The 137,443-nt window shown below is 33.0% G+C and overlaps 4 protein-coding genes and 3 pseudogenes across 6 annotated transcripts; 5 read left to right on the top strand and 2 right to left on the bottom strand.

Annotated features, from left to right (window-relative positions):
- The first annotated feature begins 4,648 nt into the window (after positions 1–4,648).
- On the top strand, positions 4,649–6,192 carry LOC148604774 (uncharacterized). The gene is made up of 3 exons (XM_088550243.1): positions 4,649–4,942; positions 5,665–5,875; positions 6,053–6,192. Exons 1-3 carry the CDS (start codon positions 4,742–4,744, stop codon positions 6,190–6,192), a joined length of 552 nt encoding a protein of 183 aa, XP_088406369.1. The 5' UTR covers positions 4,649–4,741.
- A 27,021-nt stretch (positions 6,193–33,213) lies between these two features.
- On the top strand, positions 33,214–39,515 carry LOC148604773 (uncharacterized; annotated as a pseudogene).
- Positions 39,516–41,905: 2,390 nt separating this feature from the next.
- LOC148604770 (collectin-12-like) lies at positions 41,906–83,149 on the top strand. The gene is made up of 6 exons (XM_088550791.1): positions 41,906–42,061; positions 62,557–62,758; positions 63,515–63,588; positions 66,887–66,968; positions 78,870–79,079; positions 83,074–83,149. Exons 2-6 carry the CDS (start codon positions 62,560–62,562, stop codon positions 83,079–83,081), a joined length of 573 nt encoding a protein of 190 aa, XP_088406917.1. The 5' UTR covers positions 41,906–42,061; positions 62,557–62,559; the 3' UTR covers positions 83,082–83,149.
- LOC148604772 (uncharacterized) lies at positions 46,381–47,803 on the top strand (annotated as a pseudogene).
- Positions 47,523–49,677, bottom strand: LOC148604771 (uncharacterized; annotated as a pseudogene).
- A 15,706-nt stretch (positions 83,150–98,855) lies between the features above and the next one.
- LOC148604769 (perlucin-like protein) lies at positions 98,856–102,987 on the top strand. Of its 2 annotated transcripts, none has more exons than XM_088550789.1 (6): positions 98,856–98,989; positions 100,312–100,513; positions 101,315–101,388; positions 101,799–101,880; positions 102,497–102,706; positions 102,897–102,987. In XM_088550789.1, exons 2-6 carry the CDS (start codon positions 100,315–100,317, stop codon positions 102,902–102,904), a joined length of 573 nt encoding a protein of 190 aa, XP_088406915.1. In that variant the 5' UTR covers positions 98,856–98,989; positions 100,312–100,314; the 3' UTR covers positions 102,905–102,987. The 2 variants fall into 2 exon arrangements, with proteins under 2 accessions (XP_088406915.1, XP_088406916.1); XM_088550790.1 differs by lacking the exon at positions 98,856–98,989 and adding an exon at positions 98,994–99,012.
- A 16,141-nt stretch (positions 102,988–119,128) lies between these two features.
- Positions 119,129–128,710, bottom strand: LOC148604768 (podocan-like). Of its 2 annotated transcripts, none has more exons than XM_088549757.1 (2): positions 128,401–128,710; positions 119,129–121,010 (listed from the first exon to the last, which is right to left on the bottom strand). In XM_088549757.1, exon 2 carries the CDS (start codon positions 120,975–120,977, stop codon positions 119,367–119,369), a length of 1,611 nt encoding a protein of 536 aa, XP_088405883.1. In that variant the 5' UTR covers positions 120,978–121,010; positions 128,401–128,710; the 3' UTR covers positions 119,129–119,366. The 2 variants fall into 2 exon arrangements, with proteins under 2 accessions (XP_088405883.1, XP_088405884.1); XM_088549758.1 differs by lacking the exon at positions 128,401–128,710 and adding an exon at positions 122,307–122,770.
- Positions 128,711–137,443: the final 8,733 nt, after the last annotated feature.

Below are 137,443 nucleotides of genomic sequence, written 5' to 3'. Positions count from 1 at the left end.
AATAATTTAATGACTAAAATTTTACCTGCTTACCTGTAACACATCAATAGAGGTAGCGATATCAAATATTTCACGCACACAAAAAAAAAACAAAAACAAAAACAAAAAACAAAACAAAATGAACAAAAAAAAAAAAAACAACAAAAAAACAACATGAAAACAATATGTACATGTAAGTTATTGAATATATCTCAAATTGCCTGAAATTAAGACAGCACTTTCACATATTGTTTTAAATTCTTTTGTCAGCTGTATACCTTCTCTAAATTACTCTTACACAGATTGTTCCACTTGCATTTTGCTTGCTATCGACCAAATCTGGTGATTGCTATCCCAAATTATTCACACACCTAAACCAGTACTGCCAACGGTTTGATCTTATACACTGAAATTTCAAACCATTCATCTTGATTTTGGGGAAAGGATGCACAAATGTCATCTACTCGTGTGGTTTCCATCTTAACCAACTTGGTGGCGTAAGATTTAGAATCTTTAAGTTATTCAAGGAATATAAGCGTTACGATGTTGAGATCAGCAAATGACTGATACATTTCTTTGGTTTAACTTGAACCTGGAGATGTCAGTGAGAGGTTTTTTTTTCAGAGGAACTTGTCCCAGACATGCCAAGTAACCGTGCGGTTGAGCAGTTTTCACATTACGTCTTGACAAAATACTCTGACAATTCTGCTGCTTCCGCAGTCAATATGGACTGAAATTCCTTCAACTGTTCGCCGAACAAAGAACCCGAGACCTTTCATACTCATAACAGAAAGTTATTTTACAATTCACAAGTTTACCTTATTTTGGCACAAATGAATTCTTATTCATCTACGAAACTTTAAAAATAAACGAGCACTAAAGGATTACTGACGCAAATGAGTTGTGGGACAAAAAAGTCCCTTTTGACACTCTCGTGTATTTTGTTAAATATTTTAAATTACTTATTTTTGCTTCAAATCACGGCAAAAATGTCATTTTAATATGTCTTGTTCTACCAAGTCCAGGGAAACTTATATGTAATAACATTTAAAGAGTGCAGAATTACATGACAGTTACGTTACAGCCTTGCAACTAATTATGGCTAAGTGTATCTGTTTTGTTTTTGTTTTTTTTTGTCTCCGTATTTTTTTTTTTTTTTTTTGCCCTAGCGGTACTTCTATCGCATTACTATTTCTAATGCTTTTTTACATTACTCTTCTATCAAACTATCTAAAATTGAACTTGTCTTGATGAGCTGGTGACAGATTATAGCACATGTGCCAGATTACAAAACGATAAAGAAATAGCGATTATTTTCGTTAAAAATTAATAATTATTATTTGTGACTACAAAATCCTGAAAAAAGTCAATTTTTAGGTTTTCAAAATTTTACAATGAAACTGTGTAGTTTCTTTGAGATGCCACCAAATATATTTATTTTTTCAACAATGATCATAAGGCGCATAAAGCATTATCCAAGATGCATAATAAAGTAAAACAAATTTAAGTTTTTGGCGGTATTGGTCACGATTATAATAAATTTTATACAAACATATAATACAAAACAATACTTGAAATTGAAAAGATGCAAGAACTGTTCAATGTAAATTTAAAGAATTATTTGTTTATTAAACCGGAAGTTGGGAAATCCTGGTATACAGAGATTCCCCGTATCACTGTCAGTTGATGTTGAAGAGGTGTAATCTGTATTCTTGTTGATACGGATAAATTGTCAAATAGATCACTGAAAATTTAACCGGAAGTGTCAGAATGAAATGTTGGACCCTGGTGTACAGAGGTCCAGTTATGCTGTTTCAATGAAATTATGTCACTGTGCGAAGTACGCCAATGACTGGGGGTCAGGAGTTCCCAAATTCATGTAACCACCAGACAAACCGCCACCAAGTGCGGTCCGGGCGTCTGAAACCAATACCGCTATGTTAATATTTGAAATTCACATTTAATTGGGTTCAACTATATACAACAAACTATCAAATTTTATTTCATGTACAAACATCTTTTCATGTGCATATGTAGGTAATTGTGAGTGACGAGCCAACCTAGGGTGTAGCGATTCTCATCTCTTTCACGTGGGAGAAATATAAATGAATGATTTATTCTAGTATGGGGGAATATTTAAATGCCAAATAAGGAGAATCCTGGAATACAGAAATTCTAAAATTCAGCTCACGCATGGGAGGAAATAGATAAATATAAATAACTGTAATATGTATGGGAGAACATAGATAACTATAAATAACTGTAATATATAGAGGGGAGAAAAAAGATAAATATAATAACCTTAAACAAGCGTTCTAAAAAAACTGCTTGCTTTTTTTCTACAAGTTCAAGAGTAGTTAAATCATATTATTTTATATTCTACGCGTTTCTATTTACTGGGTAGGTTGGGGGAATGTTTGGGATTGCATACAAAGTAACCACAGCTCTGAATCGACCGCTTCCCAAGAACTAGTATGGTCTTGGCCCTTCTTTAACCTTTATTGTTGGTCATGTGATATCCAACCCTTTCCCGGACAGCGTTTTGCCCCAAGCCTAACCGTGTTCAGATATTTAAAAACTCCTGAAATCTAGTTTTGTGAACTGAACAATATATGCTTAAATACACAATAAATGTATCAGTCCTCTATGGCAAGCCAAAGTGGACAAAAATCAATATTTTGTAATATTAGAAAATGAATTTTTAATATTACAAAATCATTGTTTTAATATCTGAAAAGATTTTTTAGTATTATAAATTCAATTCGTAATATTAAAAATTCATTTTCTAATATTATTAGAAAATGCTCTTTTTTGTCCACTTTGGCTTGCCATAGTCCTCATTTCAATGTTTGTTATTTGCTTTGTTTTTATTGATGGCTCGAGAATCCTCTGGCCCTGGTTGAAACTTATGTTCTGTTTCTGGCAATCATTTGTAAAATCATTGATCAATATCGACAAATCTACCTATTCTCCTTTAACTATCTTTTCTTTTAATGGTTGTGAAATATTTAATGCTATTTCATCAATGGCACTTTTTGTCATATTCGGTGTGTTGAAATGGTTTTGTGTGACCATATTCATTTGTACTGGCAATGCAATTGAATTTGTGGTTGTATTTAGTCCTGTGTGTAATTGGTATTGCAAGAGACGATAGCATTACCTTCGTAATCTGACGATGGATTTCCCGATGGACCCACATGCGCTTGAGGACAATTTGTGGTTTCTCGGTATTTTTCCTCGAAACCCGCGTGTTCCCTCATATTTGGCCATTATACGCATGTCTGACCTGTTTTTAGCTTGTTTTACCATCTTTGACATTTTTCCTCTATCTCTAATATAAATAAGGCAGCTAACTAATCCGCAATTGTGCTGGTATGCGAATTACACACACTTCACTCGCCTTTTCTTTCGTGCGGTTTTCGCTGTCAACCGCGTCCTGTGTCGTGTTTCCGCTGGCACTAATCGTCTCCCAGAATATTAATTAAACGATCCATTACCTTTACAGTTTCAAAATATTCCTTAATGGCAGTAAAATCGCTTTCATTCTAACACAATCTGTTTTGAATTTACGATCGCGGAATTTCACCAAAAGCCGGTAACTCTATTTGATGGAGAACTTCCGAATGACACTGAAACAAGGAAAAAAACCGATAAAACCAGACGTAGTTAATGTAAACATATTAGAGAAATGGACGAAGATCAAGAACATGCTTTCCGTTGTATTGTTTCTGGCCATAACTTGCTCTTAACCGGCCAAGCAGGGACAGGAAAGTCATATGTTATAAAATCTGCAGTTAGACAGTTGTGTGAAACGGGAAATAACGTAGCCCTTACTTGTTCAACGGGTTTAACGACAACTGTTTATGAAAACGTGGGGGCATGCACCTTACACAAATGGTCTGGTATTCCAGATGGCCAATATGCAAACAATGAAATACTCCACCTTATTCAATCTGATGAAAGATATGAAAAAGTGAAAGAAAACATTTTAAAATGCAACTATCTGTTTATTGATGAAATTTCTATGATCAGCACCAAAACAGTAGGACAAGCTGAATTTATTTGCAATGGTCTGAGGGACAGAAATATTTTTTTCGGCGGCTTAACAGTTATCCTTAGGGAGATTTTTTTCATTACCACCGGTCGAAAACAAATTATATGGAGACTTCTACCATCATTGATTTTTGTTGCCATGGTTTAAAGAAGCATTTCAACATCATGTCAATCTAAATATTATCCACCAACAAGGTGAACCGCTTCTTGTGACAGCTGTAAACGAACTTTAAAGGGGGAAACCATCTGATAATATAATTGCTTCTATAAAGTCTTTGAGTAGGCCCCTCCGTGAAGATATTTTACAGAACACAATTTATTTGCGAGAAATGCGGATGTTAATTTGTTTAACTGCGACTAAATACAAAATATTCCTTCACATTTGTATGTTTTACAGTCCGAAGATGAGGGCTCCCCTGATTACTTAAAAAACATTAGCTCCAAAGTATTTAGGCGTGAAGGTTGGGGCACCAGTCATGCTATTAATGAATTTAAATGAAAAACTTGTAAATGGTCGAATTGTATAGGTTGATCCGACCAGTCAGTCTATCTACGTTGAATCTGATATTGACAACAAAAAGTGACAGTCAATGTGAAAAAAAAACAATTGTTCACCAAATTTGACCCTGTAGGCAAAATTATTTTGGCAAAAAGACGTTAGTACCCATTAAAATTAGCCTATGCTGTAACTATTCATAAAGCGCAAGGAATGACTCTAGATTCTGTTGCAATTGACTGTAGTTATGCTAGCACGCCTGGACACATAGGAGTCGCTGTCGGTCGGTTGAGAACAATTGATGGCTTGATGGTGAAAACCTTTAGACCGTCATTAGTGAGATCCCATCCAGAAGCAGTATATAAATTGTATCAGCAAAGTTCAGTAGGTGAATCAAACCTAACTACTCTTGTTGTAAGACCCCAACAGAAAATATTGATGAAAATAATAATTCGAACAGTTCAAGTGCTCCAAAAGATTTCACATGACTTGTGTAGATTCGGATGAATCAACTCTAAACTACTTTGAGGAAAAGATAACGCCGTCAGAATTTTCGGATATTGAAGAAGTTTTTGAAATCATTGATGAAATGGAAATGCCTGAAAACATTTCACTCCTTTTCAGAAACATTATTACTGAATTTAGTGACACACCTTTGCAGGATATACCTACCAAATGCAATAAAAAACACTTAGATTACTTGTTCATTTCATAAAGTAACAGCAATTGGCACAAACGGTTTTCCTAAAGATAAAACACAATTTTCAACCAAAGATTTTAATAAATTTTATGCTGATCTGAATAATTACTTTCAATCATCAGAATTTCGAACAGGGACTGAAGTCATTTGCAGAAAGTACAAAACTGTTGACCCTGAAGATGCTTTTCAAGTTCTTGTTACCCTAGCATTCAATATTGAAAAAGATGTGCTCAAATAGTTTAACAGTAGATCCAAAAAATAGACTGACCATATTTTAGGCAAGATTTCTTTGGATAAAAATTTAAACGCCTCAGCTTGGGGGAAAATCAGATAAATTGGAGAATATGTTGTGGCAAAACTTAAATATCGGAATTCCAAAATTTTGAGGAGCAACCTGTTTCCGCCTGGAAAAAGCAATGTTGTAAAAATATTAAAGAGTAAGGGTGAAATGTTTAATGAAATGTGTAGTACATATTCAGGTATTATTTTGAACACATCAGATCTTGAAAGTTTGGATGAAACAAAGAGGAAACAAAACCAAAATGAAAGTCTATGCAACATCACAGATAACTCTTTCAATTATTTCAATAAATTGGAAGAAAATTGTAGGAAATTACTGACATATGAAACATTCGATGACCAAAGAGGTGGAATGTACAACTATGTTCTAAACATATTACTTAATGACCAAAACATTGTCAACAAATTATGAATGTCATAGCAATATTTTTCTATGAAGCACATGGAATGGGTGATAGGTGTGAAGATGATGTCACATTTTGTAACTGTGATGCTTTGTGTTTTATTTAAACAAATATTTGAAGGGATGATATCACTCTTCTTAAAGGTGTCAGTATGTCAATTTAGGAGAGATTTTTTGTCAGCGCTATCAGTCGAAAAAAGTAAAGCTTTAAGGAAGAAGGTCATGGACAATCATAAATCAAAAATAAAATCTTGGATATGAATTTCATGGAACAAGATACTAAGGAAAATAAGCAAGGGATTCATCTTAGACTGAAAAGTGAACTAGTTCAGAACAGTATGGTATTAGAGAAATTTATTAAGGCTGATCTCATCATTCTCTCCAATGCATACTCTGTACCAATGAAGAAAAATAAGACAGAGTAAAATCATTGAAAAATTAAAAGAAAAAGTATTAGCTTGTGATGCAGTTCCACAACCAGAACATTTGAATGGTATTACATTAAATGTAAAAAATGAAACAGTTATGCTTGATAACCAGCAAGACCTTTCTGATGAAGAGTTAATGCAAGAGACAGATAAAATATTAGCTTTGATGAATTCTCAATTTGAACATCCTACTCCTGGCACCATTGATACTTAGGTAGAACTTGATCCGCAACCTGGTACTTCTGGCATTCAATTACAGCATGTTCCTCAATCCAGTACTTCTAATACAGAATTAAATTATGATGAACAATGTGATAATGAAAGTTTAATTTCAGGGTCTGCTGTCGAATCAAACACAGTTTATAGTATAAAATGTAATGTTGTTCAAGAGAATGTAGAACTAAATGTAGATGATCCATGTGCCTCAAAAAAAGTTTACAAGAAAACAAGTGGTAAAGGAAAAGGTAAATCAAAAGGCCTGGGCAGACGGAAGGGCAAAGGAAAAGGTAAAAAAGTTTCTGAAACTGAAAGTGAAGATTTATATGGAATTTGTGACAAGCCATATAAGGAGGAAGAAGATTGGATATTTTGTGACAATTGTAATGGTTGGTACCACAGAGGTTGTATTGGTTTAGAGGATGAGGCTGTATGGACAAAATATTCACCTGAAGCTATAGAGTATGCTTGTCCAATGTGCGAATAATTTATTAATGCATCAGTAACGTCTGAACTATGAATTTAAAACAAATACAGTTAGATTTAGATGAATCAAATTGATGTTTTTAAAAATGTAAATATTACCTGTTAAACTGGAATTTGCTGAATGGCTCTGTTCCTGGTGTAGCACCTCCGACATTGGACTTTCTGGAAATTGATCCCTGACCAAGATGACAGCATTCATTGTACTGCAATAATTCAGGTAATTTGGGTTAGAATTGTTACCATTATACATCCCTCTTTGTTGGCAAAAGCTATTTTCTATTACATCAGAGTTTATACGATTTGGAATAATTGAAGATGAATTAAGTTTCATTTTGTCCTTATACATGTCATCAAATCCAATAAGTAACGAACAAATATCAGATCGAGTTTGGTGTGACATTAGATTACATTCTCTTTATCATTGATTTCTGAGTTTGACTGATAACTCCCAGTCCCTGAACCACTGTGACACTTTTCGGTTCTGTTCTAGTCTAATATATCTAATGTCATGTATTGGACGGTGATCTCTAAAATTTGCTGAAACACTGGTTTGGTCCAGCGGTTCGATAGATGATGTCAGTTCCACCTTTTTATCACCCAAACTCTGAATAGCACTTCATTAAGTGTAGCATTTCTGCATTTAATACATCTTCGGCTAAGGCATTTCTCCTTTTTGATTCACTGCTTAAATGGAAATGTTCATGTGAGAGTTTCTAGTGCACAGGAAACGGATTGTTTGATATATCCCATAAATATGCATTTCTGAACAATAATGAAATGTCAATTTCATAGAAGATGTCTTTTGTATGTACTTTGTTTGCCACTCTTAGAAAAGAAATATTGTTGCAAATTTTCTTCATAATGTGAGAATAATCCATTATTACATAGAGATATTGTGATGAGAGGGAAAATATGGTCTTAACTTTCATAATTTTGACTGTAGTTGATTTGAAATCCCCAAGTAACATTTTTCCTAGATCACGATTAATTTGTGCGCCATCCAAACTGGTATATCTTATTCTAAAACCAAATGTAATGAGAAGATTAACAATTTTCCAGAATAACAAATTTAGTTCCGCTGCTGATGCTGTTGTTGTCAGAAAATGAAACAGGGGAAACCTAAAGCCAGTAAATCCCAAGAAGATAAATTGTGAGACGTGTTGCAAATTTAACCTCTTTTTTCCCACTGTGGATGCTGTTCATTAATATAGATTCATCTAGAACCTCTGTAAATCCAACTAAATATTTTTTGCCATTTTTACTGTAAAATTGTAAGTCACTTTGGATAGACATTTCATCTAAAATAAGACCCCTTTCACATCCGTCTTCTGATAACTTTCGATGTAATCCTTCATTTTTCATCCAATGAACAAGCTCCTTATTAAGACCAGCTGTCTGTTGAAATTTGTTTTTATAGATTTGAGGCAATTTGTTTTAGGGTAATACAACAAATCCACTATTTCTTAAATCAGTGTAACATTTTGGGCTTCTACACCACAATGTGAAACATAATCTGATCACATTAAGATTCCATCGCCTACCATTTGGATGTGCTGATATTGCCTGTTTCTGAGAAACTAAAAACTAAAGTATTTTGGTGGACAATCCTTTGCTACTTCATTAATGATGAAGTCAATATCATGACTGTCCGATTCATTCAATTCTATTGTGTCATTCTGACTGACGTTTGGAACGGGCAATTCTGGCTTTAGACTCTCTGAATTCAGTTTTTCTGTTAATTTAAACTTTTTAGGATTTTTTTACTAGAATAACCATGATCATCGTGGTTAATCTTTCCATTTGTTTTTGTAGTCTGATTTTTATCATATCATTTATAATCAACAAAAAATCATAACACGTCCGTTTAAATATAAATTAAATATTCTTGAAATCAACTAATGACAATAATTGCTAAGGACTTTTACTGCACCATATGTTCTGTTTCGCATTTGTGAGTGAGCTGTTTCTATTATTGTTTTCTCAGAAAATTATCGCTGCACTGAACTAACCGAATATCAGTCGTCATAGTTTACTTAGAATACTATGAAGTATAACTCATACAATACATCAGAATAATACCGTTTGTTTCAATTACGAGAAAATCTTCTGAAATATGTAAACGATCATAAATTATACTTGTCCTTTTTCATGACCCTGACAGTTCAACTGTTAATTATGAATTTGTGGGCATTTATAACTTGCATTATGTACATAAGGAAATATGAATATTGCCAAATATTACAAAAACAATCTTGTTTAATTAACAAAAAAAAAAAAAAAAAAAAAAAAAACGGAAAAACAAATACGGATAAAACTTTATAGAAGTATATTTCCAATTGAATAAGATATTCTAGTACACATAGAATAGTATGCACGTTGTCAAAAATATGATAACAAAGTCCTTTTTTTCTTTTTAAACCCCCTTCAAACTTGTTAGGCGTACGCATCTTCCAAATTTACGCTTTTGTAGGCCTTATGATAAGGATGATTTCATCAATTTAAAAAAAATATAATTAATCTATTAGATCTGCTTAAACTCCAAAACTCACTTTTTCAGGTTTTTTTTCATTAAATAGTAATAATTTATATCAGGATTCCTCAGATAACTACAACCCAACACAGACTTTTGTAGTGTTATCATTTGAATAATTGAAAGGTTCTTTAATGTAAGTTTCTTGCATGGCTATGACAGTCTATTCCAGGCATGCTAATGACAATCGATATTCATTACATCATATTTTCGTATGTATTGTATACTAATGTATAGTATTAATGTGTATCAAAAAAGAAGAAAAAATATAAATTACTGAAAAAAAATATCGACCTACCTTCTTCGCATGACATTTGTCAGTGTCTATGTCTATGGAATATTAGTGAAAGAGTAAATAAGGGAAACAAGATGCGAGCGGAAATCTACAGATTTTGTTATACCTCAGTATATTTTTCTTTACAACATTTATGTGTATAGTTTAACAATGCTGATGATTTTTACGCCAAAGGACTATTGACCGGTTAATAGTTTCAAGACTAGTTGCCCTCCCTGAAACTATTTGACCACAAGCAAAATTATTGTTCCCGGATTTTGCGTTGCTGTAACTGGATTGGCTAGGTTTAAACACTTTATTCAGAATCCTCGGCACTCATTGCTATTCAATGTCAAGTCCAGAAATTTCAAATTTATACTAAGGTACAGCGAAATAGTTGCCCCTATATAATCCAGGCGCAAAAAAATGCGGCGGGGTTAAATTTCTTTTATATGATCACAAACCTCTCCCCTTTCAAAATCTGGCCACTGTGGGAAAATATTACACAATTAAACGCACCAAAAAATCAATTCAAAATGGTCTGAGTCCCTTGATTATACGTTACACAAATGAACAAACTAGCAGCTCACCGATATACAAGCTGCAGACCAGATAAACCTACGAAAAGTGATGCACTCATCGTATGTAATATCAATCAAAATTCTTCCGAAGCGGGGTTGAGAACCAATGTACATCATAAGTCATACAATAAGGTTACTACCCGTGGTATGCCAAAAAACTGCTTTTAAAAAAGTGTCTTCGTTTCTATGTAAAAACTCTATAAGCAAGTTAATGCTAATATCAAAAAGTGCTATCTTTAACTATTTGACAACAATATAACTATTATTCTTTCAAATAAGCCTATTAAACTGTTTTGTCAACTTATTGGGTGAGTATGCAGCTTTCCGTACTTTGTGGAGAATAATGTTTTTTTCCTCGGTTACAACTATTACCCTATTTTCGCCTTCGGGAAAATAAACTAATCATTCCCCTCATACTCAGTCAATAATTATAAACTATTCCATGGAATAACACAAGACTTGAAAAACAGACACATCCAACAAGATCATAAAAGAATCAAAGTAACACTCACAAAGAAAAAAAGTGAAGAAGCAATCCCGAGTCCACTTCAGCCTGGGTGCATGGACCAGATGCACCGCAATCCCTAGTCCACTTCAGCCTGGACCAGATGCACCGCAATCCCTAGTCCACTTCAGCCTGGACCAGATGCACCGCAATCCCTAGTCCACTTCAGCCTGGACCAGATGCACCGCAATCCTTAGTCCACTTCAGCCTGGACCAGATGCACCGCAATCCCTAGTCCACTTCAGCCTGGGTGCATGGACCAGACACACCGGTAATGTAAGCGTCTGTGCTGTTTTAGAAACACATCCGGAGTAGACGAGAGGGGAAAGGGAAACAATGACACGGCGCAAAAAAAAGTATATTCTCATCGTGCAGATAGACACACCATAACGATCCACGAGTTCATAATGACGACCATAAAACTTCAGTACTGACGGCTTTACTTTAATAGCAATATAACCATGTTCCAAAATCCTAACTGTAGGAAGTCTAGCACGATACAAAAATTCTGCGTAGTTACATGTGTACTGCAAGATCTGGCCTAACGTATGAGCTGTTATATGAAAAAAAATATACGCAGTCTTTTTGTATATTTCGGTCTTGAGTTTTCCTTTCCCATTGATCTCTAAGTGTATAGGTCAAGATATAAGGCCGACTTCAAAGTGTCTGTAGTGATCTTTATCTCAGGTAACGACGATGCATAATGTTTTGAAGTCGGTATTTCAACTTGTTATGGGGAATAGTATTATGAAGGGTTGAAAAGTCATAGGTCTTTGTTCTATAGTTTTCTGATAATATTCTAGCATTGAAGTTTTCCTGAAGACCTTTCGAATTTTTAAGGATCCACATTGAATTGAAACCACTACGGGAGTAAAAGTGTCGTGGTAAGACTGAAGACCTTCTTTGACATCTGTGAGTACGGAATTTATAGTCTCAGAAGAGACTTGGTAGTTTTTGAACATTCAGCTGTTAAGCGTTGTTTGTATTGGTTTTTATGGAGTTTAGAAATTCAGTACATGGATGTTGGTCAGGATCAACGTCTTTACTTGAGAGACCAAAAGCATATTACGGAATTATGGTTTAAAAATGCATGTCAAGAAGCGTAATGACAAGATTTTCGACAGCTAACCGAATTACGTATACAACCATAAACCTGGAATCCAGGTCCATGGTACAACTTGGAAGAAATTTCTATTTATAATGTTATCAAATGAAAGTTGACAACAACTTCAGAATGTATAAGTAAAAGTATTGTGGTGCTCTTGGTGTACAAAGTCTTCTTCCGCTTAACTAATTCTCCTATTCAGACAACCCTTAGATATTCCTCTATATTGATATATGTATCATAGCACTGGACACAATTCTGAGTCTGGCTTAAAATTAATATTAATGAAAATTGTTAGAAATAATAGTAAAATCCTTTTTTACTATTTTTATTAAAATGAGTAGCTTAGCATTAAGAAAAAAATATCTGTGATTATTTCTTGTGAAGAATGGCCTTAACTTTATATTGTAGAATCGAACTCTTCGTCAAAACTATAAGTTGTATAAAAAGTAGTCAGTGACTCCTCGCACACTGAGCACTGTTTTTTTGCTTGTTTTGTTTTTTTTAAATTTTCAACTCAACTCTAAAACTAAAATCATTATTACTATTAAGTTTAATCAGATAAAAATAAGTCAACAATAAGATTTATATTTAACAATGAACTCTGATAGCAAAAACAACTAACTGAAGCCTTTTTTTTTTGGCGGCGAATTCTATATTTGAAATATTACTAAAGTTAAAACTTTACATTTTCCTATTTAAAAATAAGCTTCAGTAATTTAACCCAATATGAGACCAGCGCAGAGTCTGACGGAAAATTATAATATGAAAATACGATAATATTTTTACCATCAATAATGTCTATTTTAAATTAAATTATATGTTGTGACAGGAATCAAAGGAAGTTATAGCGGTAAAATCAAATGAATGTAATCCAGATTCAAAGACCAGACATGGAAAACAGACATACACAACAAAGAACATAAAGTAACTGAAATCATACATACAAAGTAACAAAAGCGAATGAGCAACTGAGACTTCACTAAAAACTGGGAGCATGGACCAGGTGCACCGGTAGGGTTAGCGTCCTCTGCTTTTCTAGAAACACCCCTGATTTGTTCATAAAAAGTCAAGTCCGGGGTAGACAAACGAGGAAAGGAAAACTATAACCCGTTGAATAAATAAATTTTCATGGTGCAGATGGACGCACCATAACGATCCACGAGTTCATGATGACAACCATAAAACTTCTGTAGTGATGACTTCAATCTTGTAGCAACATAACGCTGTTCCAGAAGCCTATTTGTTAGAGTTCTAGCGCGATACAAAAAGTCTGCGTAGTTTCGGCAAGCTCTGGCATAACGAATGAGTTGTGATATGAACATTCCATACGCAGGTGCTGAAGGGATGTTGCCACAGATGAAAGGTTCATCCAAGGTCAAGGTCAAGAACGCACAGATAATCAAATATACATAAAAATTGTCAATGTTTTCATTATTTAAATGAATGATGAACGAGAACTTTTTGAAACGCTGGTATACAATGCATACTTCTCAATATATATCTTCTTTTCACGAAAAGTAAGGTTTTAGTGGAACATTCTTTTACATAATTTTTGATGTTTCCCCTCACAAAACATAATGTAGGAATTTCATGATCGATACAAATGATTGATAAATCTGATGATGCAGATAATCTTTTATTTTTCTTCTGGTTTAATACGTTAATCCTTTTATTCGATTCTCTACAAAGAGACATCAAATAAACTTCCTAAACATATAGTTAAATACAAACATTAATGGAACGTACATGAAGTCATTAAATTCCATAATATTTCTCTTAAGTGAAGCAACATCGTAGTTTGAATTCTTGACAATAAATAAATAATAAATATCTCAAATCCAGAAAATTACTTTTGTTTATATATAAGTAAAAAGCTTACCGACATTTATCTCTCATAAACTAAATCATGCAAATCCTAAAATGGTGAACGTTGTTGTAAAGATGTCCATGCATCAATAAGATACAAATAGACGTAACGTCATAAACAGGAAAATCAAAGACGTCAAACGAAAAAGAAAAAGAATGGCGGCGTTATTAGCTATTTTTGTAATGAATTAAACGACGTTTAAAGTGCATTGTCTATTGGTATTGATGAATATGGTCAGTTGTCAACAATGTTATAGTTGAAAACACATTATTTGACTTTGTCAATAAATGTAAAAAAATGTGTATTTAAAAAAAAAATGGTATAAACACATGGGTTATGTAAATGTATATTCCTCCGTAAAACAAATTTGTAAACTTCATCCTTATCATCGTATTGAAGTCCTTCCAGTGTTGAATTCATTACTTCGAACAAAATATATGTTTCTTTCGTATGTGTATTTTTTGAAAATTCCTGAAATTACGACAAAATGAATGTGCATGAAAAGTCGCAAATTCATTCATTTTTGAGAAGTACAAAATTACATTACGCAGTATATAAAATATGATAACTTTCAAGATCGTTTTAGTTTATAATTTATTGGAATAATGACAAAACTATATATGTGATATTCTTTTATGTGTATATGAGCGTTCTAAATCTTGACCTGGGAAGAACCTTAAAAATGCCTGTTATTTAATCATTTTTGGTCTTAAACATTGTGACTAAAATCTAAGCTTCTTATATATTTTTAAAGTACCATTTTTTATAATAAATATTGTTTTATCATCGTTTTAAAGTAAACCAAATTGATTTGCATCGGGTCCATTTTTTTTTATGTTTATACACATTCGACATCTGTATTCACATCAAGTGCACTTATGATATTAATATCATAGTAAGGAGCCTTTTCGAAATCAAAATACGGAAATATATTAGGGACATCCAAACTTTATTTTTCAAAGTCAAAATTCCGACCTTTAAAATCTCTATGTTTAAGTTTAAACTTAAAACATTGTCTTTTAACTCAAAATTTCGACTTTCAACTCACAATTTCGACCATGAACTTGAACTTTCGACTTTTGAAATATTAAAATGTCGACATCTAACTAGAGAATTCGACTTTCGGAATCTTGAAAATACGACATATTCAGACTTGAAATAATGTCATCGTTAATATCGAAATTTTTAAATTTTCGAAATTTTGACTTTAAAAAGTTTTAAAGTCAAAATTTTAAGTTTTCAAAAAGTTGTAATTTCGTCATTTATAATCTCAAAATCCATTTGCTAAATTCTCCATTCAAATATAGTCCTTCCAGCCGAATCAAAACGGGAGGTTAAGACAATGTAGATAACGAATTTCTCCATCTTAGAGTAAAATATATATAATGCTTTAGAGTCTATATTTCAACTAAGCATGGGGAATATTATTATAATTTTTTTTTAAATGAGAGGTCTTGATACTATTATATTCCGATAAGAATCTACTTTTAAGAGTTCTATAATATAGTTCGCGAATTGATTAGGCTTCACATACAATACATACATCGATTTAACTGTTTTGGAAATCTGCGAACAAGACAGGCATTAGACGAAAGAATAACAATAAGAAGAAACAGAGTAAAAACAATATGTTCCCCACTTCGTTGGAGGAACATGATAAATAAATATGACATCATGGAGCACCACTTTGGTAGATAATAAAGTATACCAACATCTACTGAAGCACACCTATAATAACTAGTACAACACCCTTGATCAATACTATTTTGACCCTGACGCTCCACCTGCTTCAGGTCTCCAAATTGCCTTATACAATACAAAACAAACGTGACTTGTCTACAAAGTGGGACTCTATCCTTAAAAAAGTTATAAAAAATGTACCAATCAATGTTCACTGGAGCACCAGGGGTGGATCTAGACACGTTAAAAATGAGGGATGCCAGCCGGGATTCTTCAGAATAGTGGGGTGCTAGGACATTATTTGCTTTTTTTGTTGTAGTCAATTTTGCATATAAAAATGAAAAACTGTCCAATAAAGTGGCGGGGGGGGGGCTGCCAACACCCCTGCATCCCTCTTGATCCACCAATGAACACCACCTATTTAAGTACAACATTTTTGATAAATACTTTTATAACCCTGTCGCTCCACTTGCTCAAGGGCTGAAAAAAAAAATGAATTTGATAAGAGACCTTTTGAGACGCTCTTCCTCATACCATTGATTCAAGAGTCTGTTATGCAGATATTTATGACTTTCAAGGAAATCAGAGTAATTAGTACTTGCTCTAGCGTAGCGAATCAATAGTGAAATATAAACACCATATCCGGGAGATGAAGGTATATTGCTGCGCAGATAAAGAAATTTTATGATATCAAAATTAAAGTAGTCTCTTTCATCATAAATCTAAGTGTTGAGATGACGACTTTTGTCAAATTCGGGATGTAGGTCAACAAAAGATGTAGTCCCCTTTATCTCGAGTTCTGGGGGATATATTGACGGTAACCATTTACCAATAGAAGGGTTGTTAGAGTACTTCAATATAACTGTATATAATGTTAAAGGATTTAGTATCTTTTATATTTTTATCATTTAGGAGATTCTGAAGAAATCCAATCCCGTATGAATATAAAAACAAATCGACTAGGAGAGGGGCACAGTTAGTGCTCACTGGGATGCCAATTCGTTGAAAAAAAGTTCCTCCTAATGTGACAAATATGTATCCAATGAGAAAATTAGTCATATCGTAAACCTGCTTTTCCGTGTAACATACTTTGCATTCTGCGATGTTTTAGAAAAAAAATGTGGATTTGTAATCAAGAACAATTTAATTTTTCGAAACAGTAAAAGATTTACGAATGTGTCCTTTCAAACGGGAATTCAATTTATCATGTGGTAACGTAGAGTAAAGAGTTGTGAAGTCAAAAGTTTGGAGAGAACTAATTTCAGAAAAGCTTCAGGATTTTAGCTTTTGAAATGATAGAGTAAAATATATGAACAAGATAAGCAATAAATCAGAAGGTATCAATAATTGACCGTCATCTTAAATTCATGCATCACTGAACATAGCTTTAACCTCTTCGGACAGTGAATAAAGTTCTTCTTATTCTGGTTTAATCGTATTCTGGTATAGTTATCGTCAGCAACATTAAGAATTCGAAAGTTTTAATCCAATGTATGGAGCATTGTTCATGGTATTTACAACCTTTAACAGGAAGTTCACGGAGAGATTCGTTGTATCCGATGTCTAAAATGTGACGTAAAAGTCCTTAAATGAATGGAGAATTGTGGCAAGAACAGTCAGATGGTTCATGTCTGAAGTCCTCCATCTTTAGGTTCTGCAATTTTTTTTGTAGTTGACAGTTTTAGATGCAATTGATGAAGTATAGAAATATGAAATAATAGGTATGGATTTGTCTTTGAAATTCGACGGAAATTTATCTCTGAAAATTATTAGCATCTTTACCTTTGCTGACATTTTTTTTCCGTCCTCGTGACCTCTATCGCCAACTGGCTTAAAGAGTTTGTTATGACCAACATCAAGAATAATGGCTACTAGACTGTAATGATGGTGACATTTGCTCTGAGGCTGGAGTGTCGATACTTGATTTGTAAAGATAGTGTTGTAAAGAAAACTGAAGACTTACATTTTAAGATGCGAATTAAACTATAAAAATCGATTGCCCTTGATACCTATATGATTAGATTATATTTTATCAAATTAAATTGAAATATTATGAAACAATGTAAGCAGCCCTTTTTTCTGTGTCGTCAAATTATTAGTTTCCAACCCTCTTCGAAGTAGTAGCCTAGTATACAAGTACAAACTATGTTTAATTCTCTACCTATTGTTACATGGAACACGAACAACAAATATTATTTTCACAATTTTGTAAAATGTAAATCGACTGGAAAAGTCCCGCGGAGGGAACGACCATAAATTTGCTTCGCCAATTTGACAGTTCTAACATCGTTGGAATATTTTCAGACCCTTCTATGTTTACAATATCTTCCTTGTTTCAATTAGATCCACTAGAGCAGTGTAGCGAATAGAGTCGTCACATTCTGAGACGTTTGTATAATATTGATTTATTTTGGCATGCATCATTAATTTGATCCTCTATCCTACATAACAAGGCCTACATGAGCTGTCCAGTACTACCATACATCGTGTAATAATTTACAACCCTAGATTTATTCTACGAAGAGGAATAACCCGGCCAGCGAAAGCTATATTTTTATAAAGCCTAGCTGGCCGAGTGGTCTAGGGCGCTGGACTTTGTGCAGAAGGTATTGCCATAGATGTCACAGCGGTACGGGTTTGAGTCCTGCGGAGGGAAAGACCAAACATTTGCTTCGCTAATTTGACAGTTCTATCAACGTTGGAAATTTTTCAGACCCTTCTATGCTTACTTTGTCTTCCCTGTATCAATTTAATCCGATGAAGCAGTGTAGTGAATAGAAACGTCACATTCTGAATCTATATATATATATTGATGTAAATGAAACAAAAACTCTCCAGGGTTCAGCAAGCAAGTGAACTATGCAGTACCGACGGTATTTTCTTTTTTCTTGCTGAAAGGATATTAATGTTCAAATGTTGGCGGTCGGGATGATTTTGACACAAAACTGGCATATTTATAATTAGAAGAGGTGAGTTGTGTCATGTTTTAATAAACACACAACACGTGCAGAGTAATTGACACTCCAGGGCATTGCCAGTTAAATACGCACATATAATGTTTCACGTTGATTTGGTTGAACTATAGGTGGGGCGGAGTCACAATTTAATATTTAAGTATCTCTAACCTCAAGGATGGGGAAAAGGTGGGTGTCAATGTGATAGGCATAAGCCGCTGTTCTGCCTACTGTCCGCGATTTAGATAAAGAAAAGCAATTCATATTTGATTAATATATTTTAAGCTTAATATGTTTGTGCTGCTCAAATAAATCACTAGTTTTGGGAACATTATTTTATCATACTACTTGTTTTCAGTACATGTTTTAATTACCTTTTTCGTTGTTTATTTTTAATTGATTGTAACAGAAAAAAGTGTTTATGGAAACAAAGATTTGAACTATATACCTGCATTTCTCATTAAACCAAAAACAAACTCAAATCAGTTTCTCATTGAATTAGAATTGAAGTATACTGTAATATATACATGTTTATCACATTTTCCTTTTTTCAGATGGACTGAACTGATCTAATAGTTGGACACCTTAACTACGTTATCGAAAACAATGTTTTAACATTAAAATAAAAAAAACATTTACTGGCACATCATCTGTTTAAGAACTCAAACATGCTCATGTTTGTCTTGTTAATATGTATATAGTTAATATGTATATTTAAAAGCCCCGACTTTTAAATAAATAAATTATATTTTTAATTTACTATATAAATCTGTGTTTTTAAGTATGAGAACAACTTCAAAGATCGAGTTGATTACCATGTAATATGTGGGTTACCTGTGGCAAATTTGTGTAATATGTCTGAATAAACACATACCCATATGTATGTTTTAATACTTTTTTGCAAGAACATAAAAGTGTAACAGAGTGATCAGTGGTAACAGAGAAATTTCAAAGGGACAATATCTGATGACCAGAAAAACAGATTGAATACGTCGACCCAATAATGTATAGAACTGTCAAAAATATTATTCATTCCAGCTGCAGTGCCGTCTGTATGTACATTGATATTTGTCCATTTGAAATGAATTTACCATATGTTTATATACATTGTAGATTGAATGTAGAAGACAAAATGTTCTTAATTTTATGTCACTGCTACATATTCTCGTTGTAAAATGATGAATATATATTCTTTGACATTAGTTTCTCCAACTGTCTATCCGTTTGCTATATATTTATGCTACTCTGATTTCACCGACTATATCCCGAATTTCTCACTTTTGAAAGACGTCTAAATGTTCACACACACCAAGCTTAAGATGAACAATTCGGAAATACTACAATTTTTTGCAATAACATTTCAGTATTTCACAAAATATATTACCGATATAAACACTATAACTAATTTTTCCATTAGTCAACAATCACTCCTGCTTTATGATGATGGTCGAAACTCTGCCAATGCAGAATATGCCGTAGATATACATTATTGCACTGAACTTAGAGCAGACATAACTTCATTGAATTCTATATATGACAGTAAAGTATCATACTGCCCACACATATCTCAGTTTTTTTTATCACATGTTACTGTCAAAGGGTATTAACCCCTTGGTATATGCATAATTTAGTTGATTAGGAAACATTGGATGTATATTTTGAGTCAACTTTTTTCGATACAGAAAAAATCAAAAATCCCCGTTCATTTAAAAATAATTACCAAAGACATAACATTAAACAGTTTACAAATATTTTGGTGTTGACAAAACAACTTCCCCTTTTAACCCACTCTCAAAAAGGGACAATTGCTGAAAAGAGTAATGAAGAATCAAAAGTAAAGAAAACAAACGATCTTCCTACGTTTCATGCGTGACATGCGTCGACATATGCTACTACAAAATCATTAACTTAATATCGAATCCTGCCAATGAATGTATTTAACACAAACGTTTTCCTAAACTGTTTCGAACGAAAAGCCGAATTTATTTCTCTGTAAGTATGTTTGTATATATACGTTTTTTCAAAAGAGCCCAATGGGTGTTTGCCTTCAATTTACTTGTACGAGCAAACACATGTTGTATCAACCGATAATTTGTTATTTTCAAAATTCAAAATTCTTGTCATGACATGACCTTTTATAACCGATTGAACAATTAATATCAATTACTTCGATATATTAATGTTTCAAATTGATCAACCACTTTCGTTATGGTATATGGAAAAAATCAGAAAGTGAGATGGAGTTTTACTAGATCCGATTTTCAACGTTGCTAAATAATTTTTTCTGTTCTTCCTAAAATTATTTAATTTTATTTCAATAGCAAAATTGAATTTTAATATTTTTAGAAATATGGGCAGGTTTTTGTTTCGTTAGTCTAATTTACGATAAACAATAAATGTAAAATATTATATAAATATCAAGGGAGAACATATGAAAGTAAAGACTCAGATTAATCAGATACTGTATTTTTGCTAAGACAATTTCAAAATCAGGATTTTTTTCACTTCAGTTTCTAGGCACTATGATATACAAATTTTTCAATAATCGGTGACCAAAATAATGTTTCTTCTCTGAAACCGATGTGGCTATGAATTTAGAACATGTCTATGCATGTCTATATAAGATAAAATTAGGCCAGCAAATATCTGGTAAGGAATGAAAAATAAAAAATAAAAATCCTCTCGACCACCCCATATTTTTGGTGAGGGTTCGGTGAAATTTAATTGTCCTAAACAAGACATGGCTTGGTCTGTAACCAGGAATTGATGAGGAGCTGCTTCTTTTTTTCTAAACCATACAGAGCACGAGAAAGTCTGGGACTCGTGTATGCCGAGATTAGCTTCCTCTGCGATAGCACGAGAACGTTTGAGACTCATGAACGCCGGAAAGTTTCCCCTGCGATAGCACGAGAAAGAAAGTATTGGATTTGTGCAGGGAAGCAGCCCACGTCACAATTAATAATACATGGCCAATCTAGAGTCTATAGCTCTTTATCACCCCAAAACATATCAATTGGGCAATAAGCAATATACGAATAAACTCACGATTGTATATTATATCTGATTAAAATTCTTGCACACTTATACAGAAAATAAGGGGTAACAGGAAACAACCTCGGAGTATTTCTTGTATGTTCATTGAAGGTAGGTGAGAGTGTTGAATTGTGGATGACTTGACGTTTGGTGTTTTTGTAGAGTCATTGGATAATCTTTACAAATTGACGGGGATTCAACAGTGTCTTAAAACCTTCCAAAGTGCATTTCTATCAACTATTCTAAGGCCTTCTTGAAGTCCACGAAGTTTATGTAGAAGGCTGGTTGCCATTCTATTTACTCCCCGATGATGACCAGTAATGTGGCAATTTGGTCAACACACGATCGACCACATCGGAAACTGGAAAGTAGCTGAATTCCTCTCTAGTTGTTTGGCAGTTGCTCAGGTTGCCCTTTTTTGGAATCATAATGATGTAGCTTAAACTACACTCTTCAGGGATTTCGACTGTTTCCCAGATGTTTTCATCACTTTAAACGATATATTTGACTACAACGATGACGAACCACATTGTACCATATCAAAATGTGGTAATAAAAATTGCAAAACATGCAACATTCCTATAACCGACTCTTACTTCTCCAGTTCCCTTACAAACAAAACCTTCCATACAAGAAGTCACGATGACTTAAGTTGCCAATCAACAAACTTAATAAATGGATTAAAATGCAACTTATGTGGTTTTGTATATGTCGGAGAAACGCAAGAACGATTAAACAAAAGAATGTGCGGTCATCGTTCGGGAATTAACGCCACCAAATTCCCGACCGTTTATCAACACTTTAATTAACAAGATCATTCAATCCTCTCTATGAAAGTTCGTATTTTAGAAAAAAATTACCCTCTACGAACAGTCCCGTTCTAAGTAAAAACTATCGTAGGGAAAGAGAGGAGTACTGGATACGCAGACTTGGTACTGCAATACCTTTTGGATGCAATGACAACATCAAAAGTATAGGAAACCTTTCACGCCAATATAACAATAGCATAAATTTGAAAGAGTAATCAAGGGAACCAAGGTTATAGCGGTAATCAACAGAATACAATCCAGAGACGAAAACGTTACCAACAAAATTCCATATTTCAAAGACAAATCCATACCAATTTTTTTCATATTCCTATACTTCACCCATTGCATCTCAAATTTTCAATGATAAAAGGCTATTGCAGAACCTCGAGATTGAGGACTTCAAGGCGAAACTACCAGACTGTTCTTGCAAAAACTCTCCATTCAAATATTGTTCGTCTGGTCAAGTCGTTACGGGAGATTTAACCATCATCGAAAACAAATCTCTGCGTAAATCCTTTATAAAGGTCCGAAGTACCGTGAACCAAGCTCCATAAATTGGAATTATAACTATGAAGTTCTTATGGATGCCGTCGAGGACTATGCAAGAAAATGGATAAAACGAGAACAAGAAGACATTGATTCTCTGTCAGAGTGGTTACAGGCCGTGAGGTCTTTAATTTTGAAGTTTAGGTCAATGAGTGCGAAGGCTACATTGGTTTTCAAAGACCCCGACGTAGCAAAAACATTGTCTACTATGCATGACAAATATGTGTCGTACCAGCAGACAAAGCCCAAAACAACATTGTTTTTGTCTACAAAACGTTTTACATCCAATGTTTATTATCAGAGGTAGACGTAGAAAATAATAGCAGTGATAAGACCTATACTGTCACCACACTCTCCAAAGAAGAGATTATGGAAAACCATAAATCTGTGCTATCCTCTTTTAGTCTCTCTACCAAGGACGATAATTGTGGTCTACCGTCTATGTACTGGAATCCTTTACTCCACAAGAATACATACAAACAACGTTTCATAGCAGGATCTTCAAAATGTACCACCAAACCTCTGTCAAAACTTTTATATTCTATACTTACAACTGTCAAAGAGGGTCCAAATATACAGAGGAAGATGTTTACAAAAAGCTGGAATTTGTAATCGACAACATATTTGTCCAGTGTGGTGGACGTGTTTTTCAACAAACGGTCGGCATTCCAATGGGAACAAATTGTGTTCCTTTACTTGCTGACCTATTTCTTCACTCTTATGAGGCCGACTTTAGAGCTGATCTGATTCGAAAGAAAGAATATCGTTTGGCTAGATCCTTTAATCTCAGTTTCCGCTATATAGATGATGCATTATCTAAACAATCTTAATTTCGGGGATTTTATACATCACATTTTACCCACAGAACTTGAGATAAAGGATACTACAGACACTGTGAAATCGGCCTCATATCTTGACCTACACTTAGAAATGAATGGTAAAGGAAAAATTAACCAAACTTTACGACAAGCGTGATGACTTTTCATTCAAAATTGTCAACTTTCCTTTCATCTGTGGCAACATCCCTTCAGCACCTGCATATGAAGTGTTCATATCACAACTCATACATTATGCCAGAGCTTGCCGAAACTACGCATACATAGAACTCTAACAAATAGGCTTCTGGAACAGGGATATGTTGCAACAAGATTGTTATCACTACAGAAGTTTTATGGTTGTCATCATGAACTCGTGGATCGTTATGTTGTATCCATCTGCACCATGAAAACTGTTTCATTCAACGGGTCATAATTTTCCTTTCCTCGTTTGTCTACCCTGGATTTGACTTTTTATGAACAACTCGGCGGGTGTTTCTAGAAAAGCAGAGGACGCTTACCCTACTGGTGCACCTGGTCCATGCTCCCAGTTTTTAGTGGAGTCCGAGTTGCTCATTTGCTTTTGTTACATTTTATGTATGATTTTAGTTACTTTATGTTCTTTGTTGTGTATGTCTGTTTTCCATGTCTGGTCTTTGTACCTGGATTACATTCCTTTGATTACTGCTATAACCTTGGTTCCCTTGATTACTCTTTCAAACAGGTCATGCAATGTGATGTAGGACCCCGTGCAAGTCTAAGTGTCTACAGAATAGGTGAAATATTGCTGCTCGTGCGTTAAACCCAACAATCAATCAATCAGTCATTCGAGATGTTGTAGTTTTTGTTCAGGGTTGATCTTCAAGACCTCAGGTGGAAATTTGGTTCGGTCTTTGGGCTTTTCCAGTCCTTATTCGTAAGGCTTTTATGATTTCATCCTTCGAGATTGGGCTAGTATCAACATCAAGGTTTTCTTCAGGACGTAGATCAGGAGCATCTGATATATCTTCTCCATTTAAAAGTGGTCGATCTAGGTTTGTTATCGAATTGCCATCTTTGTCTTTCACTGGTTTGGATGTGTTGGTCTTTCTATCTGTCAGTTTGCATGTGATGTTGTACTCAGTTTTGTGTCATTTCTGCCCATTGCTTTCTTTGCTTTTGCATCGAGCTCGTTGATGTAGGTTCTTTTATCCTGTCTGTTCTTTACTTATTCCTTAATGCTTATATGTTCGCTCGTCAACCATTTTTCAGCAATCTTGTCTTGACTTAGTCTTCTTTGCATGTGGTGTTATATGTGGTTATTACTCTTTCCAATTGTGTGCGATTCTTCCTTATGTTATACTTTTGCCTTCTAATCTGATCTTGTCTGGTTGTCATGGCTATCTTGATCTTTAGCCACCAAAAGTTGATGATCGGATTCTATATCAGCACCTCGATAAGCTCTAGCGGCTGTCATGTTCTTTCTTTATCTCCTGGCGACTGTAATGTGTTCATCTGGTTTCTAGTTTTCATCGCTGGAGAAACCTGGGTTGTTTTGTATATTTTCTTGTGAGGGAGTTGGAATGTCGTACCTCCTAAGACCAGATCGTTCTGGGGGCAAAAATCTGCATTCTGAGCTCCATTTTCGTTGATGTTACTAATTCATTCCTTCCCCGTGATGAGCTATGTTTTCAAACTTTGGCATTCATGTCAACCATTACAATCAAGATGCCCAAAGTGTTGTTCAATCTTGGGTAGTTTGGAGCTAGTTGTAAAACTCTTCTTTGTCTTCTTCCTCTGCTACGTTGTTAGGAGAGTAGCATTGCATGACTGTTACTTTTTGTATCTTTGACATAATTCTGGCCACGATAAATCTTTCACTCACATGAATCCATTCGATCAATAATGATTTGGCCTTCATGTTGAGTGAGATTTCTACTCCATGTTGATTTTTGCAATCCTCGTTTTGTAGTCCAGAGTGCAGTAGAGTTTGCCCTGAAGATAGTATGACCGCTCACGATGATGTCTATCTAACTTCGTCCCAAAATATCAAGGTTGTAGCGCAGCCTGGGCAGCTTTTCCGGTTTCGAATAATGTCTGTACGCTCTGGCTCACAATCATTGAGGCAGTCTTCAGGGATAAAAGTTTCATCGGCGGATGAAAAAGTATAGTTCAGTGAAATCGAATGTATTTTGTAATACATATACATATATCACAAGTATATTTCAGAAATATTTTCAACAGATAAATAGCAACAGATGCTATGAAGTAATATTTATAGTTTAATTGTTCATGAAAGACGTGCATTATAAATGTTTTGACCAGGGTCTGCTTTAGTGGTGGTTCTAATAGTTTAGAGCATTCAGGGTCATTAATTATATAAGATCAGAATGTGTGTAATGTTGAATAGTATTTTGTTACAAATGCTAGTAACTTTTTATTATTTTTTATTGACTTTAAGTCTGAGAGCACACGCTCTGCTAGTAGGCAGCAGTCGAGTAACTTTGTAATGAATTCAAACTTTTGAGATTGTGCATTAGGCACATTGGACTACTATTAAGTCTTAAGTGTCGTAAGATTTCACCTTATTTCATTTAATTGCACTTTCTCTAAGAAATTTACTGAGGACTTAGATAACGTATAAGTAAATTTGAGTAGTTCAGGTTCTTATTAGCAATGTTAAATAACATTTGAAGTTGATCAAAAGACCCATTAAGGACAATAAATCTATCATCTTGGGTCTAATTATGTTGTGCTTGTTTTAGGAACTTTTGAACCATAAAGTTAATAAGTTCTTACGCTTGTATATCGCATATGTTAGGGCTAGGGACTGTCCTCTTGCACATTGCATTAAAAACTTATTCTAATAATCGGACGGAGTGGTATTTTGATCTTTTCTCTATTGGAGATACAAATTGGCTATAATGTTTAGTGGTAGTTCGTGTATTTTTTGCATCTTTCTAATAGTTTTTTTTTAACAAACTGGAGTAATATAAAACAAAAATCTCTGGATATTGATATTCATTTAGTTGAGCATTATAACATTATGCATTTGTTCGAGTATAAACCGTAAAATGTTAATATTAAAGACATTCGTTACATATGTCTTCATACTTAATATAACATGTTCAATAGCTGTTTTTGGTACATTCACTATATGTACATGAGATTCCTCTCCTCTTCTTTCATTTTCTTTTTTTCTACCTTAACTTTTATTTTAAGAAAAACACAATACAGCATTATTTTGTTTCACCATTAAGCAACTTGATTAATTTTTTTTCTCTTGCCACAGCAAAAATATTTTTTTTAATTTTTCTTCAAAGTGAAATTAATATTTTTTTTTTTCAAAAATATCCCAGCCCCCTCCCTTTCAATATAAAAATGTTTGGTGCCTTAGTTAAAATCATAGTCCATAATGTTTTGTTAAAAGTATCAGTGTCTCTTACATGACGAAACGTAAATCTAAACTATGATATCCCCAGTGTATGAATTATACTCAAATCGTACTAAATATGAAAATACAACCAGTAATCAACAAATGAGCTACTATTGTCTGAACGACAAATCCTCTAGAAGTTTTGATGATGAAATATGTTAATAGTGGAAACTTTTGTGAACAGGGGTATATAATCTATACTTGCAGATTGAAAGATACAATTTAAACCACTTGTCATACTACAATACTGAAATTTAAGTACTTGACCCTCATCATGCCGTAAAATTAAAGCCAAATGACAAACATTTAAGTTATGACAGTAACTTGCAAAGGATGTGACTTAGTAGCATCTTAATGTAGCCAATGGACTTTATGTACTATTTTTAAAACTTTTGTTAAAGCCCTTAATGTAGAAATTTTTCTTGTATTGAAGATCCAATTTTTAAAAGCGACGGGAATGATTACACAGAATGTTGCCATTGCGGTTGTTCAGGTATTTTTAGTCGAAAAGGGTCAATGTTGGCCTTGTCTTGCGCATCATGCAAAAGAGAAGTTCGATGTACAAAGAGAAGCCTTGCAGACCCTAAAGAGGGAAGTTGTAAATAAAGCAATGACAGATTTCCAGAACTATATAACGAAGACTCTACAAACTAACTCAGTAAAGGGTATGAATGAAATCAGAAATGACGTCACCAATCGTGTTAACAACATAGACAGCGAGATGACCTCCTTATCGACAGATCCTCGTAGTATGTGTACAACACAAAAGAATAACGTTAACTAAACAAACAGTTTTGGTATCTTATAGTTTTCGGAATTATGTATGGTTGATGATCAGTTCAGGTTGATGTAGTTGAGGTATAAGTGTATGATTATGTATGCTCTTCCATGATTTATATGATTATTCTGTTATTGTGATTATGGAGGCTACATGCAACAGTCATTGTAGAGCAATCAATGATACAGAAACATAACCTGAAAATCATATTCATTATTTATTATTTAAAACACCCTCAAGCATTTTGTATTTTTCCTCATCTTTAACCTTTGTTCTCGTTTTTTTTTTGTTTGATTGTTGGCAGACATATGAAATGATAACGTCCTTCAAACAACACCACTTGAGTCCAAGTAAAATTTAATTTGTTATCGGAAAACGGTAAAATAACTTGAATAATACAAATAGCATTATTTTTCTTATAAATATTATTTCAAAGACCGAATGGAAGAGATACAAAGGACACTGCTATTATTTTCGGAATGAAGAATTGACTTGGTTTATGGCACAGGTACAGCTCTTTTAGAAGGGTGTAGACTTCATATCCTTCTATTACCTATTGTCCTATACCCCATTGTCCGATTCCCTATCCCCAGTCGTCCTAGTTTTGCCGCAATACCAAAACGTCTTTTTCCACATTCATACTTAACATTGCGCCATGCGTAATAAACAAGTGTGTGCATGTATCAATATTATTTTATTATCATTATTTGTTTTATACAATATCTTCATTTTACACATTGGTGATCTCTTTTCGTGTGTTTCAAATGTTCTATACAGTTATCTCGCTAATGCAAGTAAATAAATATTTTTTTCTAGAGAAAGTGCAATGCTATCAATATATAGTCAAAGCCAGTTACTGGAGCGGACTAACAGATCTAAAAGAAGGAGAATGGCGTTGGAGCTACAATCAGGAGGTGGCAAAGTATAAACCATGGCATAACGATTATGGTTCTAGAGGAACCAGTTATAAGTGTGGATTGTTGAATGGAAGATATCTCTGGGTTGATATTACTTGTCATGGTAGATACAGATATGTCTGCGAAAGTAACTTTTGTAAGTTTCAATATTTAAAGTATCAAGTAATTAAGAATTAACTGAATATCTGAGAAAGAATTTTTTATGCTTAACCATGTTCAAAAGTTATTTATTCATTTCTATACCAAGGCATGCATCAAAATCAAAGTCAATATAGGCTTTAAAACTGTTTTATTACCTAAATTTTGTTCTTTTGAAACCACTGAAAGGTAAATCTATTTTACAAATACTTTTGCCAATATTTCTATTTAAAGCGTTCCGTACACTGTGTTTTCTGTAGAAGTATTGTTCGATCTCGATTGATTCAGTACCTTAATAATATGATTGTTTTTCAAAGTACATGTTCATATACAAAGAGGAACGTATTTTAATATGCTTGAATAAGGGATAAATATCAGTTTAATTTGGTCGCAAGGGTTGCAACTTGATATGTCTTTTTCATTTTATCAGGTTACTAGAAGCCGTGCATAGAAGACATATGTTAAGAAGGACAATTAAATGACTAAAAACACTAAGTAACTGTACTTTATTATTTCACCATTGGCAACCCCAATCGTAATCATACACAGATATACCGATATAACTGACATGATCAAAATGACCGTTCCTGATTTAGCACTGTTTCCATTCCTACAATATTAATTTATTCATTACAGGTCCTCTGCTATTTAATGCAGAGAGAAACTAGTTCAACAGTCATGGCAAACTATAAAGTGGAGAAAACTGTGACTAAAGCAGTACTTTTGAATGGCCAGAACATGCCATTCATTTTCATTTGTTTTGAATTTCAATTATTGAACTCATTGGCATTTGGCCAAAATTTTAGAAGTTATCTGTTGTTATACATTGGGTTCGTATATCATTTATGCAGATGACACCATCCTATTCTGAGTTTCAACCAGCCACGTTAACAATTATGGTATATTTAAGATCACTTACTCTTGCTTACAGAAGAGTAATTTTGTCAGAGCCGGCGCGGGGATTATCAGTTTCTGGTACGCTATTCCAGACATTGCCCTATTGGGACAATACGGCATGTACATAATAAATATAATTGTTTTTTTTTGTTGTTCATTCATTTTTGTGTATAATTGCGCTTATGTTAGTGAACTAGTTGTGTTTTATTTCACACAATATCTTTCACGGTTGTGACTTTCGACTTTCGTCATTGTGGTTTTGCACTAGTTCGTCAATTGTAAGTTTTCGTATCTCATATGCAGATTTGGTTGTTGTTATTTCCTTTTTAGTAAATTTGTTGTATAATTTGATTACTTATTGGTCTTATTTACTGTAGAGATGGTAATGTTCCATCTGGTTGTCTTCCTGCTCTTTGGTTATTTGGTCGTAATCAGAAACAGATTACACATGTAGTGTCTATTTTAAATATTACGAGTAATAATATTTTGTAAAATAGGGAATTTTTGAATTCATTGGTCATTAAGTGTAGGTCGTCTTCAAAACACTACTGAAACTTTAGAGAAACATAATGTAAGTGTAGAAAGTTTCATGGTACTTAATTTTCATTTGCGGGGGTTAGTTAAAGAAACTCATTTCATGCTTGAAAGAGGTTTATTTTATTTAGAAAATTTGAAACTTCAGTTAAACATGTTATCTTTAGGCCATTTATCGCCTTCACCTATAGCTTATTACACCTTTGGAGTTAAGAAACTGTTTACTGGATGTACATGGTCATTTATCTTCATTCTTACAATTATCTTCAGATCTCAAAAAGGACTTATGGAATTATTATAAATATCTTAGATGTTCAACTTTAATTCAAGATGATAACATTTTAATTTTTTTCTTTACCTTTGCTTGATTATCAAGGGGAATTGGTAATTTTTCAAGCACACAAATAACCTGTTCCTATGATGTCCACTCGTTGTGGCAGACTATCCCTAATTGCTAAGTATGAATTAGAAAGTAATGCATTGGCTAATAATATTACATATTATTATATTATCATATAATTATATTGAATATGAATATTACATCTCTGGCCTCCTTGAAATAAGCTATAGCGTCGTATTTTGTGTTCACGCTTGACATGATATTGTCTACATACACGTCCTGTTTCATTGTTTCCGAAATTGCAGTTTTGTTCTCGTCTAGCTGTTTGAACAGAGTGGCGTTAAGAATAAAGTGTGAGTATGTGGCTCCGAACAATACCGACTTGAACCTGTAGGTTGTGAGTTTTCCATGTGGCTCATTTGTGTCTGCAAACCAGAAGAAAAGAGTTGGTCCCTATCTTCCTCATGTGGCCTACTTGCAAAAACGCTTTCTCGATATCTGTGGTGATTCCATACTTTCCGATTCTAAATCTCATTAGGATTTTTGTCAAGTCGTTTAAATCCGGCGGGGTTGACTTCAAACATTCGTTTAGGCTAGGTGCATCTTGACGTGGTTAACATCTGCAATCGTATACTATACGGATTGGAGTAGTCTCGGAGTCCTTCTTCAGGGGGTGATGGGGAATGTAATGGAAAATACGCTTATTGTCCTGATCTGTTTCGAGAACTCTCTCTATGAAACCTCTCCTTTCTTGTTCATCGATTATCACTGTGTATTTCTGTAGTAAATACGGCTCCTTACTCAAGCGCCTAACGATGTTTTCGATCCTGCTCTTGGCAACTGCAATATTTGAAGGTGATTCGGGGTGTTCTGGTTTCCAAGGCAACATTGCGGTGTATTTCCCGTTATCGTATATTATAGCCTCTTTCTGATACTTCTCCATGAATTTGTCTCATCCGTATCCTCGCATGAGTTGATTTCAATGGACTCCAGTTTCCAGAACTTATCTATCTCTATTTCCTCAAAATGATGCGATGATATCACATTTAGCATTACTGTTGACGCTGATGTCTAACGTTTTTGTTTACTGGTCCTGAGAGTAAATGTCAAATTTTCGATTGGACGGCAGTGGGTCCGTTACCTCTTATCATTCGATCTCCTATGATTTCCCAATAGTAGTTTGCGCCTACAAGTAGGTCTATCTCAAATTGTTCTCTGTCTCGTACTAGGTGTGACAACCTAAGACCTCTCAAATACGGTAAGTTGTGTGTCGCATTTGATATCTTGTTTGTGCAACGGAATAGCAATTTGTGGGACAATTAGCGTGTCTATTTGCACTTTTCCTCCTGTGTTGGTCTGAACGTTAATTGTTGTAACATCTAAGTTTCGCAATTTCTGCAACGTATCTCCGAACGCTGACAGCTGAATATTGACTTCCCGGTCGGTTCGACTCCTAAATTATCAGCTAACTTCTGTGTAATGAAAGATCGTTGAGCGCCCTCATCAAATAAAATGTTTGTTGCAACTACTTGGTCGTTGTAGGTTACTGGCGCGACAGCGGTTTTCAACAAAATCTCACTGCTTCTTTGTGATGCGTGCATTAGAGTTGTCTCTTCATGCGTTTCTGCTATGATAATAACTGTTGTCTGTGGTTTTGCATTTTCGGTGGTGCCCGTCGTTGACTCCTTTTCTTTGCAGATACTAGTGTGATGCATCGATTTGCATTTATTACATCTTTTCTTTGATTTGCATGCAGATACACGGTGTGCTCCTAAACAGTTATAGTATAATTGTTTCTGTTTTACAATTTTCAATCTTGCGTTAACATCCGTTACTTTGGTACAGTCTTTCGGAAAATGGTCCCGGAACAAAATATAAAAGATCGTGCAGTATTCTTTTTCATCTTGTCGTTTGTCTTTGGCTGCGCTCCCGTCAAAAATGCGGTAGCGTGCATCTGTTCCGTCTCGTCTACTCCCTTTCTAGCTTCTAGTACGTCAATTTCATCGCTGATCGATATGCGTAGTTTCACCAAAGTTAGCGTGCTTTTCTTGTGTTCTCGCGCTATTGATTTTCGGATTTCTGATGGCAATTTCTCTAGGATAATTGGCACTAAGATCGATCCATACATATCCGACGCTTTACCAAGTGTTTCTTATCCACGGACGTAAGACTCAAGTTTATTTCTGTATGCTCTCAAACTATAGACATCATTTATTGGTGCAGGCAATTTCGTGAGCGCTTTCATATATGCGTGGATCCTTTTACTCGGATTTCCGTATCTGTCTTTGAGTAGATTGAGTGCGGTTGGTCAAAGCAAAGCCTTCTACTGTTTGTGCGGCGCTTCCCTTGAGCTGGGCAAGTAAGTAGCTGAATTTTTGTATGGGTGTCAAAGTGTCATTGAAATGTATTGACGATTCAAAGCAATACCAAAATGTCGGCCATTTCAGTATATCATCATTTAAGTAAGGTAGGTCTAGTTTCGGGAGTCTATAATTGTTGCTTGATTGAAATCTGTCGGAATCTCATATGCTGCGTTTTCTGACAGACGATTATGCATGGACATGTTCTCCTACATAATTTGATCTGATGGACAGGTATGCATCTCCGGGTCGGGAATGGAGCAATGATTACTCAGTGTATCTATTGCACAAGTACTCATATCCCGCGGAATATGCAGGCGTGGGTGTGTAAGTAGATGCATGTGGATCAAGTCTGATGGGTAGGTTCAACATCTTGCGTAGATTTTACGTGGTTTTCGTTACTTTGTAATGGAAAGAAAAATTTGCGTATTTGTCTAATTTTACAATCTAATACATATATGTATTCGTCTGCATCAGTGAGCTCCTGCTCGAAGTCATCTTCTGCGGATGTCTGCTCCAGAATCTTGGCATTCAAGTCTATGAAAGTTTTCTGTTTCTGTTTCACTGTCTCCTCGAGAGACTTCACATCGCCGATTTCAATGTCCGTTTTCGCCTTCAGATCATCGAATTTCTGCAGCCAGTAGTTTCGTCACGGATCCTCGGTATCCTGCACGAACTTAACTTGGATTCCATTTCCAGCGGCACGGCACCATAAAATGTGGTGGAACTAAGTAATAATGCGTTGTTGAAGAAGATAACTAGATTTACTAGATTTTGTCATTATGAAGTCAATACAATATGTTGATAAGAACGTAAATAATGGCATCATGGCTACGACGTTACCATGTCGCAAAGAGTTAGTACATCGCGTTTTTCCCGACATGGGTATAGTACTCTGTGCACTGTTATTGAATGAAGGGTAAGTATTCTGCATACTGTGATTATATGACATGGGTATAATACTCTGTGTACTACTCATAATACTGTTACTGGTCACAGTGTTCATATTTGGTGGAAGTAAATTAGTAGAAATGGTTGGATTTGGCTGTGACATCTATGGCAACACCGCCTGCACTAAGTCAAGCGCCCTAGACCACTCGGCCAGCTAGGCTATATAAAAATATACGTTTCGCTATTTCGAGTGGTCTAGGGCGCTGGACTTAGTGCAGGCGGTGTTGCCATAGATATCACAGCGGTACGATTTCGAGTTCCGCGGAGGGAACCACCAACAATTTGCATCTCAAATTTGACAGTTCTAACATCGTTGGAAATCAGATCCTTCTACGTTTACGTTATCTTCCCTGTATCAATTTGATCCGATGGAGCAGTGTAGCGAATAGAGTCGTCACATTTTGAGACGTTGTATAATATTGATTTGTTGTGACAAGCATCATTAATTTGATCCTATATCCTACATAATAACACCTTGATGAACTGTCCCGTACTACCATACATCGTGTACTAAGTTACAGCCCTAGATTAATCCTACGAGGACGAATGACCCGGCCAGCGAAAGCTATATTTTTATATAGCCTAGCTGGCCGAGTGGTCTAGGGCGCTGGACTTAGTGCAGGCGGTGTTGCCATAGATGTCACAGCGGTACGAGTTCGAGTCCCGCAGAGGGAACGATCAAAAATTTGCTTCGCAAATTTGACAGTTCTAACATCGTTGGGAATTTTTCAGACTCTTCTATAAGTTTACCTTATCTTTCCTGTATTAATTTGATCCGATGGAGCAGTGTAGCGAATAGAGTCGTCACATTCGGAGACGTTATATATATATATATATATATATATTATCTTACTTGTACTAAATACTAATCTATATCATATATTTATATTAAAATATATATTTTTTAATATGCATCATAAGTGTTTGTTTAAACCCTATATTCTCTCACAATATTGCATACCCTATATATCACACCCTTGGCCTATATCACATACATTATATCGCACCACTTCACAGTCCATACTTGATGTATGGTTAAAATTTATGATATAATGAACATCACATGTTTAAATCGGTATCACATGATGTCATGTACCATCAACCTATATTGCCCAGCAGGCCAGTTGCCCTTGGGGTGATATAGGAGTCTTGGGTTGATACAGCATGTGATACAGATTTTAACATGTAATATACAGTATATAACACTTCATTTATATGAATCATTACAGAATCAGGAAAATAATCTCAGTAGCTCTCTCCTTAGCTCTTTTAAAATCAGTTTTCATATACATATTTTTTGAAAAGTCTTTATTATACAAAAAATTATACATCCCTTCTTATCTCATTGAATAGTGTTTTTACAACAAATCAATACAATTTCAAGATCAGTTTTTCAAGTATAATTACCAATAACTATCAAATTACTTTGAAATGTATGCATTACTTTAAGCGGTCTGCAATATATGTATAATGAAATTTCAAATCAAACTCTTTGATTTAAATATTTTAAATATTTGTATCATAAACTATTTCTATAAGTTTCAATACAACAAATTAAAATGTTGGTATTTTAAATTATTTCTGTACTTTTTTCAGGTGTACATGATGATTCTAGTTAAACCAGGATCATTCATGTACTCAGGTGATGACCATTCTTACTTTACTTTTTTAAGTGAGTATTATTACTGTACTAGTATTTATCATTATACCTGCTTACAAATTCCTTGATAACATGATTTTTTAGATAATACATGTACTTATTAATGGTGCTTGTTTAATATTCATATATTTCCCATTTTTATTGATTTCTTCATCATTTTGAAAATAATTGTATTCTACATGTGTACAAATGTTACATACTATACTAATTCTAGATTACACAAACTTTTTATCAATACATTGAAATCCTTTTATATTAAAAAAATGCTCTTACCATTGTAGGATATTAGACCCAGAGAGAATGTAGAAGACAGCATACAAGAGACAACAATAGACCAATTATTGAGTATTAACTTAACCCAAACTTTGGAGGTAATTTTATTTTGAATAACACTTTAAAATCAAAGTTGCCCAATGAACCCATCATGATATTACATTTGCAAACAAGAGCTCACGAAGAAAGTATATTTCACTTTAAAGGGGACTTACGTCTTGTTAAACCTTCGAGTTGGATTATCTCCCCTTTATTGGCCTTTCATGAATTTATTAATTCACACACGTTCATACATGATGCACTACTTGGTTATAATGCTGTTATATTGTTGAACAACCCCATCCTTTAGTTTTATTTGAATAAATTTATATATGCATTATTTATAAGCATACGATAAAACTACAAAACAACATTTTCTCCTTAAAATGCTAATCTTATTGGTCAATATAACAACTAAAGTACAAGTGCTTATTTATTCTTTGAAATTTTGGCTGTTGCAAATGAACAACATATGTACCAGTTTCACTGCCAGTTGGAAATTAATTTATCACATTTTGAATATATTTTGAAACATTTTTTCTTGGTCTTTTTACAAATATGGAAACTTTCATGTGGGGAAACAGTATTATTATGAAAATTCAAGGCATACCTATATAATCATTGTAATATTTCACCAAAATCTATTACATGAGGACAAGTTTTACAATTCTAAGGCATACACAAGGCATAAATTAGATAACCTCTTGATTAGGCCTAAAAAATAATAATTCATTTTCCTGCTAACAGCTATCCAACCTACCCTAAACATTTTACTACCATTTTGGCTCATGCATTTTTAAAAGTCTAAATTACTTCACCATTAACTCAATATCAAATGTTTAGAAAAATAAAATAGTTTCCCAACCTACATACATACCCTTTCTTTTTTCTTGGTGATAGCAGGAAATAATACTATTATTTGTTTTGCCTTATTATATGGTAGTCATCTTCCTTACCATATAAGTTAGATTCCTAATATGATATTTATACATTCATACATGTAAATACATCTGTTTAAATCAGTAGTTACATGTATCTCGAAAATAACTTTAAATTGTTAATCTTAGTTCAGAATTTCATAACAAAATCTATTTCAGGATTGCTTGTATAACTTAACATATTTTCAGCTTAATAACATAGTCGCAAACAGGTAAACCTCTTTTTAGAAAAACTTTCAAAAAAGCAATTATAAGTTAATGATATCTTTGATATTATAGTGAGTTTAACAGTTACATTGCATGTATCAGGCGTGATAAATTTGTGTCCAGGCTGTAACTTTTTTGTCTTTGGATGTTGGCTTTTGATATTTGGCATGTGGGTAGATCACCTAAAGAATTAAAGAATATGTGTCATGCACTACCATGGATAGTGGCCCATGACCTTGCACATTGAACTCAAGGTCAATTTTTTTTTTTTCGGTGACAAACTCGTGTCCAGACTGTAACATTTTTGTCTTTAAATGTTGGCTTCTGATATTTGGCTTGTGGTAGATTACCTAAAGAATGTGTTACGTACCATGGATAGGGGGTGGCTCTGAGAACAAATAGAAAGAACAAAAAAGGTCATTATCAACTGAATAGACTGTGTCCTGCAAGGCTGTCAGTTTGTGAATGTAATGATGGTAAAGTACAGGCGAGATATATTAAATCACACACTCACTCTTTATCATTTATCGGAGTAAATTTTTAGCTATTCCTGACACTTTAAAACCTGACATCTTAAATATGCTTTCTTCAAAGATTTCAATTTACATTATTATGGATAAAGTTAGAGACATTTTAATGGTAGGGATAAGCGAGATAAACTGGAGGATTTAAAGTATTATCATCTCATTGACAAGAAAATCATTAATAATTTGAAAACTAAACTTGCTGATCCAACTATTATTCAAGACAGTAATGATGCTATATCAACTGCTTTGAAGGTTGAAGCCCTTCAGCAGGAATTGTATAATCCTGTTTTGTTGTTTAAGCTGCAAGATGCCGAAGATGTTTCAAATATTTTAAATAAAAAAGACTTTCTCCTTGCGTTAATGACCAAACAGCAGATGGAAATGTATGAAAATTTTGCCAACATAATATTATGTATGGATTCAACTCATAAAACCAATAGCTATTCATTTAAAGTGATTCTGATGAGGTTCGGAAAGGGTATCCCGTAGCTTTTTGTATTTCTAATGGAGAAGATGAAACCATTATGTCTTTTTTGCTTTCTTCTGTTAAAGAGCGGTCTCCAGAAACAAAGGTACATGTTATTATGACTGATGATGATAATGCAGGTTGGAATGCTGCAAGATCAGTTTATGAGTCAGGACTTCAGCATTTCCTGTGCATCTGGCACATACAGAGATCTTGGATAAAAAAAATCTGCACAATCGTTTTCGCAATGATGACATTAAGACAGAGGTTTATTGCTATTTGCGTGTCATGTTACATGCCTAGTCAGAGGTTGATTTTAATAAGTACAAAATGGCATTGACATCAAAATTGGAAAAAATGAATCAACCCTTTTTAAAGTATCTCACAGATTATTACTTCAGTAGACCAGAAAAATGGTCTATAGTCTTTAGAAAGGCATCTGATCACTGTAATGTCAACGTAAATATGTTTGTTGAAAGTTTTCATAACCAGCTGAAAACCTTTTACTTATCTGGGAAGAGTAACAGAAGAATCGACGTCCTTATACATACTTTGTTGCGATTTGAAAACGATCATTTAATTAAACACTTACATCAAGTGTCCTACAATAATTCAACTGAGAATGATATGCATACGATCGATAGACATGATAGAGGTTTAGAGATAGATGACAACAAAGTAAAGTAAATTGCTGATTCTATTTTTCTATGGAGTCCGAGTCAGTACCTGATACTTTTCAGTGTGTATTACTGCAGGTGGTTAAACTGAAGACAGTTTCAAATTTATTACATAATTTCATCAAAATAATTTTTTATCAGAACTTTTCATCTCATATCAGGTGCATATGATTATGTCATTACATGTAATCTAACTAAATTTATTGATTGTTGTACATGTATTAAATATGATGGGATAAGATAGCACTTGTAAGGCAAAACATATGGAGTGTAATTAATTTTTAATGGCATATAGTCACTTAAAGCAATAACTTGTGCAACAGGTTGGTTAGGGTTGGGTATTGTTTAATATCTGATAACAAATAACTAAAATAAAGTATTTGTCTACATCCTAAAATCATATTTGATATTAAAAATATTGTGCTAGCTAATTAAATATCAACTAGCAACATTTAGATCGTCATTCTGGGGAATACAATTTCAAATTTGTCAGCAACTCATAGATATGCTGTTTTTTTTTTTAGTTAATGATCATCTGTCCTTAAATTTAACTAAATATATTTTTTTATTCCACTAGCAACAAAGTCTTGGGTGAATCAACTTGTCTGTTTGTCTGTCTGTCAGTGTATGTTTTTTTTTGTAAGTATATAAATCATCCTTAACAGTAAAACAGAATTTGATGAAACTTCATATGAATGTTTGATTTTGGTACACAAGTACTGGTAAAAGCACATAAAATGTAAAGGAGATAATCTAACTTAATGGTGTTTTAATTGTTACAAACATGGTATCACTGCAAGCTTACTTACAATTCTTTAGTACCCGAATATTATATTGTACTCTCCTAGCTTGCATTAAAATTAATTTTATTGTATAAAGGTTGGGCACCATGCACTGTATGTGGTTGTAGAAGCAAGATGATTATTGACATTGCCTTTAAATAAATGGGTCTTCAATGAATGATGAGGAAACCCTCATACCACAGGATTGGCTGTTGCTGACCCCCCAAAAAACATGATATCACTGTGAGCTGACCCAGAGTTTCAGCTGTAATTTGTAGACTTTTTGTATTAAAAAGTTATGATGAAGATGCATGTTTTATTACTGCAACTGTATAATTAAAGTTGAAAACATTGTGATTTAAAGGCCAATCTAAGTTGGGATTGAAAACCTAATCTAATCATTACATGTATTTGTAGATGGGTGATAATAATTTGGAGTTTTTCTGTTTTACCTCAATATATTTTGATGTTTAAATAAAGATAAATAAATGATGAAAATGGGAAGTATTCTAAAATATCCATTAGCTTTTTCCAGAAATTTAAAAATATTGGGGGTTCATTTTAGACATTTATAATGGGGGATTCGGCCCGTCATGTGCTTATCTATGCCAAAATTCCAATAAATTAAAGAAAAGTTTCTTACAAAAGGGGGGTTTCAACCCCAGAACCCTCCCTTTGGAACCCCGTGCAGGTCCGGGTGTTAAAAGAATAGGCCTGCAGCAGCGCTAAGCTTGTCGTAAAAGGCGACTAAATAGTTCTCAGAACCCTAGCCGGGGGCTACGGCGCTCTGCCCTACAAGCAACTGGGATGTGTGCCCCAGGTGGTGAAATGGGGTACCCCTGGCGTGTTACATGCTGGGGTTGTCAGGCTATAATACGGAAAACCTGACCGCAAACCATAGTGGTGCACGTTGCTGGGAAAGATGCCACGTTCCTTGCACGTTAAAGAACCCTACTGTGGTATTCTCCCGAAGTAGGGACCATAGGGCTCCGCCACAGGAGGCTAAATTGCCCGACCCTACCCACCTCTCCCTATTACCAGTGGCAATCAAAATTTGTCGACTCCATTGTCCTTGTGTCCCATCCCTTTTTCATTTCATCATCATTTCATGTTAATTTTATCATCAATTTCATGTTCATCGTCTGAATATAGCTGAAATATTGCTGCTCGGACGTTAAACCCCAACAAACAAACAAACAAACCTCCCTTTGGATCTCCAACTGGACATGTTATTGTATTCTATGGTTGTTTATAGAGAAAACAGAGAAAACAAAATGAATATCTTGAAAAGAATAGAATGTACATTGATTTTATGTTTGTACTTTTTGTTGTTTTATTTCAGAAGAAATACCAACAGTGGTGAATTGGTTGACATGTTTATTGTTGTCATGGAGACATTGAATTATTGGAAACTGAGGACGGTTGGTAATAGTAAAAGAGACATCAAAAGTTATGTTGGCTGTGATGTTGAGCATTTACATTTGTGGGAAGTACATCATAGCTTGTTTAGTATTCAGGCATTCAAGTACAGGTATGTTTCTTAACGAGGCTCCATATGGTTTTATTACAGATGGGTTTCTTATTGAGTCTCCATAGGGTTTATTGAAGGTAAGTATAGTATAGTTTATTTAGCATTCAGGCATCTTAATACAGGTATGTTTCGTAAGGACGCTCCACAAGGTTTATTGAAAGTAAGTATATGATAATTTACCTGTAGCATCCAGGCATCTCAATACAGGTATGCTCCTTAAGGAGGCTCCACAGTGTTTATTGTAAGTAAGTATAGTATAGCTTGTTTAGCATTCAGCTGTTGTGGTTGGTTGTTGTATGATTGTGTATCATTGTTCTTAAAAACCCGATAGGTTGAAAGTGTTGTTACGTTTCTAATGCTGTTCTCCCGACACTAATGGTGAGGTCATAGATTGACAATTGCTAGAATTTCAGCCCTGACGGATGTCTAATGTCAAGCAGTCAAGATATTTGAAAGGAAGCATAGAGAAAAAGGGTTTATAACTTGTGAAAGTTAAATAAAGCAAAATATCAACTCGCTTTATTTGAATTAAACATCATTACAAACTTTCCCAGGCTAGTTGTGTTGAAATTAAATATAGTTGATATTTTGCGATATTCAACTTTCACTCATTATGCAACCTATGAATATTTGTCATTGAAATATATTATAGGAGCTGATATTTTGTCATGATTAAGAATGTTACCTGATACAACAAGCCTTGAACTTATTTACAGTTGATGTGTCCTATTTCCAACAAGATTTTGTTCTGACTACACACAGTACTAAGACTATTACTGTGGAGGAGAATGACTCTATCAATGCTGGGTATACCCACTTCCTGGCTGATTTGTTGATACAGACTGTCCTAGACAAAGGAGAACACCAGGTTCATGTATTCACGCTGCTGTCATTCATTTTAAGTAGCAGTCTTTACAAATCAGACAGAAGGTGATTCATGCATGTCAAAAACCCACAGATTTCAGTTTTATTTCTTGTTCAGAAACAGTTACTGATCACATAACTAGTCTTAGTTTTTCATTTGGTTGTTGCACTTTTGAGATAAAACTTATATAGATTGTACATACAATTGGCACTTTGCAAGAGTTATCGTTCTTGATTTGGTTTTATTTGGTTGATTTTAGTGTGAGATGAGTGCATGATTTTCTCAAAAGTGCAGATCTGAATACAGAAATGATATTATTATGTAAATAAATAGCATATGTAGACTGTAAAAAAAATCATTTGTTCTGTGGGTTTTTCTACGTCATCTTAATCATTGGCAGTGTCTGAATTTTATATGGATTGTTACTTAAGTATCTGTTCATCTTAAAAATTGATGATTAAAAATTGAAACTAAAGAATTTAATTTTTGTTCTTAATTTGGCAATTTTTGTTTGTTTTTCCTATTTTTTTTTATAGATTTTTTGATGATTATGAATTCTAAAAGAAGTTATTGTTTTTGAACAGCTAGCTTTTTGATGTTTTAAGGACTGTGTTCAGGATCATTGGAGCAGTTAATTAATAATATACCAGAGTTACTTAAACATGATACCAAACGTTTTAACATAAATTAATTTATAGATGTGTTCAATTCAATTATAAAGACGTTTCATTTACTAAAGATTGGAACGAACAATTGAATTATAGATAGCTTCAATTAAATTAAAGATAGATTAAGTTCAATTGTACCTATCTCCGATGTTTAAAATTAATATTAAGGAAGGTTCAATTCATTTATAGGTATGATCAATTCATTTGAAGATAGGTTTAATTAAATTGCACCTTTAATTCATTGAACCTATCTTCAAATGAATAGTACGTAGGTACAAATAAGCAGAATAAAACCTATAATGAGGAATCATGGTCATCATCACTATACATCACCTAAGATGCATGATGTCTCCATAGATGTTGTTCTTCTTTTCACACAAAAACCTCTTTGACCTCATCACATTCAAACTAAAGTGTATTCTATACCTCTCACTATACTACACTCCCTTTACAAAACAAGTTTACACTCCTGTTTCTGACAATACCGCATCATTATACAGACTTGTTGCCATCATATTAGATATTGCTTTCCATAGACTCATTAAATCAGTTTGTGTAAAAGGTCAAGATGAAGAAACACGACAATATCTTCCACTACCATTTGTCAACAAAGGTATAAATAATTTGGCTAACATCCTCCATCACTAAAACATAACCAACAAAATTTCCCTGTATTTCAGTGACAAATCAATACAGACTCAAAAACATTGTATATCGTTGTTACTCCAAAAAAGATGGTACACCTAGATACAAATATATAGTTCTTGGTAGAGATTCCTCATACTTTCTAAAAATAATTCCAAATCATCTTCCAAATATACGGAAGAAGATGTTTTGAAAATGCTGGAATGTTTTATTGACAACGTATTTGTCCAGTGTGGTGGACATGTTTGAAAAAAATTGTAAATATTTTTATGTGCTTGTGATATTGAAAACTTTGATGTGGTAATTTCTTCGTTATATAAAGATTTCTTTCAATAAAATCTAAAACAGTGTGATAATACAGGGAAATTGGACCAATTGTGGTATGTTAAATATAATATGATGGTGACAAGGGGCAGAGTTTGAAATAGTAGCCTGCCTGCCAACTATTTTAAGCAAAAATCTATATAGCTATATAGTACATATATTGAAAAATTGTATTCAGGACTGGCTAGAATTTGAGTGAGTTTCCTACCCTGCAAGAGGACATTACCATTTTAAACGGATAATTAACAATAGGGAATACAAATTCATCCCATTTGTCAGAAATTTTAGTGGTAAGTTTATCATTATTGATATGTATTAATCAAAAAACGGACATTATTTTTCCGACGCAGTCGGTATAGCTTTGCTTTTTACCCTTTGACCTTAAGGACAATCTTCTATGGAAACGCAAGTCACCTGATCGCAGTTCTTTTTCCCGATTGGCCAAATACTGATAACTTAGTGGAGTTCGAAAAATCTGTATCGAAAATTTGGAATTGCCTTCGAAAATAACTTTATCGGAACATTAAAATATTGCATGCCATGTGTTATGTTCTTGAAAGAGAAGTAGAAACGTAGAAGTAAAAAAGAACAAAATTTCACTGTGTCGGCTATCTTTTTATAAAGATAGTACTTGTTTATCAATATGTTTTTATTCAAAGACAGTTCTACATGATATATATCTTTAGTATAAATATTGAAGTCGTTGTAGTTAAAAACCAAAATATCGTCCAATTATCTGAAGGTTTTCTACCAAATGTTGTTTGGAAGGATCTTTATTTATTCTAGCCATGATCTGATTCATAACAATACAGAAAGAGGTCTGCAAAATAAAAGGAAAAAAAGTGGGGGAATAAAGATTTTTTATCCTGGTGGCATTGTTGTCTCTGTGACATATTCACCATATTTATTCTCTCTATATCATTTATACCACATCTTCATTTTCAGCAGTCAAATTGCATCGACTATTCATATATTTTCAAATGATACACTTTTTCCTTGAAACATCATAAAAATTACATATATTTTTTTCGGTAACTTAGGGAGCAACCATTTGATTGTTATGGGAGGCTAGGACTTCCCTTTTTTATATCCACGCTTTGAAAGTGGGAGGTATTAAGTGGTTATAGTATCTATCCACCCCTTTCATCCCCTCTTCAGTTTTTCTATGTGCACCTTTTTCAATACAGTTTTATCTGCAATTACCACAGCCACTTAATAGTTTGACAGAAGCTTTATATAGGTATGCCATAATATTGAATTCAATTTTAGAATCAAACATTCACAACTTTTATCCTTTGTATTAAGGACCACTTCTTTCAGGCAACCCTTCTTCCAGGAACTGTTGTTTTTTTTTTTATTTCATTGCAGTCATAGGTATAGTTGCATGTGTTGTGAAATTGACGGACTAAATTGATGTTGTTTTAGACGGTGAAATCTAATACTGTTACACACAGTCTTTCATGGGATGGATTTATTTATGTAGTAGAAAACAGAGGAAAGAGAAATGAGTATGTAGAGTTCAGACAAGATAGTAGTAATTCCACCACTAATTTGATGAGCTCAAGAACTTTCTTGTTGACTGCAGATGTTATACCACCTGGTCAAAGGTGGTATATCATACTACCGGTACATGAATAACTGAAAAAAAAAACAATGTTTAAAACCTGCCATACAAAGTAGCGAGGAAATATATTACCGTATATCCTCTGAAAAAATGAGTGTCCGTCTGCCCCCTAACAATTTCCATATGACAACTTGAAAACTGATCAGATCAATGAATTGTTTTGAAACTTTGTACTGTTGTTAAGTGCCTTAAAATACACTTTAAGGTCATTTTTTTAGCAAAATCCAAGGTGCAGTTTTCCAGCAAAAAATTGTGTTCGTATTATGTTATGATGTTGTCCTTGTTGTTGTTGCCCCAGATTTTAACAAGCTGCAGTTAGGAGTTGCTTTGCAGGGATTTGGGCATATGTCTGGTAATTTGGGCCCGCTACTATGTGGCGGACGCCCTATAGTTGTCATAATGTCCGTCTGTTTGTCTGTGCATCCGTATCAAATTGTGTCCAGGCTGTGACTTTTGGTGTAGGCTTTTGGTGATTGACATCAGGATAGATCAGCTCAAGACCATGTATGTCGTACCACTGTTAATGACTTTGACCTCGAACTTTGGCTTGAAGGTCAAATGAATGATTTTGCAATACAGATTCTTGTCTCGTCTGTACCTTTGTCGTTTTTTCGTGTGGGCTTTTGATATATAGAAAGAGGTTAGTTCACTTCAAGAGAATGTTTTTCAATCCATGGTTGATTACCTTTAATCCTTGAACTTTGACCTCAAGGACAAATTAATTCGATTTATGTCTAGGCTGTACTTTGTTGTCTTTTGATGTAAACATCTTGTATTTGGCATGAGGGTAAATCAGCTTAAATTTTCTACATAATATAAAAAAAAATATGTTGATCAAATGTTAAATTAGTAAATAAAAATTATTAATTACAGATATAAATTAATATTATTTTAACACAACAAAAATCATTCTAGGTACAACCACCCTGGTACAAAGATTGAAAAAGAATGCTGTTCCAAGCATATTTACATGGACACCATCTTCACCCTCTCCGAGTTCTAGATGGAAAAGATTAAGGAAAAGGAACGCAGAGAAATGTTTGAAAGGCAATGACGTGGAAATGAATGAAGAGTCAGACCCCATTGATGAAATATGTTCCAATAATTTTACCAATGAAATTTACATTGCTGAACCATGTGATATGGACATTAATAATGAGCCTTCTGCTGACCCTATCCAACATAATGTACCAGTGTCTGCTGAGACAAGTACACAGAATCTTTCTTGGCCTTCATTGTCTGTGGAAAAATTCATGTTTGATCCACCAGGAATGTTATTTTACACTGGACTACACTCATATTCTGATTTTAAGTTTGTATTATCCATATTGGGTAGTGCTGTAAAAAAATCTGATCTATATGTATTATAGAAGTAATCAGCTTTCTGTTGAAAATCAGTTTTTTCTAACTTTGATAAAGTTACGACAACACAAAACCAATTTTGAACTCAGCCGGCTTTTTAACATATCACAGACAGCTGTTGTAAATATTTGGGTAAAATGAGTCAACTTTATGGCTTGTCAGTGGAACGAAATAAACTTGTGGCCTGACCGGGACACTGTTCACTTCTTCTGTCCTACAAATTTCAAACATAAATTTCCTTACACAAGAGTTGTTGTGGATGGCACAGAGTGTCCTGTGAAGAAACCTAAATGACCTATCGCACAACAATCAACATTTTTTACATATAAAAACAGAAATACAGTAAAATTGTTAGTAGGTGCAACTCCTGGTGGATTAGATTCCTATATATCACCAGCATATGGAGGTTCAACAAGCGGCAGACAAATTTGTGAGAGAAATAGTTTAACAAGAATGTGTGATAGAGGTGACTCTGTCGTGGCAGACAAGGGCTTTAATGTTCAAGATTTCTTTGCCCCATATGATGTAGCTGTAAACATTCCAACTTTTTCAACAAGAAGAATAGCATGACAAACAAAACTGTTTTAAAAGACAGAGCCATTTCCAGCAACAGGGTGCATATTGAGAGAATAATAGGCCTTGCAAAGACATTTACAATTTTAAAGGAACCTTTAAACATTACAGAAACTAAACTTGCCAGTGAAATAACATTTGTATGTTTTATGCTTTGCAACTTAAGAAATCGCATTGTTCCTCATTTAGCCTGGAAAGTGGTCTTGAAAGATGTTAAAGATGTCTGTTCAGTAGAATTCATGGATACAAAAAAGGATATTTCAAATGTATAAACATTTTTATTATTATAATGTCTCAATAATACATCAAGAGACAAAGACTGGTAAATGACTTTAGTATTGATCAAATGAAAATTTATGATATTTCTTGTAGACGAATCTTCTAAGAACACTTTCAAAGTGATTTTCATAAAACTGAGTTTTTCTATCATATTGTCAAGAAACAGTTTGTCAAAATTGATATTTATAACTTTTAGGTCCTTGAAGGTATAAATTACTAAGTCACATTTGGTAGCTCCTGTACAAAACAACTGTCCCTTAATCTGATAATAGTAATTGTGGTTGGAGTCCAATGTCAGTTTATCATCTATTTCTTTTAAGAATGATAATGTATTTGGTAAAATTGTTTTATTCCTAGCAATATAAGGGCATTTAACCTCCTCAATTCTATTTTGTCCTTGTCTACAATAGCATCTGGTAATGCACCAATGAAAGCATGATTGTTACTAACTTTGTTTTGTACTCAAGCCTTTTTCATTTTCATATTTGGACAGTGCCACAGCTTCATACTTTTTTCCATGAAGAATTGTAGCTGTTTTCAGATTATTGCACACTGCCAAGAATTCTGCTAAATGTTTGAAATTGATTTTGACAGTTGCCTTGCGTATTCCTCCACAGTTTGATGCTTGGAGTCGGAAACCTCGCTCTTGTTGCCAGGATTTATTTTTAGATTGATCTGTAGTTTTTTCGTCAATTGAAACTATGTCACTCTGCTATTTTGGATATGCTGTTTTGTTCTAACCATATATCTTCTGGATGACCTTCAAAATAGTCATGATCAGAGTCTACTGCATACAAATTAGCTGGAGAATAGAGCTGGGATATTGGAAATTTTGCTTTTTCGTTGTGGTTTAAACAAATATTCCGAAAATAATCTGCATAATTTGCATTTTTCCTGAATTTTGCTGGCCTAGGGTCGAAAATAACCTCATTTGCTTTCTTTCTGTCTAATGGTAAATTAGCAGCCTTGATAGGAGTTCCTTTTAAAGTTTTGCTACGGTGAAATGTCTGCAGTCTCTGTGTACATGTCTCCTCAGTTATTATGTCACCATTGCTTGAAAATCCATGTAAAGCAAGAAGCATACAGCAAACATGTTTACAGTGAGCATTCGGGCCCATACCAGCAGTACATTCACACTGACATTCAATAATGCATCCATCTGAATCAATAGCAATATCCACTTTATTAGTCACTGCTTTTTCATTCATTTGAGCTCTGCATTCACCTATTACAAAAAATATATTATCTGACATAGCCAGGCGTATGTACCTCAAAAATTTCTCCTGGTATAAGTTTTCAGCATTTGAGTCTATAGATTTGTTTAATGCATTAAGACATGTTTCAATGGGTCCCATTTTAAATTCTACTAAGACAGTCTCATTATTAATATCCTTATATAATGTTGAGTGTGGAATTTCCATGAAATAATCTTCTCCTGTGTTGTCCTGTCTTCCAAAGTCCTGATTTCTATCATTTGCTTCTAATTTAAAACATCAATTGTTAAATATTAAAATTTAAAAAAAAAACAACGAGAAGAAAGCAAATAACAAACAATTCAAAAACAAAACAGTAAATCGTTCTAAAAATATTCTTAACCATAGATAAAACATTAATTAGATTACACTTATTTATACAAAAATAGTTCTATAAAGGTTTTGAATGATAAATAATAAACAATATATCTTTTGTTAAATAACTTAATATATATTTACCTTTCAACAAGTTCATGTTTTCTTCCAGATATTCTAGCTTTCCTTCTTCTCAGTTCTTTTAAATCAGGTAAATTCCATAGCCCATAGTTTGCCATTTTTAAGACCAAAATTTGTATGTACTAACAGCAATAAATTATAACTCATAATGATACTTTATTAACAAGAAGTGTGTGTGTTAATAGGGGGTAAAACTAATTAAAACATTCTGTGACTGCTATGGGTTATCTGTGTGTATACAGTGAAAAAACATAACAGCATGAAGCTGTTAAGGACCGCATTGAGTATTGCGCCACCTGGAATTCTGAGAAGATAAATCTGACTTTGGTTTCTCATTGCCCTGGTGTGAATTGCACATGGAGTTGCTCCATTGTTATTGGTAGGACATCTTTGGGACTCCACCTTGACACAGTTTGTTTGGAGCTACATTATTGTAACTAGATTCTTAACAGATTTTACTCACTTAAATAATTGGACCCATTAAATTTATACCAAAATATTTTTTTAAGATAGAGAGTAATTCAGCTGGAAATTCTTAAAATATTTACTGAGAAATGAGGAAAAAAAAAACAGTTATGGCAGCTCAGTGTATGCAATATTATGTATGTTTTATAGAAAAGTTAAAAGAGATATTGACCTTGATCATCGACCTCAGTCAATATCTCTTTTAAGTGTTCTATAAAACATTATATAGTAAGGACAGAGCTGCCATAATTGTATAGTATCAATATATAATTACTGTTGAGCTTCATGTTTTATAATTTCTACCACTGAAAGCATATAAAACTTTAATTCCTAGCATCATCAATAACTATTTATAATGAAATTTTAAGCTTTTTCATACGATTATTTCATGAATATTGGAGAATATGAACCCTTTTAATAATGCACGCACTTTAGCTTGTGCAATAACGAATACTACTCGGGAGAAAAAAATTCTTATATTTTAACAATAAAATATTATGATACCATATGTAGCATATGTGGTGAGTAAATTTATTTATGTTCCAAGGAACTTGTTGAGGGTTATAACATTTTTTACCTGTTGGGCATTGACGCCATCATAGCATATTGTCACTTTAATAACACTTCCATCTTTTCTCATTATATTCTTTAACATTTACTGGTGGTAAAAATAAAAATCTTAATTACAATGTTATGTAAAATTTATTACCATTTTAATTGTAAATTTACTTAACATCATAATACAAATACTGAGCTACCAATCATAACTTGCTATAACTATATAGATGACGTATTATCCTTAAACAATCCTAATTTCGGGGATTTGATACATCGCATCTATCCAAAAGAACTTGAGATAAAAGATACTACAGACACTGCCTCATATCTTGACCTACACTTAGAAATCGATGGTAAAGGAAAATTACGACAAGCGTGATGACTTTTCATTCAGAATTGTCAACTTTCCTTTTATCTGTGGCAACATCCCTTCGGCACCTGTGTATGGAGTGTTCATAACACAACTCATACGTTATGCCAGAGCTTGCCGAAACTACGCAGACTTTTTGTATCGCGCTAGAACTCTAACAAATAGGCTTCTAGAACAGGGTTATGTTGCTACAAAATTGAAGTCATCACTACAGAAGTTTTATGGTCGTCATCGTGGATCGTTATGGTGTATCCATCTGCACCATGAAAACTGATTTATTCAACGGTTCATAGTTTTCCTTTCCTCGTTTGTCTACCCCGGACTTGACGTTTTATGAGAAACTCGGCGGGTGTTTCTAGAAAAGCAGAGGACGCTTAACCCACCGGTGCACCTGGTCCATGCTCCCAGTTTTTAGGGGAGTCCGAGTTGCTCATTTGCTTTCGTTACTTTGTATGTATGATTTTAGTTACTTTATGTTCTTGTGTGTATGTCTGGTCATTGACCCTGGATTACATTCTTTTGATTACCGTTATAACCTTGGTGCCCTTGATTACTCTTGCTACAGTTTCATATAGTGTAAAAGTATTATTATTCATGGGGTACCAATTTTCGTGGTTTTCGTGGGTAGGTCAAATCAATTTTGGTTCCCAACGAATAGTAGATTCCCATTGATGTGTATACTGAAAACTTCAAAACCACGAATTCAAGAATCCACGAACTTGTGTTTCTGACGAATTAAAGTACTTTCACAGTAGTATCTAGAGGTACTCTTTTTGGGAACTTGCTCACTGTTTTTATGGTTCTTACAGAATTTTATATGTACTCCCTTCATACGAACGAAATTGTACCTTCTGTAATGGCTTCATGCTGGCAAATCTCAATTGCCCATTAACCAGTGGTAATTATATTTTTTATTGTGTGGATAAAAAATTGATATCACCAGCCCACTTGTAATTCTATGGAAAAGAGTAATTAATAAAGGGTGATACATTTGAACGAAAAATATTATACTAAATATATTATGTTACATTTGGTTTGTAGACTTTTGAAAGTTTGGTTTATTTTAATGTATAAATGTGATGATTTTTTAGAACTTGTAATACAGCAAAACAATATAAAATTTTATATGTTTAGTGGAGTATGCTGGAGTTAATCATCTATCAACATTGAAAGTTTAAAAATCAATTGATATACATTCCAATGGATAAGATTGAACTGTTTGTAGGTTTGCTACTGTTAACTTTTGATATTTGGTATACTAATTAGTTTTGATGTTTTCACATTTTTAAATACAAGTCTATGTAAGAATCAGGCAGAATGGGGGGGGGAACCAAAGCATGTAAAAAACCCACCGATCTGACAATATACTCTCACTCGAGGTGTTCTCTATTTGAAATAACCACTATTTGATCTCTGAATAAATAGGGATGTTTGGAAAGTTTTAAATTGAATGTAATATAACTGAACATAGTAATTTGCCCCCAGAAATGTTCATTTGCTATGCATTTCAAGGAAGTTATTACTCATTTTACATAAACAATATGGAAAATCTTGTTTTTATTCCTTGATTATGGTGGTACATTGTCTAAGTGGTGAGTTATTCCATGCAATGTTTAACCAACTGCCTGCTTCTTATAGAGACTGACACTTCATTGTTATTTATATTCATATATCCAGATTATATTTCTACACAGGTTTCTTTATAATGTTGTCTACACTGTTTACTAGTATTTGTTGTCAATAAATCAATTTTATTGAGAATTCATTACGTTTTATGGCCTCCGCTTTGAAAATGGGAGGTATATACTGATCATTGTGTTGATTTGTTTGTCTGTCTGTTCGTCTGTCTGTCCAGACCTTCAGTACAGTTTTCTCTGCAACTACAACAACTTGATACTTCGATTATATGTGTTTTATATTAATATCATATCATCGTGTTTTATTTAAGACCCCAGCAACATTAATTTCCAGTTTGACAATATTTTAAAATGTTTTGATGGTTTCTGAGGTGGGTAAGGTAGGTATCCTTTAGTGAGCTTTGCTCATAGTTTGTTTTTAGTTTGTTGCTTGAAACATTAAGAAATTTCCATTGGACCTGAAATGTATAAAATAATTTGAGATTAAACCAGGCTCAGTCAAGGAGTTTGTCTTGGTGCACAATTTTGCTGTATTTTTATACTAATTTTTTTTTTACTTTTGTACCACGTGACACATGTAGAATTAGTCCACTACTTACTAAAGGCAGACACAAAAAAATCTGCAACTTAGACCTACTCCAAAACTGAGTGTATAAACCATTTGAACCAATTGGACCATTCTTAAGCCGGATAAAATGACCCAAATATTCTTAAAATCTATAAAGATACTTCATTTAAGGAGAAAAGACATGTCGAAGAATTGAAGCATTGGACTACATTCCAAACGTGATACATGAACATATCTGCGGAGCCAAAGTAACTTTGAAAAATAAATTTGTATGTTTTACACCCCACAAAAAATAATGACAAGAAATATCCATATTTATAACTGTATCAAGTTTGAATATATGATATTTTGTAAAAATCGATCAGATGCAGACTTAAATTACAACCAAACATAACACCTTGAGCTTCAAATGTTTTACAGTCCTGGGCTTTCCAAACTTCTTGTATCCTGATTTGTTGAATAGTATCCGTTCGTCCATTAGCCTTTCTTTATTACAGTTTTTCTCTGCAATGTTAGAGGTTAACTGGCAAGTTGTTTCCTGACTTGGTGCCATCCTTTGAGTATAGAGAAACGGAATTTCAATCTATCTTACCTTTTAGGAGTATGGGGGAAGGGAATTCCAATCTATCTTACCTTTTAGGAGTATGGGGGAATGTATAGTATGAAAACATGCAGTTTAATCAAAGAAAGTTTCATTTCTTTTTCATATTTTATTAAATACAGAACCTGTTTTAGATAGGATAAATCGTTGTCAAGACTAGAAAAAAAAACGATGACTGTATGAAACAGGGAAATAAAATCTAGGCTACCGTGAGCATCAAAAAGAATTAGCTTTAAGAATCAGCACCCATATCTTGTTGGTTCTTACCTCCATTCCCCTTCGATCGTCCTTTAATATATAAGGAAATTTAAAGTAAGTAATTATGTTTTTTGTTCAAGTATTGCTGCAGCAAAAAGTTCGAATTAATTTTATTTGACATCATATTGTGAGTGAATTGCTGTACCTTGGAGGAGGGTAAAGAACGGAGCACAACTAACTTGATACCAATATTAAAAAAAAAAAAAACCAGAACCAAATTGAGCTACCAGATTTAGACGGGCAACGTTATTTTGCGCCAATTTGTTGAAAAGATGTAGTTTAATTGCACCAAATTTATTTCCCGTATTTAAAAAAAAAATGACTAAAATTTCGCCAGCTTACATGTAACATAGTTTTAGAGGTAGCGATATCAAATATACAGCCTTGCAACTAATTATGACTAAGTGTCTCTGTTTTTTTTTTTTTTTTTTGGTCTCAGTATCTTTTGTTTGTTTGTGTTATATACTTGCAACTGTTGTATAGAAAATCTACACCGTATATCATATTCAGGACTAGTTTGGTATATATTCAAACAAGACAATTCGACTCGAACGTCGGACTGTTGCATTCTTTAATATCAGTAAGTACTTCACGAATATGTTAAGTATACAAACGAGAAAAATGTACTTTCATTTATTTATTACACCTTTATTGTAATGCTAAATTAGTATGCTGACTTTTGAACCGCCCTAAACTTCTTTAAATTAGGCTTTGGAACAGGGTTGCTACAAGACCATAAAATTTCTGTAGTCTTCACTACAGAAGTTTAATGGTCGTCATCATGTGTATCGTAACGGTGTATCCATCTGCATCATGAAAACCGAATTGTTCACCGTGTCATAGTTTTCCTTTCCCTTTTTTTTTGTTTTTTCGTACGTGTTGTTTTGATTATTACATGTTCTTTGTTGTGTGTGACTGTTTTCCTGTCTAGTCTTAATCCCTTGATTGCATTCTTCCGATTTCCGCCAGAATCTTGGTTCCGTTGATTACTCCTTAGTACATGAACCACCGTGGTCTAATTGCTTTGCATTACTCTTCTATCAAACTATCAAAAATTGAACTTGTCTTGATGAACCGGTGACAGGTTATAGCGCATGTGACAGATAACAAATCGATTTAAAAAATGATCATTTTCGTTATGAATTAATTATTTGTGACCATAAAATCCTGAAAAAGGTCAATTTTCAGGTTTTTAAAATTTTGCAATGAAACGGTTTAGTTTCCTTGAAATGCCACCAAATGTATTAATGTTTTTAACCATGATCACAAGGCGCATAAAGCATTATACACATTATGTGTTACAGCATTAAATATTTCATCCGTCATTTTTGATAGACTTTTAAGAATTTAAGAAAAAAATTATGTTGTCGACACAATATGATTGATTCTAACAAATATACACACCAAGGTAATCCGACTTCTCTATTAAAGACTTTTAGCGTATTTCGTCAAAGCTATTAATTAAAAAAAACTTTTAGAATTTACGATTAGGTGCTTGATATTTTTTGGTTTATATGGGACTCTTCATCAAATGGGAAATTTTTGGATTTTATTTAATTTTAAAACAAATCCTCAAACATAACATTTCTTGTTTGGTCAACACATTTCAAAGCAAATAACTGCGAAAATATGCTTCAAAATCACCAGATTCCAATATAAAGCATCTGTAATGAATACTGAATAATTGGGAATATCTTAAAAAGCATGGAATGGAGAATTTAACTTTGTTTCTTTTCTATTTGTTGAAACTAAAACATCCGTTTTTTCTCTATAAAAGATAACGAAACATCTCAAAATCAATCAGTTTCCTTCATAAATGATAATCCTATACCACATACAGCTCAAACCATTTTCTTCGGACGAAACGAGTATTAGCATTTGATTTTAATGTGACTTTTTAAAATATGATATCGACGAAATGTATGTGTCTACATCTAATGAAACTCTTTGAATTACTGATGAATAATTAAAATTAAAAACAAATGGACAAGTATAACCAGGGTAGACTTATATTACATACATATGAAGTTTCTAATGTATAGATTAGTTATCATCATTACCAGTTTCCCTCCTTTCAGGGATCAACACAAAGATTAAAAAATAAAACAATTAAGATTAACGCTTAATGAATTTATTGAAATTAAGTGACTATCAAAATACCGCGAAATGGTTTCAAAAGTTTCATTTTGTATTATAATTAGCTACGTAACGCACAAAACTATAGTCATCAATTCTTTTCCACAAGGAAGATTCCATATCAGAATATCTAGTCATCCTTTTTAGAAAAAAAACCTTGAAGCAGTTTTTCTATTGGTTTCCAAATAACAAAAACAGCAGTACAACTATTTGAATTTTTTTATTATTTACAAGAAATATATAATTGCACTTGAAAAAAAAACCACCTATAAATCTGTCAAGAAGTACAAGTAATCAATTTTCTTATAGCTTCTGTTATGCATATATAACTTGGGTCTAGAAGAAGCAATTAAAATTCTTATATACACCCAAAAAGGTGATACTATTCATGTCAAATCTTTGATTTTTTCAATTTTTCGAATTGTATCCATCTTAAAGAAACAAATTGCATTTCTAGCTAATTAACAAAAAGCTGCAAGATAAGAATGTCGTGATATATAAATACATTGTCCTTGTATGTAATTGATACAAATCAAAGTTCAGAAGATGGAAATTGAAAGCCGTATAGTCATAAGAATATACTATATATATATGACAAATATCATATATATATAGATGACGTATTATCTTTAAACAATCCTAATTTAGGGGATTTGATACACCGCATCTACACCAAAGAACTTGAGATAAAGGATATTACAGACACTGTGAAGTTAGCCTACACTTAGAAATCGATGGTAAAGGAAAACTACTGAACAAACTTTACGACAAACGTGATGACTTTTCATTCGAAATTATCAACTTTCCTTTCATCTGTGGCAACATCCCTTGTTCATATCACAACTTATACGTTATGCCAGAGCTTGCCGAAACTACGCAAACATTTTGTATCGCGCTAGAACTCTAACAAATAGGCTTCTGGAACAGAGTTACGTTGCTACAAGATTGAAGTCGTCACTACATGAGTTTTATGGTAGTAAACATAAACTGGTGCATTGTTATGGTTTATCCATCTGCACAGGAAAACTGATTTATTCAACGGTTCATAGTTTTCATTTCCTCGTTTGTCTATCCCAGACGTTACGTGGCTATCCGAATTTTCAATGATTTTCAGCTATAATCTTATAATATAAACTTTTGCCCATACACTCATTTTAAAGCTCGAAAAATGAACTGTTTAATTGTGTTTAAAAATGTTTGGAGTCTGGTTTCTCTTTAATAGAAAACTCAGTTTTTACCATATGTTGTCATTTACACATCACGGCCTTGACTATTTCCTTAATCCTGAGCTTACACTGCACTTATTTGTTGGCAAATAGGCAGAAATGTTTTTTTTTAATACATCAATAATGAACGCTGCATAAGTAAACAGAAGTCCCTCTGAGGGGTGGGGGTATGCTTGCCCATCGTCTATAAAGTTTGCAGGTTCCATCATCATATCCAAGTTTAAAGGGTTGTCACTGAAGAGATCAGAAACATTCAAAAGTTTAGTTTTTTATTCAGTTTGCCCTATTTGTTGTTTTTATGACTTATTTGACATACATTTGACAAAGCTTAAAAGTCAGTTCGTTGTTCATAGCTCAAAACTGGATGCTTTAAATAGACAAATAGTCGCAATTCACTAATATTTTGCTTCTTTTTATAATCATTTTGGAATATTGGATAAGAAAAGAGACTAGAAGCTTTCCATAAAACACAACGAACATAGATCTATGCATTGTAAATGCGTTTTTTGTGTGTATTCTGATCAAAAGTAGTCAAAATAGAGCTGGGAGTGCGTACTTTATAATCATATTTATACTTTTCTACAAGTGTGTATGAAGATCATTTACACGCGTTAGTAATTTATCTCCATGCTGTCAATTAGCAGAAAGGTAAAAATGTAAATTTTCAGTATTATTTATTCAAGTAAAGTTTGTGAAAATATTTAACGATCATCGTACCATTAGCATAATGATTTTGGAAGCCTTAATTTCCAAGCTTCGCAACGGTATGCAACTTTAAGATTTAATTTTTCCTGGGAATTCACTGTAAAACTGAAAATTACTTTTATAACATGTAAAGTAATGCAAACGTTAGAAATGGTTAGTGAGACCCATTGCGCGTTAAACGCTGCGTTGCCGTTATCAGAATTTAAAAACGAAATATATGTTCGTAAATTCAAACATGCATTCGTAAAAAAGAACTAATAATTGTTATTAAAATCATTTTTATTCATTAAAAACGAAAAATACGTTCTTAGAATTGAATATGTGGTCATAAAAAATATATGCTCATAAAATCAAACATGTATTTATAAAAAAAATATATGCTCATAAAATCAAACATGTATTCATAAAAAATAAATATATGTTCATTAAATCTAATGAATCCATAATGAATGAATATATTTTCATAAACCAAACGAATATTGTTCAATAAGCATTCTGGGATACTCCGATGATCTTTTGTAACCGTTCATTTGATTGGAACATACAGGTTTTTCAACTATGTCCTTGGCGGCATTTGCTTGTCACAGAAGGTGAAGGTTAATATATCTACATGTATTATCTGGTACCGGGGACATTATTGTGGTTAATGCTTGTGGTATTAGTCAATAAAAAGTCGACGATTCTCTGAGGACCACAGGGACATATACTCCCGGATAATAATGCAGAAAACACTATGAGCATAATTTGAGATAAGATGGGATGTTAATGACCATTGTAGCATGATACCAAGGGGACCACCCAAGGACTATAGTGATCAAGTTTGGTCTCAATTTGCATCATGGTTGCCGAGATCATCGATTGATAAAATTATAAGACAGGCGTTTGATGACAGACGAAAAATGATGGCATAAGATGCTGCCTAGATAAACCTAGATAAGCCAGATGAGATAAAATTGAAATTCAATCTGACAAAAATGTTTATTGTCTTGCACAAGGCATGATGTAAGTCTGTCGTGTTATGTATACGTACCATATCGGTAGGAAATTTCCGTTCACAAACTTTTTGTGAAGGACAAATAGTTGGACCGAAAAAAAACACCATTCTATGTACATCCCCTTAGACTAAAAAATCCTGCTGTCCAAGTCTATGTACAAAATTCTTGTATTCTGGTCTATGGTTTCTCGTGTTAGAGTATAACGTAGGCCCTAAATAAGACACAAATTCTGGGTTCATATAGGGGTTGGTTATCTGAAGAGAAAATTCAACCCATGGTCATGCTGTAAGGTTGAAAGAAGGTTGTAACTAGGGGTAACTGCTTAAAATGTATTGACAGATATACCTATATTAAATCAGTATTGATAATATCACAGTACGCAATAATGTCCCCTTGCATATCCACAAAACTTCTTGTATACTTAGTTCACCAGCCACTGTATAAAACTATTTTTGTTTCTGATCGTGAATTTGTATTATGTTAAAATAATATTGAACATTATACCTGTATATTTTTTTTATTTTCATGAACATATTTTCATAAATAGTTATTTAATTTTATGAACATATATTCAGTTTGAATATTGCAACGCTAAAATACACTCCATACTGGATATTCTAGAAAAAGAGAGGGGGGTACATATTCAACAACACAATAAATTTTATCTATGAACTTCAGTTTTGAAAGAACAAAATATGAGTAAACAATATGATGAAAACTACTTTAATGTGTAATAAAAAAAATAAAAAAAGTAGTAAAATAAAAAAAGTTATTTACATTAGTATGTAGGAAAATAAGTATTTATTAAAGAGCAGATAAAGATTTCAGAATTTATCCCGAAATAAATGCTGTTTTTATTGGCTAAACATATATTAATATATCAATTATGATTTTAAGGAACTAGTTCTTGCGAGTTTTAAAACAACTATCAATATTTTTTACACTGCTGGCAAAAAGTTTGATCGTACTGACCATGCATAATCAAAATGTAACTGAGACAAATAAATTATGTCTGCCTCAGCGATCATTTTGTTTTGCTCAGTCATATTTGGACCTACTAAACACCTCAAATGTTCATGAAACATAATTTGCCTAATTCAACACAAACATGAGTTGTTGTAGACATTCTTAAAATATCAACGCATACACGATGTTGTCTGTCTGAACCGACCTTTTGCGCTTTGAGACCTACAAAATATGGCTACATAAAATGTTTAAGGTAGACATATAATATCTATCTCAAAGAATTTTTATTTAAAAGTTCAAACATGACAGAGAATATTTGTATATATATATTTATGTATATATATAAACGTCTCAGAATGTGACGACTCTATTCGCTACACTGCTCCATCGGATCAAATTGATACAGGGATAACGTAAACTTATAGAATTGTCTGGAAAAGTCCCAACGATGTTAGAACTGTCAAATTTTGGTCGTACTGCTGTGACATCTATGGCAACAACGCCTGCACAAAGTCCAATGCCCTAGGCCACTCGACAAGCTAGGCTATAAAATATAGCTTTCGATGGCCGGGTCATTCCTCCTCGTAGGATTAATTTAGGGCTGTAAATTAGTACACGATGTATGGTAGTACGAGACAATTCATATAGGTGTCGAATTTGTAGGATAGAGGATCAAATTAACGATGCATGTTACAACAAATCAATATTATACAAACGTCTCAGAATGTGACGACATTATCCTACATAATAACACCTAGATGAACTAGCGAATAGAGTCTCGTAAGGAATGGACGGACTATAGTGTTCCTAAATCGGTTATAGCTTTCAGAAAAACAGAAAAACCAACTATTGTATTAGTAGGGCAAAACTGTACACCTTTTGTATTTAAGTATGCGTAAGTACAAGCTTTCCAATAAGACAAGCCACGTCTGCTACAACCTCTGGTTAAGTTGCAATGCATTACAAATCATAGAGGTGTTCACACGCATTAACAGTATTTAATAGGCACACAGTGTACTTGTATATTAATGAACGTAAAATTCCTTAATTTGGATTTTTTTATTTTACGCTGGTAAGCTAAAATTGATACCAATATAGAACCAATGATTTTTGGTTTACATAAGATGATGACCTCCTATCATGTCAGATTACAAGTTTTATAATTGTAACAAATTTTATAATAAAACATTATAATGGAGAAACAAAAGTTTTCATAATAAAAATACAGTGATACAGATTTATCTGTTCATGGCTTTTGAATTTGGGATGTATTTTCATACCTTCCAGCAGTACAATCCTCTTAAAATCAGCCATGTGATTCAATACAATCATCTTATAATCAGCTATATGATTCAATATTAACTTTATTGAATTGAATTTGCATATCTTTCAACAGATTTGATACAGTAACACCCACTTTATACGTGATAGTAGTGCTCACTAAAGATTCTAAATTCCTGTTCATGAATTTCCAGTTCTACAAGAAGCTAAATAGAATAAACCCCAAGGCTCTCATTGTTTGCTTTTCTGCATATATATATTGAAATCAACCACATTTCCTCCTTTTTAAAATCACTCAATGAATTTATAGATGTGCATGAAGATAGATAATGATTGTCCTATCTCTGCAAAGAGATATAATACAACTTTAAGAATTTGACTTTCAAAGGCTTTTCTTTAACAAGAGTAGGCATCTCATGTAGATGCTTGGATTAAGATAATCAATATAAGGCTATTACGATGGAAGCTTTTTAACTACAGGGTTTGACACAGATGCATTTACTTATGAAAATATTTAGCTAAAGGCTGGATTTTTTATGGTTTGATGAAAAAAATGACTGTTTGAATATCCAAGCAGTCTGTCACAGTTTAAATAAATGCATGTAATAAAATAATTACCATTATAGTGAATCAATGGCAAATACAAAGAGCCTTGTTTTTTTTTTCTTTCCTGTACGTGTTGATAATAATTATACACGTGATGAAAAAGCACTCAACTGACCAGTAAACAATGTCATTATGTGATGGAAAGTTGCTTAAAATCATATATGTTTTCAAATAGGAAAAGTGTGCAGTATTTTAAAAAGGACCAGAGACAAGTAATATTGAATATAATTGAATTAATTTTACTACGATAGCTTTAGCTTCTGTGTTATGTCTAAAAAATAATCCAAGTCACGTTGTGCACACTAAATAACACGGGCATTGAGGTTATTTCTTCATAGACCATAGACCGAAAAAATATAACAGTCATTCCTTAATTATCTTTAGACCCCAGTATCACAAATGTGGGAAATTTAATTTAGTTATAGAATTTTCTTATCTAATGTGACATCAAAATCAAACAAATAAATCAATTTAAACGGTTGATAATGTCACGTTCACATTACAAAATATGGTCTTTTAGATGATGAACAAATCTTTCTATCCAATCAGAAAGTGTGTTACTTCTGATCAGAAATTAAATTAAGAGAGTATAGCCAGGAAGTTAATGGTCAGTAGAACTTGCCTTGTACCATCAATCAAGGAATCAGAAGGTCATTTTTGATAAACTGGTTAAGATAATGTGATATAACCTATTGGGTGTTATAGATGTTTTGAGAATCTCTCTTCTGACTGTCTGAGATTTATCAACCTTACACGAGGGTGTTAGATTCTTACCTATTCTATTGCCAACTGAAACAGGGATATGAGTTTGCTTTGAGTTTGAGTTTGAATGAGTTGATCTAATATGGTAATTCAAAAACCTTGGTTGCTCTTTACTCATTTTTATAATGACTGCCTGCTTTTTTTATGTGAAGTTATACCATCCACTCTTATGTCTTACAGAAAATGATCGCAGTGCATGTGGTTGTTATTATTGTTTTGGTTGCCTGCACTAATATCGGAGAAGGAAGGTCTTGCCTCAATCAGTACTCGAAAGCCAAATTCGATGCTCAGAGGAGGAACTTGAAGAGTTTGCTCACAGAAGTTAAGACAAGAGTTGGGAATATAGACAAAGAAATGTCGGCAATTTTGACAGATTTTAAAAGTAATGTTGTAGGATAAATTTTTCATTTGGTAATTATAGATGCTTGTTACCTGTTATCAATGGTTATCATGGTCACAGTCACTTGTATCTATATGATTTCTTTTTGTATAATAGCAAGTAAAGCGAATAATTTGATATACTACAATAGATAATTTAAGACGTATTTATACTATTATACTTTTGATTCATAGAACTCAAAAGAGATAAACCTTACATGTAAGTTAACTTGAATTTAACAAACCAAATCAATGGTATCAAAAGGAAAACATAAAAATGTTAACTCTAAAAATAAAACCTTAAGTAAACATTACTGGATATAGTGTACTTAATTTGAATGTTAAGTTTCCTTGATTTTTAAAAGCTCTCTACGATCACTAATATCAGCATGATGCAGGTGTAACCTTGAGAGGACAAAGGTAAAAAACTGGCATTTTATAAAAAATTACACCTTCTTCTTTTATGTGGTTTTCTTCATAAATTTATCGAATTATGAGGTACAAGTTATAAACATTTAATTTTTGTTAAGGATACGAAACAAGTACTCCGTTTTATTGGTCACCGACTGGGATTTTACTTCATAAGGTAAAGTTATCTAATTACGTTACCAGGTAACATGCTCAGGTTAATTCTACTACCTGCATATTAGAGCTTCTAGGGTCAAAAGGTTAAATTCGTATTGATAAATAGTACACATGAGGACAACGTCCTCTATCACAGTTAATTCGAACTTTTATATTATCTTTTCTTCTGTTACAGAGAGTGAGTGGAAGAGGTATAATGATCATTGTTACTATTTTGGAAGCAAGGCATTAAATTGGTTTATGGCGGAGGTATGGAAACTTAAACAAAATATTTTATACTCTTGAATGTGACTTGGGTAAATATGAGTTACCCTAGTAAATACACGATGTACAGAGTTTATCAGGGAATTTGATTTTGTAGGTCTCCAAGACAATTTTTCCACGACTATTTTTCTGCTGAACCTTTTGTTTTAGTATCAGTCGCCTGGTTTTATTGTACCATAAAATTATTCCATTCTTTTTCAATTTGACACTAGCTAAACTGAAATGGTTTCTCATTTATGTTATTTTCAGGTAAGTTATTGCATCGTTTTTATATTACCTGACAATTTATAACACACCAGTGTCTATCCTACATATATCAGTTTACTTAAGTATGGAATTAAATTTATCTTTGTAAAAAAAATCAGACAATGTTAATAACCAGAAAATTAATACTTTTGAAAGAAAAAGTTTCCATAATAAATTTCTTAACAATTATAATACGATTAAAGAAGTGTATTTTTTTTTCAAGTTTAATGAAACAAAGAAAATATAGAATATTATGTGAAGTACTTATAGCAAGCCCCCCTTTCTTGGGAAAAATGTTTTGCTGCTAATTTAAACATATATGAATGATTTCAATAAACTATTGCATTAGTTGAGCTTCAAAATTGTGTAACTGCAGTGTTTGATTCGGAAAAACTTTTTAAGGTTAAAATCTTGTTTCAATTAGTCATTTAAAACTCTTTTTTTTCATTTGTATATTGCTGTTTTGTAAAAATAAAAGTAACAATACTTAAAGCCAAATACAAAGCTCATTATCTACACAAAGTCCAGTGCCCTAGACCACTCGGCCAGGTAGACTATGTAAAATACAGCTTTCGCTGGCGGGGTCATTCCTCTTCGTAGGATTAATTTAGGTTTGTAACTGAGTACACGATGTATGGTAGTACTGGACAGTTCATCTAGGTGTTATTATGTAGGATGGCGGATCACATTAATGATACTTGTCCCAACAAATCAATATTATACGACGTTGTATAATATATGATTTTTTGCCGAATTCGTATATCATTTTTCTTTCTTGTCCATATACTATTATTGTCTTTATACTGCAATCCTTACCATTTTGTAATCTAATTTAATTTTTATACGTCGTGTTAATTAGCAAAATCTTCAGGTAACTGACGACCTACGTCAGTGCCTTAAACATAACTTGAGTGTATGTGTAGAATTGGAAATGGTTCGAACTTTGTGTATAATATTATTGAAATATAAACATTCACTTTATGTGAAATGAAACTTTACAAAGCATAAAAGAAGTAAATGTTTTTTTTTATTATTCGTTGGATGTAAAAATACCACCTTCACATACACGAATCTTTCCAACGAATCCATACGAATAACCATGTTTGATTATTTTATTCGTAAAGAGCTAGCAAACAACTCTTAACCATTTGTACGGCATCGTTAACTAATTGCAAGAATTCGTAAAGCATTTACAAGAACTGTCTGGTTTGCTATTTTATGCGATTGTTTTACCATTCATTTACAAATATTACGATAGTGTTTCGATTGATAAATTGATAAACATGAATTCAAGCAAGCACTTCGCGTATATATATATGAATACATTACCCATGACGAAGAGGGTAAGGTTGTCTAACTAGAATTGGAAAAAAAAAATTGGTATAATATTGACTTTTTTCACTTGTAAAACATGTCTAATGTTCAATTGAAGAATGCTAGGGGCTGTATAGATTGAATTTACATGTAAACAACTCCATCGAACAATCATAACCGTTCGTAAAACAGTCATAACCAACATCATGTATTCGTATACAATCGCTAGTTTATTGTAAGCCAATCGTTAATTGTCCGTTAAAGCTTAGACCAAATCGTAACAATTCGCATTGCACAAGCAATCATTCTGAACAATATCGTATACACTCGTAAATTGTTTTATCGCAATGAATAGTGAGCTGTTATTGTAAACACATCGCATTCAATTCTTAGTAAATTTTAAAGTGATTGTTCATACTCGTTACCAATCGTGGAGCAATCGGAAATCACTCATAAAAGTGGCTTAAATTCGCAAAAGTTCGTGTAATTTGTACAAATTTTATATATTTTGGAGATTTGCAAGGATTCGTTATTAAGATTCGTGTGTGTGAAAGGGTATTATCCGAAATTCCTCCTGTTTCGCATTCTGTGATCGCCTCAGAGTGTTTTGACCTCGACAATGATGATTTGCATCTGGTTGAATCCCTCGATACTGTGGTAGGTCCATCTGAAAGGTCGATTTTCAGAAAGGGAAAGTTTTTCATGGTAAAGTTCCGTTCAAGTCAAAATCTAGGACATTACATTACAAATCATTTTTATTCAAAATTTTAAGATAAACAAATTCCTGAAACTTTACTAAATGCTTCCTAATACAGTAATTTACACATTTAGCCCATTGTTCAATACAAATATATTTTGCGAATAATATAAGTGAAAACATTAACCAATCAAATAAATCTTTTTATCCTGCAATGAGTTCATTAAAGGGCAAATAACGGGTGTCCAATAAATGTTTGCTCTATTTGTATAGTCACGAATAAAGCAATTAAGCTCCGCCCACCATCACAATTACGCGTCCCGTCGAATCTCTTCTGTCAATCTGTCAGTCACAGCGTTCCAAAGACACTGTGCCATCCTTCTCCCAAACTAACATGTCTTGCCGTGTAAATTCAATGTTTTACGGCGCAACTTTTAAACATTGCCACTTTGAATGTGTACAAACACAATCAAACAAATCAACAACTTTGTCAAAAGTGTAAGCAGGTCACCGAAGGATTTATTTCACATCAAAAAAACATGTTAAATGACGAAAATTTTTGTTTAATTTTGAATATTTATGTTATGTTTATGACTCATTTAAAATTAAAGTAAAAGTTACAATTTACAATAATTCGTCATATTAATCCATCTCTTAGAAGTACTTTTTGTCGCGGGTTTTCAATGAACGGCAAATGCTTGGGGGCCCACGACAGGTTCCTACTTTTGAATTAAATACTCTTAACAACACAAAACCATCAAAACTGACTTACTGCAGAATAAACACAATATTAGTGAATTACAGAAAATATAAAGTATTTGTATTAGGCTACTCCCCTTCCGAGCTGAATACAAATACTTTCTGTATTTTTCTGTAATACACTAATACTGTATATAGCCCTACCAGGACAAGTTTAACAGTTTTAGTCAGCTTACAAGTAATACAATGTAAATATCATATGATCATACCTTTGAATAATTGCTTCCTTATGTGTTGTCATAATCTTTTTACTGTCTCTTATTGCAGCATAAATGTAAGCAGATGGGCAGTTATTTGGCTGTTGTAGACGATAGTTCTGAGAACATCTGGATTGCAAAAAATATGCCACGTACGTTATTTTTGTAACTAATTTCGATTTAAAATCCTTGTCGGTCGAAAAAACACACAATCAAAATCGATATCAAAATGTCCTTAAAGCATTAATACAATTTTTTTCCTGTATGAAGATTTAAAATGTAAACAATCTCCTTTTTCAAGATAAGATCACAACGAAACATTCCGATAGATAACATGAATCAAGGAAGAAGTAAAATTTATTTTGTTTTTTAACCACTTACTGAGTAACCATTTAATATTTTTTTGTGAAGTCATCAGTTTTGTAACTTTCTCATTTATCCACAAAGGCTTGATTTAAAGCTGCATTAGCTGCCAAATTTGTTCAGTTTTGATTCTACTGAATTTTGTCGATTCAATGAAATAAGTTAGTAGTAATGCAATTGAAGCAATAAATGTCGATTATACCTACAGAATATTGTGAAAACAACTTTTTTTTTAAATCAGAGAAGATCGATAGCTCTGATCTAATTATTGTTCGTCAGTACTTCCGACGATTGCCGACAGGACATTCAACTGGGTTAAAAATACTTTAACCTTTGTAAAAAAATAACTACAAGGGATACACAGGTAATCTAGTGTCTTGTTTTCATTTCATTTCTTCTACTTCTTGATTAGTTTTCAAATAAATAATGGCCACATTTGTGCCACATTACGTCACAATAGGTAAATTTCAAAAGGATCCTTGCGTTATATTCGGAATTTTTTTCTTTTACGGCTTGAGTCCGTCGGTCTTCCTTACCGTTGAATAACCCCTTTCGCCTTGCAATCAGATTTGTTATTAAAGAAGCGACCCTTACAGCTCATGCGCGGATTAAGGTCACAAGAAGTCACATGTATACGAATTTATTTAGGTCGATTTTTTGTCTTACAAGATAATAAATATATAGACACCTATTTCATGTATTTACTGCATTTTATTTCTAGATATCAAATGAAGTTATTCAGGAAAGTACAATTTAGTAGTAATAATTCAAAATTAAGGTATATTTCAACAGAAACCAAAATTTATGAAATGACAGCTAATGCAGCTTTAAGGTAGGAGTTACGTAAATGAATGCCCCTAGCGGATTACGGGGAAAAAAGTTGTCGTTGCCGTTACTATGCGAGTTATTCCCCTTTGATCACTGACTGAAAAATGTTCGAAGGCAATTGAAATTGCCGTGAATATTTCGTTTGTAAATTGTATTATACTTAATAATATCACCTTACCGGAAAAGAGAGACCAGAAGTTGTTCACGAGAAAGAAAAAATGAATGCACACGAAAGTAATAACGATAATTTGGAATGGAGACAGGACAGAGTAGTGTAGTAGACATCTGGCAGATATGCTGAAAGGGTATAAAAAAACTGTACATAGTTCTCCCTTGTTTTTGCATAATTGCAAATCTGAGCAAAGATATGGTCTTCAGAGCATTCTTTATGAAAAAAAGAGAAATTTGGAAATTTCCTCAAATTAAAAATTAATGACCAGGCTTGTTTCGATGAATAAAATATATATGAAAACATGATTAGGTGCTCATTAGATCTATTGAAGAAGAGATTAGGTGCTCATTAGATCTATTGAAGAAGAGATTAGGTGCTCATTACGTAAGAGATTAGGAGCTCATTATTTCTATTGAAAAAAGAGATTAGGTGCTCATTACTTCTATTGAAAAAAGAGATGAGTTGCTCATTATATCTATAGAAAAAGAAATAGGTACTCATTACTTCTATTGAGAAAAGAAATGAGGTATTTATTCTATTGAAAAAGAGATCCCGTTCAATACACTTTTGATGAACAACTCGTGAATTAGACACTCGTTACTTCTATTGAAAAAATAGACGAGGCACTCATTATTTCTATTGAAAAAACAGATTAGACACTCATCACTTATATTTAGGATTGACCAACCACTCAAACAATCAATACGGACGACGTATTATTAAGGAAGATTAATTGGATTATCTCCCGTTGTACATAGTTTTTTTTTATTGAAATATTGGTTTTTTTAATAGGGTGTGTCAGATTTGTTTTACTACTTGTGTTTGTACGTGTATATCTTTTTTATAGGGAAGTATCAGTCTTTTTTTCAATTTCTTTTAAATTGTTCATTTTTCATTTCTTTTTTTTTTAAATTTAAACACTAATGATAAATTGATTGATTTGGATACTGATTAAGATTCTTTGAAAAATATACACAATATACAGGTTAAACATTATTGTACAATTGAACAGTTCCAGTTGTAATCTGAAGCAAGAAGTGGCAAGTAGGTAGCTTGACTATTTTTTTCAATATTATTATTACCTCGGGTCAACCCTACGTGGAAATGACTTGAAAACATCAAGATTGTTTCAATGGTTAGTATAAGAATCCATACATATCCGCAGAAAACTTCAAGGCATAAACAGCACTAGGAAGATGGCGATCAAGGTGGATTATGACGAGGATCAGATTCTATTCATTGACAACAGACAGTCGGACACGTATCATCCCGACAATACCCCCTCGTACTTTAAGGTGCACCTAGCGGTCATGTTTTACCTGAGTGGTGGGAAATGGGAAATCGCCATACTGGACTGCTACACCGCAGAGACAATCTCCAAGGCGAAAAAGAATCGACAAGAACTGTATATATTTTCCAACATATGTATGGGGGTCAATGTCTTTCACAGCCAGTTTTCCATGTTGCGTCGTTTATTTCCTTCCCCCAACAACAACTGGAATTATTTGTTTTCAAATCCTATTTACGTACCGGTGACAAAAACGAAATCAGCGATTTTGGAAATACATATATTGGACAAGAGTGGGAGAGAAGCCACCTTTTTATCGCAGCGAGTGTCCTGTACACTTCACATTCGAAATTGGAGAAGCATAGTCGGTTACAATCGTGAATGTTGAGCAAATATAATTCCAAACATGGACAAGTGGTCAAAATATTACCAAAACGTCCTTTAAGGAAAAAGTAATACCTACATCACCCACATGCAAAAGGGATCGTTTATTATCCCAATCTATAAACCTTCGAGCGTGTCGTCTACGTCAACCGTTTCTGGTAAAAACTATAAAGTTCAACTCATCAGCCCGAGTGTGCAAATGGTTGAAATGGCTAAGGAGACCTTGGAGAACGAAGGCGTGGATATAAGAGAGAAAAGGCGCAAACGAAAATCAGTCATAAGGACGGTGGAGCGCGGAAAAACAAGGTGAAAAAAAACCAGAGCATAGAAAGGATACGTTTTCCGATTAACATGAAACTGTTAACAATTAACACAAAATTGTACCGAAGCGCAACCGAGTGAACTAGAACTGTTTCGATTAACACCGTGCCAGTTGGGGATTGAATCCATTTCGTTTGAAGAATGTCGATCCACTTCACAAGTTACAGCGTATAACCCCATTGAGTTTAGTATATGCGGACAAAATGGTTTGCATTATATTGATGTAAACGCACGAAATTGTACGTGAAGTTGAAGGTGAAACATGCCAACGGTGACAACATTGCACTCGACGCCTCCATCGCACCGGTAAATGGATTTTTCTATGCACTGTTTTCGCAAGTGGACTGTTACCTACAGGGATCGTTAGTAACATCAACGAACACCAACTATCCATACAAATGCATAATGAAAACATTACTTGGGTACGGACAAAATGCCAAAGCATCCCAGCTTAGCAGTGCATTGTTTTTCAATGACAGAAACGGTTACATGGACACTATTGGCAGCAATTCGGGGCATTTCGAGAGGAAACAAAATCGTCGGCAATTCGAAAACGCTCGATGTTGAAGGTCCCTTGTTTCACGACTTGTCTGAAATGGATCGGTATCTACTGACCATGGTGGACTTGAAATAAAAACTATACCGCAGTCGTCCTAGTTTCTGTTTTATGTCCGACGATGTCGATTCCGATTACAATCAAAGTCAACCCGGCCATAATTTTTGCCCATTTGCAAGCGCTAAAAATTACGAACGCAAAATATCCTTTTACCAAAAACTGTGATGAAGCACATCACACTGATGAGTGGGAGTACAAACGCTGTCTTAGAAAACATATTTCAAGACGTTAAACCGAAACGCATCGTCATGTGAATGACATCTTGAAATGTACTGAACGGGGACTATCAACTTAACCCCTGGAATTATAAACATTATGACTTACTGCAGATAACTCTGTTTTGCGACGGTGTGCCGGTTGACGGCATTCCTCTCAAACTCGATTTTGACAAAGATAGAGGACCCGCCAACATTGCAGCTTACATTAAAATGTTGAAAGTGGGGTAACGATTCTGGAAACGTAATTACAGAACAGACTTTAATAATGGTTATGCTTTGTTCTGCTTTGATCTAGAGCCTCATTTTCCGGGGCAAAGTATTTGTGAAACAGGGGAAAATACGTCTCGAGTGTCATTTTGGTAAGCCTCTTTCAGAAACTGTGCCTCTGTTGATTTTAGCCGAAAATTCTGGTTACTTTTAAATTACAGAAAATAGTCAAATCAGAGTGGAACAGTAAAACTTATTGAAAATGATTTTGTTTCATATTAATATTCTCTCTCACGCTGTTTTAAGTTGAAGAGGGTGGATTTTGTTTTATTGTGTATGTTTTTATTTTTTCATGGTTTGTATTTTCGTTTTTTATTTAAAAGGACAGAAATTACAAGATCTCATTTTATTCAAATAAACAAAATAATATAAAATAATAAAAAAAACACACACACAATATCAAAACAAACAAAAAGTAAAGCCAATTATTTACATACAAAAGACTAACATCTATATGCTATTCATTTTCGTGATATCATGTGACTTTCTCTGCTGCAATACACCCTCCTTGTACATCTGATGTTTCCGGGAGTTGACAGCGCCTCTTGTTATTTCTTTCAAGGAAGGAATAGGAGTACATTTTGGTTCTTGGACCCACAAATTCGGTGATGGGTACGTGTGTTTTGTCTTTGAATTTTCCCAGTACTTTTTTATTCTGTTGGCTGTATAGAAAGTGTTCTTCTGGATACCCATTTGTGTCGAAACGGTGTAGGTAGTACTCCATGTCTTGGTACATACATTCTGTCTGTATATGGTACAGAAATTAATCGGTTTCGGAGAAGCTGATTCGAATTCGACTTTAGTACAATGCTTTCATATGGTTGTAGTGAAAGCCATACATGAGGAGTTTGGATAAATCTAGGACTGTGAATCCCATGCAGATAGGTTGATTAAAAAACACAGAAAAAAATGATCTAATTATTTTATTTTGACTGGTGTTTTTTTTATATCTTTCTATACATGCAGAACCTGTCCTCTTACAGGCCAACTGCTATCATTTGGTAATTTTAAGGTCGTAGTTTCCCTATATTCATTTATTTTGGAATTTATAAAATATTGAATTGAAAAAGAAACATGCAAATCTTGATGATCTGTAAATACATGGGTATATATGGAAAAACGTTTAGGTATCTTAGGCAATAATTCAAACAATTTAAAAGCTGCAATTTTCATCATTCACTATTTTCAAAATATAGAAAAACAGTTCAGGGCCAAAGATACTGGCATTTAAAAAGGTAAAATGCTGTACCTTAACTTTTTTTTAATATTTATTAAAAGGAATTCTTAAGCTAACATGAAGTGTTAAATTGACGAAGAAGATATATCTTTGTTTCCTGTTACTTAGACAATATTTCCAGGTCAGTTAGGGTTTATTTTTATTTACTTTTTCAATATTAATGTCATACCAGGCAAGTTTAATCAAAGGTACTCAGATTTGTTCCCTGTGTTTTTCCTAATCCTCTTTTCACAACACACACAAGCGCGCGCACACGCAATGTAAAAATCCTCTTTAATCGTATACATGTACAAACTGAAGTATAAGTTAGTATCGACTGTTTTCCCTTCTCCTAAACCTCTTTCCCTTTAAATTTCCCCCATTGTGATGTTGTTTTTTCACCTTAATGTTATCTCTCATTACTAATACATATTTGAAAATATTTTATTGTATACTTTTTTAATATTTAATTTGTCTGTGTGAAATGTCAAAGTCGGTGTAGATTCATTTCACTGGACACTATGGGAGAGAATACAAGTACCAAGACGACCTGGCGATTTATGGGTGAAAATGTACCGAAGGGAGAAATAGTTTATTTCAGTCAAATACTCATCATCGTTGTTATTATTATAAGGTCTTTGGTTAATATTGCTCTAACAAACGGAAATACGGAACTCTGGATTAGTTTATTGAGTGGGTGCACTGGATATATTTTACCAAATCCATCTTTGAAAAAAAAAACATGAGTGGATTAGCTAGTCTTACAAGGTTGCTCATCCGTATATGTATGAACTTATTTATCCGTGCAAGAAAGAAAGATAAGTGGATTTAGTCATAAAAATACACCTCATCCGCACAATCATGAACTTGGCCTTCGACGAGTGTCTTTAAATACCTGTATTTAATCCCGAGCGTATAAAATCCGTGCCTACAACCTCCAAGATAAAACAGTCTCAGATAGATTTACTTAGGAGTGTACATGACAGATGTCGACCGACGAATTTATTGAAACGGGAGGCAGTCCTCACTATTGACGACGAAACAAGGGTTATCATAAAAAAAATCCCAGTAGACGTAGTTTGCAGCAACATACAGTTATTCAGTTATTGGTGAATAGAAAGAAGGTCAAAATCAACAAGGAGGTTTGGCAAAAAATATTCCATTTAAACGAAAGTATTATGTAACTACTTTCCTTTTTAGAAGAACAAAGATGAACATGGAGAAGAAACTGCTGTCGACGGTTCTACTTTATTCCCTAGTAAACTGAAGCATGTCCGGATTGTGAAAGAGATCACCCGAGTCAACACAAACATGAATGTATAATGTTGGGGGAAATGGAGCAGTTAAACAGACATTTTGAACCCGTCTACAGTGCTTTTTCCATTGTGGACGTGTTGAACAAATTCAAAGATGACATGAAAAAACTTAATATGTCATCGCATAAAGTGTGGAACTACTTCTTCTTGAATGTGATTGCTCTGGACAAACATCGTTCACAATCTGTGAAAGACAATGTATACAGGCTGCTGGAGAAAAGAATCAATGCTCGTGGACAGATGTAAGGAACACTAGTTTATCAAACATTCTTTAGTTTTGATTTTGTGAATTTCTTTTTGAATGTAATAATAAATGCTTTTTAATACATAATTTCCTTGAAATACCATCAACAATAAAAAAAGTGAAAACGTGAATGAAAAAAACACCCAAAAATATATTGAATTATAAAAAAACTCACTATAAAAAAATCGAACTTTAAATATAAAGAAGTAAAAAACTGAACTATGAAAAAAAAAAAAAAAACAAAACAAAACAAAAACAAAAAAAACAAACAAACAAACAAAACAAACAAAAAAAAAAACAAAAACCACCGCAAATACAAAAAAAGTTGAAACCAAACAAAACACGGGTATTTCAAATCTTGTTTGTGCTATTTTCAATATCATTTTACAAGCTGTCGTCAATATGTTCACTAATGAGACAGTGCTGTTACCATTTCAATCTCCATGTTCAATTTTAATGGTTGGACCTACACATAGTTGTAACACAAGGTTGACTTTCCGTATCATCAAACATTCAGCCTCCATGTTTGACGTCCTACCATTGAAGATGATTTATTGTTATTCTGTGTATCAAGATTTGTTTGCACAACTGGAAATAGAGATTGATAATATTACTTTTCATGAGGGACTACCAACGAGTGAGCAAGTGGATAGTTGGTCGCAAAACAAAGAACACATGTTTCTGATCTTAGACGATCTTTTAACTTCGGCAGTTAACAACGTGGAAATCTTAAATGTATTAACTATCAAATGTCACCACAACAGGATTTCTGTGTGCATGCTCATGCAAAATCTTTATCACTCACCGGGTAAATGCATGAGAACAATTTCATTGAATATTCCGTATATCATTTGTTTAAAAATCACAGGGATGAACATCAATTAACAGTCCTCGAAAAACAAAGTCAAATATTTCATGTCAGCGTACGAAAACGCTACAAAGAATAAATATGGTTATCTGTTGATTGATTTAAGTTCACACACGGACAAGACATACTTACTTCGAACCAATATTTTCCCTAGTGAACATTGTATGGTGCTTCTTCCAAAATAATTTGCAAATATGAGAAAACAGGTTACACGACATTTACAATTTCTCTCGTTGCTTATCAATGCAGATGATCGCCAGCGAGAGGCTTTGTTAAAATCGATGAACAATGATCAGTTTAAAATATTACTGGAATGTATTTATAACGTACTGTATGGATCTATAAGTATTTCGAGTGTCAAGGAGTATAAATTCGTCACTTGACAAATTGCAGTCGGAGACACAGAACGTATTAAAAGAAAGAGACTTTTATTAAAACACCGCTCTCTTTTACCTTTATTGTTAAAGGCTGTCCTGCCACAGCCTTTTAAGTCATGGCGCGAGAATTGATTCTCATATCTAAGCTGCATTACAAACCAGCATCATACCACTGACACGCAGGAAGAAAAATGTGTGAACAAATCAAGTGACAACGTTAAGAACGCAAGTGAACCTGCACAAAACAATTTAACAACGCTGATAGATATAACAAAAAGTACAGAGAAAAAGCCAAGACTATTCAACATTTTGTACAGTCGCTACCCGCCATACAGTGGAGAAGTTAGTATTAACGGAGAGTTAATTCCAAACACTCACGTCATTGATATAATACGACATCTAGTTTCACCGACAAACGCCAACGGAAAACAACCAGAAGGTTTTGAACGATTTAGTACATTTCTACAGTCTATTCACGTTCCCAAAAGTTTGTTTTCAAATGGGAAAGGGAGAGGGAAGTCGCAGGAGAAGCCGTCAATCAAAGACAACAGCCAAGAATCAGAAGAATAAGCGGACAGCAAAAACAATGAAACGAATGAAGACGATCTACCCGAGAAAAGGGATAAAAGTGGCATGGAACCCCAAAACAAAGTGTTCGTGCAAAGAAGTCTACAAATTGTGCTTCTTAACAAGAAAAGACAATTCAAGTGGTTGCGATTCAAATAATTTTAAACACGTACTGTTTGTCTTTACGTTAAAAATAAAAGTTTCTTATTTTTAGTCTTACTTTATTAGTTGATTTTCGTACATCACTACCATTAAATGAAATACGACCGACAATCATCAATTAAAAAACAGGGAAAAATGAAAAATTTAACAGAAATTGGAAAAAAGCTTAATATTTCCATATAAAAAATATACACGTACTAACACGAGTAGTAAAACAAATCTAACACACCCTAACAAAAACCAGTATTTCAATAATAATCTATGTACAAGGGGAGGTAATCCAATTAATCTTCCTTAATAATACGTTGTCCGTCTTGTTAGAGTGGGCCATCAATCCGCTATAGCAGTCTAATCTGGATTTTTTTCAATAGAAATAATGAATGTCTCGTCTCTTTTTTCAATAGAAGTAACGAGTGTCTAATCTACGAGTTGATTACCAAAAGTGTAATTGACGGGATCGCTTTTTCAATAGAATAGATACCTCATTTGTTTTTCAATAGAAGTAATAAACACATCATTTGTTTGTCAATAGAAGTAATTAACACATCATCTCTTTTTTCCATAGAAGTGATAAGTGATTAATTTCTTTTTTCTCAATAGAAGTAATGAGTACCTAAATTTTTTTTATAGATATAATGAGCAACTCAAATCTTTTTCAATAGAAGTAATAAGCTCCTAATCTCTTTTGTCAATAGAAATAATGAGCTCCTAATCTATTACGTAATGGTCACCTAATCTCTTTTTCAATAGAGATAATGAGCACCTAATCCCTATAATCCTCTTTAATCCTGATTATCGGGAGCCACCTCTAAATGAGGTTACTTGCAACCGTAAATCATACTATTTATACCATTACAACCTCTCTTTTTTCTAGATAGGGACCAAACTACTTTGACAATTTTTTTTTAAACATGAGTAGTTCTGATGGTGGAGCGGAACATGCATGCATGCATGCCTACCGTTCCAAAGCTCCAGATGTCCCACTTGTAGTATTTTACGGGAGTTCATATCGAAACCCCACGAGGTTATTATGTTGTCTTTTTTTTCTGTTAAAGCTGACCTTATCCGAAAAAAGAAACATTGTTTAGCCTATGATCTCAGCTTCCGGCAAATATTTGAACAATGCCAGTTTTGTGAAGTTTATACATTGCATCCCCTTTATATGACTTGAGGTAAAAACATTATAAACCCTATGAAGTCAGCCTCATATCTTGACATACACTTAGAGACCAATGGAAAAGAAAAAAATAATGACCAAACTATACGACAAATGCGATTATTCATCATTCCGTATTATCAACTTTCCTTTCACATGTGGCAAAACCTGTTCAAGAGAATTCATACTCTATACCAGAGCTTATCGAAGCTACGCGGACTTTGTGTACTGTGCTTGACTTCTTACAATAAGGTTTCTGAAACAGGGTTATGTTGTTACAAGATTAAAGTCATCACTACAAAATTGTTTGGTCATTATTATGAACTCGTAAATCATTTTAGTGTATCCATGCATCTGCACCATGTGAACAGATTTGTTAACCATGTCAAACATTTACTTTCCTCTTTCGTCGACCCTGGACGTGACATTGTATGAGCAACTCGGCTGGAGTTTTTACAAATAGAGGAATCCTTGTTCCTTTGCATTGATTACTCGTTCAGTTATTATATGTAATTGCATACTACAATACACCACTGTGTATGTTTAGCCATGTATGTAATTGGAATTGAGGTCTCTTAGTCGGCTTTTATTTTGATGGTTTGGTAACTTTTTGGCGATATTAAACATGGGTTAGTCTCGTCAATCCGTATGTCAAAGGTCTTAACCATAACAAGATAAAGAAAGTCGGACCAAACACATTTTAGGGGTCTTTTTAAACTGCTCTTTTTGCAATGAAAAAGATCTGTGATAGATGGCCCTTAATGAGCAGCAAGGCGCATGTTTTGCAATTACAGATGAAAGACCTATTTTAAGTACGGTTTGTACTTCGTCCTGTCGCCATTCCCTTTGTCCGAACAATTTTTATTAAAAAGTAAAAAAAGTAATGCCATTGTACACTTTCTCTATACATATGATTAAAACAAACCCGAATGAATTTACACTAGCGCGAAATTGACTATGTCTCATCAATTTAAAAGGGGGTTTTCATTGAAAAAGTTTTAATTATACTGTCAAAGGATCAAGATATCATGTTAACGATTACATACCTGCTATAATGTTTTATGCTCAAAAATACATGTAATTTCGGTGTTTTAATTAGGTAATCGTTTGTTTTGCGATTTCTTCATATATAGTTAAGATGTACTCGTTTTATGTATCCGCATTTCCTCCTATGCCACTTAAATGGAATGTATTTTATATCTAAATTTATGGTTTGACTAACTTAAAGGTTAATTATTTACTTTTATATTATATAGCTATAGACTTTCTTTAAATTGTATTTATGAATAGGAAAGTGAGGGGTTTTTAGATCATGTTTCATGTAATTTCGTTTTGATGTTCAAGTACGACAGATGTTTTGCAAGGAACATATCAGTATATATGTTTCGAACTTTTTACCTTCGGTGATATTCCACTTTTCGAAGGCACTTCGATTAAAGTTTCGTCGAGCTTTTCCATAATCTAAACCGCCCGTTTTTCAAAAACGAAAATATCATTAAACATTATCTTCGAAAACTAAGTGAAAAAGGCATAGAAATTTGTGAAACGATCATGCTATCATGGCCAGATTTTAGTGAATAAAATAACACAAGCCAAGCATTTGGTATAATTGTTTGTAAATAATTAATGTCTTTCATTTAAATTTTGATTTATCGACATGCATATTTCCCTCTTATTAATAAATATGCAGAGTCGACTTACTATTGGAATGGATTAACTGATCTGATGGAGCAGAAATGGCGATGGAGCTACGATCAGTCTATAGCTAAGTATAAACCATGGTACAGCGGATACGGCGCCCGTGGAACAAGTTATAATTGTGTTGTGATGCAAAAGAGCTATTTCTGGTTGGATTTATCGTGTCAATATCAATACAAATACGTCTGTGAAAGTAACATGTGTAAGTAAAAGAAGGATTTGACTGTTAAATTGTATTGGAAAACATATGGTATAAAGAAATCAAACATTAGAAACTTTTTAAAATGCATGAATGATTTATTGAGACATGCATGATTGCCTTCTGGGTATGTATAAAAGTATCAAATTCAATATAGTGTTGAGTGGCTAAATGATCCAACTCAAACCCTTTTCTTTCGGACAATTAATTTACTTCTACTAAAACTCACTTAAAGTGCTGTTGAAACGATCAAAATTACATCTGTGAAAGTAACATGTGTAAGTAAAAGAAGAATTTTGCTCTATAATTGTATTGGACACATTTTAGTATCAAGAAATCTTGCATTGAAAACATTTTAGTATAAAGAAATCTTGCATTAGAAACATTTTAGTATAAAGAAATCTTACATTGAAAACTTTCTAAAAAGCACGAATGATTCATTGTTTCGTGCATGAGTTTTTTTAATTTTTTTTATGATTATGTATAAAAGTACTAAATTCAATATAATGTTGAGAGACTAAATGATCTTATCGATTTAACCCTACCTTTTAATGTACCGTGTATGTCAATTTCAAATACAATAATTTTGTCGTTTTATTTGCTACATGAATGTAAATTGTTGAAATATATATTTTAGAAATTAACAGAAATCAAATCAAATGATTGTAAAGTTAATAAACACCTTGAAATATGAGGTTTTGTATTGAACAAGGAAGATAACTCTAGACAGAATGCAAGATTTTTGTTATAAACCACATCAAAGTAATACATTGTTTACGTAATATCGCACCAAAGATAGAGCTAAAGCAATTATTGTTAGTTTTGTTCAAGATTTGTATTGCGACAGATCTTTTTCTTCCTTCCCAAAGGTCACCATTTCCTTAAAAGTTTACGATGCCACGATGAACGCAAATTTGTGTGACAATATAACTAGAATTTACTGAGTCTCTTTAAAAGAGTCTGAAAGTAGGCCACAAGATCATTTGAAGTATTCGGTTTTGAATCATTTTGTTTCCATTCAAGTAAAACAAATACTTTTTGTTTATACAAATGGCACTAAAAAGAAAACCTAGATATTCTTCTTTACTATGAAAGGAGAAAGAAGTTGCTTACCTTTGAAATAATGAAATAAATTTCAAATATGTATTTTTCTTAAAAATTGCCAAGTTGATAAAAAAAAAGCTTTGATTAATTGGGCTGAAATATGATAAAAGTGAAAATGTGAATGATTCTCATACATTAGGGTCAAACAAAAATATGCAATTATCAGGTTTTAAAAATTGTGCAATGAAATGATTTAGTCATGCCGCCAAATTTGGTTATTTTTTCAAACCTTAATTACTCAGCACAAAATGCACTACATAAATGTACATATAAATAGTCATATAATATTACATATTTCATCAATAATTTTTGATAAATTTTAACGATAAAATTATGTTTCAGACCCAATATATTTGATTCTCAAAAATATATACGCCGATGTAATCCAACTCCTTTCTTGAAGGTTTTTAGAAGACTTCTTTAAAATTATTAACTTAAAACTTTAGAATTTGCCATTAGCAACTGAATAGTTTTCAGTTTTAAGAAATTCCTCATCAAATGGACAATTTCGGATTATAAAATTTAAAAAAAAAATTCCTCAAACTAGAATTTCTTTGTTAGTTAACAGATAAAGCAAATAATTGAGGGAACAAGCTTCAAAATCAATGGAAATATAAATAATATTGAGACATCTCAATATTAATCAATTTCCTTCTTAAATGATAATCCTTACCAGGTACAGCAAAAACCCTTTTATTCAGACAACACCAATATTTCCCTTAATTTTTTAATGTGACATGTTGAAAAATATGGTAACCACTGAATAAATGTATCTTCTTCTACTGAAACTCACTTAAAATACTGTTGTAGCGATCAAAATTAAAAACAAAATGAAATGTATCTCCAGAAGAGTACTATTATACACACTTATGAAATATTTTATATATTGATAAGTCATCATCAATATCAGTTTCCCTTTTTTAAGAGATCAATATAAATAAAAATTAACAGTTCTTGAATTTATGTGAGTTATTATCAAAACATTGAGAAATGATCACAAAAAATTTCATTTAATGTTGATTTTGCTACATGAAGTTTTGATTCATACTTTATGAGTGCCATAACCCGGAGCCTTCTGAATCTCATTTAACTCTCCTTAGAGAGGAAACCTCAAAGCAAGTTACTGTAGATTTCTTTCTTACCAAATGAATCATCAGCTGTTAAAGTATTTGAAAATTTTATTATTCACTGAAAAATGTAGTAGTAGCAACCAATATTTATCTAACCTCGGGCACGCATCCAAAGCTTTTGTCTAGTAGAAGCAATTAAACTACTGATATGAAATCCCAAAAGTTCTAAAATTAGTAATATTTATTTTTTAGTTGTCCAATGATAAAAATTGTTCCCATCTTAAACAGACAAATTGGCACAAGTAATTTGCCGTTTAATAAATGCAGAAAGAAAGCTGAAAGATATGTATACAATGTATTATGATTTCAACCTACATTGAGCATGTATATAATTGATAATATCGCAAATTGACTTTTGTTCAATGAAAGTCAACTAAAATGTTCAATAAATCAAATAAAGTATATAAAGGACCGAATTTCAATTGTCTCGTACGCCTGTATTCATGATCAGTAACCAATTTAAAACCAAAATAAAAATCTGATACATCCAACCTTATGTATATTTCAAGAAATGGAAAGTCATTTATGACTAAAACACTTTGTCGACCGATAGAAACAAAATCGACCTGATTTAAAAAAAAACAAAAAAAAGAACAAAAACAAAAACATAAACAAACAAAAAAACAAACAAAACAAAAACAAAAAAATACAAAAACAAATACAAAAACAAACAAAAACAAAAATAAACAAACAAATCTGAAAATTCCCACTGTTCCCTCTTTAACCACAAGGCTCCTAATTCAGATGAAATATAGTTCACTTTTTAATTGTTTTCTCATAACAAATGTGACAGGTTCATGCTTAATATTCTTTATGATTATAGCAATTCAGTTAAAATCATTTGTTTGAATATCCTACTCGTCCCGGACGAAGTAAATCAATATGAATATGTTTTAAAGTATAAAGTTTCACTTTCCAAATGGTATTACGAACGTTTCGGTCACACTAGTTTGCAATATCTGTAACCCTACCTCGACTAAAAATTTCCTATTTTTTTTAAATATTGAAACCTTTAGAGTATTTTGTACAGCAGTAAAAACTGGCTTGTTGGGTATTTTCTGTTATCACGAGTTGAAATTTCTTGAGTACTTCGATGATTTGTGAGAGTCAGAAGTTTGAAAATAAAATTGTTAAAAAAATTGCATTTTCGAATTTCCCATAAAATCGACTCTACAATGTTTTGCACGACAAAAATTTCTTGGTTTTGGTGTATTCGATAGAATGTTATTCTAACTGATTAAAATGTGAGTTATAAAGGTGCTGCTTCGCTGTGAATGAACATGTTACTTCATACTGAGGCCTGACTTGTTGGGAGAGGGGAAATATTTTAATTTTTTATGGAAAATCTTTGATTGAAAACAATGATGCTTCAGTATTTATTCTGACGACTAATTGGTTCGTCAATTGGAGGCATTAATGTACATGTAAATCATATTTGCGTCGATGAATTGGGTGTGCAGAGGGGGTATCGTACTGGTATCTTTCTATTTCTTTTACCGGATTTTAACTCTTATTCAGGTGCAATGTTTTCCTTTATTGAAGGGGTCTCCCCTTGTGGTTAATGGTTTTCCAAATTTCCGTGCCAGAGCAATGGGATTTTAAATAAAAATTAAGGGACCAAAGCGATCTTATCATATGCTTACGTGCAGCTGTTAGTTTTTTTTATTATTCATTGTTGTATATATTTTCGCTTTATTGTAAATGTATACTGAGATTCAGTATTTTTTGTTAGCTTTAATAATTGACTTTGTATTAAATTTCAGGTTACTAGACGATCTTGACATGTGAAGAATAATGAACTTTTCTTCATAATTACTGGAAATAAAGAATATTATTGTTTTTTTCGTAGTTATTTTTGTTTATCTGTTTTGTCTTCAATTTGGAATAAATTGCGTTTACAAATTCATTTTCTGAATTACACATTTCAAGTTATACATTTCAAACTACCCATTTCAAGTTACACATTTCAAACTACCCATTTCAAATTAATTAAACCATTATAGAAAAAAAGAATTGCGCCTTTGCCATTACTACATATAAAACAAGAGTCTTTTAGCTTTAGTAATGTACATGTCTGAGAGTATCAGAATAAAACAATGTTATTTAGGATAGATAAAAATGTTTTAATTTAAGGAATAAAGCTACATAATTAAAAGCAATTTCAATTACCTGAACACAAATTCCTTCCACCTCCTTGAAAAAAAAGAACATGTATAATTGGTACTTTGTAAATATTTTGCGACTGGATTCGGTTGCATGAATCATATTCATTAACAACAAACAACAACAACAACAATCAAAAACGCCACAAAAACAACAAACCAATTTAATACAATAACACGAACAAAAAATAAAAAAAAAAAAAAAAAAACAATTAAAAAAAAAAAAACGAATTTGAACTCTGACAAGAATACAAACTATTTTGTATTAGTGCTTTTATTATATATACTGCTTATTGCTTTTATTTTGTATTGCTTATTTATTTAAATAAAAATATTCACAGTAGGTGTTGAAATTTTTTAAACAGGTATGGAAACATTTAAAATTATCGTTAAATTTTGAAATCTGAATTAACTTGATATTAGTCGTTATATTCATACCAGACTGGTGACCAATAATGTGGATTTCTTTTTTTTAGAATAACTTCTGTCAGGTTACTTTTTTGTATAGGGGACCAACCATTTGATTTTCATTCGGGCAGGCTTGGGTGCAATATGAAGTAAGAAAGCAAGAACCACTCCTTAAATATTTATACTGGACTAACTATGATATAAGGACAGAAAAAAATAAAGACAGGGTCTCTTTTTGTTTTTACATATTTATAGAAAAGATTGGCGCTTTGTTTCGAACAAAAATGTTATGATCTTTATTTTCTATAAAAATATAGAAAAACGGAATAGAAAATTCCATCAAGCTCCCTAATAAAATTCAAATAGTTGCTCATACTATAATGGCGTCATTAAAGCTGCATAGTCAACGCAAGTAGGACATACTCTACTCTGGTTCGTCAGTCAGTTCCGAACATTTGGCTCCGTCGCCAACATCTGTTGGTTTGGGCAACATTTCACCCGCCAGTGCTAGACCGGAAGTGTCAATGTCGTAAGAAAAAAAACTGTCAATCGTCATCAAACAAACGACCATATAACTTAAGTTGTGGCAGGGACATTCAGTTCATATTGAATGTTCAAAGTTGTAGTTAGGACCACAAATATTATCATGAATTACCGTTAACACCGTTCATTAACAGTCTGAAGAGCAAAAAGCTCAAAGCGTTTAGAGTGAAAGTTGTGATTTTGCGTTTTTCCGCGATGATATATATCCTACAATGTTTTACTTTCCCCCAAAAATCTGCTTTGTTATAGCGGTGAATTTATTAAAGTAATTAACGTTTTTATAACATAGGTCATGTGAAACATATCATTTCAAAAAGATTTGGAAATCATTCGAATATACACTTGGTCATAAGTAAGGGACCATTAATTGTTCTGCATAAGTTTAAAATTCACAGGATTGGTCACATCGTTTAAAAAAAACATACAACCGAAAATTCGTTGTTTCATTGAAATTTCATGCTTGATTAAGACAAATGAAATGTTTGAGTTCACCACTATGAACAATTGAAGAATTGTAAGAAAAATGATTTTAAAAGAGTAATCAAGGGAACCGAGGTTATAGCGGTAATCAAAAGAATGTAATCCAGGGACAAAGACCCGACATGGAAAACAGACACACACAACAAAGAACATAAAGTAACTAAAATCATACATACAAAGTAACAAAAGCAAATGAGCAACTCGGACTCCACTAAAAATTGGGAGCATGGACCAGGTGCACCGGTAGGGTAAGCGTCTTCTGCTTTTCTAGAAACACCCGCCGAGTTGCTCATAAAAAGTCAAGTCCGGGGTAGACAAACGAGGAGAGGAAAACTATGACCCGTTGAATAAATCAGTTTAGAATAACTTCTGTCAGGTTACTTTTTTGTATAGGGGACCAACCATTTGATTTTCATTCGGGCAGGCTTGGGTGCAATATGAAGTAAGAAAGCAAGAACCACTCCTTAAATATTTATACTGGACTAACTATGATATAAGGACAGAAAAAAATAAAGACAGGGTCTCTTTTTGTTTTTACATATTTATAGAAAAGATTGGCGCTTTGTTTCGAACAAAAATGTTATGATCTTTATTTTCTATAAAAATATAGAAAAACGGAATAGAAAATTCCATCAAGCTCCCTAATAAAATTCAAATAGTTGCTCATACTATAATGGCGTCATTAAAGCTGCATAGTCAACGCAAGTAGGACATACTCTACTCTGGTTCGTCAGTCAGTTCCGAACATTTGGCTCCGTCGCCAACATCTGTTGGTTTGGGCAACATTTCACCCGCCAGTGCTAGACCGGAAGTGTCAATGTCGTAAGAAAAAAAACTGTCAATCGTCATCAAACAAACGACCATATAACTTAAGTTGTGGCAGGGACATTCAGTTCATATTGAATGTTCAAAGTTGTAGTTAGGACCACAAATATTATCATGAATTACCGTTAACACCGTTCATTAACAGTCTGAAGAGCAAAAAGCTCAAAGCGTTTAGAGTGAAAGTTGTGATTTTGCGTTTTTCCGCGATGATATATATCCTACAATGTTTTACTTTCCCCCAAAAATCTGCTTTGTTATAGCGGTGAATTTATTAAAGTAATTAACGTTTTTATAACATAGGTCATGTGAAACATATCATTTCAAAAAGATTTGGAAATCATTCGAATATACACTTGGTCATAAGTAAGGGACCATTAATTGTTCTGCATAAGTTTAAAATTCACAGGATTGGTCACATCGTTTAAAAAAACATACAACCGAAAATTCGTTGTTTCATTGAAATTTCATGCTTGATTAAGACAAATGAAATGTTTGAGTTCACCACTATGAACAATTGAAGAATTGTAAGAATGTTTATAGAAAAATGATTTTAAAAGAGTAATCAAGGGAACCGAGGTTATAGCGGTAATCAAAAGAATGTAATCCAGGGACAAAGACCCGACATGGAAAACAGACACACACAACAAAGAACATAAAGTAACTAAAATCATACATACAAAGTAACAAAAGCAAATGAGCAACTCGGACTCCACTAAAAATTGGGAGCATGGACCAGGTGCACCGGTAGGGTAAGCGTCTTCTGCTTTTCTAGAAACACCCGCCGAGTTGCTCATAAAAAGTCAAGTCCGGGGTAGACAAACGAGGAGAGGAAAACTATGACCCGTTGAATAAATCAGTTTTCATGGTGCAGATGGATACACCATAACGATGCACGAGTTCATGATGACGACCATAAAACTTCTGTAGTGTTGACTTCAATCTTGTAGCAACATAACCCTGTTCCAGAAGCCTATTTGTTAGAGTTCTAGTGCGATACAAGAAGTCTTCGTAGTTTCGGCAAGCTCTGGCATAACGTATGAGTTGTGATATGAACACTCCATACGCAGGTGGTGAAGGGATGTTGCCACAAATGAAAGGAAACTTGACAATTCTGAATGAAAAGTCATCACGTTTGTCGTAAAGTTTGGTCAATAGTTTTCTTTTACCATCGATTTCTAAGTGTAGGTCAAGATATGAGGCTTACTTCACAGTGTCTGTAGTATCATTTATCTCAAGTTCTTTCGGGTAGATGCGATGTAAAAAATTCAATTAAAAATGCCAGTTAATGTGTCCAACAACTATGCGTCATGGCAAATATTATGATTTAAATTCTTCGTTGAAAAGCTTAACATACTTTCTTCATATATTTTTTCCTGGTGACATGTCTTTCTGTTGTTCAATATTAGGGATCAGAATGTAATTATCATTTTATGAGATTCAAAATTTCCACTTTCTTTTACAATATACGAGGTGATGATTAATTTGTCTAAAATCAGAAAAGAAAGTAAATTTTACCGAAAAACTCCTTAACGTTTGTATGGTTTACTTTAAAACAAAACCAATATCAAACAGTGTATTACAAAGTATGTTAAATAAATCTACAAAATGCGAAGTCATAAATACATAGAGTTCTTACTTAAGTATATTGCATAAATAACAAAAATACCACAAAAAATAATTAAATTAAATTCATCTGGTAATCCGTCTACAAACCTTCCGACGTTAGCAATCCATTGATACTCTATATTGGTGATAGAGTAATCAAGGGAACCAAGGTGATGCAATGCTTTGCCATGAGTGAAAACTATATAATGCCCATATTGCAGAATTTAGCCTTTCCCGATATTATAACTTGTAATAACACCGAATAAAAAGCTTATAATAGGCATTATATATTCCAGGTATATATTATCACAAGAAAAGGTGCTTTCACTACCATCAAATGGATAATTTTGAACGATAAATAAAACGATTTGACTGACATGAAATAATTTTAATCACAAATAAAAAGAGTCGTCAAGACAGAGTTTAACCAATCACGTATAGTGAGGGCATACCTATTTGTAGGTTAAAACTGGTTTGTAGCTGTTATGTCATTTAAGTGCTAGTATTCTTCTGTTTATGAACATGTGTATCGTATAATCATTTTTGTTCAGTTTTGTCAAACCTTTTTGAACTGATTTTATGTGTGTTTATTTGTGTTACGTTTTCCACAGGAGCTAGGTTTAGAAAGGGAGGATTGTGATCACACCGAAGTACTTTAACCCCATCGCTTCTTTTTGCGCTTATCCCAAGTCAGGAATTTCTGTCCTCTATATGTATAATACTATTGTTTCATTTCAACTGCCAGTTTACTTTCATGTTGCTCGGGTATATGGAAACAACTATTTCTCTGTGCATGTATACTAGTATATTGTTGTTTTGGGGTCAGCTGCAGACTGCCCTGTGGGGTGAGGGTCTCATCATCATTCGTTGAAGACCTATGGGTGGCATTGAACTGACATGGGTCGTTGTTCTGATATCTGATATATTCACCATATGCATTCTCGTTATAATGTATTGATTTTGGCGGTGACAAGACATACTTTTATACCCCTATCTCGACCAAATCTTAAGGAAAATGGATAGTTCACGATCCACAATATACAAAATAATTCAATCTTTCGTAACTTACTTAGAAGATAGATTTTTGTTTCCATTTTATATGTTGGCTTTTTAATTAATGGCATTGCGCGATTGACATTGGAAAGCTGCTGAAATTGAAAGTCATCAAATAGACATCAAATACTTTTCCATTTATTATTTTTTTTAAAATGGAAGGTTTGTTGGTTTTGTTATATCTCCTAATTAATCTGTTCAGTACTTTATATTATTTAACTCATTTTTAATCAAAACGACTTTGTAAGTACAACAATTAGGCATCATTAAACTAAGTATATTGAAACATTTATGACTATGTTTTATAAAAGTTTTAGCTGGCAAACAAAGAAGCTTATAAAAATCAAAGAAAAAAAAACATTTATATAAACTATGATGAAGGTCGAGTTCAATAGCTGTATAGTCGGAAATGTTTACGATTTTATAATATTGTAATAGAAATCATGTATACATAGCTCTCGGTATTTGGCATATCGCAAAAAAACAAATAAATATAAACAAAATAAATAAATAATCGCATAGAGCGCTTGCAAATAAAATCGAAATACAACGTAACAAATGTATATTTTGATACATGTACATTATTAAAATGTAAGGCTAGCAATGATTTGGTGTTCACTATACTTCGTCATTATACTCTAAAACAATGAGCAAACACGAGGTATTCTAAGGCCAGCAATGATTTGGTGTTCACTATACTTCGTCATTATACTCTAAAACAATGAGCAAACACGAGGTATTCTAAGGCCAGCAATGATTTGGTGTTCACTATACTTCGTCATTATACTCTAAAACAATGAACAAACACGAGGTATTCTAAGGCCAGCAATTATTTGGTGTTCACTATACTTCGTCATTATACTCTAAAACAATGAACAAACACGAGGTATTCTAAGGCTAGCAATGATTTGGTGTTCACTATACTTCGTCATTATACTCTAAAACAATGAACAAACACGAGGTATTCTATGGTAGCAATTATTCTTTAGATTAATTAGCATTGAATCAATAACAAGAATTAATTTGGTTTATATTTTTCATATATTGATCTTGAAATCACTGCCACGTTGTTTGACCAAGTGATATGCGACAACTGATGAATATAACTTTTTGTTGTGACGTTACATTGTTTTAAATTTGCCCGAGCGTTGCCTGCTTTAGATATTGTACTACTTACTTAAAGTTTTGTTATCGTCTGAATTGTTTTTGCAGTGTAATTAGACAAAATCCATTTGACTTGATCAAAATTTTGATGTTGGAATTTAGCTTAAATCTGTTTTCCACGGTTTGAAGCCTTGTTCGTAAATTTTTAAGTTCAGTGCGCTTCCGTTGTCGATTCATACGAGTAAATTGGTTTTCACAGAACGTAATACTTTTATTTGATTCACTTATGATTTCACACTGTTTCATATCAGTGATATCTTCAGTTACAGGTTTTTATCCTCTTGTGGACTTCCTTTCTTTATTGTGATTATTTTGTCATCAACAAAACTCAGAATCCTGAAGAGAATTTGAAAAAAAATGAACCGAAGCTCTCAGGCAAGAAATTGTCAAAGGTCTTTACCCGCTATTCTGATCACCTCTGTCATTCATTTGCTATGCTGAGATCTTGATTGGGTTGATGGCCTAATTTGTGTATCTTTCTCTTTAATCATTTCCTACTTAAGATATATTGATGCCGTCTGGAGTTTGTTTTTTGACTTCTTTCTAACAGACACAGTCGCAACGGTGTCCATAGTTTATTGCTTCCTCTTTACAGAACTATAATTAACAAAACATTAGTTTTTGTCTTTATGATTTTGCTTTTTTAAGTAGAGAAGAGGTGCCCTGTCTTACTCGTGACTAAAAAGCAAATTTGATGTTAAAAGAAAAGCCCTACAGACCCTTCAAGACAATAGACAATGAAATGATACATAATTAAAATGAATAGTTACGTCCTAATGTCAATAGGTTTTGACACGTGTCGCGGAATTGTACTATTGTTGCAAGATTATTACTGGATTATGCTCACTTGCAATATTGCGGGTGCCGGTAGCGTAGCAAGACATGTTTACTGTTTTGGAGCACCTGACGGCACCCCCGGTTTCTTGTGTGAGTTCATTTTTTCTGTTTTTTTATGTCACGTCTTGTTTCCTTTAGCTTCAGTTTTTATGTGTATTTTTTTATTCGGTTCGCTACAATGTGTATGTAGATCGTGTCTATTTTATGTGTTGACATCTTTTGCGATACATTTGAATCCCCCTACAGCTGACGCTTGGGACTTTTTTACTGATAGTTACAATGTTGACCTCTCAGTGAGTCAAAAGGAAAAGAAGGCTCTTATAAATGCAATAATACACCAAGTATGCTTCTGTTTTTTTTATAGAATAATTGTCGAATTAATCTTAATTTACTCATGTGTCAAGCTCGTTACATAAAAAATTAATAAAACTATATATGAACATTAGATCGACAATTGTTTATAGAGTAATTGCTCTAGTCTAATGAGAATGATAGAATTCGATCTTTACTCCATTGGGTTCTAATTTTATATCGCCAGAATAACAAAGCTTACAGTTCTCCATCGTTCAGTTTGGATCGATCCTTTCGTGCTACAACTTTTCCCTGTAAAATCATCGTTAAAAAAATGAGGTTTTGTTATGTCAAAGTGTATTTTTAAGTGAGATTTCAAGTTGGAATTGTTACAATCACTCAACTTGACTTTTCTTTTGGCTAAAAACTAAAAGACAAAGATATCTGAATAGGGAATAATTCTGTTAAAAAGAGATGAAGCTGAAAAATCTATACCACAAAGCATGATTTATGGTGTATTGGGGTATCTTATAAACATATCATCAAATTATATCCATTATTCTACAAGGGGTAAACAGTATGATTAGAAAGAAATTAATCAACAACAAGTTTTTTGAGTGACAAAACCTCGAAATAGTTCATACAAGAACGTGTAGTAAGTAGAAGTAACTATAGTACTTAGATGATTTTAGGTTATGCCTATGAAGGAAGGAGCCATTCGTAGTTCTGGTCTTTTATTCTACATATATAGGATGTCGCTGACGCTCCGTCCATATTTATAAAATTAGTAGGTTTCGTTTTTGACTTTGGCAAAGTATTAACCTTTAGATAAAGTATATGGCTATAGGGGATCAACCTATAACTGCGCACTGATGTACCCAGATAATACTTGGGTCGATTATACTTGTCACAATGAATTAAGACATGTGTGCGAAAGTAACTTTTGTTAAATTAATTAATTCTGCATAAATACCTTATATTTAAACAGTATATATCTATTGCATGTTTAAAAATTAACAATATTTATTTTTCCTGTAAAAGTGTCCATGAACACTTCGATATAAAAGTATGAACTATCATGTTTGTGCATTGCTTGGAGCGTTTAATCAAAAAGGCCTTCTGGTTTGATTTTATGCCAAATATAATACACTTGTTATTATTATTTGTTTTATACAATATCTTACAATAAAAAAGTAAATATTTGTGTTTTGACAATTCCGTTTCACTAATTCCCGAACCAATGTCCTGTTTACCTATGCCCCATTCCACCACTTCACAATTGCATCATTGTCATTGTCTGAATGAGATTTTGTTTCATTTTACACATTGGTAGATCTCTTTTTTTAAGTTCGTGTCCTTCATATGTTCTATACAGTCATCTCACTAATGCAAGTAAATAAACATATTTTCCAGGCAAAGTTCAAACTGAATAGAGATTGTATTTGACAGTAGTAGTAGAAGACGCAGCGGAGAACAAATGGGTTTACGCCAATAGGCTAGATGCGATATATTCACAAACTTTTTATCATAATTTTATAATTAAAAAAAATTAAGAAGCGGAGACAACGGGTAATAAAATCAAAACGCTGAGTTTATTACATTTGCTACAAGAGTCAATTCAAGGAATATTTTTATGAAAGTCACAGTCAAAACTTTTTGTGTGTTATTGTCACAACAAAATATTTACCAAGTACAAAACAAATAAGCGCTAAAATCGGAAAATTTCAAATTTAAAAGTATGCAAATCCATTTGACAATCGTATAAATCGGGCTTTGTAATATGCTATCAATGTATAGTCAAAGCTTGTTACTGGTGCGGACTAAAAGAAGGAGAATGGTGTTGATACCTTAATAATATGAATGTTTTTCAAAGAACATGTTCATATACAAGGAGGAAAATATTTTAATATGCTTGAATAAGGGAAAAATATCAGTATAATTTGGTCGCAAGGGTTGCAATTTGATATGTCTTCTTTTCATTTTTTCAGATTACTAGAAGCCGTGCACAGAAGACATATGTTAAGAAGGAAAATTAAATGACTAATAAACACTAAGTAATTGTACTTTATTATTTAACCATTGGCAACACCAATCGTAATAATACACAGATATACCGATAATACCTGACATGATCAAAATGACCTTTCCTGGTTTAGCACTGTTACTCTACTTTTCATTGCCAGTAATGATTGATTTCCATTCCTACAATATTAAAAAATCGACATAAATCAGTATTTTATAATGATACAGACCATTACAGGGAGGTCAACGGTAGAAGTGGATCATGATATTAGATAGGCCCGCAGAAATGGGTGAGGAATAGAATTTAAAGTGAAAGAACGTAGACCTTAAATTGATTTAAAATCAAAGTATGCAGTTCATAAACAAAGACAAAAAAAAAAAATAAAACAATTATTTACTGTATCTAAATCTGGTACGCTGAAGTATTTTTTTTTTATTGAAAATCGTATATCTATCCAATGTCGCCCCTATCATGTATCGTCCTATAATTTCCAATGACTACACAACACGAAATTGGTGCAATTTATGCAGAAATTCATCAATACAGTATGAAATCATCCTTTGTAACTGAAATTTCACTTGATAACGTTGTATAACAGTTTAATGTCAATGGAATGTAAAACTTGTTTGTGGAATTCATGACGAAACATGCAATCAGTTGAGTTATTTCTTACATATTTACTGCACCATTTGATAACATGAAGAGCTAATTACTTTGACTTGTCATAAGAAAAACTGAAAACCTTCCCTCTAAAAACACACAAAAAACCAAAATTGTAATGTTAAATTCATATCTAAGTTAGATGTGGAATCAAGATGTAGGTCCTCTGCTCTTCATGACGAGACAAACTAGTTCCACAGGCATGCCTTAATAAAAAGAGGAGAAAACTGTGACTAGAGCAGTACGTTAGATTGAAACGACAAGCTCATGATCTATTATTTTAGTATAATTCTACATACAAAGTATTTTTAGAGACGTTAAACCCCGTTTTAAAAGTCCATGCAATTGTAGAATGCTGTAAAAATACTGGCACAAATACCGAAGCATCAATAATGGTACAATCAAATGCACCAAAATGCAAGTTCATGGCCAGAACATGAAACCACGAAACGAATTGAGACAATCTACATTCACATTGTAACGAACATAATAAAATACAATAACATATAAAAACTGAAGATCTACAAATTTCGAACGATATCTTTGTACTTGTGGGGAAGAAGCCAATTTGTTAACAATGCAGCAATTGGTGTAACTTCAGTGTTTCTATGTAAATGTAAGCAAATGACCTGGTCCATACTCTTAATATTTAGCTGTTCATTTGATCTTATGTGTATGTTTATTCTGTTAATTAATTTATTATTGATGTATATTATATCTGGCATATATAGCCTTTTAAAGGAAGGTGTTTTGCAACAAAGCAGGAACTGCTTACCCTCCTTATGCACATGAGATCAACCCACTGTTTATTAGGGGTATGCCTATTCTTTCTGTGTATAATTCTGTGTTCCTTTGTTTCGCATGGCTTGTTCTATGTCTGTTGAATTTATAGTGCTCCCAGTTGTCTAAGGATCTATTGTACATTTACTTTATCATTTTTTTATCTAAACGAATTATCAGCGTAACAGGGACTACGACTGCGACTCACAAAAAAAGTGTAAAGGAGGTATAAAATATCTAATATTTAAATTTCAAATAAACATTTAAACAGAAATCAAGGGAACCAAGGTTCTAGCGGTAATCCCATGACAAAGACCAGACATGGAAAACAGACATACACAACAAAGAACATAAAGTAACTAAAATAATACATACAAAGTAACAAAAGTAAATGAGCAACTCGGACTCCATTAAAAACTTGGAGCATGGACCAGGTGCACCGGTAGGTGTATCGGTAGGGTAAGCGTCCTCTGCTTTTCTAGAAACACCCGCCGAGTTGCTCATTAAAAGTCAAGTCCGGTAACGATCCACGATCATGATGGCGACCATAGAACTTATGTAGTGATGACTTCACTCTTATAGCGATGTAACCCTGTTCCAGAAGCCTACTTGTTAAAAGTACAAAACGTCTGCATAGATTCGGCAAGCTCTGGCATAACGTATGATTTGTGATATGAACCCTCCATACGCAGGTGCTGACGAAATGTTGCCACAGATGAAAGGAAAGTTGACAATTCTGAATGAAAAGTAATCACGTTTGTCCTAAAGTTTGGTCAATATTTTTCCCTTACCATCGATTTCTAAGTGTATGTCAAGATATGAGGCTGACCTCACAGTGTCTGTAGTATCCTTTTTATCATGTTCTTTGGGGTAGATGCGATGTATCAAATCTCCGATATAAGGATTATTTAAAGACAATACGTCATCTATATAGCGGAAACTGATATTAAAGGATATATCCTGCTTATTGTGTTTGATTGCAATAAATCTATGTTTTTTTCTTGGCCTACTTTATAATTTGCTAGAAAAACCCGCCGACTTGCTAATAAAGTATCACGTCCGGAGTAGACGAAAGTGAACATAATAAGGAACGCGGGTATATATTTTATACATGTCTCGTTTTAGTCATTTTAAAATAAAATGTTTAAAAGCGACGACACAATTCTATATATTGCTTTCCCTTATTTAGTCCTTAGAAGCATCACTTTATAACAGTATTAACTGTTATTGTGAGACTCTAATGAGTAGGTTAAGATGTGCAGGAACATGTTTATAGTCTACTACGAAGTATGAGCATTTAAAACGTATCAAAATTGATTAATTATTGAATAATTCACCATTTTACTTAGATTACATTTAAATGAAACAAATTCATTTTTCAAATGCTTTATTTTTTTTGCAAATATTTTAATTGCCAGATTTCAGATGACACAAGTAGTGAATACCGTCCCAGCGAAAGCATTAAAAATAATTGTTTATGAAACAATTTTAAAATACCTAAAACATGAGATTTTTCTTTTCATTAGTCTTTCCACTGTACTTGTTACTGCCGTAGTGGTATCAATCCAATGTGGATCAATAAAAAATCGAAATATCTTCTGGAAACCCTCAATCCTAGATTATCACTAGAATAAATTAGCATCAAGACCTATGATATTTAAAACTTTTATACTCCTATTCCTAATTTTCACTTAGAAGCCCGACTCAATGTTACTCCAGAAAAAACGGTGCACTAAAACACTAAAAAATACCTAAAACATGAGATTTTTCTTTTCATTAGTCTTTCCACTGTACTTGTTACTGCCGTAGTGGTATCAATCCAATGTGGATCAATAAAAAATCGAAATATCTTCTGGAAACCCTCAATCCTAGATTATCACTAGAATAAATTAGCATCAAGACCTATGATATTTAAAACTTTTATACTCCTATTCCTAATTTTCACTTAGAAGCCCGACTCAATGTTACTCCAGAAAAAACGGTGCACTTAGAAACAGATACGCAGTACCTAGTAGCGATTTCTCTTTCTTTGATTGAGTACAATGTAGTCAAGAGAACCAAAGTTCTAGTGGAAATCAAACGTATATGATCTAGGGACAAAGAGTAGACATGGAAAACAGACACTCGCAATAAAAAAATAAAAAACATAAATTAAATAAAATGATACATACAAAGTAACAAAAGTAAATGAGCAACTCGAACTCCACTAAAAGTTGGGTAAGCGTCCTCAGCTTTTCCAAGCGCTGCCAAATCATTTTCTAAATATATCGAAGAAAGTGTTATCAAAATACTAGAGTTTTGTATTGACAATATATTTGTCTATAGTAATGGACGCGTTTTTTTTTGTAACAAATGTTCCATGACTTATTCATTTACTCCTACATGTATAAGCTTCGTTTAGCCAGATCCTTTGATCTCAGTTTCCCCTACATAGATATAGTATGGATATTTCATATAACAACATATACATGTGTGTTATGCAAAAGCTTGCCGTAACAACGCGAGATTCTTATTCTATGATAGACATTTTACTATTAGGCTTCATGGACAGGGTTATGTTTCTACAAGATTAAAATCATTACTTCAGAAGTTTTATGGTCGTCATCATGAACTCATGGATCATTACGGTGTATACATCTGCACAATGAGAACCGATTTGTTCACCGTGTCATAGTTTTCTATTCTTCCGTCTACCCGGGACGTGACACTTTATGAACAACTCGTTGAGCGTTTTTAGAAAAGCAGAGAACAATTACCCTACCGGTGTACCTGGTCCATGTTCCCAGTTTTATGTAGAGTCCGGATCTGTCACTAGTAGTTACTTTTGTGTCTTTGTACGTATTATATACTATATATTAAATATATGTATGATTTGGTTGTTGTTAGTTTAGTCGATCTAGTATCTGTTTTAACAAGCGGAGATAAAAATATATAAAAGAAGCAAATCTATAGCTATTAAGGATATATTTTTTGTTGCAGTTAGTGGGCCAATTTTATTTACTGTACTACAAGCGCGTAAGTTTGAAATTAGTTTTCGCTGGCAGTAGCGTTGTATTATTGTTTTTATACGCCACTATTTTCACCTGCGTCACCAACTGGAAAACTGGTCTAGTAGCAGCTAACCGTCCGTTCGTCACACTTACGGGAACCTTCTTTGTTTATCTCAAACTATGGAGATATTGGTTATTTTTTTCTTATTTTCTGAACATGTATTGGTCTTGTTAGGAATATAAAAGCAACAGCTATTGGTCTGTACAACAAAATAGATGCAATAGTATTCATTAACACACATACAAAAAATCAGACAATTTAAAATAATATTTTGGTTTCAAAACCGTTTTCTTCCGTTTTGTTTATTCTTGAATGAAAAAAAGCAAAATAGGATAAACTATTTCACCAGAGTTGCACAATGGACAAGCTGTAAATTAAATTCCCTTGCTATAATTTTCCGTTCATCTTTTCCGATCGGTAAGTTGTGGTTCATAGTTCTTAACCGACAAAATGTTAAAATGTCTTCTTCCTCTAGTATATTACAATAAGGTTCGTTCAAAATGGACTTTAAAAATGCGATAACATAGCTTTTACTGATGTTTGGACATGTGGATGCCAATCATGTTTGAACTGACCTACCTAATGTGACCAAATATCCAAAGCTTAATCAAATAATTCGCTTGGCGTAACTTGATATGACCGCAGTTATTGTTTTACAACATTATACAATCATGTGTCGCATATAGAAAATGACTATCTCATTTATCAGTTAATCCACAACCATTGAAAGAAAACTCGTCATTTTTATCCAGCCTACCTCTGTGTTTCATTTGTGAGATGCTAGTCTTTATGAAATATAATGAAGTGAATCTTGTTGCTGACCTAGCTTTGTCCAAAAATTGATCAGTCTAAGTAAGATATTCACGTCTTAAGGATAGCGATCGGTTTTGCCATTTACCGTAATATTTTGAATAGATGATTTTAAGTAAAAATTTGTACAAAGTTTTAAATGAATTCGCCCAAGGACAACATTATTACCAAAACCCCATACTTCACAACCATATAAAAGAATAGTCTTGACAATCTGATCAAAACGTTTAATCAATAAATGATATCTCCGAACTTTAAATTCCTAATTTCCAAATTATTATTTCTTTTTTTAGAATTTCAGGTAACGAGATTTAATACAATAAATGGATATACTAGAAATCTTATTTGTCACATGTGTACGATGATGTTTGTTCATCCACATTTAATTTGAATATTTCGGATGGTTTTCCACATTTTCCATATTATTTACTTCCTTTATATCTTTTTACTTTGTTAAATATAGTATTACCATAATGTGAATTGCTCTGTTGTTCTTTTGTATTAGATCTATTCGTGACAGTATCGTGGAGCCACATTATTTAGCTTAACTCTTCCACGATTTTACTCAATTGCAATGTAACGGATAGCGCTTTCGAAGCAAGACAACCCTACCCTTCCAGAACGCCTGATTTTACAACCGGTTTTGTGAGTGCTTTAAATATTTGTGTAACATCTTGGTTTCCTTATTCTCAGTTTGTATATGAAATTGCATTTAATTCCGTTCGTTACATTGTGTTCTTGGGTCGTCCTTGTTTACTGTTTTCAGGTTCTTGCCATATATCTGATTTTTTATGTATCTAACAATTGAAGTTTCGGTTTGTTTTGCACATATTCTCAGCAAAGCGGTTCATTTTCCACAATGGTTTAATTGTTAATTGTTATATTGCGTGACTTCTGCATCTGTTACAGGATATAAAAATGTTTTTGTGAATAAAGTTTAGTTCACTTTAAGTTGTTCGACACGAAACATTGGCTTGACATTATAAGGTTTGTAACCGTTATCTTTATTTGTGAGTTCAGTTTAATTTGATACTTTTTTTTAAAAGAGATTAAACAGAAATAGCTACTCTTAGCTTCTAAATTGTGAATTATTTAAGGGCCATGTCAAATTTAAAATAAAAAAATGTTATTGATAATAGAGAACTTATTATATTTATATCAAATTAATATGAACTTTATTGTAGACTGTAATGTTTTGCCTGGATTTTTTTTCTCAGACTTTACCTACTATCTATTCAGCCAGAGGATAATTTGTTACTCCACATTTCTTTAATTTACAACTTTTTATGATAAATAAAACCTCAATAATGACATAATTACCACCTGTATATGATAAACGAATATAAATAGATTAATCGCCCTTTTGTTGTTTTATGAACCCTACTAACTTATCACTTTTTTCACATTACAGCACATTATTCCTTGTTGAAACATTGCAACTATACTATCTTATTATCATTAAGCTAATCCTATTCGCACATATTTTATTGAAAGCGCGGTCCTTTATTTTAACCAATCATTAACTGCTTGCAGAAAGGTTTTGTCGTAGAAAAGCTTTGCTTCGTCATAGTAATACTGAATGTACTTAAACTATGAATTGTGTCTGTCTGGTCCAACAAACCATTTGGTATATGTACATGCATGGAGTAAAAAGTAGCGAATTTAGGTCGAGGGTTTTTAAATAAACAGGCCAATTAAAGACAAAATTACTCCGAAAAAAGTTTACTGCTGAATTGTTCTTTATTTAAAGGTGTTCAACTTGTCTACACACAGCAATAATTCGTTGTGTGGAACTGAATGAATCCACCTTTAGGAGTTTTTGATTACTATGTGCAGTTGACATCAGTGTCCTTTTCTACCTTAACGGTTTTATACTCACCACAATTCAAAGAACAATTTCCCTGAAATCTTTTATTTATTTATGTTCTTTATTTCTTTTTAACAAAGGATGCAGACATTTCTTACTGATTTCTGGCTTCTTTATGTATTGTTTTGTTTTCACTTTCAGTTTACTTTTATGCTGCTGGAGTATATGGTGTAACTATTTGTGTATACTTGTACAGCCTGTCATGTTGTGTGATGGTTTTCTATTCATTTATAGAAGACCAATAGGTGGATTTGAGCTGACATTTGTCACCCGGTGCGGTTGTTGTCTCTTTCACATATTCCCCTTACCCATTCTCATTATATCGAAAAATCCAGATTCTTTTTGAACAAACGTTATGACTTTTTGTATGCGTACATGTTTTAGTATTATTTATATCAAAGCTACTTAATGTACACTTTTTTTTTCTTCTTATTTTTTTCAGAAAATGATTGTCACAATTATAACTATAATTGTCGTTCTCGTCTCACTACCAAACAACACAGAAGGCCTTCCTTGTCTTACTCATGCCTCAAAAGCGAAGTTCGATGCTCAGAGAAAAGCTTTACAGTCTCTTGTCAATGATATTACAAATCGGGTCAAGAAAATGGACACCGATATGACGTCACTTATGGCAGATTTCAAAAGTGAATATTTAAGACTTTCGTTACTGAGCGTTGTCTGAAAAATAATGATCATATACACGATGTAAAACTTGTTTTACAATCAAACAACTAAAACATTTGATCCTTTTTGTAAAACAGGAATAGCGAAAGGTATCTTTAGAAAAATAGTTTTAAAAATGATATTTAAACAAAATCTTATTATTTCTCTCTTATGGTAATATTCACCTGTATCTGTTTCAAAAATGTAGATCCACAGAAATTTGTTTTAACCTCTAGGTATTTTAAGTACCATTCTGAGTAAAAATCAGGCGATGGGTGGCTCATCATAATTCTCAATTTTGTGTTTTTTTCCCTTAAAAGTATTCGATGCATCTAGAAAATAAGTGAAAAGTTTTTAACGTTTATTCTAAAGCAACTTTGACGTATATATTTTAACTGCTTGTATAAGGGAAACGTGCAGGTGCATTTTCCCGCCATTTTTTCCAAAGTGCATTACAACTAAATCTGACCTATCAATATTTTAAAGGGGCAAATTTTACAATCACTTTGTTATTTATGAAGATTATCAGGTATAAAAAAATAATTTAATTTAAGTTAATTTAATAAAAGCTCTGCTTTTTTTCTCCATTATTTGACACACCTTATACACATTTTGCCCAATTCTTAGACGGAGAAGTACTGAACATCTTTTCAAAATTATCACTTAACACCGCGGTAAAATTAAGGCATAGACATTATATCTACGCAAATGAATAATTTTATCCTTTACATCTATTGATATGTTTGATGTGTTTCTTTCTTGAGAACGTCTTTACATTTCAGAGAGGGAATGGAAAAAAAACGATGGTCATTGTTACTATTTTGGGACTGAAAGATTGACTTGGTTTATGGCAGAGGTAATGAATCAATTTCAATTTATGTCTATTTTTACAATTGTTTGTACATCAATAACGGGTATTTTCAACAAAATGGCATTTAATCAAAATCATTATGGAAAATTAGAAACCGACAAAACCAAATTGAAACTTATACTGTCTTGGTTCTTGGATATCTATAGAATAATTGGTATGCCTCCTCAAGTTGTGTGGATTCTTGACTTGGGTATCATGATACAAACTGTTGATCCTTTAAATTTGTTTCGCTCGTACAAATTATCAGGGCTTTTAGAGTCTGTATATTTTATTTAGTTTTCTTTTTGATATCTTTTGGTTATATTGGCATTGTCTTTTGTTTCATATTCGATTCCTGAAAAATATTTTTATAACAAGCGTTCCGTGATTTCACATTCATTTTTATTCATTTGCAGCGAAGGTGTAAACAAATAGGGGGGTATTTGGCAGTAGTTAGCGATAGTACCGAAAACAAATGGATATTTGACAACATGCCAAGTAAGTACGTTTGATAATTGAAACAAAAACTTAGACTTTTGACTATGTATATGCCACACCAATGCACCCCATCATTTGCAGCAGCGTTTTATATTATTTTAGTTTCTTTAAACCTAACCTTTATTCTATCTTCGCCAAATGTTTAAAGAACTAACTGTCCAACCTTTCCTATCTTGCAGCGCATTTCTCGCAGATTTCCAACTTGTTCATTATTTATCATCATTCATGAACTATTGTCTGTCTAAATTTTTCTTCTTTCTTTAACTCTTTTCCTTTTTAGTGGCCCACGGCGAATATTAAGTTTTTGAACTCAAATCTGATTTTCTGAAATAAAATTAATTTAAAGAAAAGAAGACACAACGTCAAAAAAGACAAATAAGGTTAAGTATATCGACATGGAATTACGTCTGAATACATCATTCAATCCCTCTGATTTTAGCCCGGCAACATAATACTTCATAAATGTGATTCTTTTAGAAATTACGAGCCATATATCATATGATTTTAAACTAAGTATGTCATATTAATTTACACAAAAGATGCTACATTTCAAGGAGTATCTCGATGTAACAAAAATGCCACTGCATTTTAAGAAAAACTCACTTGAAAATTTAAGAAAAGGAAAGCCATTGGAATGGGATGACCGATTTAAAAGAAGGAGACTGGCGATGGAGTTATGATCAGTCATTGTCCAGTTATAAACCATGGTACAGTGGATACGGCAGCAAAGGGACAAGTTATAATTGTGCTCTGATGTATTCAAGTTACACCTGGCTTGACTATCCTTGCCATTACAAGTACAGATATGTGTGCGAAAGTAACTTTTGTAAGTAGTCGTGTAACGATGATAATGTAATGGATTAGATTCTAAATAGTTTTATTTAAAATTAATCATTTGCGTTTTGTACTTGTAACTATATTCTCCATAGAGAATACAACATATTTGGATGATTTTATTTTTTATGCTGTTATCGTTCATTAGAAGAATTATTACGTGTGTTTTTATCTAATTTTAGGTTACTAGCTGTCCAACTCCTTTCAGGAAATAGTTTTAGATGATTAATATAAAAGCAAATAATGATCATAAATAAAGAATGCAAATCATAATACGTTTTTCCTACTTCACATTTTTAATTTTTAACAAAAACAAAACAAAAAACAAAAATGGAAACATAAAATCAAATGCTTCTCTGGGTGCAGTTGTAAAACATCAAACCCTGAACAGTTAGGGCCATCATGGACACAACTGTCGAACTTGAAGCGCCTCTGAATTTGAATTGTAATTAACTTTCAGACACAGCATAATATTCTGTCTAACTGATATTGGTATAAACTATTTGAAGCTTGCATTTAGTCATGATATGTAACATAATAAGTAATATATGTTGGAGTTGATTACAACGCTTAATTCTCACCCTGTGGTTCCTACTCCCTCAAAAGTACCTTTAAATTCTTCTGCTCTGGCCTGTGGTATGCCACCCTGTTCACTTTCAAGGACGTTTTTAACCTTTTACTAAAGTCATACCCCGTAAGCCATATACAATGTTTGTTTTTGGTCCCTATTGAACTCAAATTCTTTCATTGGTAAGTTCATAAACCATTAAAATCAATCCAAGTCTGATCTTTGTGTTTCATTTTCATAGCGAATCATAATTTCTTCTTACATTTGTAGCTTTTGCTTTTGGTCACTATTCATAAACTAGTAGAGATATAGTTCCTGACATGTGTTTGGTTTCTAAAACCTTCTATTACAACTGCAAATATATCTATACACTTTTATTCCAGCTATTGTCAGGAGACTAGACAAATGTTTGTTCTTGCCCTTTCCACCAACTTAATCCTCAGTTTAATATCAGAACCCGACTCCCCAAATCAATCAAACTCTGACCTTAGTGGTGTGGTACACCACAGATTCTTTAATCCAATCGGAATTAAAAAACACAAAGAGTTCAATATTAAAGTTAAACTAACAACCCCATTATATTGACCAATTTCAAACGTATATCAAAAACACATCTATGCCGATTATTTTAAATCCTTGGCCTTCATCAAATACATCTGGTTATTTTGATTACAAAATGATTTTGCAAAACCTCAAGATTGGAAACTTCAAAGCAAAACCATCTGACTAATCTTGCAACCATTATCTATTCATAATATAGTCTCTCCGGTCACGTTGTCACGAGATATTTAGACATGGTAGAAAACGAATCTCCAGGTAAAGTTCTTGATAAATGGATATTACAAAAACAAGATGGTTTTAAGTAGGTTAATAAGTGTCTGTGCTGCAACAGTGTCATTCCTATCCAACATTCCTATCAAAACAGTGTGTTTTATACATGACAAGTGTGCTGTTGTACCAGTATTACGTGGCCTGAGAGAACCCCCGTGCACACCCCCGCCCACTTTTCAACCACAATATATCCTTATACCTCCCATTTACAAATCTTTTTGTCGCCAAAAAATAAACTGAAACATTTTTGTATTTTTTGGCTACTCTTTATACCTCGTTGAGGCAAAAATCTATTTTTAATTGCCACCCTTCTCATGAAAAAAATGCATCATTATGAACCCAAATGTTAATAGTTAATATATAAACGGTGTACAATAGACATGATGGGTAGAATTGTTTTATTCATAGATGTATCCAACTTGTCTATTGTACACCGTTTATATGCCAAAAAATAACATTTTAGTTCATGTTGAGGCATTTTTATCATGGGTAGGGGTGAAATTTTCCAATTATTTGGACTTGGAAAAGTTCAAATATTTATTGATTGGGCTCGTTAGAAAGCTCAAGGCATTATACAATTGTTTTTGAATATACAAAATCTTGTTTGACGTACGGTATTTGAAAGAAATTACCAATTATAGGTGAAATTGAAGAAAATAGGAAATTCCAAAAATTCCCCTTTTTATGAAAAACTCATTACTGTCACATTAAAAGTGAAAAATACGCCCCTGAAATGAAAAACAAATATATTGAGTTCATCGATAATTAAAACAATAGCACCCAACATGTCTATTGTATACCGTTTATATGCCAAAAAATAACATTTTAGTTCATGTTGAGGCATTTTTTCATGAGTAGGGGTGGCAATTTTCAACCTAACTTGACTTGAAAAAGTTAAAATATTTATTACTTGGGCTCATTTTGAAGCTAAGACATTATATTAATGAACCAAATCAACCAAAAGCTTTTTTTTTAAACTACAGTATTCTGAAAAAAGACCATGTTGTGTCATTTAGTATAAAATTCTAAAATTTTGAAAATTCCCATTTTTTCCGATCTTATAGTAATTTCACCCTTAAAGGAAAATCAAAGCGCCTGAATTGATCAGATATGTTAGGTACATCATTATCTTAATTATGAATGCCTAAAATATGAGTTCTATAATATCAGTATGCTGTGAATGAGAATTCAGTTTGATCCTGAGACCAGGTTTCTAGGGGTAGGGGTAATATTTTTTTTTAATTTGTTGAAAATCCTTTCTTGAAAATAAGTTTTTCGTGGTTTATTTATGTAGGGAATTAAATTATTTATTGAATGATGTCAAGTTTGAGATGTTTTATATAAGTAATAACTTGTAGAGTGGAATATTTGTGACTTTTGACCATTATAAAGCTAAAGCTACATAATGATACGTATTAGTTTTTGCACACATGTTATCCCGGGAAGGCTAAGACGCTCAAACAATTAAGTCACAACAATCTTGCCTTTTTGACCCAGTAGGGTACAGATGTAGGCTTATACCTAAAAAGAATCCGAGAATATTCTTTGACGACAAATTGATTCGGTAATGGGGGTATAAAGATATCTAAAAATCACCATGAAGTTGAAAAGTGGGAGTGCACGGTGGACCCTTCAAGCCCATGGACTACAGCAGACATATATATATTTTGAATGCATGACTTTTTTACGAGTTTTTTACAACCATAAAGACGTTCTTTCCTCTTTCGGTCTTTCTACAAAAGCCGATGGTTATGATTTTCATCAATATATTTAATTTGAAAACTATCTATACAAAAATACTTCATATCTCGATCTACAAATTGCACTTTCAAACCTTTCTCGAAACTATCAACTTGAATATTTACGGCTATAAAAGTGTTTCTGTTGTCTTACTACACTTGTAACTCCTATAGTAGAATTGTCATCGTTTCATTGTGGATCTTGAAAAATTAGTTGACATTCTGACTCAAAAGCAATATGTATCGAAGTTATCTGAAGAAAAATGGGACTCCTATATAAAAATAAATAATTCGTGCCAAAGATTTTTCAATACTTTGTGTAAATGATTCCACACCATTCTCTGATTATACCGAAGATGTTAAATCCAAAAGTACCCATCATATAATATTAAAAAAAATTAATATTATGTACACATGACTCAAGATTTGCAGAAAATGATGAACAGAAATGTGCCCAGTGTGATGGACGTGATCGTCAGCAGACGCTCGGCATTTCAATGGGAACAATTTTTCCCCCTTCTCGCTGACCTATTTTCCTCTTTTGTCTACCACCAGAATTCGGGTTGACTATTTACTTTTGTTTCTATGTGCGTGATGTTTTGGTTATTTCATCGTCGTTGTGACTTTTTGTTTGTTTTATATTAATATACGAATCCATGTTCTCTTGTTTTCCTTTAAATAGATTTCCACATTCTTACTTGATTTATATAGTTTAACTATGAAGTGAACAGTTCGTTCCGTTTGACCCAATAAAGGGTTGTAGTAAGAACCCTCGAATTCAGTGCCTATATTACTATAATTCTATTAAATTTCAATTTAAATATGAAACTTAGTGAAATAGGCAAAATTCAATTTGTCCTACAAAACTTAATCCGCACAATGGGGCATGGAAGACGTCCCCAACAACGCCATTCGTTATAGTAAACTATTCATAAGCTGCATACATGCTTTCAGACCTAAATTTGAATTATGTATCCTTAACGGAGGTGAATATTTTCATAATTCGACAATCTAGTTTTACAATCATTCTTCATGATAACCGGATTAGGAAAATCAGACACCAGAGATACATGCTTGTTGTTATAATGGAAAGTGTCAATAACCAAGTTCGTGATGGCGGTTATATTTTGTTTTGACGTTTTTGCATTAGGTAACATTATCCCAATAAACATATTTGATACATATAGTGTTACACACCTTACTAAAAGTTATATAACTTCAAGAAGCCTTCAGTAAGCATCATATGACACGTAAAAATTCATTGCCAATGACGACTGGGTGATATTTGATAAATTAAAAGGAAAGTATACTTGTCCACATTAACAGTCATTTTGTTCATATTCTTATGTGGCCCAATTTAATTCATTTCTTACAAGTCTACTACTAGATGATGTGGATTTTATAATGAAGACAAAAACGACAAATAGTGCTTCTCTCCCCTTGTTGAGTGTAAATCGACTAAAAACTCAATACATAACTTATCAGTACATGACAAACATAGTGTTTGTTAGAAACAAAAAAAAAATAATAAAACAAAAAAACAAAAACAACAAAACAAAACAAAACAAAACAAATTCAGAGATATATCATCGTCGGTCCAGTATCAACAGAAAATCCAAGTAAACAATAATGCAAGTCGGATTTGACAGAATAAATGGAAACCACATATAAACATAATAATAATTTATTTCTGACCCATCATCAAACTCGTACGTTTTTTGTAGAATGTTTAAAATAATAAAAGTTGGACAGGAAATTAGAAAGTATATGAAGCATTTATAAATGTAGATGCTTTTAAAAGATCATATTACCACAATCATTGTTAAAATTCCGAAATTTTTATTATATGAAAGAGATGTAACCTGTAAGAGGATGCATGAAGTTTAATATATAGATATATATCAAAAACATTTTTTTGTTGCTTTTCTAGACATCTTGATGGTTTTGTCATTTCTTGACGCTTGTTGACACTTCTTGTCGCTAATAAGACCATGTACTTAATGTCCGTAGTTCGGAATTTGAGGCTAACACTGGACACGCCTACTCTGATGGCATGTCGGAAACGAAAAAAAGTGTCTGAATTTTAAAGCAAATTATTGAATACCATATAATTAACGCATTTTAGTGGAGAAGATACAAAAATACCTAACTTTGTATTTGAACAACAACTTTGCACTATATCAAAATGTCTAATAATTGCAACGGTAAAACATAAGAACAATTACACTAACAAATGGTAGTCAGCATTCGGGAGTTATTACCAATGAATTCCCGACAGTTTATAAACATTTCAATCCTCTCTATGAAAGTTCGTCTTCTCGAAGAAATAACAAAAAAACAGTGGTGTCCTAATTAAAAGCTATCGTAAGGAAAGAGAGATATACTGGATAAGCAGGCTAGATACTACAATTCCTTACGGGTTAAAAGACAACATCAAAAGTAAAGGAAAGCTTTAAAGCCAATATAACAATAACGTAAATGTGATGAATTTAATTGACAAAAATCCAAGACGGAAAAGGAGTCATGCAATCGCCACTATACGTCACCGAAGATGCATAATGTCTTCATAGATGTTCTTCTTTCTTTCACACAAAAACCTCTTGGACTTCATCACATTCAAACTAAACTCTATTCTATACTTCTCACTTTAATACACTTACTTTACAAAACAAGTTCTTGACACTCCTGTTTCTGAAAGTACCTCATAATTATGTTGTGGCTATCATTTTGGTTTTCTGCTTTCCACAGACTCTTTAAACCAGTTTGTGTTAGAGGTCAAGATAAAGAAAACGATCATTTCTTCCACTACCGTTTGTCAATAGGTGTAGATGCAATTACTTTTGCTAACATCTTCCATCACAAATTCGTCACGAACAAAATCGCTATTATTTCAAAGACAAATCAATACCGATTATTTCATATTACTATACTTCACCTATTGCATTCAAAATTTTCATTTAAAAGAAATATTGCAGGACCTAGAGATTGGTGACTTCCAGGCTTGACTGACTGTTCTTGCAAAAACTCTCCATTCAAACATGTTCATTCCGGTCACGTCAGTTTTAAACATCAAAGAAAACGAATCTCTTTGTAAGGTCCTTTTAAAAGGTCCAAAGTACTGTGAACCACGCTCCATAAATTGGAATTATAACTAAATTTAAATTAAGTTAATCTTCCAGTTAATGTTAGTTGTATATGTACAGATCAGGTAATTCACTGCTGGCAGTTTCCTGTAAGATAAATTTAGAAAAATACACTGTATATCAAATTAGTAAAAGTGATATTTTCGATATCAGTACAATTACCACTATTTCAATTACCTCAACTATGCCCGCACGTTAAAATCTAGAAAATCTTATTTTAATTTTTGATCGTGAAAACTATTCCAAACCACCTACGAAAAGGAAAGCATCACTATAGTTGTTTGGATTTGGTATATACATATGAAGTTCATATAAAAATCAAGACCCAGTTTTCATTTGCTCATTTTATGCAAACGGTATCACAGCAAAAGTTGAAAGAGTTTTCAAGGGAACTAATATTCAAGTGGAAACCAAAAGGATGTAATCCAGTGATAAAGACCAGACATGGAAAACAGAGACATACAAGAAAGAACATAAAATAGCCAAAATAAAACATACAAAGTAACAAAAGTAAATGAGCAATTCGGACTAAACTAAAAAATGGGAGAATGGACAGGTGCACCGGCAGGATAAGCGTCCTCTGCTTTTCTGGAAACAACCGCCCAGTTGCTCATGAAAAGTTAAATCCAGGGTAATGGAAAGAGGAAACATTAAAAAGGAGAGTTTGCCAGTAGAAAAACGAACTTAACGTTGTGGACGGTGATTCAGCTTTCAAAATACTGAAGATATATAGAGAATGTTTATAGCAAGTACAAAAATTAAAAGATACTTCGAATGATTATACTTGAATGAAAAAACAATGTAGTAGGTAAATAAACCATTTACTGTTGATAGAAATAACTTCCTGTCCTAAAAACCTAAAAACAATACGCAGACATTGGAGAAAACCCTCATTTATATACTCTCAAGAACTGAAGATATTAATTTTGAAAATGGTGTACCACTACGACAATAAAAGCACACTACACATGCACCGGAAAGATTGCTTTCGAAGCAAAGGCCAATTAAAAATATTTTTTTAAACAGAACAAATTATATTGCTTTCTTTTATTTTCTTCGGAAAAACAACAAAAGTGTAGTGTCTTCTGTTTTGTTGACATTTTTTTAATCGTTTTTAGTGTTACCATGTAATTGTGACGTCACATAACGTTGTTGGTGAACTATTTTAAAATAAATATTATGAGGAATGATTTGAATTTTTTCTGTCAATTTCAAATATTGTGCGCAAAGCTGTTGTTTTAAGGTATGCACCACATGCTTTGAGGTTATTTCTTCTCAGACCAAAAATGTTACCATTATTACTTAACTACTGTACATCTGTACAACTTCAATAAAAAGAAAGTCAATTAAAGAATAAAGTATTGTTTATATTACATCCTGCCGAACTAAAATGAAAGCGAATAAGGATATTTTTCAAATTTTACTTACGTATTGAATAAGAAAAATAAAACATTAGTTATAACAAAGTAAAGCTTGTATATTTGTTTCATAAAAAACAGGGTCTGGAGATATAATTTATTTTTGAAGATTCTGTTTGAAAATGGTTTTAGTTAAACGAGAACAAAATCTTTTGCCATAGGATCTACTGCGTGTTAACCTGACATTGAAAAGCCAAATATTTTGTTGTAATTTTCATTTGGGAAGTAGCTATTTTCAAATTGTTTGCACTCCCACCAAAAGAAATGTTTTACGATAACAAAGATTTTATTAAAAAGTGAGTGTTATTGCAAGTGTAATTTCAACGTTGTACCATAATAAATTAAGTCATTCTGCAGATCTTATGAGCTTAGTCAGTAATTTTTTTCAGCAGATGAACTCAAAATGAAATGCCTAACTCAACATACTTAGGAAATTGAGGTTGATTTTCCCCATGTATGCTTTTTTTAAAGCAAACGCTTTCATTGTCATTGTCATAATACTGATTAAAACTGTTCAAATGACATCAATACCCTATTGATGACTAGTAACGTTAATTACTAAAGGCAGTTTCAAACAGTTTCACAAAGATTTTGCTGGGATAAAACATATTTTCACACTCCCATTTTAAAATTTAATCTCAAATGTTATGGACAGTTTCACTGACCTCAACAGAGACATGCTCCTAGTTTTTAGTGGAGTCCGTAATCCATGGACAAAGACTAGAAATGGAAAAAAGACACACACAAAAAAGAACACAAACTAACCAAAATAAAACATACAAAGTAGCAAGAAAAATGAGCAACTCGGATTCCACTAAACACTGGGAGCATGGACCAGGTGTACCGGTAGGGTAAGCGTCCTCTGCTTTTCTAGAAACAACCGCCCTGTTGCTCATAAAAAGTAAAGTTCATAGTAGACAAAAGACGAAACATTTAAAAGAAGAGTTTGCCTGTTGACCAACAAACTAAACGTTGTGTACGGTGATTCAGCAATTAAAATACTGAAGATATATAGACCTTATTTATAGTGAGTAAAAAAATTAAACGATTCTTCGAATAATTATACTGAAATGAGAAAACAATGTAGTAGGTAAGTAAACCATTTACTATGGATGGAAATAACTTCCTGTTCTAAAAAGACAACGCGCAGACAATGGAAAAAAACTTGCACATACTCTAAACCACTGAAAATATTAATTTTGAAAATGATGTACCAATTCGATGATGAAAGCAAAATACACGTATACTGGAAATATTGCTTTAAAAGCCAAGACCAATTAAAAGTATTTTTTAAAACTTAACAAACTGTATTGTGAATTTTTTTCTCTCGAAAAACAACAAAAGTGTGGTGTCTTCTGTTTTGTTGACATTGTTTTCCATTTTAATGTTACCATGTGATTGTGACGTCATATAACGTTGTTGGTGAACCATTTGAAAATGAATTACGAGGAATGAGTTGAATATTTTTGGCCAATTTCATTTATGGTGTGCAAAGTGGTTATATGCATTGAGGTTATTTCTTCTCAGACCAAACATTTTACCATTATTGCTATACTGTTGTAAGTCTGTACAACGTCAATAAAAAGGAAGTCAAAATAAAGAATAAAGTATTGTTTATATCACATCCTGCTGAAAGAAAATGTAAGCAAATTTGAATATTTTTTTTTCAAATTTTACTTCAATATTGAAGAAGAAAAATAAAACATTAGTTATAACAAAGTATAACTTGTTTATTTGTTTAATAAAAAACAGGGTCATTAGATATAATTTATTTTTGAAGATTCTGTTTGAATATGGATTTAGTTATACGAGAACAAAATCTTTTGCGTTTTCCTTCCCTCGTTTGTCTACCCCGGACTTGACTTTTTATGAGCAACTCGGCGGGTGTTTCTAGAAAAGCAGAGGACGCTTACCATACCGGTGCACCTGATCCATGCTCCCAGTTTTTAGTGGAGTCCGAGTTGCTCATTTACTTTTGTTACTTTGTATGTATGATTTTAGTTACTTTATGTTCTTTGTTGTGTATGTCTGTTTTCCATGTCTGGTCTTTGTCCCTGGATTACATTCTTTTGATTACCGCTATAACCTTGGTTCCCTTGATTACTCTTTGCCATAAGATCTACTGCAGGTCAACCTGACATTGAATAGTCAAATATTTTGTTGTAATTTTGATAAGGAAAGTAGTTATTTTTAAATTGTTTGCACCCCCCCCAAAAAAAAATATGTTTACTGATTAAAACTGTTCAAATGACATCAATATCCTATTGATGACTAGTAACGTTAATTACCAAGGGCATTTTTAGACAGTTGCACAAAGATTTTGTGCAGATAAAACATATGTTCATACATCCCCTTTTAAAACCTAATCTCACGTGATACAGTTTCACTAATCTCAACGAAGACATGCCGATTTTAATGTTTAAAAAAATGCAAGAAAAGATTTACTTTATGTTAAGGTGTTACGTTACGGCCATTGCGTGACATGCCTTATTAGCTGCTACTGCTGAACATTATCAACTAAATATCGAATCATGCACATAAATGTATCATTACACAAACGTTTCCATTTCCTTCACAGACATAACTGCTGCGTTCTTATATTAGTATATACGTGCTGTTTAAGTAGCGTCGGTGTGCTGTTTTTTTTTTAAATTAACACATAAATATACCCAGGCCGTATAGGACAACACTTTCTAGATTTCAAGTGACAAATTATAATTTCATTGTCAAGTTAAGACCTGTATACATGTCTAAAGATACGGATCCTACAATTAACATCAACTATGTGTAAATATGATCTAGATAAATAAATAACATTCATGAACAATAAATAATTGAGTAGTAGGGTGTTTGTATACGGGTAGCCGTCTGTAATCGATGATTATTTAGGACAATGTTACAATTCTAAACCTTTTGCACTCGATCTTCATCGTTTCCTCTGCAGTAATTGGGAATAGCAAACATAAAAATGTTAATAAAGGGTATACTTAATTTCCTAAAAATCAAAGTAAAATAAATTCCGCAAAGAGTGGGGCTAAGTCATTGAAATCAGAAATGACGTCACTAATCATGTTAACTGGACAATTTTTTGAAGTATCTGTAAAACACATTAGGCATAACTAAAGTTTAGATGTATGTATAAACAAATGATTATGGATGATCTTTCATTTTTAAATCATATTTGTTCTCTTGTGATTTTTGAGATTACATATAAACATTAAACAATCTGGGTTGAGAGAAATCAACATTAAAGGAAAAATGCATGAAAGCTCATCTAATTCTGTTTATTTCAATGTCCAACAAAGTTTTTTTGAACTTTTCAACTTCCTATTTTCTATTTTTTTTTATTGTTTTTGTTGAATGTTTTGGCAGACACATAAAATGTTGAATTCCTTAATCAAGAGATGTGAAATTAGGACCACTAGAGTCAAAAGGAATTCTGGTCCTGACTTTGTACATGCATATGATTTGTATAGTGTATATTTGCCTATAATTGACAATTTTCTCAACATGGCAGAGAATATTTGACAGTATGGAATGATGCTGAAAAATTACACTAATTGTATTGTGTTGTATTAGCTACTAGAGTATAATAGAAAGAAAAAAATATGTCCTTCCAAAGACAGAGTCAAAAGCATTTATTATTATTTATTTTCCAACATAATATTTACAAGCAAATCATATTAGAGGAGAAACCAACAACTTGAAAACAACATACATACTTACTTTTGGTTCTTTCGAAACAACTATTTTGTCAATTTTGTACTTATTTCTTTTTTCAACCGTAGTAGATAGAATAAATTATCGATTATTGAAATTATGACAATGCATACAAAAGTGCCCAAATTCCTAGTTGTATGACGACTCATTGTTAGAGTGATTGACCTTAAAGTTAAAAAGGAATACTTTGCGGTTTTAGCTTGTCCATTGCAACTCAAATAGAGACTTTCATATAATTGTTATGAGCTGTGTGATAAGTCCTGCCCAAGTCATTGAGCGTCAAAGATAAATTAGATCTTATTGAGTTATTGTCCTACAAAGAACAAAAGTTGTGGTTCTTTAAATAGTTTTGGCATATAGCTTGAAAAATAATAAAGATAAAAAAGAAACTTACTATTGAAGAAATGCCCTTTATGACATTGACTTATAGTCCTTCAAATATCAAAAATTGTAGTTCTTTAAGTACTTTTAACATATAGCCTGAAAACTGATATAGATTGAAAGAAACCTGCAATTGAAAAATGTCCCTTTTGACAAAAGTTTGATATGATTGAAGTTGGAAGGGAGCTCTTTTTCAACCATGTGAGCGAATCAGGCCATAAACGAAACTATTTTTTTTTTATTTCAGTAGGTCTACATATTTTTATCCATTTCCCATTTTAATCGACAGAAATCAATACATTTTGTCATTCAACTGAAACTGCATATTATATATTGTATGTGTCAAACGGTTTTTTGTACCTTCACACGTCTCTGTGAGTTCCATATCAAAGATTGGGTTGAGTTATTTTTAATCAAGTTGGTGGTACATTTACTTCAATGTCAAGCTAAATACCTCCATTTTCATTCCAGTAATATAAGTATTCTAATAATACTTCTTATTAAAAGTCATAATAAAATACATCATGTATCATTATGTCAAAATTGAAAAGAAATGTGATAAAAGGTCTAAAAATACCGGTTTAACACACTTGTTTTATCATCAAAGGAAGATGTTAAATATAGACGAGAGAATAAGTTAGTTCCTAGATAGACAAGCCGTATTTCTCTACATTAACATAATTCCTAATTTTAGTCTAATAAACTTCTGAATTGGATATTTGTTGTCTACAATACAATACTAAAATACAATTACATACAGAAATTGAAAGCTAAGACAACACTGAGACTAAAGCACTTGCAATAAGAACTACCAAAAAAATGGAAGTGAAATCAGGAGTCCCGAAAGGATAAGCAGGTACTGTCCTGCTAGCGGCACCTGTCACTTTGCGTCTTATTATGTGGGCTGTGATGAAAAACGTGAAGACTTACAGAATATATCTAACCTCATATGCGAGGTGAAACCTTCATATCACTCAATCAAACTTTGTTGACGACCATAAAACTTTTGTATTGATGATATCAACAAATTTTGAAATAGTAATCAAGAAATCCAAGATTCGAGCGGAAATCAAAAGACTGTTCCATGGATAAAGACTAGACAGGGAAAATTGACACATACAGCAATGAACATGAAATAACTAAAATAACACATACTGAGAAATAAATATAAATGAGCAACCAAGACCACTTTAGACACGCAGCATGGACTAGGTGAATCGGAAGGGTAAGCATTCTTTTCGATCCATTCATGCTGATCTAGAAATAACTTTACAGATTCGAGCACGGTACAAAATGTCAGCGTAATTGCAGCAATTTCTGGCAAAACGTATGAGCTGTGATATGAATACTCCATTCGTATTTGCTGAAGGGATGTTACCACAGATAGAAGGAGAGTTTACCATACGAAATGAGATTTCATTGCGTTTGTCGTTTAGTTTGATCATGAGTCTCCTTTTCCATCGATCTCTAAGCTTAGGTCAATATATAAAGCTGATTTCATTATATCAGTATTGTCCTTCATCTCAAGTTCTTTTGCAATTGATAAAATACCCTAAACTATACTTGTTTAACGCCAATACGTCATCAATATAGCGAAAAATAAGATAAAATGTTCTGGCTAAACGATGCTCCTGCTTTTGGATTAGATCAGGTATAACGTACACCAGTCTTAGAAGCTAATATGTCAGTATTTCCATTCTTGTAAGTCAGTGTACAAATCACATGCACAATAGTATCTGATAAACTGTGAACTGTATACTTCTTAGTCCGGAGAGGTTGATTCATTGCAACTAAGGAAAGTAAATTTAACTATTGAAAATTCAAAATTATCACATTAGTCATAGATTTTCGATTTAAAAGACGGAGATAAATCGTGAATACTCAATCAAATGAGATTTCCCTATTTTATGTCCAATGTCAACCAAATGAAGAAGAAAAAAACATAATTTGTCAATACAATTTCATGATATACATTCTTTACACATAGAAGAATCGAGAACATATACATCGCCGCAAACGCCCTGTAAGTAATTTGAGCTATGCAGTCCCGACTGCTGGAACTTTTTCTTGCTGATATGATACCGTTGATCCTGAGGAATGAGATGACCGTCTTGCGCGAAAGCAGATCTTCCCAAAGGCTGAAATAACCATTGCCCGGAGATTTTTGCTCAACACAAAGTAAATAACAAAGTTCAATGCAAATCCGATCTCCCAACTTACAAGGATGTACTGAACAACGCCTTGAGCAAGTGAAGAGATTTCAGCACTTTCCTGTGTCGAAAAAATTACCATAGCAGTCACATGAATAACTTCCGAAAGAATAAATATTACGCATATGGAGACGACAATGAATGCCGAACGTCGGTTCCGGGATTGAATTCGATTTTCAGTATTGCATTGGATTTTAGCCTTGAAAACCGTCAATTTAAGACAAATATAAACTGTACATATCAACATTATTGCGATGCATAAATACATAAGAACATTGGTTATTATGTATTGTGTTTCATGCCGCCTAGTAGTGAATCTTAGTTCCATTGTATTCCAGACTTGTTCGTAAGATATCCTTAGCAACAAGTCAATTTAGTAATTCAAAATTCAATTTTCCAGCGCATCCAACAGTGAATTTACTGCCAAGTTGATGTTTTACAGTCATCTACAACATGTGAATACTCGAATTTGTCTGCTTAGAAGAAAGGCCATGATAGAAATATGACTATTATGAATAAATGAGAATGTCTCAAACTTTATATAATATTTAAAAGCAACAATGATTATGGAAGGATAAACCGGCACAAAATTTAAGAGTGATTTCCCAGACGTAATAGTAATCAAAGCAATATCAATAATGTAGCATGCCTTGTGGATATTCTATAATGAAAATGATAACAGGCCATATATTGAGATATTTAATAATTGCAAGTATATAAAAAAAATAATCACGGCGAAAAACAAAATAGCATTAAACTTCCCTCTACGATCACATACAGCAACTTCTTTCAAAAATAATATAGGCTATCTGCAACTGTATTAAAAAGAGCATGTGGTAAATGCTGCACGAGTAAAACTAAAAAATACATAAATACTGTATTTTTCCCGCAACTGCTTTTTATAGTGATAATATATAATACACGCGGGAATATAGATGATCAATCGTTTTATTTTTGATAAAATTCGGACGTATTACAGAAACAACTTTAAAACTACTTAGTTACATGTACCTGTTCACTCTTTAAGTATTTGTTCAAAATGGTAAATAGTAGACAAATCCATGCTAATACACTACTACAACATTGGTTAATTTTACACTCTCTTTATACTAAAAAGTCTAGTTGAAGGGTTAATGAAATACCTGTAAGTTACTCGTAGTGAAATACAAGTACTATCTTTAAGAAGAAGATAGCCAACGCAGTAAAATTTTGTTCTTTTTTACTTCTAAGTTTCTACATTTCTTTCAAGATATCAATACATGGCACGCAATTTATAAAATTTTCGATACAGTTTTTTTTTCAAACGCAATTTCAAATTTTCAATACATATTTTTCGAACGCCACTAAGTTATCAGTATTTGGCCAATCGGAAGAAAAATTGCGATCAAGTGACTTGCGTTTCCATAGAAGAGCGTCCTTAAGGTCAAAGGGTAAAAAGCGAAAACATATATATACATATATATTTAATTATCCGTAACCCGTCAGACACACGTACAACGGTATATAAACAGTGCTTATTTGAAACATCCCTCAAGTTTCCATTGACATGTCAAGAAAAAAAATCGAATATAAAACTATTTTACCATGGTGCCCGCATTGCTCATTTACTTTTGTTACTTTGTATGTAATATTTTGGTTATTTTATGTTCTTTGTTGTGTATGTCTGTTTTCCATGTCTGGTCTTTGTCCTTGGATTGGATTACATTTTCTTAAATTCCGCTTGAATCTTGGGTCCCTTGATTACTCTTACAAACATAAAAGAAGTCAAGGCGGGAAACAAAATAGTAGATGGTGCTACTTTAGTGTTTCGAAAAAGACGAGGGTGATTATCCTACCGGTACACCTGGTCCATACTCCCGAAGTATAGTTTTTCACTTTGTCTATAGTTTTTGGGTGTACATGTTTAGTTAATTTGTTATTCAAGGTATTATTATTATTTTATTTTTTTTTTGGTTTTCTTGGTTTAGTCTTTGACGTAGATACAAATATCCTGCTCCTCATTCTAATCATGGCTTCATTGTTTTACTTGCAGCGATCTCAAATATCTAAAAAGATACATTATGTATGATAGGTACATAGGAAGATGGTGTATGTAACAATTTTGTCAAGATATAATGCACAAAAAAGCGATGCATGACAATAATCCCAATTGCTGTGGTTTATGCGAAAGTAATGTTCAGTTTTATTGATTTAAAATATTTTTATGATGTTACACTTTTGATGCTTTAACAAATTCTACGTCTATATTTTGACTTTTTTCATATAACAAGTGTCATTTTTCACTCTAAATGTTTACGTGCAGCAATGCAAAAAGTCTAATCAAATAGAACCATTTCGAAAGTCTCCTTTGCCTCAAATTTATTATATAGAATGGTCCTCGAAGGCATTTGAGAATTGGATGATATGGCAGAATGTTCTATATTTGAAGAGACAAATTGACATGTAAATGTACAGACAACCACACTTCAGATCACTAATCAAAATTACAAATGTTTTATTTGGTAATTGTACAAAACGAGTAAGCTTAAATTATGCATGCCAATTGTACTTTATCCTAAAACTGAAATGGATTTCCATGGAATGTTTTAAAAGGCAAACTTATATTAAATATAAACGAAATACAATAATTGCAAACCATAGTTTTACAGCAACCAAGATAGAAAATGTGGTAATACAACACAAAAGATAATAATTATAAACGAAAACCCAACAGTAAAACCAGAGTCGGGATACAGTTCCATATTTTGACAATCGTAAACTCTCTCGGTTTTATTACATCGCTCGATAAGCTTACGTGAAAGTAAAGACGCGCCCAATTTGTAATGATGCCCGGATGTATCGTTTGCTAAAGTGCATTTACCTGTTGGTCCAACTCCAACAACGATACCACTGTTAATTATTGTTTCGGTGTCACAGTCACACATGATGTCATTTCCGCTTACGTCAATGTAACTAAACGCACATGGCGTGACGTTCAGCACAAACGAAATGTCTGACAATTTATTATTGTCCAAATCAAGACTTATTGTTCTACCTATCCCAGTAAAAACATCTGGTTGAATATAACCTACTTTGTTGTGACTCAAATCAATTGTTTTCAGCTTTAGCCTGCCAATATCCCCACGCGATAGTGTGCTGATCTTATTGCGCGAAACATCGAGGTCGGTTAGTTTTCTTAATGGAATAAGCGAGGTAACCGGAAGTGCAGTCAATCCGGTATCACGCAGTGTTAGTGTTTCGAGAGAATGCTCGAGTCCTGCAAACATTCCGCTTCGAAATACTAACTTATTGCTGTCAAGTTCTAAAATTTTTAAACTGCTCATGCCTACAAATGCATTTTTTGGAATGCTATTAATGTTGTTCCGCGAAATCACCAGGAAGGATAACCGTTTTAATTTCCTCAAAGGTTCGTATGGTAAAGTATTAAGATTATTGTAATGAAGTCGAACATCTCGTACTGAATTTTCTAGGCCTTTAAAAGCGTCAGGGTCAATGTAAGTGATTTCATTCACATTAAGATTGAGGTCAACTATAGAATGTAGGCCATTGAAACTGTTACTCCTTAATCTCATTATGTTGTTCCCAAGAAGAATAATTTTCTTTAAACTGCTTAGCACTTTGACTGCTCCTGGCACTTCCTCTAAATAATTGTAGCTTAAGTCAAGCTCTTCTAACTTTTCCAGACCTATGAAAGCATTTTGATGTATTTCTCCTATTTCACAACTTTGCATACTAAGTTTCCTCAGCGAGATCAAATTTAACTCCTGAAACAGTTTACCAGGCAGTACTTGCTCTTCGTTTCGTAAAGCATTGAAATCTAAAATAAGTTCCGTCAAGTTAAATAACCCTCTGAATATATTCATATCAGTGTCGACTGAGAGATTGCTCTTCCGTAATATCAGAGTGTGAAGGTGTTTCGGAAAGGGAGACAAATCTGTGTGAATTCTCGAAATTGGGTTCCAACTAAGATCCATTTCCTTCACAATTATATCGGTAAAATCACTAGTTGATAAATCCGAAATGTTGTTATTGCTCAATATTAGTTGAGTGATTTCATACTGTTCGGATATTCCGAAATTTGGAATAGATTTGAGATTCGCCATACTACAATTCACTATTGTTCGGTTGTCGTTATTCCACCATATTGTCCGCGTGCACGTGCAACCTGTCGTCTGCAACTGTTTCGGACATGGAAATTCAGACATAGCAACACAGAATAGAAACATACAAAGCAAGAGGTCTGTCACATCCATTTTTAAAGCTCAGTCTTTATTCATCGTATATCACTGAAAGTAAAAATAAACGAAACTATTGAAAGATCATGAGCATTCTAAAAAAATACGAAACTATTGAAAGATCATGTGCATTCACATAACTTTGTACGCCCTGATGTACGTTAACACCATCAAGTTTTGCATGCATGGATGTAATTGTTAATCCAATCAGCTACATATTGTGCGTAGACAAATCTGATTAGGTGTGAATAATTAATGTTTCTAAGGATCATGCACTCATTGAAGTTTCTTGTGATCCGTGCCTATATAGACCATCATTTGGGGCAGTTCCAGAGTTGTCCCTTTACCTCCATCCAAAACGTATTGATAAATTGCGTAAGATGGAAACAAAACATGGCGTAAAGTAGAATGTGTCTTTATAGGAGAAAAATGTTTTATTCGGTATAATATTCTGACAATTTTGCAGAACCAGTTAAACCCCTTTTGTGTAAATATACCCTCCCCCCACCCCAAAGGATGCAGTATTATATACATGTTCACAAAAAAATACTATTTCAATTAAAATTTTTCGTACATGTTTTGCATTTACAAACTTTCACGGTTTTAACGGAATGAAAAAGTAACAAGAAAAGAGAGTTACAATATAAGTATTAAAATACTTATAACGAGAATAAGTATAGTATATATGTCAAGGAGACAACTACCCCACCGGGATTAATATGTCAGCCCAAGGCCACCCATTGTTCTTCACTGACGAGTAAACCCTCATACCACAGGACAGGCTGCAGCTGGTCCCAAAACATCATTATACACGGGTACAGCGGTAGAGTTGCCCTATATACTGAAGTAACATAATAATAAACTAAAGGTGGAAACGAAACAAGACATAGAGAGGCCAGAAATTCCTGACTTGGGACTGCGGCGGGTTAATGCACTTTGACGTGATCACAACCCCCCTTTAAAATCTGGGCACTGTGAAAAAAAAATGTAACACAATTAAACACACCTAAAATTAGTTCAAAAAGGTCCGAGTCCTAGTTGGTATAATCGTAGATATATATAGCTAATGCAAAAGCATGAATACTAGTATTACATTTTATGACAATGAAGGTTGAACATGTGCTTTGCTTTGATTTACACTAAGAATGCATGGAGCCGATTGGGGGATATTTCTACAGACTGACACATCATGTATTAAACTCACTAACATTGTAGGCAGGTACGATATTCTGTTAAAAAATGTATAAAACATGATACAATGTATAAGCCGCCACACAGCTAATTATCATAAAAGTGTGTTTATGGATATTTTAGATAAAAGAAGAAAACTGCATTATAAAGACTTACATGTATTTGTGTTACACTCCATCCTGAATTCCAACATGTAGATTGGATATTCTTAATTTAAAATTTTCACCGAACATTTTCACCTGCCATGACAAATACTCTAATTATTCACATGTAGTTTACCCCCAATTAATCATGTTAGTTATTTCCTTCGCTTCACACAGGCAGTAAAACCTCAATTAATATGTATTGTTTTTGTTGAGTATATTTGCAGTTGTCGTCGTGTTAAGAACACTGTCGCTAGTGCGGGAGTCGTAGCTGACATTTTTTTACAAAAACAAAGGATTATTTAACATGGTCTGATAAAACAAGTTGTATATTGGATAAATGTATTCTGTTAGAATAAAACTGGTAACTTTGTAGTCGGAAAATGTTTTGTTGTTCATTCCATTCGCGTCCTCAAATAAGAGATGTACTTCAGATTCAATGCGAACATGGAGTTCATGACTTTCACATTGTCAACACTGATCGAATAAACTTCAAACGCAATAATTTATTATGCATCGCTGTGTAACTTATCTGAAAATTGAAGCAGTTTTAAGTTCTAGACAAAAACTGACTAAATTACACCAGCCAAATTATTTGAAGAGATTACAGGGTGCACAATTCATTTTAATGATTTATAAATTTGCCAAATCTTTCCTTTGATTTCATTCCAATTATAAATCTTCAAGAAAATTGAGAACCTTAAGTACAGTTGATTTAAATAGAGAAAGATTTTCTCCAGCTGTAAGGTGCAAAACTACCAAGTTTACTTTTACAAAATCAAAGACCTTAAAGATCTATTTTACTTCACTTTTAATAACATTGCAAATGCCACTCTGTCAGAGTGTTAATTTCTATCTCATTAATCAGGGATGGAGGATCCAAGATTTCAAGTTGAATTGGGGATGTAATAAATTGCCGAACAGAGTAACCCTCAAACATGTTTTTTTGTTTTGTTTCTTTTTCTTTTTCTTTTTCTTTTTTTTATGCTTTGAAAATTTCCCAGGAGATTTTAAGATGCGAGCAAAATTATGTTGGTACTGTAAAGTGTTATTTAATCAATAGTAGCCGGAGTATACTTTAGACGTAGACGATAGAAGCAGTGTCTCACATTCTATAATTTCACTTCAGACTAAGGCAGTATTATAGTATTACACTGGTCCATGCTAGATGTCCAGGTTAAAATCTCTAAGACTTCACGATTTGTTTGGATTCAGATCAAAATATGCATTTGAAAGTGTAGTAAAGGGAACTGAGATTCTGGCGGAAATCAAAGGAATGTAATCCAGGGACAAAAACATGACATGGAAAACAGACATACAAAACAAAAAAAACCAAAAAAATAATCAAAATAATACACACAAAGTAACAAAAGTAAAGAGAAAGTCGGACTCCACTAAAAACTGAGCGCATGTACCCAATTTAAGCAATCAATTGAAGTAACAACTTGAGCATGAACCAGGTGCACCGGTAGGGTAAGCGTAGAAACGCCAGATAATGTCTCGTTAAGATGGATTTTCCAGTTGATTCAGTGTCCTGTTTAACATGGTATTTATTAGGTAAGTTTTTCCTGTAGTATGAATATAGAGTCGGATCAACGAAAAAAACTTAACTTTCCTAATTTTATGTAGAACAATGCATCAACATTTGTTATGACAATTACAAGTCAATTTCATAGGAATGTTAAAGTATTTTCTCTGAATAGATAATGGCCTATTTCTGTCAACGTGAATTGGTCTTGAAAATGAAATATAGCTGATAGAAGTAAATATTATGAAAGAAAATCTACTATTTATTACAACATGCAAAACTAATTCAGACAATTGAAAACTAGTGGAGCCGCGTGGTAATCCAATTAGACAAACTTCTGATGATAGATAAGTATAAATGGCTTAGATAGAAATTACAGCTTTTACAAGGAGTGTATATATTGTAAAAACGCTTGAGCAATTTGTAATAGTTCTTCAGTTTTGGTTTTAAATACTTTTTCGTTGTGTTAATTAATGCAATTTCCCTCGCACTAGATTTTAATATGACTTTGAGCGTTTTGAAACACAGATTTACAGCGTCTTTCATATTTATATTACGTTAATTGTTGAGTTCTGAAATCTTGACAATAACTCATTACAATATACGGACAATTATTTGATTCGTAGCAGGGAATGGGGTTGAAATAAAAAAAGGCATGATCAGCTGGAGTTTATGGTAAACAATTCTAGTACAAGCAACTAGAACAAATATGCAGGTTCTGCCTGTATATTTTGAATTGGGTAAGTTATATAAAAAGATCTAGGAGCGGATAGAATGATAAAAAGTCGTTTAAAAGATACAACGCGAAATAGTTCATTCTAGATCCCTAATAACAATCAAAGGAAAGCTTCTCAAAGGGCTGAAATTATTGTTGGTTTACTCTCATGAACTTGGAAGTAGGAATTATGTCTGTTTCAGATCGACTGAAAATTACTTCTATTTTGAGTTTAATTGCGATTTCATTTGAACTTTGCAACCACTTCTTTAGTAAAAGCTCCACAATTAATGTTAGCACCCATTGCAGAGGGAAACTTTTAAGTTTTTAACACAAAATCATGATGGATGTTTCAAGTCTGTTTTGTCTGCTAAAATGGTAGATAAAAGTAATTATACAATGTTGGCGTACTTTGATTGCCGTAAAACAATTATAATGTAATCAGAGAGAGATTTGTTTAACAAAGTATAATTGTCTTAATGTGCAATACCAGATGCAGCTCTCTTTATTGGTGCTATAACTGACAAACGGAAGCATTGTTAACGTCTACAGTAAAGTTTTGACTCTTTTTTTTTATTTCTGGTCTTTGGGTACATCACATATACAAGCAAAATGCAAAAGTAAAACTCGCCATAATGCATCCCCAAATTCACTTTACTTTAATTCTAATTGGAACATTTATCCAACATTTTTATAAGTGCATGATTAACATGAATTTCACTTGAACTCTTAAAAATCTTATCTTTCAATCGATTTGAAATCACGAGTAAATCTAAATGAATATTCTTAGTGATTTTCATCGAACGCCATTGTAATGATTAAACTAGATAACACACATTTATTGCCATTTATTTGCAAATCTTACTTGAAGGTTTGAAACCCAATCTATACTGCTGTCGACAAAAGTTTACGTCACTACTTGATTTTGTTTTGTTTCATTTTTGTTTTTGTTTTTTGTTTTTTTTTGTTTTTGTTTTTTGCTTTGTTATTTTTTTTTTTAATTTTTTTGTTTTAACGTTTTAAATGAACACTCAGTTATATAATGTTTCGACTAGCGATTGAAAAGGGTGCTGAGAGGTCGACGGTTGGAATACAGACTTTAAACTTAAGATTGAGCTTTTCGGTGCATTTTTTAACATCAGGTGGTATAAAATTTCCCTTTTATCAAACTTTCAGTGTTCAGATTGAAATTTTATCTTTGCTAAGATATAAAGCCGTCGGAAAGCACGATCAACATCCACACGATCTGGTTATATTTCAGTACAAATTGACCTCATTCTTAACATCAGTCATTTTTTTCTGAAAGGCCATGACCATTTTATCGGTCTGTTCTTATAGTGAGCTCAAAACGTACGCCAATTTTTTTTTCACTACCTAATTTTCATAAACATATTCAACAAGTCAAGTGGTAAAAAATATACTGATTGTACATTCTTTATTTCGTTTTGTTTGTTTGTTTGTTTTTTTTTTAATATGGCACACATACTCAAATATATCCACGAACAAATTGGTTTGAGCTTGGAAATTGGTATGGCAAATATACACAGTCGGTAAATAATTTAAAACATTGGTCAAATAAAGGCTGTTTAGCGTTCGCATCTGTACAGTAATCGAAAAACCCGAACCAGAAAATCTCCACAAATAAATCTGATTAAATGAAAAGCTTTGTTTTGTCTATTCGAGGAGTAAATATGCAAGCCATTAAATTGGTCGAGCGCTCTAAATCTATTATAAAGTATATAAAGTGGTCCCTAGTAATTGTTTTCATACAGATGCCAGATGTAGTACTTTTAACGTGTGTTTGAACTGACAAATTTGTGTCATGTTGTCTTTGCTTTGTCTTACAGTTGTATGTAAGGTTTTTACCCTTGATGGATCGCATTTTGAAGTTGATAACAGAAGTTCCAAGTAAAAGGCGATGATCAAGTGTTGTTTCTTTGATCAGACGTCTTATAGTATGACATTTTGGTACATCTCTCCAACTAATAATAATATTCTTGTATAAAAATATATTAAGATGATATCGTTTTAGTTTACGGATGGACGTTTTATACTTTGCAAAAACAAATTGAAAAGGTGTTTATGCTAAGTGGAAAAGAAAACAGAAAAAAACGCGAGAAAACATAAACAAAACAATACAAAATATGTTTTGTTTGCTATCATTGTAATTCTTTGTCAAAGAAGATATTTACGGCTTTGTCAAGTTTTACTAACTTAAATTCCCGAATCTCTATTGCTTGCTGTTGGAAAGACTTAATTTTTGAAAGACACAAAGATCTGTACATTCTGGCACTAGAAGTAAATAAAATGTGTTATCTAAACGGTTTAAAATGGAGCTTGTAAATACTCAAAGGTACATTACCAAAAACATATGGTAGTAAATGTTTGCATTTTTTATCAGGTATTTTACATTTTGATTGAAATTTTATCTGTTGATTGATACAGAATGAGCTTTAGAAAAACCAAGTGCACCCGAGGTAATGGTGACTGGCTGTTTGCGTTGATCAATCAATGTCAAAAGTGTGGGGATACGAAACGGAGTCAATATTGTAGAAAGATTTTTTCGTGAGTTATGGTTCCCTCGTAATATCTTCAGGTTTTGTTAAATAATGTAAATTTGATTTCAATTTTGGTAAGAAAGACAAAAAAATATTTTCATAACAGCACATGGTGGTGTTAAAAAAAAGATCCCTTCCTAAACAAATCAATGAAAGTGCACACTAAGAACTCCGTAGAGTATACGTTATTGTAAATAAGTAAGGAATGCGTGTGAAAAAAGAAGAGAGTAAAACAGGGTGCACCAAAGTCCAAACAATATAGCAATGTATACATTTCTGTGCTTTTTTTTCAATAAATGACAGACTATGGGAGAGCTTCATGGCGGATTGTTGATGTAAATGATAACTTCCATATTTTCTCAAGGATTCTGGTCAGTGTTTGTTGTAGAAACTTTAGATCGCAATGCATATCCGTTATGCATATTTTATTTACAATTTGGAAGTACAGGCCAACCTAAGAATCATGCTAGTAATTACAGAAAAAGAAGATAAATCTATTATTGTCAACTTTTTAAACCGCATAAAGCTTTTAAATTGTAATAACTAATAAAAATTCATCTACCGTTTGAAAAATAAGTCCCAATTATTTAGTTGAATTCTATTTAGAATATTTCCCGCCTGACTTTGACGATATTTTCTTCTCGGCAATTTCCAAACCTCCTTCCTTACTCGCTATAAATATTGTTGACAAAAAATATGGTCTAATCATGTGCACAATTGCAATCTACACGATTCTTTGATGAACCTGTATACTGAACTGTTTTTCGTGACTAAAATGTATAAATTAACACAGAGAAATAATTTTACGTTATCAGACATCCAGCTGCAAGCTCTTGCATTCAATTGCAATAATAAACAAATTTCTGGCACCTTTAGTTTTAAAATGGTCTGCAACCAAGTCATATACTGCCTACGGGCTCTTTTAAGAGATGCAATACATCAGCAATGCTAGTATCACATTAATCTACCAAGTGAGTCATTAAAATTACCTCAGAAATATTGATTTATAAATATATGAATCATTTGAAATCAAATTATTTGTAGACATAATAAAAGCTTTCAACGTTACAAAACCATGACTTTCAACACTGAAAAAATATATAAGAGTTAACTTTTCTGTTTTTCTTGATTATGACATTATCTTGGTAGATACAAAATTTGTTTTGAAATAGATGTGTTTCAATAAAAAAAACAATTTTTATCGAATTCATGGGGTATTAATGTACTGTAACAACTTGTATAGAGTTAAATGACTGTGTTATAAATATTACAGGTATTGAGAAAATAAATTGAAATACGATCTTACCTGTGTGCTTTGTTCATCAAAGTGATAATCCTTCAGCTACACATTGCATGTTAAATGCACGTGCGGCTGTTGTCTTGTAGCTATGGAAACTATTCCATCTCTGTATAAATCGAATCAACTTCCATCCTAATGTTTATATGAATGATTAACGAACTTTAAAGGTTTTTAAGTTCTTAGAAGTAAATGAAAACGAGTGATATAGCAGAAAACTAATATATAGGCAGTAGCCCTCTGAGATTCGATAACGTTTCTGAATGAAATATCAAAATTTTCTGATTGGCATGACAAAGCGTTAAAAACATCTGCCTTCTTCAAAGAACGCACTCTTTTGAAAAGAAATTGAATTTATGCAAATTTATACAAATTCTCTCATCCCCTTGTACTCTGAATAAACTTTTAACCAGTGTGAAACATGAATTCTTTTTGAGGTTGGGAAGGGTTATTCAAACCAAGGAAAATCTTACATGCACATTTATTAGCTTGAATTGTTAAGCTTGTTTAAATTGACTCGTTTAAGGATTTAGTACTGCTCCGCAGAAAATTCGGGTAATATTGAACATGGACAGTCATTATATTTTGTATAATATTGATGACGACAGATGAATTGGAAGTTGACTTGAAGTGACATGGGCTGTATAAATATTTTAAATTAACTCTTTGTTAACGAGAGAATATAAAATCATTGTAATATTTTTTGTGCTTTTCTATGACATCGATTTTGATTTAATGATAACATTTAAGACCATTTGCTAATCCTATAGACTCTTTTGCAATATTCAAAGGTCTTAATTCCCATTTTCATTCAAATTTGGTTCTAACCCCTTTTTCTCCCATTAACTGAATTCCTGTTACGATTAAAGCAATAACAAATTGCATTCTGACTCATATGTCGTTAATTCGAATGTCTATTACGAATGCCTTATACTTAGAATGATTTGTTCTGAAACATGGATGTCATCATACAAATTTAAATTCCTCTGATACAACATTAAACTTCATTTTATCATTAGCAATGCAGATATTCATGGTAAACGGATGACCCTGTATCCTCGCCCGTATCACCAGATAAAAATCCTTTCGGTGTGCATCAGGTCAGTCTATCATGTCTGTTTGTGCAAACAATCATATTTGACCTTCCTATCTTGCAGGCTACACCGGAATTCTGACAGACTTTTTTCCACTGATAAGTCTTGATCAAACTACCGTAAGCTGTTAAAAAGTGATAGATTGATATTTCATCCGGCTTTACCTCATGGAATCATATAGAGATGGAAAGAATTTTTGGGGGATAGGGGAATGCTGTCTACACCAAACACCTAACACACTATCATAGTTACAACCCAGGAGATGCCGCAATACATGTTTATGTTTTTAAACAAAAGGAACTTAAGTAGATATAGAAAGACAGGCAGAAAATTTTAATGAATAATGCAATTGGTTTTAAATGTGAAACCAGTTTCTTCATTGTATATTTATATTTGGATTTCATCTTTTGAGAGTCTAATATCTTTGTTTTATTGTCGGCATTGATTCGACGTTTTAAAACAAGTGTAAAGTGAACATAGTCATGTTTTAAAAATACAATATATAACTTTTTGAACGATTCAAACCATGTGGACAAAGTATAAACAAAGTTGGTGTCACAACAGTCTAAATATGGCATACCAACAAGTACTTGTGATATGTATGTAGAGAAAGCTGTAACAAATGGCGTACACACTGATAAATGTGTACATTCTGCTTTCGAAGCAGGAGTATAATGAAGGAGACCAGGTTTATTAAGTTTTCAGGTGTGCTATTATTTACTAGTATATGAAGCAAGTACTTGATCGACTGTAAGTTTTTCTGTCGTTTTTTTTTTTTTTTTTATTTACTACTGCATAAAAAGAAAAGCAGGGGAACCATACTGTAAGTATAAAGTCGGAAATATATTAGAAGTTTAATACAGAATTAAGAGAGTTTTACAGGCAAAAAATAAAGGCTCGCGGATTTCCAGAGGAATATGAGCAAACGTTCTAATTATGTTGAAAAATGTTCCAGTTTAACGAGTTAATGTAGCATCAAATTTAAAGCCTACATAGAAGCTGAATACCCTGATGGTATACTTGGCGTAACGGACAGGCTTACTTAAATTGAAACTGGTAGCAGTTATTCAGTGGCTGTAACTATCGCTCGTTCTTTTGAACCATTAAGGTGGGTGCAGAGAAAAGTTAAATGAGACTAGGTGCTTGGCATTGGTACGATAGTTTAAGTCCTTCGACACCGCTGGTTTCTTTTTGCAAAATTCGGCAGTAGTATCTAATCTATGGCCACAACAAGAATCAATCGATATAGAAAGATCGGATACGACATTTTTACCAAAATACACCATAGAGGGTGGTATATATACAAAGAAGACATGACGTTTGCCGTTTCCCAGGTTGAAACATGTTTCTTGCAATACCAGAAGGAGCTTGTTCATAACAAAGCTGTTTCTTATAGTCAAAGTAATCAGATTGACTATACACAGTACAAAAACAACTGGAAGTTGGTCGAAGTTCACCTGCCCAATCCCATACCATACAAAAAACAGTATATCTCTATGGAACTTAATGACCGATTGTGAAGGCTCACTGTAAGCATTCACCGATGATAATACAGTACCACACTTTATGAAACCTTTCTGCCGGTAATTTGAACGATGAAAATGGTTGACAAGATAAATATTATATATCCTGTTGACTATTTGAATTTTCAGAGCACTTTTGTTACTACCGGCACCTCATCTTCTAAATGCAAAAACACAGTAAAAACTTAAAAGAAACGACTTTGATGTACATTATGTAATTGGGGGCGTGGTCTTATCTATTAAGTATTATTTGATAACATTCGGTCATCATCTTCAACTCACCATAGAAAATAATATTTGTAGTAGGTTAATTTGCCCCCCCCCCCAAAAAAAAACAAAACAAAACAAAACAAAACAAAACAAAAAACAAAAACAAAAACAAAAACAAACAAACAAAAAACAAACAACACAAAACAAAACAAAACAAAACAAACAAAACTACTGTCATTCAAAATATTTTCATCGGTTATTTCTTCAGTCCTTAACACATATTTCTTGTTTTGCTACTCTTACACATGTGAAAACAGATATGAAAAACCTGTTGCATTTTTCCAGTGCAGGCAACTTTAAACTAGACTATAAAAGAGGACAAGGATTCTGCGCCGATATAAATTAAAAGTAAAATAAAATACCTATGGATTCGACACACCCATGAATATATGGGAGGATTACGAAATAACTACATTGTGTACATTAAATTATAAATTTCAAAAAGACATTGATTCTCTGTCAATTTTCAAAAACCCCGATGTAGCAAAAACATACTACTATTATACATGATAAATGTTTTCGAAGTAGCAGACAAAGCCCAAAACAACGTTGTTTTTCTCTGCAAAACGTATTACATCCAATGTCTATAATTCAGAGGTAGACGTAGAAAATAAAAACAGTAATATAACCTAAACTGCTACCAAACTCTCCAAAGAAGAAATAGTGAAAACCCATAAACTTTATGGTCTCTCTCCCAAAGACGATGTTTGTGATCTACCGTCTATGTAATGGATTCCTAAACTCCACAAGAATCCATATAAACAGCGCTACATAGCTGGGTCTGCAAAATGTACCACAAAACCTCTTTCAAAACTTTTAACTTCTTAACTCACAGCTGCCAAAGAGGTTCTCCAGTCCTACCATGACACTTGTTACTCCCATAGTGGTATTAATGTGGATCCTGAAGAATTTGAAAGATCTTCTGGAAACAATCAATTCAAGATTATTATCAAAATACCATAGCAGAAAAGCCTATTATTTCTCAACTCTTTAGTTCTATTCCCCCATACCCAGTTGAAATCCCGGCTCAAAAACATTATACATCGTTGTTACTAAAAAAAAGACGGTACAAATATGTAATAATAATAATAATAAAGTCCTTTATTTCAACAGAATTACTTATTTAGTCCGAAGACTAGTTTGCAATATGGTCCTGCATTATATGCATAATTTACAACATAAAGTATAAAATACACATTAAATGAAATAACAATTTTAAATAGATAATTCACTACAAAATGTCTAGTTATCGACATGTTAAAGTAATTATCTAAGTATGTCTTTTAAAAACATTCAATTGTCGAACAGTTTCTTATGCTCGATTGTAAATTATTCTATAACAAGCTACCTGACATAACAAAGGACCTTTTAAAATATTCTGTTCGAGCTTTTGGTATATATAATAAATTTCTTTTGCTCTGTCTGGTGTTTCTAGAGCTCACCTCCTGTATATATTTAAATACATACTCAGGTGTTAACTGATGAAGTGACTTGAACACTAAAATTATATAATCAGGCATTGGCATCCACCTCAATCCGTTAAATAATACACTATATGGTATCATAATGTTATGCAAATTCAAAATTATACGTGCAGTTTTTTTCTGTAGTTTAAAAAATCTTATCTATATTTGCCACATTTTTGGAATTAGACCATAAAGTGCAACAATAATTAAAATGAGGAAAAATGGCAGAGTTGTATGCCTTTTAAAGCGCTTCAGGTGACATAAAAAAACCACCAATTTTCTTAGATATTTTTCTGCTAAAAAATCAATATGATAAGACCAAGATAAATAACAATCAATATTAATACCTAAAAGTTTGGAATGCTCAACGGTTTCTAATGCAATATTGTCTATATTAATATAAATTTTGCGACATTGTGCTAATTTCTGCTGAATGCCAATAAGCATGCATTGAGTCTTTTTAAGGTTCATTGTAAGTTATTACGTTGCGTCTATTTTATTGAGTTTACAAGATCTTCTTAGAGATTTCTTTTCAATAACATCAATACATTTATCAGCAACATCTTGAGATGTATCGTCAGCATATATAGTTGCATGAGAATGAACCAAACAATCAGGATAATTGTTAACAAATAGAATAAAAAATAAAGGCCCCAAGATAGATCATTGAGGTACACCTATATATTATTCCTTGGTTTTGATGAAGTACCATTCCAACCAACACATTGTTGTCTAAATGACAAATAAGATTTGAACCATTTTCAACTATTTTCACAACACCAAACATTTTAAGTTTATATGATAATACAACATGTATACGTAATATGTAGTTCTTGGTAGAGATTCCTCATACTGTGAAACAATAATTCAAAATAGTCTCCCAAATACACAGAAGAAGTTTTTAAAATGCTGGAATTTTTTATCGACAAATTTTTTATCCAGTGTGGTTGATGCGTTTTTCGACAAACGATTGGCATTCCAATGGAAACAAATTCTGCTCCTCTACTTGCTGGCCTGTTCCTTCACTCTTATGAGGCTGAATTTATACCTTATCTGATCCATTAGAAGGGAAATCGTTTATCAAGATCTCAGTTTCCGCGATATAGATGACGTATTATCGTTAGACAACCCTAGTTTCGGGGATTTTATACATCACATCTACCCAAAAGAACTTGAAATAAAGTATACTACAGACACTGTGAAGTCAGTCTTGTATCTTGACCTAAACTTTGAGATCGATGGTAAAGGAAAACTATTGACCAAACTATACGACAAACGCGACGACTTTTCATTCAGAATTGTCAACTTTCCTTTCATCTGTAGTAACATCCCTTCGGCACCTGCGCATGGAGTTTTCATATCATATTCATACGTTATGTCATAGCTTGCCGTAACTAGACAGACTTTTTGTATCGCGCTAGACTACTTACAATTAGGCTTCTGGAACAGGGTTATGTTGCTACAAGATTGAAGTCATCACTACAGAAGTTGTATAGTTGTCATCATGAACTCGTGGATCGTTACGGTGTATCCATCTACACCATGAAAACTGATTTGTTCAGTGTGTTAAAATTTAGCTTTCCTATTTCGTCTACTCCGGACTTAACATGAACAACTCGACGAGTGTTTCTAGAAAAGCAGAAGACACTTATCCTACCTGTGCATCTGGTCTATACTCGTTAGTGGTGTATATTAGAGGAGTCCGAGTTGTTCATTTACTTTTGTTAATTTGTATGTATTATTTTGGTTATTTTATGTCCTTTGTTGTGTAGGTCTGTTTTCCATGTCTGGTCTTCGTCCTTGGATTATATTCTTTTGATTTCCGCTAGAATCTTGGTTCACTTGATTACTCTTTAAGATAAATACCCTGAAAGTTTGAAAGAAAATGAACGATGTTAAAGGTAATATGTAAAAATAGAGTGACAAAGCAATGAGACAGAAAAAGTAAATAAGCAAAACGAAAACAAAGACGCAAATAATTCAAGCCTCCACAAAAAAAATCCTTTTGGCTTGGTTTGTACACCTTATTGGCCCAATTCATGTCCGGAAGAAAACTATGTAATGCGTTGTCTCGAGTTCTAACAATTAGGCTTCTAGATCAAGGTTATGCTGATACAAGATTGAAGTCATCACTTCGTCAGAAGTTATATGGCTGTCATCATGAACTCGTGGATCGTTACGGTGTATCCATCTGCACCATGACGACCGATTTGTTCTACGTGTCATTGTTTTCATTTTCCTCTTCGGGCGACTTTTTATGAGCAGTTCGGCAGGTGTTTCTAGAAAAGCAGAGGACGCTTACCTTTCCTGTGCACCTGGTCCATGCACCCAGTTTTTAGTGGAGCCCGAGTCGCTCATTTACTTTTGTTTCTTTGTACATATTATTTTGTTTATTTTATATTCCTTGTTGTGTGTGTCTGTTTTCCCTTCTCTGGGTTGCATTCTTTTGATTTCCGCTAGAATGTTAGCTCCCTTGTTTACTCTTGTCTAGATAAGGTTTAATAAATATTTGATAAATCTTTTTCAATTCAATCAGGCATTACGTTTTACATTTTAAGTCAATATTTTTTATTTGTATTTTTATTGTTTTTGTATGTATTTTTGTATGTTTTTTTCTCCTTTATCTAGTTTTTCTTTTTAAGTCGCTAATAGTGTTAGCGACTTCTTGCACTCGTAATTTCTGTATATAATATTCGCATATGATTTGCATTAATGTTTAGTCATGCGCCACATAATCCAACAGATCTTCGCCGTATTCACCACCAAAGTGTCGTAGTTCCAGATTCATACGAGATAGAAATGTACCTCTTAAATATCAAACACGTGTATCGTACGTGTGTTTCTTGCTTGTATGAGAACGGGAAGGTTTCATGAAATAATCAATAAGCTTTGGACATTATACGGTTTCCGATTCAGGATCTAAGACTAGTTACAATACTATATAGGTCATATACATTAGCACGCCCCGATATTTAAGAATATTCATTGCCAGCTGCTAAATCTGGGTCATAAACTGTTTCCCGGTCAACATCATAAGCAACCCAAAGATCGCTACAACGTAACTTTTATAAAACATATCATACACATGTCTATGCGCATTTTGTTTTTTTTTTGTTTTTTGTTTTTTGTTTTGTTTTTTTTTTTTTTATTAGAACGGGAATTTTACATTAAAGGATAAAATAATCAGTTAGCATCGAATTTATGTAATATTACACAGTTTCCGATTCAAACACAGGCGTTCGTTACTATTGATTATATAAAGTTCATATTCCCTACTTGCGAAGCTCGGGATACAGCCATATTTTGTCCTGTTTTTACCTCCCGAAAGAGCAGGTATAATATCGAAGTCTCTATAATCGATGTTCGGATTCGGGTGCAGAAAATAGAGGTTACTCGAATGAAAATGGAATCCCCAGCAGACAAACACAATGGTGTTTCTAAAATTTACAGGGCGTTTCATTTTGTTGGTAGGTTACATAAGGATGATTTTCATTTGTATCCCGGGTAAAGAACATTTATGGCAAGGTCAGCAAGGTGTGGCAAGGTCTCACACAATGAGAAAAAATAACGTTACACGTTTTGCACTATGATCCAGCTCCAACTGAATTGAATCCCAAGAAATGGAAATCTTATTGTTCAAATACCATGCAAGTGGCTTTGATATGTATACTGTAACGAAATCGTAGAGGACGGACGGACACCAAAATCACTATATACCTCCAGCATAGAGCGGGGATAAAAATCGGGTACAGACGGTATTAATGTCCGTGGGTTTTCTTTCAAATGGTGCTTTGCCATCTTGGTTTATGAATTCTACAAGTTTGTGCAAAATGAATAATAAATAAAGTTTTGAAAAATCTAATGGATTCCTCACACTAGTTCAATATAACAAGTTCAATGACGTTGTTATTAAGTTAGGATCAATTAGATTATGCTGTAACACATTGACAAAATGCTGATTTGTTCATGATAAATTTTATAGTAGTTCCTGAATTAAATACACCATGCTGTTGCACTAAAATCTAAATAGTAAGCTATATTGGTAGGTTTTCGCTGTATGTCCGTCTTTTGAAAATAACTATATAATAATTGCATACATTTTAACAGGCCCATACAATAGCTTAGCAGGTCTGGACATACAGGTAGATATCAACCACGTGTCTATTCTAACGTCCTTTGGTATTATTTTTACATGATGACTTTTCATTCAGAATTGTCAACTTTCCTTTCATCTGTGGCAACATCCCTTTAGCACCTGCGTATGGAGTGTTCATATCACAACTCATACGTTATGCCAGAGCTTGCCGAAACTACGCAGACTTTTTGTATCGCGTTAGAACTCTAACAAATAGGCTTCTGGAACAGGGGTATGTTGCTACAAGATTGAAGTCATCACTACAGAAGTTTTATGGTCGTCATCATGAACTCGTGGATCGTTATCGCGTATCCATCTGCATCATGAAAACTGATTTATTCAACGGATCATAGTTTTCCTTTCCTCGTTTGTCTACCCCGGACTTGACTTTTTATGAGCAACTAGGTGTTCCTAGAAAAGCAGAGGACGCTTACCCTACCGGTGCACCTGGTCCATGCTCCCAGTTTTTAGTGGAGTCTGAGTTGCTCATTTGCTTTTGTTACTTTGTGTGTATGATTTTAGTTACTTAATGTTCTTTGTTGTGTATGTCTGTTTTCCATGTCT

Source organism: Perna viridis, chromosome 10, assembly GCF_037379345.1.
Source record: "Perna viridis isolate PV_CMFRI_1.1 ecotype Kerala chromosome 10, ASM3737934v1, whole genome shotgun sequence".
Classification (NCBI taxonomy): Eukaryota; Metazoa; Mollusca; class Bivalvia; order Mytilida; family Mytilidae; genus Perna; species Perna viridis.
The sequence above is the reverse complement of the archived record's forward strand: the minus strand, read 5'-3'. Positions and strand labels throughout refer to the sequence as shown.

Coding starts and splice junctions, on each gene's coding strand:
- LOC148604769 (XM_088550789.1), top strand. CDS start 100,315: ATGATTGTCACAATTATAACTATAATTGTCGTTCTCGTCTCACTACCA. Junction 101,389..101,798: donor TGACTTGGTTTATGGCAGAG/GTAATGAATCAA, acceptor ATTCATTTGCAG/CGAAGGTGTAAACAAATAGG. Junction 101,881..102,496: donor GATATTTGACAACATGCCAA/GTAAGTACGTTT, acceptor TGAAAATTTAAG/AAAAGGAAAGCCATTGGAAT.
- LOC148604770 (XM_088550791.1), top strand. CDS start 62,560: ATGATCGCAGTGCATGTGGTTGTTATTATTGTTTTGGTTGCCTGCACT. Junction 62,759..63,514: donor AATTTTGACAGATTTTAAAA/GTAATGTTGTAG, acceptor CTTCTGTTACAG/AGAGTGAGTGGAAGAGGTAT. Junction 66,969..78,869: donor GATTGCAAAAAATATGCCAC/GTACGTTATTTT, acceptor ATAAATATGCAG/AGTCGACTTACTATTGGAAT.
- LOC148604774 (XM_088550243.1), top strand. CDS start 4,742: ATGACTCTAGATTCTGTTGCAATTGACTGTAGTTATGCTAGCACGCCT. Junction 4,943..5,664: donor CAAACCTAACTACTCTTGTT/GTAAGACCCCAA, acceptor AAAATATTAAAG/AGTAAGGGTGAAATGTTTAA. Junction 5,876..6,052: donor AACATTCGATGACCAAAGAG/GTGGAATGTACA, acceptor AAATATTTGAAG/GGATGATATCACTCTTCTTA.
- LOC148604768 (XM_088549757.1), bottom strand. CDS start 120,977: ATGGATGTGACAGACCTCTTGCTTTGTATGTTTCTATTCTGTGTTGCT.